This window comes from Alnus glutinosa, chromosome 3, assembly GCF_958979055.1.
Source record: "Alnus glutinosa chromosome 3, dhAlnGlut1.1, whole genome shotgun sequence".
Lineage (NCBI taxonomy): Eukaryota > Viridiplantae > Streptophyta > Magnoliopsida > Fagales > Betulaceae > Alnus > Alnus glutinosa.
This window is the reverse complement of record NC_084888.1, coordinates 12,530,939-12,651,220: the sequence shown is the minus strand read 5'-3', so window position 1 is coordinate 12,651,220 and position 120,282 is coordinate 12,530,939. Positions and strand designations below refer to the sequence as shown.

At 36.6% G+C, this 120,282-nt stretch overlaps 8 protein-coding genes and 1 long non-coding RNA gene across 14 annotated transcripts in view; 4 read left to right on the top strand and 5 right to left on the bottom strand.

Annotated features, from left to right (window-relative positions):
• The first annotated feature begins 7,917 nt into the window (after positions 1-7,917).
• LOC133863963 (beta-galactosidase 17) lies at positions 7,918-29,391 on the top strand. The gene is made up of 19 exons (XM_062300136.1): positions 7,918-8,152; positions 8,891-8,995; positions 9,464-9,659; positions 10,579-10,667; positions 14,738-14,818; positions 17,768-17,862; positions 18,192-18,262; positions 18,480-18,570; positions 19,044-19,161; positions 19,245-19,340; positions 19,780-19,828; positions 19,939-20,126; positions 20,237-20,308; positions 20,470-20,619; positions 20,972-21,022; positions 27,929-28,088; positions 28,271-28,416; positions 28,539-28,604; positions 29,043-29,391. The coding sequence occupies exons 1-19, from the start codon at positions 8,006-8,008 to the stop codon at positions 29,151-29,153; spliced, it is 2,082 nt and encodes a 693-aa protein (XP_062156120.1). The 5' UTR covers positions 7,918-8,005; the 3' UTR covers positions 29,154-29,391.
• Positions 29,392-30,032: 641 nt separating this feature from the next.
• On the bottom strand, positions 30,033-32,189 carry LOC133865031 (uncharacterized). Of its 3 annotated transcripts, none has more exons than XM_062301500.1 (3): positions 31,872-32,189; positions 31,594-31,757; positions 30,033-30,368 (listed from the first exon to the last, which is right to left on the bottom strand). In XM_062301500.1, exon 3 carries the CDS (start codon positions 30,351-30,353, stop codon positions 30,156-30,158), a length of 198 nt encoding a protein of 65 aa, XP_062157484.1. In that variant the 5' UTR covers positions 30,354-30,368; positions 31,594-31,757; positions 31,872-32,189; the 3' UTR covers positions 30,033-30,155. The 3 variants fall into 3 exon arrangements, with proteins under 3 accessions (XP_062157484.1, XP_062157481.1, XP_062157482.1); XM_062301497.1 differs by having other exon boundaries at positions 31,568-31,757; positions 31,872-32,175; XM_062301498.1 differs by lacking the exon at positions 31,594-31,757 and having other exon boundaries at positions 31,872-32,171.
• An 11,677-nt stretch (positions 32,190-43,866) lies between these two features.
• On the top strand, positions 43,867-49,090 carry LOC133862338 (mediator of RNA polymerase II transcription subunit 9-like). The gene is made up of 6 exons (XM_062298125.1): positions 43,867-44,227; positions 44,309-44,371; positions 44,484-44,564; positions 45,516-45,574; positions 45,657-45,745; positions 48,863-49,090. Exons 1-5 carry the CDS (start codon positions 43,991-43,993, stop codon positions 45,712-45,714), a joined length of 498 nt encoding a protein of 165 aa, XP_062154109.1. The 5' UTR covers positions 43,867-43,990; the 3' UTR covers positions 45,715-45,745; positions 48,863-49,090.
• Positions 49,091-50,397: 1,307 nt separating this feature from the next.
• LOC133863184 (LOB domain-containing protein 24-like) lies at positions 50,398-51,198 on the top strand. The gene is made up of 2 exons (XM_062299159.1): positions 50,398-51,006; positions 51,114-51,198. The coding sequence occupies exons 1-2, from the start codon at positions 50,447-50,449 to the stop codon at positions 51,196-51,198; spliced, it is 645 nt and encodes a 214-aa protein (XP_062155143.1). The 5' UTR covers positions 50,398-50,446.
• Positions 51,199-52,633: 1,435 nt separating this feature from the next.
• LOC133862503 (putative pentatricopeptide repeat-containing protein At1g17630) lies at positions 52,634-57,856 on the bottom strand. Its single transcript, XM_062298339.1, has 4 exons — positions 55,174-57,856; positions 54,081-54,216; positions 53,501-53,677; positions 52,634-53,245 (listed from the first exon to the last, which is right to left on the bottom strand). Exon 1 carries the CDS (start codon positions 57,523-57,525, stop codon positions 55,354-55,356), a length of 2,172 nt encoding a protein of 723 aa, XP_062154323.1. The 5' UTR covers positions 57,526-57,856; the 3' UTR covers positions 52,634-53,245; positions 53,501-53,677; positions 54,081-54,216; positions 55,174-55,353.
• Positions 57,857-59,643: 1,787 nt separating this feature from the next.
• Positions 59,644-73,931, bottom strand: LOC133863025 (chaperonin CPN60-like 2, mitochondrial). 2 transcript variants are annotated; one of them, XM_062298992.1, is made up of 17 exons: positions 73,665-73,931; positions 73,164-73,295; positions 65,798-65,957; positions 65,206-65,381; positions 64,832-64,927; positions 64,645-64,749; positions 64,026-64,112; positions 63,826-63,915; positions 62,699-62,779; positions 62,529-62,597; positions 62,366-62,443; positions 60,987-61,082; positions 60,811-60,910; positions 60,627-60,730; positions 60,430-60,535; positions 60,044-60,122; positions 59,644-59,961 (listed from the first exon to the last, which is right to left on the bottom strand). In XM_062298992.1, exons 1-17 carry the CDS (start codon positions 73,722-73,724, stop codon positions 59,853-59,855), a joined length of 1,728 nt encoding a protein of 575 aa, XP_062154976.1. In that variant the 5' UTR covers positions 73,725-73,931; the 3' UTR covers positions 59,644-59,852. The 2 variants fall into 2 exon arrangements, with proteins under 2 accessions (XP_062154976.1, XP_062154977.1); XM_062298993.1 differs by having other exon boundaries at positions 73,164-73,284; positions 73,665-73,929.
• Positions 73,932-85,045: 11,114 nt separating this feature from the next.
• Positions 85,046-86,362, bottom strand: LOC133863026 (NDR1/HIN1-like protein 6). Its single transcript, XM_062298994.1, has one exon. It carries the CDS (start codon positions 86,061-86,063, stop codon positions 85,293-85,295), a length of 771 nt encoding a protein of 256 aa, XP_062154978.1. The 5' UTR covers positions 86,064-86,362; the 3' UTR covers positions 85,046-85,292.
• A 6,891-nt stretch (positions 86,363-93,253) lies between these two features.
• On the bottom strand, positions 93,254-95,414 carry LOC133864893 (uncharacterized). Its single transcript, XR_009899576.1, has 3 exons — positions 94,684-95,414; positions 94,055-94,089; positions 93,254-93,453 (listed from the first exon to the last, which is right to left on the bottom strand). It is a non-coding gene; the product is annotated as an uncharacterized LOC133864893 (long non-coding RNA).
• Positions 95,415-116,459: 21,045 nt separating this feature from the next.
• The window catches only part of LOC133864207 (receptor-like serine/threonine-protein kinase ALE2), a 7,136-nt gene continuing 3,313 nt past the window's right edge, over positions 116,460-120,282 (top strand). For 2 of the 3 annotated variants that reach the window (XM_062300481.1, XM_062300480.1), the window contains exons 1-9: positions 116,460-116,758; positions 116,878-117,016; positions 117,859-117,930; positions 118,458-118,583; positions 118,868-118,993; positions 119,101-119,307; positions 119,427-119,528; positions 119,634-119,741; positions 119,863-120,234. In XM_062300481.1, coding sequence (XP_062156465.1) covers positions 116,941-117,016; positions 117,859-117,930; positions 118,458-118,583; positions 118,868-118,993; positions 119,101-119,307; positions 119,427-119,528; positions 119,634-119,741; positions 119,863-120,234 — 1,189 coding nt within the window. In that variant the 5' untranslated portion in view covers positions 116,460-116,758; positions 116,878-116,940. Of the gene's footprint in view, positions 116,759-116,877; positions 117,017-117,657; positions 117,743-117,858; positions 117,931-118,457; positions 118,584-118,867; positions 118,994-119,100; positions 119,308-119,426; positions 119,529-119,633; positions 119,742-119,862; positions 120,235-120,282 lie in introns of those variants that run through there. The other variant, XM_062300482.1, reaches the window with a different exon arrangement.

The window sequence follows — 120,282 nt, the reverse complement described above, 5'->3', positions numbered from 1 at the left end:
ACGCTCGTGATATATAATGTCAAAAGATAAGTTTTTTTTTTTTTTTTTTTTTTTTTTTTAAAACATCTAAATGAATCTTGTAATTGCTGTATTAATGCAGGTTCCAATTTTACAACTATATATGCTCTAATATTTATTTAAGCAAGTTTTTTTAAAAACTTGTACCACAAAGCTAGAAATATGCTACATATATTAAATCGACATTTTTTTTTATTTTTTTTTTTATGACTATCCCGTTTCAAAACAATGTAGCAGCAGGAAAATGCAGATTTTTCTGATAATTAAAGAGATGAATGTTAATTAATTTGAGTGTGAAAAATTGAGATAGTTGTTAGTTAAATTTGGATTATGAGAGCATTAATGTGTGAGTTTGTATATTATCTATTCATATCTATAAATTATTTAAAAAAATTATATATATATATATATATATCATGATATATGGCAAGAATTAGAATTACAAAATAAGATTACAAGCAGCTAATCTGTGGCACTGATCACTCATGCACTACTGCATGTCTGGATAAAGTACGAAATTTTGAATATGCGAATACATGCATGCATGTTTGTACAAGTTTGAGGGATATATATATATATATATATATATATATACGAAAAAGAAAAAAAAAGGCATTGGATTCTCCAATGGAAAGGTTCGTGAAATGTGCATAGATGTGCAAGTTAGCTTGGTTTGGATATGCCTGTTTATTCACGAAACAAAAAAGAGATGCTGTTTGACACCCGATGTGGGTCCAACACGGATTCAATCCCGAGGGGGAGAGTCACTCATGCTCCTTGGACCTTGCCGGAAACAAAAAGCTAAAAATTAATTTACTTTTTCTTTTTTTCTTTTTTTTTTTAACAAAATAAAATTAATTAAAATAACAGCCAATGGCATTTATAGATTGTTTCTAAAAAGGCTGTTTCTTGATATATACTTGATTCATGCTCAAAAATAAGGTGATCAAAAAGTTCTCTCTCTCACACACACACACATATATAATCTAGTCGTTAATAATAAAAATTATCAATATTATGTTGCCATGTCAATGTGAATATATGTACGGTTTGAGGAGAGAGAGGGAGAGAGAGAGATTAAGCAATGAAATGAGAGTGTTATGAGGAAAAGAAAGGTATGATATATGTATGATTAGCCTATCATCAGGTAAAGTGGGTTCAGTGAAAACTTTATCAAAACAAAGGTGCTAAAAAGATGCCTAAGATTGCAGTGTTAGGTCAATGGAGGGAGATGTATGCGATAGCCTAGCTTTGGAAGTAGCGTTGGCACCTGTCAATCACTGCCTTTAATACCCAACAAAAAGTTAAATTTAATTTGAGATTCCTCTGAATCCCCCCCACTTTTCTTCAGCCTATTTTTTTTTTTTTCTTTTATTTCCTCATGAGCTTATTATCATATATGTTTATATATATATATATATGTAGTTTTTTAGTTAGAGGGAAAGAGAGAGAGAGAGAGAGAGAGAGAGAGAGATGCATATATAATTGATATACGTACACAGATAACTTGATTATCTACAGATATAAATATTCCCAATAAATTATACATAAAAGATCGAGATGCAGGTATAGTTAAGTACTTAAAACTCCATTGAGAATGTGGGTGCCGGGTGGGGTTACATATGATGGGTCAAGGACTCACATGCGACAGAAACTCAGAGGACTCAAGAAAAAGAAAAAGAATAGGCTCAGAGGGATGTTTGTCATCTTATTCTCTCTCTCTCTCTCTCTCTCTCACGCATGTGTACATATATATATATATATATATATGCAAGCAAGGAATTAAGGAAGGTAGCTATGTCTGTGAAAAATGTATATATAGAGAGAAGAGATTGACGTTTGGGAAATGATAAAGGGAAGTTTCACTGTCTAAACAGGAAGGTGATTGCAGAAAGTGAAGGGTGGTGGGCTATGGCACACTTCTAAACCCATGTTCGGTTTTTGAAATTCGGTGCCCTTGTAGGTTGCCTTTTGTCGGGCAAAAATAGAAAAAAAAAAACAACAATAGGTGGTGGTATCTCCAAAAGCTGCTGCTCATCAAAGCTGAGTGTTGGCAAAATGGATGAATGAGTTTGATTGCTCTTTTCATATTTGTATGGTGCCCATTGCCCATGGCTATCAATTACTCCGGTTGACTTGTCATTCTGAACCTTCTCCCTCCCTTTCTCTAAACAATGCTGCCTTTTCTATTTGACTTACCCCCATATATCCCCCCCCCTCTCTCTCTCTCTCTACCCAAATAACATTTTTTGCTCCGGTAAAAATTGGGGGGGTGAATTAAAGAGAGGGTTTTGGGATCAGCTCATTGCCTACCATTTGTGTAATTTTTTTTTTTTGGGGGGGGAGGGGGAAGTGTAGTATATATTGTATGTTTTCGAAAGGTAACATATATATATATTAGTGTGCTCAAAAAAAGTTAGAATAAAGTGTCATAGTTTTAATCCATGGGGGTTGTTCCTTTTATAACTTTTAAGACAATAATGGCATGACTATTCGTTTAGAGAAATATACTTTTACGTATATCTTGTATTTTTTTTTTTAAATCAATTATTAAATTCGTAGGATTTATTTGTGCGTTCTACATAGCAAATAATTAATTTTTTTTTTTTAAAAAAAAATTGTACAAAGACTATATGTGTATCAGGGTCTCATTGGTTTATCCACGTCAATTAACTTAAGAGATGCATTTAGTGTTATTCTCTTTTACATTTTTTTTTGCAAATTCCCGTATAATCCGATATATTTAATGATAAATTTACACAATATTCCTTATACGAAGAAAAAAGCAAAAGATATGTACGACAAGGAAACTAAACATTTTTCTTGAATTAATAATAATAAAAAAAAAGTAGCATGCATTTATGGAGGAATTCATTGTTATATTTATTCCCTACAATCAAGCCATATATAACCGCTTTTCGCATCCACACGTGCGGGTAGTAATTTTTTTCAATCGCATCCGTACATGCGAATAGCAGATAACGAATGCGGACATATAAAAAAAGGACAAGTACGTAATGAAAAATATACTACCATAGATCTTATATATTGGTAGCAGACCAAAAAGAAAAATATTTCAAGAAAAAACTTTTTAACTAGCTGATTGTAATTAGGCATAATTAGTTATTTATGTTTTATTCATAATTTTTTGTAAATATAAATTAGCAACAGGACAAAAAGTGAAGAGTACTACTGATGTGAATTGAAGTATATTTTGGATGTTACACAAAAAAAAAAAAAAAAGAAAAAAAAAAAGTGGAAATTAATGAACAACTCAAAAAAATAAACTGCATGCGTACGTATAATGGTATAATTAAATACATTGTAAATATAATGCTGACCAAGTTAAGCATAATTAATAATCACATACACATGACTCAAAAACACTTAACAATTTGTTCATAATATAGAAAATAGTCATAAATTGAATTAAGAATGACCCGGATCATTTTATTTTTCGTACTTTTTTTTTATTTTTTGGTCATAAATCCTTATAATCATGCACCTCGATCTCTTTTTAGCTTTTTTATTTTTTCAATATATAATTTTAAAATGGGGGATCCTATTGGAGTATCTATAGGAAGGTGATACAAAAACACGGATAATGTCACATATCACCCTTGTATCATCATTTTATCTGCTCAAAATTGATGTGGCACTTAAAATTACCATTAGATCAAAAATATTCAATAGTGATCTATCATAAATTTAATGGTAATTTTAAAAGGCACATCAATTTTGAGTGGACAAAAGAATGACACAAGGGTGATATGTAGCATTGCTCAAAAAACACTCCTTATACACCCACCCTCTCACATGGGGTGAGACCCATGTGATGTGGGTCTCACCTCATGTGAGAGTGCGAATGTACATGTAAAGGGTGTGTAAAGAGTATTTTTTTTTATCTTCCCCTACATTATATAAGAAATTCAATTCTAGCATATATATAGACTTGATCAACTGCCTCACACGAAAAATTGTTTGACGTTTGCAACATTATCATGTTACACAACTACTTATTCAGCTAAACTCACCATGGTTTGCCAATTTTTAACACGCTTGCAAATTTAACATGAACACATGTAACACGAAATTGGTAGGTTAAGGTTTTGTATAATCTAGTTCGGATTAATTCAAGTTGACCTAAATTAAATCGTTTAATAAACGGGTCAATTCTGAGTTAACTCATTTAACCTATATATAGTACATACAAATTAAATTAGATTTTTTTTTAAAAAATAAAATAAAAATAAAAAAGCAAAACCCTATAAAGGCTAAAATTCATATACAAATCGAAACAGGTCGTGTTTTACGACATGTTTATTAAATAGGTTATACAGGTCGTGTCGTATCCCCTGTTTATTTAAATGAGCCGTGACATGGTTGAGGGGTTTGACCCGGCCGTTTAATTAACTAAATGGGTCATATTTAGGGTAACCCATATCAAGTTGGCTCGTGAATCAACCCGACACACTAATACAAATTGTCAACCCTAATGATAACCTCAACCATTTATCCCATCTGCCAATCTCAAAGTGAGTACTTACAATTATCTTAATTGTTAATCTTATTTTGATTTTGATATGTGGGTTTTACAAGTTTTTCAAAAGTGACATTTTTTTTTATATTAGGGTTTTACAATTATTATTTTCAATATCTCCCTTAATAATGCTATGTTTAATAAAAATTAACAGCCACCCACACATCATATGCCACATCATATCACATGCCACGTTAAATATTTATTAAGTCCACATTAACGTACGTAGCGTGAAATAGCAAACCAAAAAAAGACACCCACGACACTGTACACCTGCCCCCTTCTTTCAACAAAGTCGTTTCAACTCATGTTAATGTATTACTTACTCTCATAATTCTCATATGCAATGACGGAGAGAGGGGGGCTGGTGGGCCATGGCCCCCCCTCAACTCTTAAGAGAAAAAAATAATTAAAAAAAAATTAAAAAATTAAAAAAAATTAAGGTAAAACAAAAAAAATAAAATTAAGGTTTTTTTTTTTTTTTTTTTTTTTAGATGAATCAAATTAAGGTTTTTTTTTGCCTATTGGCCCCTAGCAATATTTTTTTTTTCCTTGCCCCCTTCCCTTTTATCATCTCTTCAACTATTGTCAAAACTTTTTCCTTTAATATTTCACGGGTAACAAGGGACATGCCTAAGAATCTAACAATGAAAAGATCTTTACAAAGTTGTAGAGATTGTGTTCAAAGTAAACGAAAATGATTTAGTAAAGTAGTGCATTGGAAGAAGACAGATATAGATTTGAGAAGTCACAAGCTTAACCAAGCTCGATTTCCTAAGAGTGTGTGGAAAAAATAACTGAGACCTTTTTTATTTTTATTTTTATTTTTTATTTTTTGAATCTTTGGACAGTGATTTTCTTTACTTTTTTTTTTTTTTTTTTTTCAAAAACTCTTTTTATTTTTGCTTATTGATTTTTAATTTGAATGGAATAATAAAAATATCAAAACTAGGTTATGTTTAATTTACTTAAAATTTGCCTTTATACATATACTTTAATCCCTACTTAAGAAAAAAAATTATTTGGCCCCCTCCCATTAAAATGTCTGGCTTCGTCCCTGCAGTCATATGTTACTCATCAATAGGGTTCGAACTCAGAATTTCTGTTCCGATACCATGTTAAATCATTACTTGTCCCAAAAATTTAAAGCTAATAAGAAGAAATAAGTTTAATCATTTAATCAATACTTTAACATTCAATAATCTTTTACTCTTTCATACTCAATACTCTAATTCTAAAAATTGGAAAAGCTATAAGCTCATAATTTGAAAATGATCCCCAAAAAAGCGAAGGCAACTCACATAATATTGATCTCCCACCTCCCCATATTTACAAGCCTCGCCATATATATAATTCTAGCTAGACATATCGACATAATAGAATCTAAAGAGCAAAAGGAAAATAAAAATTAGGGTACGATAATTGATCTATCAATAACAGATATCAAATAAAGCATGCATACTGTCATCCTCTAGCAACCCGACCTGATCCGACCCCAAGTGATCGATGCTACCAACGATGCCGTCCTACAGTAATCAACAATTAAACATGGATATATTGGTCGTGGTCACTTGTAAAACATTAGATCCAAGGCTAAATAACATAATTATAAACTATGGACAATTTAGGGGGGGTGCCCTTCCATTTAAAAAAAGAAAAAGATCAATAAAAGTAATTCCTTTCTTGAAATCATACCGGTTGCTTACCAATTTTCCCCCATACCGATTGCACCCAAAGAAACGCATTCCCAGCTTCTAGTATGGCGTTCTAAGGTCAATTCGAATTGTAACTTAGGATGCCAACTTCTATCTAGCTTTTCAGTCTTTTTTTCGTAGCCATTTTGACTTGGTAAATGTTGGAATTAGCAAAACTTCATGAACATGACTTTATAGGCCTTTGATTCAACTTTCCAACACCACCAAACTTACCTCCATTCGATGTCAAAAACTTGAGATGTGACTTCTTACTAAAGTAGGTCTGGTTGAAGACCGTCCTGCATCGTTCTCTCGAGGTTAAGAAAGAATTCGTCATCGAACTCCCATAGTCGTTACCTCGATCCTTCGGATATATAACCAACCAACTAATTCCCTTTCATCTCATGCTCTACAAAAACCAGCAAATATGATCTAATAGTCGATTTTCAAAATAAAAAAAAAATAAGAGAATGACCTAAGTATACTAAATATTATGTCTCTAAATCCATTCCTCAGAATTAATATGTGGATCGGAGCATGTCCGTCTCTCACTATGAGAAATGAATTTTCTTTCACAACAAAATTAGTTAAAAAAATAATTAATATCTGAATTTAAAATCAACGTACGCTAAAAAACAATCTACATTAGAGACAACATATTAAAGTCAAAATAGCAGCGAGAAAAAGCATCGGAAGCTTCAGAGTGCCAGAGTGGAATTAATTCTGATCATCCACGTGGGTGATTTTTGGTGATGCTGTGTTATGCTGCTGGCAGACGGGGTTTTATTTGGTGTTTTAGGTGATAATGAGATTTTAATAAAAAAAATGAATAAAATTTGTTTAAAATAATTATATTTATATATATATAAAAAAATAGATAGAGATTTTAAAAAGTAATTAGTTAAACTATAATTAATCAAAACCCACATTTTATGGTGGGTTTTGATTAATGAAGAGTAGTTAGTTAAACTATAAAATGTGGGTTTTATCTTATTTAAATTTAGTGTTTGAGTTTCTAAATTCAAGAATATAGTCCTTAACTTTTTTACAAATTTTAAATAGGCCCATCTATCATTTTTTTTCTTCTCAAAATTAACAGTTTGCCATATTTCATGTGTGTCTCAATTGACACATCAGCATCCATATCAGCACCTAATATTAATGCACATCATTAAGCGCCAAGTCATCAATAAAAAAAAAAAAAAAAAAAATTAAAGAAAAAGGATGAGAAGAAGAAGAAGAAGACACAACTCTAGAAACAAAAACTGTCTTCATCTTAGTCTTCTAGATTTTAAAATTAGATGCAAAATCATTAACTTTGATGCTGACATGGACATTGACATTGTATTGAGTGCTAACATAAACTCGATCTAGAGTGTCAAATAAACACATGCGATAAATGAAAAATCGTTAATTTTAATAGTAAAGTAGTAGATGGATCAATTTAAAACTTGTGTAAAATTTAAGGATCTTATTTTTTAAATTGAAAACTTGAGGGTAAATCCAAATCAGTTTGAAAACTTAGAGATTAAATATAATTTTTTCCTAATTATTTTGTATTGAAATATGTAAATAGAAAAATATTACATAATACATATTTAATAGTAATTTATTGAAAATTTAACTATAATTTTTATAGTTAGTTACTTTTTGGGAGTCTTCGTAAGCATATTTCACTGGCCGAAAAGAACACATAAAGCACTGGTGTCTCACCGTTAACATTGCCGAGTCGTCGACCTTCAAATTCTCAGCAATGGCCAGGAAGCGAAGCAAAGGAACCACGACAACCTTCGTCTTCTTCGCCCTACTCTCTATTATAGCCTTCTGTGCCTTCGTCCCTGTCTTTGCTCCTCTCCCTTCTCTCTCCTCTCACTCCAACCACCACTCTCAGCACAAGAAAGTAAAGTCTCTTTCTCTTTTGCTGTTTCGCCTTGGTATTGGTCTTTGTACATGGAATTCTATTGTGATTTATTTATTTATTAATTTCTGGCTCAGTTTGGTTCAATTCAAAGGAAATGCTTGAGTTTGAAGGTGAACAAGTGTGCTTGATTGATGAAAAAGTATAGGAAATTAAAGGAATTTAAATCTTGGTTGCTAATAATTTGTGTTTCTAAATGTGATTCTGGGCTGTATTATTTCTGGGCTTTTGACTTACGGGAGCTTGATTCATTTGAAGAAATATTTGCACCTGGATCGGGAGGTGTGTTTGAAATGAAAAGAACTTGTGGATAATAATGTGGGAGTCAAGAAAGGAGAATGTTACTAATTTTTTTGGATAAATATTTGGCCCAACCTTGTTAAGTTTTCATAAATTGGAAATCAAAACCGTCTTAGAGTCTAAATTTACTTAATTTGATATATATATATATATATATATATATTTATATTTATTCAGCTAACAACCTGATTCTTAGTCAAATATTCGAGCTTGATGATTTTCAGTTAAATCTTGACAATACTCTGCCTGCAGTTTTTCTGAGTAATTGGATGACATGGTCCTTTAATTTTCAATGATAGACTTATAGCTGATTTTCATTTTGACTGCATTCGATTGTTGTATTGATTTTGCATTTATTCTCTTGATTTTGGAAGAGGCTGAGTTTAAGCAGGGTGATATTTTTTATTTGCTTGTTATCAGGTTACCACTCGAAAGTTTGAGATTGCCAATGACATGTTTTGGAAAGATGGAAAGCCATTCCAGATTATTGGTGGCGACTTGCATTATTTTCGGGTTCTTCCAGAGGTGTCCTTATCGCAAACCTGTCAACAATTAGCACTGTATAATTTTATTTGTGTGTAATGTATCTATGCATCTGTTATTTAACTTGTAATAAGAAGCAGAAGATTTATAACTCAACCGAACTCAACTCAACCTTTTGTTTTCTGGACTAATGGGGGTCAGATGAAGATCTGTTGAAAAAAGAAATAATTTAATAGGTTATGACAGAGGAAGTTGGACTCTAATGAGCTTCTGTAAGACCTTTCACTTCACATTGTTACTATATATATCCAATGTTCACCATGCTGAAAAAACCCATGGAGATCCTCAAGTTTCACATACGCTCAAATTTTCCCTTAATATACTATATTGAATTCAAAGGTTTGTAATTAGTTTTTGTCTCATGGAATGTCTTTGTTGAACACAATAATTCTATCAGTTTAAGTAAACTCTTTCTTGTTGTGAGGTGGTGTTTGTCTTTTATCATTGCAGTACTGGGAAGATAGACTATTAAGAGCAAAGGCTTTGGGCTTGAATACTATCCAAACTTATGTTCCTTGGAATTTGCATGAACCAAAACCTGGAAAGCTTGTTTTTGAGGGGATTGCAGATATGGTATCATTTCTCAAACTCTGCCACAAACTAGGTTTCGTTGTTATGCTTCGGGCTGGGCCTTATATATGTGCAGGTCAGCCATAATTGTCAGATCTAGGAGCTTTATAATTTTTTTTTTTTGGGTTTTGTGAAATTAAAGCACACGACTAGGTTACTAGGTATACATGCTCAAACTTAATTTCTGATATGTATCTTGAACTCTGTGCATACTGAAGATGGATAATTGTTTTATGTGCTCCATATGGTGCACTATTATCTGATTGCTTAATGTTTTTTTTTATGTAGAACTAATACTTCAAAAAAAAAAAAAAAAAAAAAATTAGGCTGCATTATTCTTCATGATGCTGTGAGAGTTCCCTGAAAATAAGATTTTGTTTGAGGTTATTTAATTATGATAAGAATTTATATTAATACTTTTACTTTCAGGAAAATGATTTTAATTTTAATTTTATTTTATTTTTCCGGTATACAAACAAAACCCTTGTAATTTCCTGCAGTCATGGTTCATATACTGCTTTGAGGTCCCGTTGAAGTACTTACTACGTGATGATACCTTTTTCTTCTTCAGTCCCTGATCTTCATATGTGATAAAATTTGTGATTTGCAAACATGTTGTTTCTTACTTAGTGTACATTTTCCTGTAACTCATGGCTGATTGCTTCATGGGAAAGGGTTATATGACTTGTGTTTCTTGTCTCACAATTGCTTAACAAAGTGTCCCCACTTAGCCAAAGTCTCTTTTTCAATTCCTCATGGATGATTTTTAGAGGCATAAAATTTGTTTGTTTGGAGGTACTCTTATTCTATCCATCAATCTGTCTGTTCTTCCAAAAGTAATTCTTGTCTTACTAGCATTGCAAATCCCCATTCTTGTATCAGAAAGATGATTTTTGGGGATCATTTCATCTTGTCATGTGTTGTTGTCCAAAAGTACGATGAGATGATATGTTCTTGACATGTCAGTTACCATTGAGAATTAATTTTTGTTTCAGAGTGGGATTTGGGGGGCTTCCCTGCCTGGTTACTTGCGATAAACCCAGCTCTCAGACCAAGATCATCGGATCCTAATTTCCTCCGCCTAGTATGTGTTTTACTGCATTGTTGGTATATTAGTTACAAATATCATCGCAATCTACTGGTCTCCTTCGCACTTTTTGTATGCTTAATAATTAAGTCTCATGAATGTGATTTTTATTTGGTTAGAAGATAACAAGTTCTGATAAACCTGGAGAAAAACCTATCAGAAATTGATTAGTTTTATATTCTCATGTGATTTCTTCAGGTAGCTAAGAAAGGAAAGTGGTGACAAAAGCCTTTCACATTGTATTATTAAATCTTTTATTGGATATCTTGTTCTTGATCTTATTGATTTTTCTTGTTTTGCTCTTCAGATTATAGAAGATTGAAACTTTAATCTTTGAGGATTTCCATTGCTCTCAATACGATGAATATGCTTCGTAAATTTGTGGCGTATTGAAAACTTTTTTTTTTTTTTTTTTTCTAAAAAAAAAAGGCACAGGGACGCAACCTTAGTACACAAGAAGTATAGAAGAGAACCCCCTAATTAGGAGAAAAAGATGAACAAAAGTTCAAAAATCAGAAAAGCTCGAAAAAAAAAGCTATGATGTGCTACTATCCATGTGCATAAAGCGTTGAGCATAATCTTTTTCAGCTCTACCACTGAAGTCTCTATATCTTCAAAGCTCTGTGCATTCCGTTCTCTCCAAATACAGCACATTAAACACAATAGTGCCAACCTCCACACTTTCAGTTAGACACAAGCCTCACACTAACTTAATATTATCCTAGTTAGGGGTTGGCCCTAATTTAAGTTGATGTATCCTGACTTTCTCCCACTTTTTGGTGTCTCTGAAATCTCTTAAATAAGCATAGGGTTTGACCTTGGGATCCTTTTAGCCTTATCTAACTATCTCTATTTTTTTTTCTTGGAATGGCTGACATGGATCCCTTTATGGGCTTGGTCTGCCCCCCTTTAGGTCCAACAGGGTTTGAGCCCTATAAGTGAAAGCCCAACAAACCCTTGGCCCAACCCTAATTGGGCCCCTTCATGGGGAATGGGTGAGGATTGGCCCACTTGGGTTATTATCCCTCCTAACTTGGGCCCTCTATGAGCCTAGACCAACTCAGGCCCAAAACCTGAAATAACACTTGGGCCCAAAAATCTAGAAACAACTTTTAGGGCTCAAAATACTAACTAAATGGATCAAAACTTAAGAAACAATTTTTTGAATAAACTTGAGTGAAAACAGATTAAAAGTCCATTCTTGTGGTTTTCTTCGCAAAATTTCAAGAGCACCATTTTTTTGAAAAATCAACAAAAATCAATTCTACACTTTTTCCTTCGATGAAAATCAACAATCCCAAAAATACTTAATTCTTAGGAATTTTCGGCTAGGGATATTTGGCCGAAAATTCAAAGTACACAATACATATATAAAACTTTGTAAACAAATCTCCTTAATGATTTTTTAAGAATATAAAGAAACTAAAGATACTTCTGCAAAAAGAGATTTATAGCTTGAATGAATCTAATACCAAACAAGTCTAAGAATTAACACATTCTTTTTGGGAATGGAAAAATCATAAAAATTAAGATTTTAAGTAAACCTAAAGATTAAACACATATTCCTTGAATAAATAAACATATGAATCAAGAACTTGCTATACTACCAATTTCCTTCCAGAAAATAAAATAAACTTTTGGGTCGTGGTGTTTCCTCTTTGCCTTTGAAGTATCTTGGTCTTCTTTTGGGGGTCTCTTACAAGGCCAAGTCTATTTGGGATGGTTAATTGAAAAAGATTTAGTGTTGGTTGGCTAGTTAGAAAATGATGTATGTGTCTAAAGGGGGAAGGGTTACCCTTATAAAGAGTACCCTTTTCAATTTACCTACATACTTCATGTCTCTTTCCCCCCTTCCTGTTGGTGTGCAAATCGCATAGAGAAGCTCTATTGAGATTTCTTATGGGGTGGGATAGGTGAAGAGTTCAAATATTACCTGGTTAGTTGGTCCAAGGTCTGCTCTCCAATTTCTGAGGGAGGGTTGGGGGTTCAGAACTTGAAGATGTTCAATCGTGCTCTTTTAGGGAAATGGTTGTGGCGCTATGTGCATGAGAGAGAGGCATGGTGGTGAGGTGTTGTGGATTCTAAATTTGGAAATTCTTGGGGTGGGTGGTGTTTTATTGACCCCCCTGGGTTGTATGGAGTGGGGGCTATGGAAGAATATTAAGAGGGGTTGGAGGATGTTTTATAGTCATATAAGATTTGAAGTGGGAGATGGCTCTAGATCAGATTCTGGGATGATGTGGTGTGGGGAGATGACCCTTAAGGAAGCTTTCTTGGATTTATATAGTATTGCTTGTGTGAAGGATGCTTCTATTGCAATTCATTTGGATTCTTTCTAGTGGTTCCCTTCGGTGGAATATAAGCTTTATTAGAGCGGCTCATAATTGAGAGGTAGATGTATTGGCTTCATTCTTTAATTTGTTATATTCTTATAGAATGAGACGAAAAGGGGAAGGCAGGCTCCGGTGGAGATGTTCGATGTTAGCTCCTTGTACAGGGTCCTTGCATGTAATAATGGCATTTTTTTTTTCCTTGGAAGAGTATTTGGTGAACCAAGGTTCCATTGAGAGTTGATTTTTCTCTTTGTCGGCGGCCTAGGAAAGATCCTTACCATAGACAACCTTAGGAAGAGGCAGGTCATTGTGGTTGATAGGTGTTGTATATGCAAGAGGAATGGGGAGTCCGTGGACCATCTTCTTTTTTATTGTGATGTTGCTTGCGCCTTATAAAATGCTTTTTTCAGTCGCTTTAGGCTGTCCTGGGTTATTCCTAGCTGGGTGGTTGATTTGTTTGCTTGCTGGTAGACGGGTGGTAGCTTTTAGAGCATTGTCGTGTGGAAGATGGTGCCCTTTTGCCTTTTGTTGTGCCTTTGGATTGAAAGAAACGATTGATATTTTGATGACCAAGAGAGGACGTTGGAGGATCTAAAATCCTTTTTTATTCTCTTTATACTTGGACAACCGCATTTTTAGCTCATTGGTGATTAGTTTCAATATTTTTTTTTTCTCCTAGATAAGCGTTTCTCTTGTATACTTCTTGTGCACCAGAGTTTCGTTTTGCGCTTTTAATGATATTTCGATTACTCATAAAAAAAAAAAAGATAATTCACAGAGACTATTACAATCATTCTTCAGTAATAAAGTCATAGTAAAGCAAAGTAAATCAAAAGAAAAACACTTGTAGAGTGTGGGTTGTGTGTTGGAATGTAAGAATGTGGCCTTTTCTCTCTATTTTTCGTTAGAGCATGCGACAGCAAAATTTTTGAGAATGGAAAAAAGAGGTGGCTGGCCAGTAAAGAGGGTTCTTAAACGGGAGAATTAGGGTTATGTTAAGTTAGGGTTTAATTCTCAATTTGGCTAAAAGCGGATTTTAGGGAAATTTTGGTTTGAAGAGATTATTGCTAAGTTTGCTCAAAATTAGAAACTTTTTTTTTTTTTTAAAAAAAATAATAATTCAAGAAAAATCCCAAGGGTGATTGGCCCTGTGAGGATTCAAACTCCTCCCCGTGTGCCACATCAGCCCTCAACCATTAAACCACATGTTATTTTGAAACAATTATGAAAAATAAAATGTTTAGGGCTTACGGGTTTCTAAGTTATGATCCATTACTTAATCTAATATAGAAACAAATAGATGGGCCTACACACTCTAAGCCCAAGACATTGGGCTCACTGAAGGCCAAATCTAAATCTAAAATAGGGGGTGTTACATGTTGTGTGTAATCATTGTGTGCTATCATAGGAATATTGCTTTATAAGGCCATCTGGAAGATCCTAAAATGTTTGGGTTCACAATGAGGCTCTCTTCCAGAAAGCTGCTTAGAGAGATTATTGTTGTTATTATGAGAATCGATACATTGAAAGTGCTTGTTTTAAATTTCTTTTCAAAATGAAAATGAAGTCAAGCCTTCTAGCTGATTTAATACTGTTTTGTAGTTTCCACAAGATTACAATGATTTGTTATTTTGACTGAATTTGAATTGTAAATCTACTGGTTGTATCTTTCGATTTTTTTTTTTCACTATTCTATGTTTACTATGGGATTATATCTTTTGTGAACTGTGTAAGGTTGAAAGATGGTGGGAAACCCTACTACCAAAGGTAGCTCCACTTCTTTATGCAAATGGAGGTCCTATTATAATGGTTCAGGTATGTAGATTTGTTACTCTCTGACTAGAACTTTTTTTGATGATTTAACTTATAAAGGATGTAAATAATTACATAGAACACAAGAAGAGTTAAATTTCATAAAGGATGTAAATAACTATATCACAATAAGAGTTAAAGTTCCTATTTGCAAAAACTGAACACCAGCTTGCTAACGATGGAAGGTGGTCCTTTTCAAGTTGTGAATTGTGTAAAAGGAATTCAAATTACGGGTGTACAATACCATGTATGTATGGGAAAATTTTAAGGCTTATAATTGGAACAATTAGATTCATATCAAAATAAGATTGTCATTAACATGCAGCGTCTACAAGATCCTGGCGAAAGTTCTTGCGAGTAGATTGCAGCCAGTAGTGGGAACTCTTATTTCTAATAGTCAAAATGCTTTCATTGGGGGGCGTCAGATTTTAGACTCAGTTTTTATAGCCAATGAATGTCTAGATAGCAGATTGAGATAAGGAATTTCTGAGGTTTTATGCAAACTTGATCTGGAATTGGCTTTTGACCATGTTAATTGGGATTCCTTTACTATATCTAGGGCGTACAAGGTTTGGCTCTAAATGGAGGAAGTGGATTTCTGCATGTATTTCCATGGTTTCTTCGGTAGCTCTGAAGGGCTTCGCCAAGGGGACCCTCTCTCTCATCTTCTCTTTGTCTTAGTCATGGATGCCTTCAGTAGGATGCTTTCTAGAGCGATGAAAAGGGTCTTTCTTTCTGGCTTTCGAGTTGACAATCTCAACTCTCCCTTGGAAATTTCACATCTGTTGTTCGCAAATGATACTCTTATTATGTGTGATGCTGACGTGGATCAAATCCATAATTTGGACCACATTCTCCTGTGCTTTAAGGCCATTTCGGGTCTAAAGGTTAACCTTTAAAAATCCGAGTTAGTCGCAGTGGGGAAGGTCCCGCACATTGAGGAGCTGGCTAATATTCCCTGTTGTAATATCTCTTCTCTTCTATTGCTTTACTTGGGTCTTTCTTTGGGTGCTCCCTTCAAATCTAAAGCCATTTGGGATGGGGTGGTTGAGAAAATAGAAAAAAGGCTGACGAGTTGGAAGAAGATTTACTTGTCCAAGGGAAGGCGTCTTACTCTTTTCAAGAGTATGCCTTCAAGTATTCCCACTTATGTTTTATTTCTCTTCCCTTTATTAACTGGCATAGCTAGTAGACTTGAGCATTTTCAGAGGGACTTTCTGTGGGACAGCCCAGGTGAGGACTACAAGTTACATTTGGTAAACAGGAAGATTGTTTGTTCCCTAGTTGCGAGAGGAGGGTTAGGTTTCAAAAATCTTATTCTGTTTAACAAAGCCCTGGTCGATAAATGGCTTTGGAGGTTCGAGAATGAACAAGATTATTAATGGAGGTAGGTGATTGTATCGAAGTACAAGATCCAGAGAGGGGGGTGGTGCTCAGAGGAAGTACGAGGTACTTATGGGGTGAGTCTCTTGAGGTATATTAGGAAAAATTGGGGAGCTTTTTCCAATTTTGTTTCCTATAAGGTTGGGGATGGCCTTCGCATTCACTTCATGATATTTGGTGCGGTGATAGTGCTCTAAAGTGTTCTTTTCCTGCATTCTTTTCCTTAGCACGTAACAAGGAGGCTTTGGTGTCAGATTACATGGATCGCTCCAGTCCCCACACCCTTTGGAATCTTAGCTTCATTTGATATATTCATGATTGAGAAATTGAATCTATGGATTTGTCTTACTCTATTATACTCTGTGAACCCCCTTCTGGGAGCAATGGATAGCATGGTGTGGACTCCTTCGAGCCGCCATGGTTTTGCAGTGAAGAGCTACTATACTATGTCACATTTAGGTGAGCATAGTTCATTCCCTTGGAAAAGCATTTGGAAGGTGAAGGCCCCTCCTCGCATTGCTTTATTCTTATGGGCTACGACCTTGGGTATAATCCTCATGGTGGACAATCTTAGAAGGCGGGAGTTTCAGCTGATTAACCGGTGTTGCCTCTATAAGAAGGATAAGGAAACTATTAATCATCTTCTCCTTCATTGTGAGTATGCCGTTGACATCTAGCACTTAGTTCTTAACAACTTTGGGGTCTCTTAGGCCATGCCTGGTAATATTCTTCAGCTTCTCCATTGTTAGAAATTTCTTGATTGAGGACATCCTAGAGAAACTATTTGGAAAGTTATTCCCGCTCTCTTAATGTGGAGGATTTGGAGAGAAATGAATCGCCGTCTCTTTGAGAATAGCGGGACCAATGTGCTTCTTCTTAAATCCTCCTTCTTGAGATCTCTTTTGGATTGGGCTATTGTTCATGTTCCTAACTTTCCATCAGAGAATTTGGTAGATCTGATTTGTTTTCTAGATTGTAGTAACAACTAGAACTTTGGTTCTCTTGGATCTCTTGTATATTCTTCATATATGAAGAATTTTCGTTTTTTAATAAAATTATTATTCTTCATAAAAAAAAGAAGAAAAAAAGAAGAAGGGAAGATTACAAAAGGAACAAAATTGAGAATGCTCTTGATAAGATGCAGTTAATTTTCTTTCCATTACCTTGAAACATGGTTTAGTGGATCATGAGTAGCTTATCTTCTGCCAACTTTTAGTAACCTCTTTCAATTATATGACCAAAGGTAACACCATAAAGATGGAATAGAAGAACTTACAAATATCTACGTAGATAATTGGGTTAAAAAGATGGACACTTCCTTGTATTATCTTTAACCTCAATATAAAATCCCAAAAAGTGAGCGCATAATATACAATGGCATTACTTTTCTATGTGATTCTCCTGCGGATACAGATATTTCTTAACTCCTAAACAGAGAATACAAAATTTATGAACATAATCTTAAAGGTTTCTTCATCATTGTTCAAATTTTTGAAGGTGTTTAATTTTTTTGAACTTTTAGATTTCAATGTTGGTAAAATTCCACTATAGTGAAATTTATTTTGACAGATTGAAAATGAATATGGTTCATACGGAAATGACAAAGCTTATCTTCATCACCTTGTCACTTTGGCCCGTGGTCACCTTGGAGATGATATAATTTTGTAAGAGTTTTTTTTTTCTGTCTTCAGACTGATCTTTTTGGTTCTGTGTAGAAGTATATCAATGTTAATCTCATAAATTTATGTATGCATTTACGAAAGTTTCATTCTTTCCTTTACTTGATTTATTAATGGTACCTTCCATATATATGTGTGTGTATGTGTGTGTGTGTTAAGTATGTATAAATGTATATTAATGCATTTATTTTAATCCTGTTGGCTACTATATTTACAAAGGTGTTCAGACTAATGTTTCAGGTATACTACATTCAGTCATCGATTTCTTCTTTGGTCATTTATCCTTTGCTTGTTTTAATCTTAATGGTTTTCAGGTATACTACAGATGGAGGTTCTAGGGAAGCTCTTGAGAAAGGAACAATTCGTGGTGATTCTGTCTTTTCAGGTAAAGTTCAATATCAACACATACTTAATTTTCTATGTAACAAAGCTGTCTCCTATTTTTCTTTATTGTTTTTAGTTGTTTAATTATTAGCTATTAATACATACTTAACTCTTATTTTGTGTATATGTATTTGTATGTTTCTGTTTGTGTGTGTGTGTATGTACATTCATCATCTATGTAATTTGCTCATAACCTACTCTTTATCTCTGGTACATAGCTGTTGACTTCTCCACTGGTGATGAGCCCTGGCCAATATTTAAGTTACAAAAGGAGTTCAATGCCCCCGGAAAGTCACCACCACTTTCAGCGTAAGTGTCTTGCCAATAATTATTTTTAGGGAAAACTTCACTTAACCCCCCTGAACTTTCATCATTTTTGCAATCTCCCCCCAAAGTTCAAAAATTCTTAATTTAGTATATCGAACTTTTAATTTTTTGTAATCTCATCTCTCCCGTTAGGGTTTGGGGTTAAATCCTAACGGAAGAGTGGTAAATTCCCAATATACCCTCATTTATTTTTTTTTTTTAAAAAAATAATTATAATTTAAGGGTAATTTTGTAATTTTATTTAGTTTACTGGAGTATAAAGGTCATTTTACCCTATGATCGTCTGATTTAACCCCAAACCCTAATGAGAGGGGTGAGATTACAAAAAAATTGAAAGTTTTTAAGCTTTGGGAGAGAGATTGCAAAAGTTATGGAAGTTCAGGGGTTAAGTGTTCAGGTTCCTCTTATTTTTATATTGGTTAGTGGTTCAATTCTCATGATTCTGGTTGCTTCAGGGAGTTTTACACAGGTTGGCTTACACATTGGGGAGAGAAGATTGCAGAGACTAATGCTGATTCTACTGCAACTGCCCTGGAAAAGATTTTGGAACGAAATGGTTCTGCTGTGCTTTATGTATGCTCGCAAATTCCAACAATTTTTGCTATTAAGTGATCACTTTTGTGGTAGTACTTTAATCTAGGCTTTCTAATCTCCAGATGGCGCATGGTGGTACAAACTTTGGATTCTATAATGGAGCGAATACTGGTGGGGATGAGTCTGATTACAAGCCTGACCTCACTTCCTATGATTATGTGAGGAAAATATGAACTTGTTTTTTTTAGTAAGTAATGTCAAATTTTATAAAAAGCGTGAGGCACCCCTAAGCCAAGGACACCTGCAAAGAGAGCCCACAACCCATCCAAGAATTACAACAATAAACCCACAACCCAAGAGCCCTAGGCTTCATTAGAACGCTAAAAGAACCCTCTTGCCTTTACCCCGATTAGAACAAACACCTTGTTTTGACAGAACCCTCATGCCTTTACCCCGGGTAGAACAGACACCTCTAGGATCAAAATTGATAGAACACTCCAAGTTTTTAAGCTCCCTTCTCCCTTTTGGTTTAGGACGAGAAACCAAGACCTGATGACCCTGTTTCTCTTCTGGCTCTGTCAAAAGATCCATATTAACTTGTTTGTTATGACTTCTACGTTGAATTCCTGGTGTGCATACTGATGCCTGTTTTTCCAGGATGCACCAATCAGGGAATCGGGTGATGTGGACAATGCAAAATTCGAAGGTTTGATATTTAGTAATTTTCCCCTTGGAGCAAGCATAAATCCACCCCATTTTTTTTTTTTGAAAGTAATATCATGGAAAAAGAAGTTATGAAATTTCTACTGCTTTCAGCACTTCGGAGGGTTATAAAGAAACACAGTGCAGTGTCTCTTCCTTCAGTTCCTCCCAATAATGAAAAGACAGGATATGGACAAATACACTTGCAGGAAAAAGAACTTTTGTTTGATATACTTAATAGGATAGATTCCATTGACGTGGTTGAATCTGAAAACCCACTTGCAATGGAATCTGCAGGCCAGGTGGGTGAGAATCCTGTAGCTTACAAATTCCTTTCGATACAGCTTTTCCATAAAGATCCAAAACTGCTGAATGCTATATGTTGTTGAACTTGAATGTTCTGTGTGTGCAGATGTTTGGTTTTTTGTTATATGTATCTGAATATGCTGCAAAGGACGATGGAAGCATTCTATTCATAGCAAAGGTGCAGCCTTCCCTTAGTTTATACTTAAGCTTACTAATTTGATGCTTGATTTGTTGCTATTGAATCACATTTCTTTCTATTATCTGATAAAAGCTCATTGTTGCATCTTAGATATTGGAATCTAAGGAAGTTCATAAAAAAATTTAATTTCTTAACTGCAGGTGCATGACAGAGCTCAAGTTTTCATATCTTGCTCTTCGGAAGATAATGGTGGAAGACCAATATTTGTTGGTATAATTGAAAGATGGTCAAATCAAACACTTGGCCTTCCTAAAACTAAATGTCTCTCAAACATCAGTTTATATGTTTTGGTACCTAACTACCCCATTTTAGTTGTTACTATTTTTTTTTTGACAAGTCATTTTAGTTGTTACTATTATAATGATCAAACTATTTGTCTTAGGGTTTAAGCTGATTATATGAGGACATTGTTGTATTTACTGATTTGGAAGGATTACTAAAGCCAATGCTATATAAGAGCGTCAAAATTCAATGAATTCTTTTGTTACTATGTTAGTGCTAGGGGCTTCTAAGCAATACAGACATACATATCTCTCAATCCATATAAGTGTATATACGTACACACACAACATGATTGTTCTGATCTCATGCTATGACTTTTTATTTTATTTTTTCTGTTTTAAAGTTTTTCTATTCTTGCAGGTTGAGAATATGGGTCGCGTAAATTACGGTCAGTACATATTTGACAAAAAGGTAAAGTAACTTGTAAAATAGAAAGTTGTCTTTTTGTTTTTTTAAATATGATTTCCACGTCATAAAGTTATTGGTTTCATTTTAGTCCTAACAATCCAAAAAAAAAAAAAATTATATGCTTTTGATCGTTAATATAAGAATTCTTGTCATATCCAAAAGAGTGCATTCTGGAGAACTCCCTTGACTGAATTCTAATCCTTTCTACTCGGTGGGTCAAAGTCATCTATATTATAAACACTCTTAAGTTAGTTCATGTATTGTGTGACACAGAAGGGTCTTGGTCATATCTAGGCAGCATGGTTCTATGTATAAATTGAAAAACTCAAGTTCTGGAACTACTACTAGAAGTCTAAAATATCAACATTAAAAGGATCTTATAAGGTAATACCAGTACTAATGCCAAACAACAAAAAAATTGACTCATTTCTTCTGGAAATTTTTATTTTTCCCATCTATATTTAATCTTTATAGAAATTGATAGAACCAATATTGGTTCTTTAAATTAAAATCCCAAGTAAGGAATCACAGTCCAGATTGTAAGTTGTCTGATTTGCAGTATCATCATAGTCAAGATTAGGGTTTTCACAAAAGAGAGGCCCAGTATATCTTTGGCCCTCACCATATGTTACTGTTTATAGAAGCAAAATACAACATTCTAGAGGAAAGCACAGCTGGTACAAGATTCTAGAAATAAGGACACTTAGACCTTTAATTTTTATTTTATTTTATTACAATATTACCCTAATTCTCTAACACTTCCCCTCAAGCCGGAGAATATATATCATATAAGCCTAGTTTGGAACAAATAAACTCTAATTGATTACGACACAGACTTTTTAATTACATCAACAAGTTGGTCTTTAAGTGAACCGGCCGAAAAACAAATTGAACTGACCAAAATACCAAGAAACTGGTTGAAAAACTAATTGAATAGGTCGAAAATCTATGAAACCAGCTGAAAAACCACCAACTGGCCCAAAAACCACGGAAGTGGCCAATAAACAAATTGAATAGGCTGAAAAACAACAAAACTGGCCAAAAATAAATAAAAATTGGGCTGGCTGAAAAACAAACTAAACTACTGAAAAACCACCGAATTGGCCGATAAAAGCATTTACATCCCGCTCAATAAATATTTAGCTAAAGAACTAAAACATATGGCATAATGGTTTTACCTATCAAAAAAAAAAAAAAGTTTTTTATTTTATTTTATTTTAGCTATCCACTTTTTCAAAGCACCCACATCCAGTTCAGTATTTTAGCTATCCACTTTTACTTTTCCATTTAAAATATTATTTCTTTATCTACTTTCACTATTCTCAAAGAATAGAGAATTAGATTGATGTTTTTATTAATATAAATTATGCATTGTTGAGCTATAGTGCTAAGCAAATTTGCTGATCACTGTAGCAGCTCAACATATCCTTAGCTATTTTGACTAGCTAGATGTTAAGTTTTTTTTGAGAATTTTTTGCTACGTTATTTTGGATAGCTCAATGTGAGTATTCTAAACGAATTGAACTGGCCAAAACACACTGTTAAACTCCAACATTGGATGAAACTCGCCAAAAACTCCAACACCAGTCAAGGTTTGCTAGAAAAACACTGACACCAGTTAAAGTTCACAGGGAAACACTTACATTGGCCGAAGTTCATTGGAAAGCACCTGCACCAGCAGAAACACGTTGGAAAACTCCAACATTGGCCGAGGTTTGCCGGAAAAACACCAACACCGGCCAAAGTTTGTTGAAAAAACATCAACACCAGTTGAAGTTCACCGGGAAACACCTACACTGGCTGAAAAAAGCCAGAAAGCGCCGACACTTGCTGAAACGCGTTGCCGGATCAATTTGCATTTAGGTTGATCCGGTTCAAGTCTGGGTTTACTCAATTCGGTTGGTACGAACAGAGTTATGGATCCATTTGTTTGGGCCAGGCTTTTAACTTGGGCTAGACTTGGACGTTAGGCGAAGTTGATCTTGGATTGAAGTGGAACTTGGGCCGAACTCAACTAGGCTGGCCTAAAGGTGAAACGGGAATAAAATAGACATGGATTGGAATTGGATTAAACCGAGCCAATAGATATTCATGTTTTGGAACAGGAATAGTGTGCACTTGTAACCAAACACCGACTTTTGTCTTTGAATACGGCCGAAGATTTGCTGCTAGAAACTATAGGACAACGACAACCCCCACAAAAACAATAATAGACGCGCTTAAGGACCACAATCAACCACAACAATAACCACAACCTCAACCAAAACACAATAAACGGCAACCACCGACGACTAGAACCACCCACCAAAGACATAATTGGCTACCTGTACAGACGTGGCCGACTACCACAACACATCAATGACCAATCAGAAACAACCGAAGACCACTGCAATGTGGAGGATTTATCCAAATAACCGACAAACTTCTCCGGTCACCATATATCCATAAGCTACCTTGTTGACTAACAACAACCATTACAATGATGAGGTCAATGGCGATGACATCTCAACTGTTACAAAGATGATGCCGCCATCAACCTCCAACCATGGGTATCGGGTCTAATCCTTCAACCACAACACTATTTGATAGAGACTCTACCTGCAAGACTAGGAATCCCAATCCTAAGTATTGGGAGTAATCCTATTCAGCAGATGAATAAGGGGAAAGGGTTATCTCCATCTCATTAGAGATGAAAAATTATCTTTATCGTTCAAGTTGGTTTATCACTGCTTATGGAGAAGAGTCATTGAAGTATTTAAACAAACTCCTTGTGTGTGTAACAGTGATTCCTACCTCAAATGGAATTTTATCAATAACATTTCCTTCCCATTTCTACATTCATTCACAATCCACCTATTTCATCATAAATTACCTATCAACCTGGTATCAGAGTAGTGTCGACCCAGAAGGACCATATTGAAAAGCTCAAATTTGACATGCAAGAGGTCAAGGATTCAATTTAGAAGCTATCCCAATCGAGTGAGACAAGGATGCAGGACCTCAGACGTTCTTTGAAGGAGAGCATTGAACGCTCAATGAAGGAGATTATGGACAGCTCATCCAAAACTTAGGGTGAATCTTTGCAGCACCCCGTAAAGGAGTCAAACTTGTTTTCACGGCATGTTCACCATCGTGACAACTGGGAAGATGGCCCTTACAACTGTCCCATGAAGATGGATTTTCTTCGGTTTTCTGGTGAGGAACCCATTGTATGGTTGGATCGGGTTGCTCAATTTTTTGAGTATCAACGGACGATGGATGGGTAGAAGGTGACATTTGCTATGTTTTAACTCGAGGGTGAGACAAACCAGTGGTGGCAGTGGTTGAAGAAGGTCTATCAGGAGGACGCCAAACTTGTAACCTGGGAGAATTTTGAGCAGGAGTTGCTGGCTCGTTTAGGGCCCATTGACTATGAAGACTTCGATGAGGCTCTGTCTCACATCATGCAGAAGGGGAGGGTGCGGGAGCACCAAAAAGAATTTGGACAATTAGCTAATCGAGTGGAGGGCTGGCCGCAGAAATTATTGATTGGAACTATTTTGGGGGGGGATTACGGACTGAAATCTCCAATCCAGTAAAGATGTTCAAACCTCGTTCTCAACGGGGTACCATTCACTTTGCTCACATGCAGGAGGATCAATTGAACCGTGCCAAACCATTTTCAAGGGGAGAGAATCCACGCTACACTCCGAAGCACAACCCAGGCAGAGGACCGATGTCCATGTCCATTCCAAAGCCGAATCAATCTTTACCTCCAGTGAAGAAGATTTCGTGGGAGGAGATGTAGAAGCTTAGGGAAAAAGGCCTCTATTTCAGCTGCAACAAGAGGTTCACGCTGGGCCATTGATGTGTCGTGAAGCAACTGTTCATCTTTGACGCGGAGTCTGGGGGAGGAGAGGACCGACCAGGGGACACTCTAATACTGGAGGACGATGACGAGTGTGCTGAGGAGGGTGATCCACAGATTTCTTTGCATGCCCTAGCCCATTATACTAGACCACGAACAATGAGGGTGATTCGCCGTATTGGGTATCAAAGGGTACTGGTCTTGATCGATAGTGGCTCCACCCATAATTTCATTGACTAGAAGGTGGCACACAATTTGGGGCTGTCAGTGAAACCCATTGATGAGTTTTGGGTAGCTGTGGCTAATGGAGAAAAACTCTCTTCCAGGGAGAAACATGAAGGTGTTGGGTTGCTGATACAAGGGCTGGATATCATGGCAACATTCTTCTCATTGCCTCTGAATGGCTTGGATGTTGTTTTAGGGATTCAGTGGTTGGAGAAGCTCGGTCCAGTCATCTGTGATTGGGAAAGACTCGATGACACTTACACGTGGAGATAAGGTTTATGAGATTGTGGCTCAATACAAATCCAGGGCCGGGCTATTAGCAATACCATGATGGGCCGTGAGGTTGCAATTGGGGGTGAAGTGTTTGTTGTGGCAGGCAGGCAGGCCCAACGCAATGCTCAATCAACTGTGGCGGTTGACATCCAGGCAATACTTGCTGAATTTCAGCAAGTAATGGAGGAGCCTACAATGCTGCCACCTACACAAGAGTTTGATCACCGAATCACACTCAAGGAAGGAATGGGCCTAATCAATGTCAAACCCTTCAGGTATGCCCATTTCCAGAAAAATGAGATTGAAAGACAAATGTCTGAAATGCTTTTATTGGGCTTGATTAGGCACGGCAGTAGCCCCTTTTCGTCACCAATATTGCTCGTTAAGAAAAAAGATGGCACATGGTGGTTTTGTACCGACCATAGAGCCTTGAATGCAGTTACGGTTAAGGATCACTTTCTTATACCCATCGTCGACGATATGATTAATGAATTATACGGGTCTCAATATTTCACCAAATTGGATTTAAGAGCTGGTTACCCCCAGATTCGGGTCCACCCCTAGCATATCCATAAGATTGCTTTTCGGACCCATAGTGGACATTAAGAGTACTTAGTAATGCCTTTTGGACTCTGTAATGCTCCACTTTTCAGGCTGCTGTGAATGGCATATTTGGACCTTACTTACGGCAATTTATCCTTGTATTTTTTTACGACATTCTCACATGTAGTCCGAACTGGGAAGATCACTTGATTCACATCAGGAAGACTTTTGAGATACTAGCAACCCAGCAATTTGTGGTTAAACCCACTAACTGTCTTTGGGCAAACTGCAATGGACTATTTGGGTCACCTTATTACTGTCGATGGCCAAACCGAGGTGGTGAACAGATGCCTCGAGCAGTACCTTTGTTGTCTTTATAGCCAACACGCTAAGCAATGGGAACAACATCTACCGTAGACGGATACTGGTACAACACCACCTTTCACCACTTGTGGGTACCACTACCACTCCCTTCCAGGCTCTGTATGGCTGTCCACCCCCGACTATGGTAAATTATCTAGCTGGGCCTTTGGTGGTTGATGAGGTTGACAAGGAGCTACACGAGAGAAAGATAAGCTACTGCAGCAACTGAAGGTTCATTTATAGAAGGCAAGCAACCGGATGAAGCAACAAACTGATAAGAAGCGCAGGAACTGTGAATTCGAAGTGGGTGACAGGGTTTTCTTGCGATTACAGCCTTATCGCCAGAGTAACGTCTTCCGTCGAGCCCATCAAAAATTAGCAAGCCATTACTTTGGACCTTATCAAATTTTGAGTGGATTGGAGCTGTGGCATACAAGTTAGCTCTTCCCAATATGGCTCAGATCCAACCGGTTTTCCATGTCTCGCTGCTTAAAAAGAAAATTGGGGACGTGTCTCGGTTTACTCTGGATCTTCTGCCGTTCTCAGATGTTCCTAGTGGGTGAACATGGCGCGAAGTATGTCACTAAAGCATTAGTACAATGGAAGGGCATGCCATTAGTACAATGGAAGGGCATGCCACCTGAAGATGTCACATGGGAAGAGGTAGAATGCCTCCGACAATAATTTCGTGACTTCGACCTTGAGGACAAGGATTGTGTCCAAGGAGGGGCAGTTGATAGAGACTACCCGCAAGACTAGAAATCCCAATCCTAAGTACCGGGAGTAATCCTATGAGTGGGATAAGAACAAGGGATAAGGGGAAAGGGTTATCTCCATCATTAGAGATGAGATATTATCTTTATTGTTCTGGTTGGTTTATCAGATTGGTTGTTAGGTTGTTAGGAGTGTGTCTATTTAAGAGAGTCAGAGGATTAGGAGAAGAGTTATTGCAATATTTGAACAAATACCTTGTGTGTAACGGTGATTCCTACCTCAAGTGGAATATTATCAATAACATTTCCCTCCCATTTCTACATTTGTTCACAATCCACCTATTCCATCAGAAATTCCCTATCACTATTGTAATCGGGGAGAGAAAATAAAGAAGAAAATGATCAAACAGGAGGGACTAGACCCATTTTTTATTTTTAAAAGGAATTCTTATGCTTTAATACCATGTCAAGGTTAGAATTTTTACAAAAGAGAGACCTGGCGTATATCTTTGGCCCTCACCATATGTTACTATTTATAGAAGCAAAATACATCATTCTAGAGGAAAAGACAGCTGATGCAATATTCTAGAAATAAGGACACCTAATTGGGATACCTATTGGGTATATGTACACTTTAAAATAATACGTACATATACACCAATTATTAATTTCTTTCTAACAATCATGTTTTCTGGGCAGTTAGTTATAATTGTTAAACAAGGAGTTTCTACATCTAGTAAACATCACATATAACTAATTAAGAATTCAGTGATGTAAGTTATATATACACTTGACTAAGTCTCTGTTAAGGTAATTCTTTCTTTTTCTTCCTAGATGATATTTCAATATTGCACTTTTTCCCCTACTCTGGATCTTTAAAATAGAGCGCTTCCTACTATAACAGATAATATTGAACTGGTCTTTCTTGCTTCTTCTTTTTTTCAGGGTATTTTATCTTCTGTTTATCTAAATGGGCGAATTCTGCAACAATGGAAAATGCTCTCAATTCCTTTGAACAACCTGAATGAGATCCCAAAAGCCAATCCCATCATTCAGGTTTCATATTCTGAATTCATAAAAAATTCAGCCCTCAGAAAAGCCAAAGGTAAGCCTAGTCTGTTACCAGAAAACTAAGAATGATGCTCCATTCTACTCATTGCATTATTTTCTTTAGTAACCATCCCTGGTCATTTTTTGTTTTGTCAAGCACAACTCCAATCCAGTGAGGTTATGAATAATGATGGAGAAATGACCATTAATGAATAGCCACTAACGTTCCATATGCAGAGAATGTTCTGAAAGAACCAGCATTTTATGCCGGCCGTTTCTCTATTGACAAAGTTGACCATGTTAAAGACACATTCTTATCATTCCGTGGTTGGGGTAAAGGGATTGCATTTGTCAATGAATTTAATATAGGAAGATACTGGCCGGTAAACTTCCATTTCCCTATATTAAGTAGTTCCTTTATGTGATTTTGTTACTTGGTTTGATATTATGCTTCTAGTTGGTGTATACATTTTCTGTGATAATAGATATATGGTGCTTTTTGCAGATGATGGGACCACAATGCAACCTTTATGTCCCTGCTCCAGTTCTTCATCAGGGGGAAAATGTTGTGGTAGGAGATGCCAAAAGTTATATTTTCACCTATTATTTCTCACTTATTGATGTTTGCTTTGTGATTGTTTTTCTGTTAAATTATTTAGATTCTTAAGTTATTTTCTAGTTTCATGATTATAGGTTGTGCTGGTTTCATTTATATTAACATGTATATTTTATTGGCCATCAACTTTGTGGATTGCAATCCATGTCAAAATCTGGAAATTAAGTTATGGTTTTTCTAATGCAATGTAAGAGACCCCTTTTTGCTTTTTTGATGTGGATTCTTGAAGAGGTCCATAATCCAATAAGCAAAATAATATAGTACAACAGATTTTTCTCTCTGGCATTTAATAATTTTTCTTTTTTCATTTATTAGAAAGAAAGATGCCCCTCAACTGCTCCTAAAAATATGTTGCAACTCTTTATCTCCGTCTTTCAATGGTTTTGTTCACAGGTTGTACTTGAGTTAGAATCTCCAGACCCCGAGCTTGTGATACACTCGGTCGATCAGCCAGACTTCACATGCGGACGCGGATCAAGTAAATCGGATGTGCATCAGCTGTAACACGACATGATACAGAATGCCCTGGTCCTTGCTTGAAACATGGAAAGGATAGAGCTTGATTGTTGACGACCTCCAAATTAAGAACTCTGGACCTCCTGAAGGTCTCTCCCATGTTTGGTTGTCTACAGCAGAGAAGGATGCATCACTTTTTGTGTCCTCTAAAGGAACATATATAAGTGTGAAGGAAAATAATCAGATCATAAGAGTAGCCACTGGCCATGGGCAGAGTCGGGGGGGGGGGGGGGGGGGGGGGGGGGGGGGGGGAGGAATCTGTCTTGACAGCCAATTGCTGTCTTTAGCTTTGTGGTTTGCTTTTGCGTTCCCTTTCTTTGGTTGTAATACCCCTCAAACCAACGAAAAGAAAATACTTAATATACACCAAAGTAGTGCTGTTTTGAGTGTAACATTTAAGATTTTGATCAACGGGCATCCTTTTGGAATGGTTTCACATTTCGTCGAGTTATACACTTCCTTTAATGATTACTTATTGAACCCAGTCGTATGCACGTATTACTTGAAAATTAGTATTTAACTAGTAGGCGTGCAATGCACCAATAAAATTAATAAAATGATTAAAATATAAAAAAGGGAAGAAAATGGAACTATATAGACTCAGATTAAGCCTGGTTTAAAATGAAATCCATTTAGAGAACTATTAGTTTGATCATGCAATTCATATGCTCTCTGCATTAGCTGGTATACAACACTATAATTAGTTGAGAGGGTCAATTGTATTGTCAAGTTAATATGAGCAATCATCATAGGCTCAACAACATTAGTACAATTTGTTCAGTGTAAATCAATGATGTCTTTTATTTCAAACGGTAATGTTAATGTTATACAATTCAAAATTTTCAAATACAGCTAAGTTGGTGTGTGTAAATCAACAACGTAATTTCTTTTATTTCAGATGGTTTATACATCGTCTTAGAATCAAGGTTACGATACAAAAACTTCAAATATAGCCAATTTACTCCCCAAACACTCACTGGGAAGTTATTTTTAAGGCTGCTTGGAAGCATCCTTTGGTTCCTGTTTTGCTGACATAGCCGCAGTCGCTGCTGCTGTCATGGCAGCTGCCGCTGTTGCTGCGCCCATCTTTACACCACCTGCAGCCTTCATTACACCGGCTATTTTTGCAAATGCTGCTACTCCTCCTACAAGTATAGCCCTCAGCGCAACTGTCGGTTTAATGGCCATATGTTTTTTTGCTATCTGCAATATCCAACACCATTAGATTTGAATTGTTGTGCATTCCACACCAAACTAGGTATAGATGGTAGGCCAGATTACATTACAGGGGCATTTAATTTAGGTCAGAAAAAGAAGCCTTTTAGTAACAAGAGATTGTACAGGCCATAAACACTTTGAAGATCATATACCTAGGCTTAGGAGGTAGGGGTGTAAACCCGGAGCGGGTTCCCGGGTATTGGGTAAAAACAGGGAACCGGCTCCAGGACCCCGGGTTTTCCGTTTTAGACACCCGGTCCCGGACCCGGGTACCCCGGGTAAGGGTACCCGGTTTTACCCGGATAACCCGGGTATCCGGTCCGGGTGGTATAAAACAAACAAAATAACCGTTCTAGTCCATCAAAAATAAATAAATACAACAGTATTCCACTTAAACGGCATAAGTCATGCTACCATAAAACAAATGCAAACAGGCATCCCAAAACAAATGCAAACTGCCCATAAAATTTACCGAAGTACAAGATAACTTCGGTGAATTTCCCAAGAAAATCCGAAAGAAAGACAATGCTGCATAAATATAAAATGAAAAAATATATAAGTACAAGATAACTTCGGGAGATTTCCAAAGAAAATCCGAAAGAAAGATAATGCTGCACAAATATAAAATGAAAAGCAAAATAAAGAAAACAAGAATAAAATGCCCAGAATCACTCCATGCAATAGGCAGTATCCATATTGAGTCTGCAGGAATTGTCTTTGAGATTCTTTAATTTTCTGTTCTTTTCTTTTTTCTGTTTCTTTTTTTGGGTCTTGAAACACACAGAGAATTGAGGAATATATAATTGTCTCTGGTTTGTAAAAGTAGTCCTAATGAACCAAAGAGACACAGAGAAAGAGAGACCACCATGCCAATATAACCCAAATTGTCTTAATCAAAATCTCTCATCTCATCAAGATAATCAAAATTTTGTGCAGTATGAAGCAAAGAGAATGTGATTATGGTGTCTCAAAGGCCCGAATAAAATTGAGCACCCAGATGGATTTGTTTCAAATACCATGATTTGGCGGTTTGGAATGACTACATACACAAAAAGGTTCAATTCTAATAAATATCAAGCACATACCAATGCTCATTACTATATTACAAAAGCATATAAGTAAACCAATTAATAAGAGTCTAGAACAGGAAGGGATTGCAACTGAATTAAACGAAGGATTCATACTGTATCTTCCCTCACAACGACACGACCTAACTAAAATGGGAGATCTGACTTGGAGGAAACATCTGCTTTCATCTCTTGGTATTTTCTTTCTATCTCTGAGACTCTGAGCGTAGATCTAGATGATACCACATCTTTATATTTCGGCCAAATCCCTTAATCCCATCTAAATTTCGGCCACCAATATCAAAACCTAACAAAAATCAAAACACCCAGTCACTAAACAAATCAAAACACCCGGTCCCTAAACAAACAGAGAAAGATGAAGAAGAATGAAGAATGAAGAACTAAGAACAAAGTCGGTTACCTGATTCAATCTCCCGGATCCGTAGGCGACGAGTCGGTGAGTGGCGAAGGAGAAGAGTGAGCCGGCGAAGTGACCGAACGCCGAACGCCGAACGCCGTGAGTCCGTGAGTGTCCCCTGTCCGTGTGAGTGAGTGACCGTGTCGAGTGAGAAGTGAGATTGTGAGGACTGAAGAGAACGGCGGCTTGGGGGAAAACCAGAAAAAGTAGGGCAACAATTTTTTTTACTAAAAAGACGAAAAAACCCCTTCCTATTTAAGTTCCTAAGCATGTAATTCAAGGGTAAGTAGGTAAATTTATTTTTTTAAGGGCTGAACCTACCCGGATCCGGGTACCTCGGGTATACCCGGAGTTTTTGTAAATAAAAACCTGGCTTCGGCTCCGGGTACCGGGTATCCCGGAGTCGGGTACCCGGGTTCCAACCGGGTTTCCCGATTTCCCAGAGCCGGTCAATGCCCGGATCCGGTTTCCCGGCCGGTTTTATCCGGTCCAGATTTACACCCCTATCAGTAGGTCCCAAAAATAAAACAGGAATTGTCATTGTCATCCTCGAATATATGTTGGAATCAAACAGGCCTGGGACTTTGAATCTTATTGTACAAAAAAATAATCATAGACGTAAAGATCTAAGTTATAGAGGACCGATGGGGTCATCATAGGTCATCAAAACAGGGCAGCATTCAAGGTTTATAGGAGGTTCAAGTTAAAGGCAAAAATATATTAAGCTGGTGTTGTCACCTTTCTCTTACCTGCCTTCTTATCGATGCATTAAAGTAAATGATATTATCTCCAACAAACCTAGGTACATCCTGCTTATGTAGGTCATAGAACCATCAAAAAGTGAATTTGGAATGGGCTTGACCTCCAACTCCACTTCAACGCCCCTTTTACATGCCAACCAAATCAACCTAAATGGCATATTCTCACCAATTCTCCTGCCCAGTTTTAGTAAATTTCACATTCTTTAGCCAAACCGATTTAAGGTATTCGACCACCAAACTATAATGTCTGAATGCAATATCAAATCCAAGGGCCCCATGCAACTAAATGCAGCCTTCATGGTCAACCATGCTATTGAGATAGATGAAATTCAAAAATTCACAAACCCCATCCATTTGTGTCAAAAATTTCACATCCTGCATAATCAGTCTACATACACCTTTATATACCATCCCATACTACCACCCCACACTGTTATGAAGCCTCCATATTTAGGTTCCTGAAAAATCACAAAATCTCTTCTTGCTAAAAATCTGATAGCATCTCATCAGCAGTTCTTCTCTTGAGATAAAAAGAAAATAATTCGGAAGGCTATGGTGTTGACCGTTAAAAGTGGTTAACAACCCCTTCTTCTCCTCCCATTTCTGATCTTTCAACTTAATACATTCCTGCATTATAATCATAACTGGAGAATAACTTATTACCTCCTCTAATTCTACATCATAGTTATAACTGGAGAATAGCATCAGGTATACCATGGCAATCAACTGGGAATCATTCAGTGGAGAACCTAATGACCCATGATAACAGACACCAACAAACCAAACCAAGAAATAGCATAGAAGGAGAGGAACAAAATCTCTAAAAACTTGGCTGGGTACACCATGGAAATTAGCTCGGAATCAGCACTGGAGAATCTTTTTAATAAGTAATCAAGATATCCTTAAAAGTGAAAGGGGCCCTTGTACACAATAAGTACACAAGAGAATCATGATAACTAATCGCCAAAGGAGAAACATAAGCAGCTGTTCAGAGATACAAAGTGTTGAAAAATAAAGACTTAATCTTTTCTAAAGTCCTATCATGGTCCTCAAAACTCTTATCATTTATTTCCTTCCATAGACACCACAAAATGCAAGAGGGCACCATCTCCCACACAGTAGTGCTTCGAGTACTGCCGGTAGTCTACCAACAAGCATACAAATCGACTACTAATCTAGGCATAACCTAAGACAACCCAAATCGATTGAAGAAAACATTCCAAATGGCACAAGCAACCTCACAACGAAAAATAAGAATGGTCCACAGATTCACCATCTTTTTGCACATATAACACCAATCAACCACGATGACACACCGCTTCCGGAGATTGTCAATGGTAAAGATCTTACCTAGAGCCGCCGACCACATAAAAAGGCCACTCTCAACGAAACCTTAGTCCTCCAAACACTCTTCCAAGGGTAATAGAAATCATCATGACAACTCATAACCCTGTAGAAAGATTTAACACCAAACAACCTTCTTTTTGAAGGGATCCACCACAACTTGTCTCCCCCTTCCCTTCTCATTCTTTCTATTTTATAAGTAATGATGCAACTTTATTGCGAAAGCGTAAGATGCCCCTACATATACTGACAGTATACAATAAAGCTCTTAAAAACCCATAACCCAAAAACAGCAAAACGACCCGCCAACACCAAAACCCATGTGAAACTCAAATCCCAAAAAACAGTTGAAACCCCCATCAAACATCCAAACCTACCCCGAAAGCACCCCAACCTAACAAACCCCCAAAAACCCACTAGAAACCCCGAACAACCCTCCAAAAAAAACACCCACAAACCCAAGACCCAAAACCCACATGAGAAACCCAAAACCCGAGCCAACGGAGGTCGAAATAAAAGGCAAACCCAAAATACAAAGAAAAAGCCAGAGCTACAGCCTACAAGGAAAAAAAAAACTGCAATGGCGGACACGCGTGGTGCCACACGTATCGGAGCGACGTAGAATATGCCGAAGAAGCCATCGGAGGGGCGCGTGCGCAGTGAAAAATCTCAAACACTATAGACCTAACTCCCAAGCTTCAGAAACTCCCCTGGCCACCGTTCTTGCACTAACGGCGGGGTAGAGCCAAAACACGACAGAGAGTCACTCGTTGAGGCATGTGCAAGGGGAAAAGGTCCCAAACACTGTAGATCTACATCCCAAGATGTAAAAAAACCAATCAACCATGCACATCAGCGCAACAGCCATCCACAAAACTGACGTCGACGATTAAAACCAAAACAAGCCGATGAGGCCTCGGGCGAGGGTGTGCGCACGAAAGACGACCCAACTACCGTAGATCTACTCCCAAGATGTAGAGAAACTCAAAACTAAAAGACCAAAAAGAAGAAGAAAAAACACTATAGGACCTAGATTGGATGGGCTCCTCCCTCCTCAGTAGACGTTATCAGAGAAGAGACCTAAGGGTTTTTTGTTGAGAGAGAGAGAGAGAGAGTAAATACATCTTAAAGAACAAGGCAAAGACATCCACCTCTCAATCCTAAGCCGCTCTAACAAAGCTTACGTTTCATTGAATGGCACCTCCAGAAAATTCCATGAGGGCTGCCATTGGAGCATCCTTTGAGCGAGCAATACTAAATAAAACTGGAAATACATCCTCTTAAGGGTCATATCCGCACACCAAAGATCATGCTAAAATATAACCTTGGAACCATCTCCCACCTAAAATCTAGTGTGACTACAAAACTTATCCCATAAAATGGGACATATCAAACCACATCCCCACAAAGAAGCCAAACAACAATCACCCACTCACAATAGCTGAAATCATCCTACCCAACATCTCCATCACTATGACAAACAACAAAGGAGACAGAGGGTCCCCTTGCCTCAAGCCATGAGAGCTGCTAAGAAGCGTGTGGAAGAGCCGTTCACCAAAACCGAGAAATGCACTGATAAAATACAATGAGCTTCTCATGAGCACCACTTCCCCCCAAATCCGCATCTTCTCAGCATATACAACAGAAAATCCCAACTAACATGATCATAAGCTTTTTCTAAATCCATTTTACAAATAAACCCCGATTCTCCAGATCCCACTCTGTCATCAAGGCATTCATTGGCAATAAAAATAAGATCTAGAATCCCCCTACCTCGGATGAATGCATCATATGACTTAGAGATGATCTTCTCCAACACAATCTTAAGCTTGTTCGCTAGAATCTTAGCAATAATCTTGTAAATGCTACCCACCAAACTAATCAGGTGAAAATCTTTAGGTCGACAGCCTTAGAGATCTTCGAAATGGGGACAAGGAACGTAGCATTAAGGCTTATCTCAAACTTACCACTAGCATGGAACTCATGAAAGACCTTCATGATGTCCTCCTTCAAAACAACCCAACAAGCTTGGAAGAAAGTCATAAAGTAACCACCCATGTCACCATTTATTGCTTTCACAACTTCCCACACCTCTCTTTTCTCGAACTCCCTCTCCAACCAACTAGCCTCAGCCTCATCAATAGAGTCAAAGGAAAGATTGTCCACCATAGGACTCCATCTGGATTGCTTGGTAAACAACTTCTTCTAAAACTGGACAATGTGCTCATTGAACTCCGATTGGTTGGTAGAAATTATGCCATCAATCAACAAAGAGTCAATGGTGTTCCTTCTTCTGTTGGAGTTAGCCATTATGTGAAAAAACTTCGTGCACATGTCACCCTCCTTGAGCCACAAAACCCTAGATTTCTGCCTCCAACTCACCTCCATGAGAGTAGACCTTTCTAACTCGTTAACGATTTTTGCCTTCTTCATTTTCTTCTCAACGCCTAAGGCCCTTTCTTCTTCAATGACATCAACAACATGTAACTCATCTAGAAGAATCTTCTTCTTCCTTTCTACATTGCCAAAAACCTCCTATTCCATCTCTTTCTAAGCCGTGAGTTTGATAACTAAATGAAGCCAGGAAAGCCTTGAAAAAGATAAGAGTCCCACCACTGCTTCACCCTGTCCACAAAACCCTTAGATTATAAGCCACATTTTCAAATTTGAAGGGCCTACTACCCCTATGAAAGTTACCACAATCAAGGAGGATTGGGAAGTGATCCAAACAAAGTCTAGGAAACCTCCTCCGTGACACGCTAGGAAAATGGGCTTCCCACTCTTGAGAGACCAAGAATCTATTAATTCTTTTTCTTTTCTTTTTTTTTGATAGGTAAGAAATCAATTTTATATAAAAAGCATAAGGCGCCCCTTAGTACACTGGTAGTATACAGAGAAAACACCTATCTAGAAATAGAAAAGTAGGAATCTATCAATTCTAAATGAAGAGGAATTATTCGACCAAGTAAAAGTATCGCCTACAAGAGGGAGGTCCATCAAGCCCTACTCTAAAATGAAATCAGAAAACTCCACCATAGCTAGCCATAAACAGATATCGCCCGATCTCTCATTAGGGAATCTGGTAACGTTAAAATCAACCCCAATGCACCAAGGCAAATTCCACCAACTGAGTAAACCAGCCAACTCATCCCAAATGAGCCTTCTATCCCTATCGGAATTAGGGCCATAAACACCCGCAAAAGCCCAAGTGAAATGATCCTCGATAGTTCTAAAAGTGACCGCCAAGAACCAACCCCCCACACACTCGTTGATTTTCTCCACGACCCTCATATCCCACATAATCAAAACACTTCCTAAGGCCTCTCTATAATCTAAGCACCAATCCACATGATGGCAACCCCACCAACTACGCAAACACTACGAGACATGACTTTGCGCATAGTTTCTTGGAAACAAACAATGTCAACCTTCCATTCTCTGAGTAAGTTTTTCGCCCTCAGGCATTTATTCCCTTCATTCAACCCTCTCATATTCCATGACAAAAGTTTAGGCTTCATAAAAAAACTGCTAACCCCTTATTCATACCTTTACGATAGCTTGAGCTCTCGCCTTTTGAATCGTAATTTATGCATCACTCTAATATTTTTAATTCCCTATTCCATTTATTCCTTTGTTTAGAACTAGAGGTTGAGCCCTGCTGACGACGAGTTTCAATTTCAATAGCTGTTAGAAGAGCCAAAAACTGCTCCTCAAAACCCACACAACAAATCCCCACAACCATATGGATTTCCTTCACTCTTTGTACCACCCAAGTTGAGCACTCAAAACTTGAGCCACCAGAGTTCCCCAACACAACAAGGGGATAGGAATTTAGAGGGGTGTAGAGAGAGGCTTCGAACCCATTGAAAACATCCACAACTCCATTTCCCTAGTCACACCTCAAATCCATCCCCTCCAAAGCACTCATAGCAAAGCCACCCCCCATCCCCATGGGAAATAAATGGTCAGGGGATGTGAAACCCAGCTGGCATCCCCCACCCAGATACTCAACCGTGACCTTATCGCATTGAGCAAGCCAACTATTTATCTCGTCAGCAGCTGCTAAAGGTGGTGGAAGGAGAAAGCCCTAAACCCCACCCAACACAAAATTGAGAAAATGAACTTTCACATCATCTAATATGAAAACATCCATGAATCTCTAGTCTCTACTGAATTTGATCACGGCTGTAATAAATTGTATACATGCAAATGCTATTGAGGCTTTAAGAAATTGACTACAACATAAGAAAATAGTACTTGGAATTACTACTTAGAGGTTAAACATATCGCACCAATCAATTTCGCAACTAATGGCGGATACCTTAATTGCATCATTTTCTAAATTTTCCAACATAACTCCAAAAGCAGTGCAAAATCTATCTCCAATCCCACATAGTCATGGTCAAGTTTCATTAACTCTTACCGAAGAAACCTTTGGGATTCGCCAGGGCCTATTTCGTCCCAAATTCAACCCAACTCAACTCAACTCAACCCAACTCAACCCACCTCAACCAGCGAGAAAAGCAGGAAGCAGAAGCCCACAATCCAAATAATCAACACAACCCACAGGAATTAACCACATCTGGACATAGATCAATAAACCCACGGAAATCTACACAACCCAACTCAACCCACTTCAACCACACAAGAATTACACCATGAAACAATATATCTCATCAGGAATAGAAACAGATTAGTTTTTGAAGAGAAAACTCATCAACCGTCCTCGTCAGTCGTCAGCGGCGTACCTGGCGGTGTGTGGTGGTTGTGGCTCGAGAGCGAGAGAGCTGGGGCTTGAAATTTAGGGGCTACGAGCGGCAGCGTCGCACGTCAATTGCTGCTTGAAATTCCAGCTTGGACGAGCGGGGGGCGTCGGGGAGGGGGAAATTTGGGGGGAAATGGCTTTTAGAGAGAATGAATTTTCAATTTGGGGGGCGAAGGACAAAAAGGAGTTCCTCTGTCCAATTTATGTCAATATATAAAAATAACGTGTCTTTAAATACGTACTTTTTGATGCATACGCTTTTTTTTCAATAAAATTTATTTCCATTCGGTTATTATTATTATTAAAAAAATACGTACTTTTTCTCACAACGCGAAAAAGTGAATATTAGATTAAATTTTTGGGTTAAATACTTTGACCCATCTGATTTAACAATTTTATTTTTTTCTACCTTAATAATAAGTTTCATTTTTTATTGTAAATAATACATCAACGAAAATGGTGCTTTAATTCGACTTCCCTAAAAAAATTGATAAAAGTTCACGTTATCACCCTTAAAAATAAACACGTGTCCTATGTTTCATTAAAAATAAAATTAAAAAATTGAAAATTATAAAAACAATTAAAAAAAAAAAGATGGCTCGAGCCATCTCATGGCCAGTCTTAATTTTTTTTTTTTTTTAATATTTGTACTTTTTTAATTTTATTCTTAATGGGACATATGACATGTGTCTATTTTCTTTAGGGTGTTGATATGGACTTCCGTTAATTTTTGGAAGAAAGTTGGACGGAGGTATTATCTTCGTTTTTAGTCATAAATGATGTATTATCTACGATATAAAATGAAACTTAGGTGGAAAAAAAAAATGGAATTAAACCACAAGGGGTAGGGATGTGTGTGAACCAAGCTGAGTCGAGTTTTGCATGTTCGGACTCAGCACGACAAATTTGTATCGAGTTTGAGCTCGGTGAAATTTTCAAACCATATGTTTGAGCTCGGCTCATTGCTTTCTCGAGGGGTTTGAACTCGACAAGTATTTATCAAATAAAATAGCTCGAGCTCATTTAAATTTTCTATTGTTTTTTGAAACCCCGACGCTTAGGGTTTAGAGGCTTGAGAGGTTAAGCTTCAAGAAATGAGAAGTTGAATGGTTGAAAGTTAGGGTAAGAGATGCATCTACAATAAAGATTAAAGCTAGTAACATGATGGTTGAGGAGCTATATGGGGAAGAGGAGATATCAGACTTGGTAACCGTGCATTTCACGAGCTGAGTCGAGCTTCCACGAGCTTTGTTCGTGAGCCTACCCCGAGCCAAGCCGAGTATTGACATGTTCAGCTCGTTTATTAAACGAGCTTAAAAAAATGTTCCAGTTATATTTGTTTAATAAATGAACGAATCCCGAACCGAGCTAATCTAAGTATGTTTACAAGTAACTCTATTTACTTAGAGTATTCTTAGCAGTCTCACCAAGGCAATTTAGTGAAAGCACACAAAAATACACTCTAACAAACTCACTACTCTAAACAAAAAGTTTTGGTGAGTGAACAGTACTCACCAACAATAGTGAGTACTATTTACTCGCCAAATTATTAAAATATCGTTAAATTCGTTTTCTCTCTCCCTTATCTTCGATCATCTCCTTTGTAATGTTAATTGCTGAGTAATGGCTTGATTAGAAAATTGGTGAAAAAACTCAAGTATATTCTTGAATCTTACAGTTTTTGAGGTATTTGGTCGTTTTAATTAGTTGTGTGACTTTTTCCTATGTTTTCTTAGCATCCAAATAGAAATGTTATGAATTTTAATATGAGAGCACATTTTCATATTCACAAATATGACTTTTTAATTAGTTGTGTGACTTTTTCCTATGTTTTCTTAGCATCCAAATAGAAATGTTATGAATTTTAATATGAGAGCACATTTTCATATTCACAAATATGACTATTAGAATATATATATATATATATATATATATATATATATATATATATAAAGACCAATATGAGAAGATAAACATTAAAAAAAGATTATAGAAAAAAAAAAAAGAAATTTGGAAAAAAATATTATTTAAATGAAATAGTGATAATAGATAACGAAAATCGTGGGACTGCTAGGAGTATTTAAAAAAAAAACTGATGACTAAAATAAAGAAAAGAGATTTTTAACAAGTAAAATTTGATGAAGCTATTAAAAATGCTTTTAAAGCCGAAAGTCAAAGGTATTTAATCCTAAAATTTAATCAAAATAAAATTTATTAAAAAATAGCGGATGCATAAAGGAGTAAGTATGTAGACACATGTTATTTTGATGAGGAGTGATACAAAAACACCCAATACACTCAGACTCTCACATAAGGTGGGACCCACATAATGTGTATGGAGTTTTTTTTTTTTTTTTTTTTTTTTTTTTTTTTTTTTTTTTCATCTATTTCCAATTTTTAATTGACATAAATTGGACAGAAGAACTTCGATCTAGGGGTGTAAACGAGCCGATCCTGAGTGGGTATTGCATGTCCGGGATCGACTCGTTTAAGTAACAGTAGAGCTCGAGCTCGACATGAACTGAAAAATCCTGTGCGAGACCGGATCGTGTAGGAAAATATGTTGTTCCGAGTTCGAGCTCGGCCCATTTCACAATTCAAAATGATTGACTTTAGCATAAAAAAAATAAAAAAAATAAAATTAAATCACGAAATTTCAAATAATGTGCAAATTGCACGTATTAGGATTTTGCATTAAGCAATTGCCAATGAATCTAAAATCTGAATACAATTACAACTAAAGAAATAAAATAAAATAATTGTAAGACATTGTTAATGTTTTAACTTAATATAAGTTAGTTAGTTTTTATATTGACTATTAATTCGTTATATATATATATATATAATGATAATACTTTGTTTTTTTTTTTTTTTTTTAAAGTCGATTGATAATACTAATTAGATCATATCTAACGGTTATATAGTACAATGTTAAATCATATGATCTAAATTATAATAATAATTCATAACTCGTGAATTGTGATTATAATTAATATATAAGTAATTCCAATCCTAATAACTTAATTTGGGATTGTATGATCACATTATTATTATATATGAATAACATGATTAAGTTTCATAAGTGTTATTATATCATATGAATAACGTGAATTCATACTTACCGTAACTTACGTATGTAATCTATATATATAGTCATTGTATCTAAATATTACTGATAATTATTAAATACTTAAAATCATAAATCATACTTATTAAGTGTATGAGTGTATCTAACTAAGTATCTAAATAGTAAACCATTATATTAGTATGAATTTGTATACTATATCATATATAACACTATGTAGCTATAATTATATATGTCACTAATATGTATATATATTTATGATTATGAATTATGAATCATATCATATCACTTGATTTATGAGATTATCTATGAATCTATAATAAGTAATTAAGTATGATTATTATAAATTTATGAGTCATAAATCATAATTATCAAATTTAATCATAATTCATAACTACCTACTAATACTACTAATATTATATCATATGACTACCAATTAATTATTGATATTATTCACTTCTGTTATTTTATATACATATGACCAATTAATATATATTGACTAATAATTATTGTTATTTGTTACTTAATTTATGCTTACATAATACACATAGTATATTATTCATTAATATATATATATATATATATATATATACATGAGTCGAGTCTTAATAAACAAGTCGATTCTTATACGACCAGGTTTACGAGTTTTAGTCGATTCGAGCCGAATTTATACGAGTTTGCATCGATTATTAAAACGATTTTCGTGTTCACGAGTAGCTTATTTAATAATCGATTCGAGCACGAGTCGAGTTTATTCGAGTCGGTATTGAGTAAGCTCACGAGTAGCTCAGCTCGTTTATACCCTTACTAGTCGGATCCAACTCAAAGAAAAACTTTTTGTCCATCGTCCCCCAAATTCATTCTCTTTGGCCATTTCCCCCCCAAATTTCCCTTCCCCGCTAAGCCCTAATTTCCCCCTCCCCGTGTGACGCCCCCCGCTCGTCCAAGCCGGAATTTTAAGCAGCCACTGACGTGCGACGCTGCCGCTCGTAGCACCCAAATTTCAAGCCCCAGCTCTCTCACTCTCGAGCCACAACCACCACACACCGCCAGGTACACCGCCGACGATTGACAAGGACGGTTGATGAGTTTTCTCTTCAAAATCTGATGTGTTTCTATTCCTGATGAGCTATACTGTTTCATGTTGTAATTATTGTGTGGTTGAAGTGGGTTGAGTGGGTTGTGTATAGATTTCTGTGGGTTTGTTGATCTATGTCCAGATGTGGTTAATTCCCGTGGGTTGTGTTGATTATTTGGGTTGTGGGCTTATGCTTCCTGCTTTTCTCGCTGGTTGAGGTGGGTTGAGTTGGGTTTCATAGATCAATGATCTCATAGTCATGGGTTTTAGCAATGTTTTGTAGATCAATATAGTCATGTGTTTTTGCTATTTTTTTTTTTTTTTTGGTTGAAATGACCTCATTGAGTTTGCCCTGCCTAACTGTGTTTTCATTATCTTTCTTTTGCTGCTAAATTTGGGACGAAATAGGCCCTGGCGAATCCCAAAGGTTTCTTCGGTAAAAGTTAATGAAACTTGACCATGACTATGTGGGATTGGAGATGGATTTAGCGTTGCTTTTTTTGAGTTATGTTGGAAAATTTAGAAAATGATGCAATTAAGGTATCTGCCATTAGTTGCAAAATTAATCGCTGAGATATGTTTAACCTCTAAGTAGTAATTCCAAGTACCCTTTTCTTATGTTGTAGTCAATTTCTTAAATACTCAATAGCATTTGCATGTATGCAATTTATTACGGCCATGATCAAATTCAGTAGAGACTAGAGATTCATGAATGTATTCATATTAGATGATGTGAAAAGTTCATTTTCTTAATTTTACACCCCGTCCTCCTTTCTTTGCGATGCATTCTTACAATCTATCAGATTTAAAACAGTTATGTGGTTCATTAACTGATTAGTTATACTTTGATATGGATTTCTCGTTCACGTCTAACAGCAGTGACATCAAGATTAAATTTTGAACACGTGGCTTGAACGAGCAACGCCATCGTTTTTGTAAATTAGTAGTCAACAGTGCAGCAAGGTGCCCTCCCTCTCAAGTCTCAACCTTCTCACGTTCTCTTTTCATCTCTGGAGGGCGTCCACATTGCTTAGCAGAGACCCCTCAGACTCTGATTATCATACGCCGGCGAGTGACACGTAAAGAGAGATGGACCATTACTCGGGAGGAAGCTGGACTATGATCCCGCCCGTTGCGACCCATAGTAACACCTCTACACCCTCAAATCAGGACCACCTCTACCTCACTCACCAACAACAACAATTTCAACTCCAACAACAACAAATTCAACAACAACGTATGCTTCAACAACAACAGCAACAACAACAGCAACAACAACAGCACCATCAACATCAATCACTGGCCTCTCACTTCCACCTCTTACATGTACCCAATCAAAACCCTAATAATATATATATGTGTGTATATGCTATGTATCAATTTTTTTTTGTTTAATGTGGGTTACAGATGGTGGAGAATTTAGCGGAAGTGATTGAGCATGGAACTAGGGATCAACAATCAGATGCATTGGTATATATATATATATATTTTTTTTGATAATTTCCCAATATACCACTTTTTTATTGTTTGCTTTAATTTTGGGGGTTTGATTTTTGTTTCATTGGTTTTTTTTTTTTTGAAGGTAAGTGATTTGAACAACCACTTTGAGACGTGCCAGCATCTGTTAAATTCGATATCGGGTTCAATAAACACCAAGGCTATGGTAATTGCTAACTCCTCCTCATTACCTTGTTAAGCTATATCTTTTTTTTTCAATGCGAATATCCAACTTTCAAATTAGTCGGGTGTTGTGCGCTTTAGATGTTATGGGCGTTTAGAGCATACAAACCCATTGTTTGAAAGTTTGGGATACCATAGTTGAACCATTGATGTGTTTCTAAATCAGATTCACAATCAAATATGTTGAATTCTTCCATTTTCACATGAATATACAAGGATGGCCTTGTTTCATAATCATTTTGCACATAAAGGTTCCCACGGAGGTCGCCTAATGACTTGTGCTTTCTTGATTGTTGACTGTCTTTTGTATGATTCCGAAAATTTCTGGGTATTGTTTTGTAACGACCCAGGAAAAGCGCTTGTCACCATTGCGCTATCATTTCAAAAGAACTAATCAAGTAACAATTGGAGTTTGATAGTCACTTGTAAAGGTTATTCTCACCTAGTAAGGAACTAATGTGAGATTTAGTACTCATGATCACCTTTATAATCAATTCACTCAATATTTCATACAATTTACATGATACACCCAAACAATCATTGCAAGGATTTATTGATTCCTAAGAGCAAGACAATCCACCTACCCAATGTGGGAGTAACTTTTTGGGGTGTCACAATTTCTCCCACTCATATCCCTGATGTCCTCAAGGTCACACCATGCAATGCCTCAGCACCCTATGGTGTTACTAGATTTTTCTGATACCATTTGTAACGATTTAAGGAAAGCGCTTGCTACATCTGTGTTTTTACTCTAAAAGAACTAGTCAAGCTACAATTAAAACTCTATAGAATTGCTTATAAAGCCCAATCTCACCTAGTAAAGAACCAATGTGAGACTTACAATCTATGAGTACCTTTATAATCCATCGACTTAATGTGGGCAATCCACCTACCCAATGTGGAACTAACTTTCTAGAGTGTTACATGTGTGCAGACAGTTGAGGGTCAAAAGCGGAAGCTTGAGGAAACTGAGCAGTTGTTGAATCAGCGGAGGTTTGTATTGCCTGCATTTGAAATTTGTTTCGTTAAATGCTTTGTTTGCTCAACACCTGTCTGTTCTTAATATCATTACCAGGGATCTTATTGGGAAGTACAGAAGATCTGTTGAAGAGCTTATCAAGTCTAAGCCATAACTGCCTCTCACCCTTCAGATAGTAGTAACTAGTAAGTGATGGATTATGTGTATTTTATAATAGACATGTAACTTGCCTACTCTATTTCTTGTGAGTGGAACTCTTTGTTAAGCCTGTAAGAAATGACAAGACTTCATACTTATCCAAAAAAAGAAATGACAAGACTTCATGATTGGTTTGGGAAAGGATGTTGAGTGCTCACAGATAAACTACAGTTTGCATAATTCTAATAATGAAGTTGTTGACTTTCGTTCTGTTCAAAGTGAAGTATTATTATCATGTTCACTGATGCAGAATGCATGCTGGCCTAGATTGTAAATGCTTCATCCTTTCCAGCTTTTTCTCCACCTTAGTTGATGTCTGCATTATCTTGTCTGCTTGAGTATCACGGGATGGGTCTTACTCCAGTGTGAAGCTCTAATGTTTCAAATCCCAAGTTTTGTGCTGAAGTTTGAGAAGCAATTCTTTCTTTTTATTTGTTTGGTCTCCTTATGATTCGCTGTCTAGATTTTTCAGATAAAATTGTTTTCCATATATTTAAAATAAATAGTTTTCAGGCATAAAATTTTCCAAATTCTTTGAATTCTGAAACAGATATATCTTACTTGTTTGCTTGTTTATTTATTTTGCATTTGAGTCTACATTTAACTATTCAGAAACTGACAGGGGCTCCAAAATGGCTGACTGCTAGTTTAAAACCTTGCAGATAAATGACTTTTTTGAGGGATTTCATGGAATCTAGTCTCTTTCAGCACCCTCTTTATGTTTATATCAACATGCTACAAGCTCTTAACATGCTAATTTAATGTTCTTTTACACGGGTACTTAAATTTTGTTAGAAAGAAGTGATTAAAAAGAGTTAAGGAGCACACCAGGATTTAATTTTATTTTGCTGATCATTCTTGTGATAAACTCTGTCTTAGTGGTTTCTGTTATCTCCAATTAGTCTATCAGACCTGTAACTACTTGACTAATCCAATTTTGGCTAGTCATCCTGTTAGAAGAGTTATTAGGGTTTGTGAGCCATTAGGGTTTGGGGATATTTTGGTCGTTGTAATGTTCCCCTAAACCTATATATAAAATGTGTGGTAGGCTACTGTAACAGAACAATAGCCTCCACCTTTTCTGTCCAAACCATTCATACAAACTACAATATAATATCAGAGCCTTAGGGTTTAGATCCTTGGTTCTTTTGTTTTGTTGTCTTTGTTTTCTGCTCTTTTTCTCTTGGTTGAACCTCACGTCCTGCTGTTGGTGAGTCTCCCTCTAGTGGCAGCACTACCCGTGTGGGCATAGTGCCCACATGGGCAGTGCCTTGATGGAGCTTTAAAAGAGCTATTCATCGTGATCTGTTGAAAAAAAAAATTGTTTGTTCTTTGTCGTGGTGTAGTTGGTTATCATGTCAGTCTGTGGTAGTCAGTGATATATGTGGTGTGAAGGCGTTGCAATGGCTGTGTGCTATTGGGTGTGTGAGGTCCGCTCGAGTTGGTGGTCGTTGTGCCGTGCGCAGTGGTGCTTGGTGGTTTTTCATTGAAATCTGGAAATTATCGGTGATTTCTGAGTCTACGACAGCCTTTTGTGGCGTTTTGTGGCGCTATCTGCTCGTTTCGAACAAGGTTAGCATCTCTTTGGCAACATATGTGGTCTTTTGTGGTGTCCGTGCGTTGGTCCTTCAGGCAGTTCTATGGTGTTTACCGGCGACGTCTGGCCGTTACCGGTGGGTTTCGTGACTTTCCGGCAACTTTGTGGCATTTTCCAGCGCGGGGTGATAGTCTCCAGCGAGTTTCTGGTGGGTTTGTGGTGTTTAACGGTAGTTTTTGTGATTTCTGGCAGTTCTGTGGTGTTTTCCGGCGACGTCTGGCCCTTAACAGTCGTATCCGGTGGCTTTTTTTTTTTGTGTGTTTTTCGGTGATTTTTAGGCATTATTTGTGGCGTGGGTGGTTGTTGGTTGGCCCATCGGAGGTTGTAGTTGGTGTCGCTAGCGATATTTGGTTGTTGCCAGCAAGGTCTGATCGTCGCCAGCGTGTTTCCGGCGTGTTGTTGGAGAAGATGATCCCCGTTTGGTTACTGGTGGCATTTGTTCCTTAACTGGGTTAGGACATCCTCGTCTAGGGTTGGGGTAGCCTCAACCTCAACCTGGTTTTCTTCAGGATCCGGTTCCTAGACCGGTTCAGCCTCTTTTATCCCAGTTCAGAGGGTTTTGAAGCTGGTTCTTGTTATTTTTGGATGGTTTTCTTCAAGTTCCATCCGGTTCTTGCTGTTTGGTGACCGATTCAGCTTGTTTTCTTACCAGTTCAGTGGTTTTCAAACCGGTCCAGTGCCTTCTAGGGTTTGGGGGTATTTTGGTCATTATAATGTTCCCCTAAACCTATATATAAGATGTGTGGTAGGCTGCTGTAACAGAACAATAGCCTCCACCTTTTCTGTCCAAACTGTTCATACAAACTACAACACATCCAAATTAATTTAGAGTTCTTTAGTGTAATTTAATGCGGTACATTTCTTGTGAGATTCATCTGCTCTATAATATAATGAAGCTTTCAACAGTTTTATTCCACTAACATACGTTTGCAATCGGTTCTCCACTATCACTATGCTCTGCCATGTTTGGAGCACTGAGGCCTCTTCACCTTTATCAGAATGATAACTGATCAGAATGTTCATTGGTCATGTTTCATTTGCTCGCAAACTGTTGCTCAAGATACTGGGTACGGTTTCTTGTGATTAGACGTCAGATGTACAAGAGCAACATTACCTGTCTGTTCTTGCCAAGGAGTGTACCTTTTCTGCTGAATGTTGTCAACCAGCCTTGTTGGGGCATTTTGTTGGCAGACTCCTTCAGTTACATTATATCCTTTAGATTTTGCTAGATTTCCAGGTAGAAAATATGGTTAGGGTTATATACTTTTAAAATTTTCTGTCAATGTTTAAAACACTGACAGTTCATGTTTCTGAGGGATGTTTCATGGATAAACTCGTTTCTGATTTCAAATTCAGATAAGAGGTTAGGTTACGGAGAAACTATCTTGGCAAGATATATAATGTGTTTCTCCACCCCTCTTCGATCTTATGTGTGAATGATCATGTCTGACCAAATTGAAGTGGCTTTTGAATCTTTTTGATAATCTTTTTGGCTTCTTGATTTCAGGTCTAGTTGCTGTTGGAGCATAAAGTACACCACTCTCAAGTCTTAATGAAAGCCAGAGGTCCTGTAACTGTGGGATTAGATTGGTTTCTGTAGTTCTTTGTATAAAGTATTGTAATTGTTTTCGCTTATATATTGAGCATGTAGGACATCCCCATGAAAAAAACTCATTCCTTGATCCAATTTTAATGGGACTCTTTGGCGCCTTAAAAAGACTCCCCTATTTCTTCAGTTTATTGTGTCGATCATGTTTGCCAGAGAATAATGCATCATGCTAGGGCATGGAGAATTACCGAGGTCTCTGTTGGGATGAAGGCTCATTCTCTCACCGATTTGGAAGATGAATAAGAGCACCTTCTCACTAGTTTGGCAGAATAATTTTACTGATTTACGTGGTTTTTTACAATCACTTGTCCGAATTCTATCAAATTTAGACATAATTGTAGACATTTTTGATCCGTCTTGCAACAACACTAATATGGATTGTTCTTCATATGAATGGTCCAGAACTTAACATGACAAGCCTCTAAATAGTAGAAAAATGATATAGAGTATAATGGGTTTGAAGAAATTTCAGTAATCCAGTTTAATAGAGCATCATGTGTCATTCTACCACGTTAGAGACATGTATTTTTAATGAATAACAAAATTCTTCACCATTAAAGGTCTTAAAATCTATTTTCTTTCAAACACGAGATACAAGAATTCACAACATGTGCGTAGATTTTGCCCTAGAAATTTTGTCATTTTTGTAGCTTGTCTGGTTTGGTTTTCATGGAATCACCTTTTACCTTTGCATGTAATGGTTCACTTTTGCTCGGTACATAAATGTAAACGATGGGAATACATGTGTATTCATGTGAAGGATTATGTTATACATGTCTCTCAATTCTCAAAGGTTAGAAGGATACGTGACACTTTATTAGATTGAGTTAGAATAATTTTTTAAACATTTCTTTTAATTAGAAAAAAGTACACATATCTCATTCAAACTAACACATAAACATTTCTTTTAATTAGAAAAAAGTACACATATCTCATTCAAACTAACACATAATCTTCTTGTTCCCCCTTCCTATTCTTGAAAAAAAAATAAAAAAATTATTGACTTAACCATCAAAAGCTCCTCCGCTAGTACCACTCAGGTGGTTCTTTTCTTATTTTGCAAGTAACTCATCATCCAGTTCGACTATTCAAAAATATGCTTCACGAGGAGAAAAAAATAATAATAATAAAAAAAAAATCAGCGTTTGGCTCATTTTTTAGTTTCTTTAATTTCTTGGTGGTCAAATTAGAATACAATATAGGACAGCGATTAGAAGACATTAATCTAAGTTGCTTAAGGCATTAATCTATTAGGTCGACTACAACAGAATCCATTTCGCCTTGAGTTGCTTTAAAAACTTAAACAAGTGAATAATAAATAATATTTATTTCTATTTTATAGTTAAAATATCAGAATTATTTATATTTTTTAGTTAAAAGACCCTTCTTAACGAAAGTAACAGTGTACTGCACAGCCACCTCCGTCGCCGTCGGCGTAGGAGTCGGAAACGCAGCCGATATCTGACCGTACAAAACAAAAGCATGGCTTGCGCTGTATGCCGGAGCCAAAAAAGGAGGTGCTCGCCTGACTGCATTTTCGCGCCTTATTTTCCTCCCAGCAACGAATTTCAGTTCCAAACCGTGCGTAAAGTGTTCGGATTCCGCAACGTCGGCAAGATGATCGGTGACCTCGGCCAATTCCAGAGGGACGAAGCCATGAAATGTATCATTTACGAAGCAGAAACGCGTGCCCTTGACCCCGTCGGAGGCTCTTTTGCGATTGTAAATCATCTCAAACAGTCCATCCGGGAGACTGAGACCCATCTCATTCTCATTCGACACCAACTAGCAGTGTGTCGAGCTCGGCAATATCAACCCCAATTCTTTGATTTCTTGCAAGAAGATGTAAATATTGCGCATGATCATCATCAGGCCACGCACACTAATTCTTTGTCTTTGCACCAAGAACCCCATCAAGAACCACAACCAATGGACGTTGATGATCTTTTGCAACAACCATCTCAAGCCAATGATATCGGCCAGTCGAGTCAAAGAAATGATCAGACCCTCCAGTTCATGCCTCGAGAAAGACTCGACTTAAGGTTTGTACCATCAACGCACTTGTTCATATATATATATATATAAGCATTGCAAAAAAGTTTCGATTTTTTTTGGTTTTTATCAATTCATGAAGTGTAAAAATTTGCAGTGAAGAAGCCATGTACAATGCTCTCGTGAAAGCGCGTGAGGACTGTGATCCGTCCAGCCGCGTTTCTCAGCCTCGCAAGTTTTGACGTACAGTTGAAAGTTTACACGTAGCAGCAAGACATATATATAAAGATTAAAGAGTAGGAAGATTAATATTCCATCCAAACAAGCTCCATAAAAGAAAAGGTACAGCAGCTACTTTTTTTAGACTAACAAATCCTAACAGTTGAAAGTGTAGATCGAGTAGCAAATTAAGCTTATGATCATTTTGTTGTAATTACACTTAGCAGAATGAAGAATAGTATAGTAATGCTCTGTTTTTTTTTTTTTTTTTTTTTGTCTCATAATTACGAAGCGTTTAGAGTTTTAGTCTGAGAATTCTCTTGAAATATTGTTCCTCTCCTAAAGTTGCCAAATTAATGCTTTGAAAAATCAGAAATTCGTGTTGCTATTGATTTAGTTGCCATTAGTTCTCTGAATAGCGTGGAGTGAATAGCCTTCATTGGTCTATTCAACTCTCGCCAAGGATGGTTTTTTGATAACCACCTAAGGCGGGTAGCGGTTTTATGCAATATAGTTGAAAATCGGAGGACACATGAAGCTTTTTCTTCATCTCAATCCAACTCTGGCCGAGGATTTTCTTTAAACCCTTTGTCTTTGTTAGGGGTGGGCATGGGTCAGAGTGAGTCGGGCATTGGTCATTTTGGTATTCGGATCTGCACACTGTGGGTTTTAAAAACCTTGCCTGTGGGCCGTGGCCCGACTACAATGAGTAGTATCCATCAGGTCTCGGGTTTTGTGGGGCAAGGCTGGTATTTTGTGCATGGCATTTTTGTAAATTTTTTTTTTCAATTGATTCTTCTTCGTCTTCTTCATCCAAAACTTGTTTGAATGGCTCAGAGACGAGGTCGCCGATTCTGATATTCTTGTTCTTTCATAAAGTGATTCGCAATGAGCTCGATGCGCTTCACCGATCCACCATGGCCTTTGCCATGTGGAACTGTAGCGATATCCAGCCGTTGCTCGACAGCTACCATTTTATGCGTTTAATTTACAAGCACCACTCCAATGCTGAAGACAAGGTACATTTTCTTCAATTCATTTTGTATCTCTTACGTTTGTTTGCTTAGAAAATGGAGAGAAATGGAAACTTAGTTTGGGTATTGAGAGGGTGAGCGGCGCAGAACTTAGGAGTGGGTAGTTTAGGGTTGGACGTGCGGGGCGGGTATCTGGTAGTTTAAAAATTTTATATTAGCAACCCGTCCCGCCCCGCCCGGATAGTCTGATTTTGTCCCCGGATCTGCGATTTCAAAACTAAAATCGGGACTTCGCGGGGCAGAGCAGGTTTTGCCCACTCCTAGTCTTTGTTGAGATCCTCATACTTGCAGAAAGAATCCTCCCATCTCCCACTTGCAGTAAATATTTGACGGCAGCATGTAGCTCCCAGTTGTATTTTTCAGATTAAAACTATGGGAGGCAGTCTCTTCTGCAACACCTTTATTCTTTTGTACATCCTGCAAGAGTGTAGAAGGGAACACCAAACACAATCATTGGGTTCCATTAGCATGCTTTTGACAATGTCACTTGCTTCTTTTAAGAACCATGCAATCATAGTTCTCCATGTGTGGTTCAATCCTAAATTTGTTAATCATTTGACTAAACAACCTACGACCCTCAGAAACAAGCCCAGCATGACTACAAGCAGAAAGAACAGAAACAAAGGTGACACTATCTGGCTTCAATTCAGATTTAATCATCTCATCAAAAGTTTTCAAAGCATTTTCACCAACATACCCTGAAATCATTAAGTTCCACGAGATTAAATCCCTACCATCAATTTTCTCAAATACCAACTGCGCCTTTGAAACCTCCACACTTTGTGTACATATTAATCAAGCCGTTTCCTACAAAAATATTACTATCCATCAAAGCCCTAACTACATGACTCTGTATTTCCCTATCAAGATTCGGTGCCGCTAACTCTCCACAAACTGATAAAACACTGGAAATTGTCTCGCAATTAGCCATGACTTGGGCAAACTGCGTTTTCCGAAAGAGTGCCTACTTTCTCCATTGCTCTTGCTATCAAATCTCCAATGTCACGTTCAACATTTGCAGAAAAATAGTTGCAACCTAACATACTATTAAATAGACAAAACAAACATTAAAACAAGAGAGCATAGTAGATTACATATAATATATATGCATAGAACAAACACCTATGGTTATTCATAAACTTTTATTAGAAAAATTGACATCCACGGCATAAATGCCAAAAGTTCTCAGTGCCCTTGGTATTCATTTTGCTAATAACTATTGAAACAATGCTAATGAAAGAAAATGTGTAGGCTGTAATTCAAAAACTACTTTCTCTGAGAAGTCCATCACCTGTTTATTTTTTTTCTGGTGTGCTTAACATGGATGCTTTGCTTTTCAGATCAGATATAACAGCATCAACCGCCATATTGATACCACGCCGCAAATCCATCACATTCACACCGGCAGCTATCGACTTGCAACCTTCCGTGAGTATTGCCTGAGTTAGGGCAGTAGAACAAGTAGTACCTGCAACCAGATAGGACTCAGATTAAAATGAACTAGAAAATATCTTATTACACTTTGATGTCGAAGAGTGCGAGAAGCCATTCAACATCACTTACACCCATAAAACCACGCAACTATATATTAAATTACTTGAGGATTCAGATCAAAATGAACTCCAATCCTAAGTAGTTGAAAACAAGTGTTGCCTTTTAAGTCAGTTGACCACGATGGAGCATTTTCTTTTTGGCTTCCAAAGAAGTAACTTTCAAGGTCTATGACTACTAGCAGGAATTTGTTGTTTCAGTCTTAAGAGCAATAAATTACTTCTGACCTACAAATAAAAAATAACCAAACTCAAACCTTAATATCCGCAGTACATTTATTATTTCAGGCACATAAACTAGAGAAAAAAACAAGAAATTACCATCTCCAGAAGCAGTATTATTAGCTTGCAACTTGCTTTACAAGATCTGCACCACATGTTTGGCCTTTTCTTTGAAGCTGATACTTTTGGCAACAGTGACATTATCCTTTGTGACTTGGGGGTCCCCACCAGTTTTCTCAATTATCACATTGCGACCATGAATCAGCCAAGCAAAACAATAAGTAAAAGGGAAAAGCTATGATGAGAGCAACTCCATTTAGATATTTCTGCACTACTCTACTACCATTGGATTTTGCATGTAATTTGAGACATGCTAGATTATGAGATATCATTAAGATCCCACATGAAAAAATAATCATAAAACATGAAGGCAATAAGGCTTTTCTCATAATGGTTGATGGAGTGGATAATCCCCATAATCAATCAAGGTTGTCTTCTTTTCTTTAAACTTAAACAGAATTGTTTTAGTTTGAACCATAATTTGAAAAAGCAAAAGCGTTGTGCGAGGAGTTTTAGTCTAATAAGTGAGGCATAGGCCTTGAAGCACTGAGGTACGAGCCTCACAAATTTTGACTTTTATCTAGAAATATAATTATAGATGATTCCAGAAAAAAGAAGTATAATAAACAAGTAACTTTTGAATTATGAGAGACCCATTAATCCCTGAAAAAATAGCAAGAAAGTTGAGAATTGACATTTTCGAGGAAAAAAGACAAGATCAATGTTTTAAACAACTTGGGCAATTTACATGGTAGGAACCAATTTTTTTAAAAGATTACACAAATCAAGAACCAAATGACAGAAACACAGAGTAAAGAAAAAATAATTTTATTGTCATCATCAGTGACTCTAGGCGCAGTCCTCCCTTGCCAGGCTCAAAAGAAGACTTTGGACATTTATCAAATAGTCTTAAATAGATACAAAGGTCTTTGTGGCTTCCCCAAATTCCCCAAATGCAATTATTACTTTTTCTATTTAAATAAAAGTTTTTAGTTGTCCTCTCATTGCATGCAGCTGATCGATATTTAGTAGCATAAAGCGTAGAAGAATCAAAGCTATAGATATCATATTCTCACTGAGTAAAAGAGGCTGATGGCGGTAAAAGCATAGGCTTAACGTATGAGGTCTATACCTTAGGACAACTTCTTTACTTTTTGCACCTTGACTCCTTGAGGCAAAATAGAAGCACTTGCCTTGAGCCGCACATCCTATGGGTACGTTTTATGGCAATCCAAGCAAACTTGGGTCTGTTTGTGACTGATAACCTGGTGGGAGGAACATCACTTAAAGCAAAAGGCAGCCTTCGTTTTTTTTATTCATCAATATTTTGTCCAAAGATGCAGTTATCAGGTGTGTTGCATTCACTTTCCATTTGAAGTACCAATTCCTCAAGGATCTCATAAACTTCCTCTAACCCCTGTTGCACAGTGTTCCCTGCTGAGAACACATAGAGCTTTTTCTTCACCTCAATCCAACTATGGCCAGGGATTTTCTTTAAACCCTTTGTCTTTGCTGAGATCCTCACTCGTGCAGAATCCTCCCATCTCCCACTTCCAGCATAAACATTTGAGAGCAGCATGTAGCACCCAGTTGTTGCTGAGTTCAAATTCAAAATATGGGAGGCAGTCTCTTCAGCAGCATCTGGATTCTTGTACATTACACAAGAGTGTAGAAGGGAACCCCAAACACATTCATTGGGTTCCATTGGCATGCTTTTGACAATGTCACTTGCTTCTTTTAAAAACCCAGCACGCCCAAGGAGATCAACCATGCAAGCATAGTGCTCCATCTGTGGTTCGACCCTAAACTTGTTAATCATTTGACTAAACAGCCTACGACCCTCAGCAACAAGCCCAGCATGACTACAAGCAGAAAGAACAGAAACAAAGGTGACACTATCTGGCTTCAATTCAGATTTAATCATCTCATCAAAAGTTTTCACAGCATTTTCACCAAGCCCATGCATCCCATACCCTGAAATCATTGAGTTCCACGAGATTAAATCCCTACCATCAATTTTTTCAAATACCAACTGCGCTTCTTTGAAACTTCCACACTTTGTGTACATATTAATCAAGCCGTTTCCTACCAAAATATTACTGTCCATCAAAGCCCTAACTACATGACTGTGTATTTCCCTACCAAGATTCAATGCCACTAACTCTGCACAAACTGATAAAACACTAGAAATTGTCACACAATTAGCCATGACTTGGGCAAGCTGCATTTTCCGAAAGAGTTCCAAGGATTCCTTCTCTCGGCCCTTGGAAGCAAATCCGCCAATAATGGCACTCCAACTTATGACATTAGGTCTGACCATAGGATAATCATCTGAAGTATCCAGCTGTGAAAATATTGCAAAAGCCTCATCGCAAAATCCAGATTCAGCATATGATGTTATCAAAGCATTCCAACTCACTAGATTCTTTGTTTCCATCTTCAAGAACAAATTATGTGCATCTTTAACATCTCCGCATTTTCCATACATACATATCAGTGCATTCTTCACAAACAAGTACTCTTCAAACCCATCCTTTATAACATATCCATGAATGGCCTTACCCCTGCCAACCGCAAACAAATCAGCACATACAGATAACACAACAGCAACCGCTTCAGCAGTAGCCCCAGTTCCTCTCATCCTCATCATACGAAACAACTGTACGGTTTCTTCAGTCTGCCCACATCGAGCATGACTTGACAGCAATGACGTCCATGTCACAGGGTTCGGCTTCAACCCTTCCAACTCCATCCGCCGAAACATCTCATATGCACCCTTACAGTCATAGTTAAAGGCATAACCGGAAATCATCGTATTCCACGAAATACAGCGTCTAACACCCATTCTGTCAAACAACCGTCGGGCATCCTCCATTCGCCCAAGCTTCCCGTACATTCCAATCAATTCATTCACAGCATGCAGATGATTTTGGAAACCCATTTGTAAAACATGACCATGAATAATTTTGCACAAATTAAAACTACACATAAATTTACATGCCCTTATAACCAAAGGCAAAGTGAACCCATCAGCCCAAACCCCAAGCTTTCGCATTTTATCATAAAGTTTAAAGGCTTCTTCATAGCATCCATTTGAAACACAAGCCCTCATAATCGAATTCCACAAAAGCAAGTTCGAAAGACCCTCAACTGGGTTGGCATCAAACACTCTCCGGGCATCAATAACGAGCTCGAAACGTGCATAGACAGACACAAGTCGGGCGGCCAAGAACGCCGCCTGGTGTGTGCCACTAACAACAATTTGGTTGTGAACTTGTTTGCAGTGTTGAACTGAGGTGCATTGCGGAAGAAGAAGGTCAAAGAAATCAAGAAGTTCATCATGGGTGATAAAGGTTTGTGATTTAATCTGGGTATAGTGAGAGTTTATAGAGATTGAACGGCTGAGATTTGATGGAAATGAGAGAGAGGTCTTGTGGTAACATGAAGAGATCGATGCGTAACGTTGAGAGGAAGCACGAAGCATGAAGGTGAGAGGTTTTCCAAAAAAATAGAGCCGTTGACATAAAAAATCTGTTGGGTGGGTTGTCAAAATAAGAACTTCAATTGGAAATGACCTCTCAAGGCCTAATCCCTTGAGTTTGGATGTTTGCGCAATAGATAACAATCCTCAAAGCAAAACAACCCAAGACAAATGCCCAGCAAACAAAAACAGAGTGATCTACCTAATGTTCTGTGGGGAGTGGTGGCGGTGCTAGTGGGCAGCGGTTGTAGCTGGTGGGCGGCGGCCGAATGTTATGGGGGGAAGGAGGAGCTCTTTGGTTGGAGGGAAAAATTTGGAGGTAAAAGGAAAAGGTTTTCGGGACCTAAAAGGCGCAGGTTTTTTATTATTACTATTTTTGGTTTTTTAATATAAGAAGGACCTTTTGGATTCAAATTATTCAATATTTAAGAAGACAGAGGATTTTGAGGTCAATTTTGATGCAGAGGTATTTTGGTTTGTCTAGGTTTTTAAGCAGTTGAATTCTATAATGGTCTTTGTCTATTTGGTTTGGGTGGAGGAAATTCTCACCGCGGTGTCTCTGACTTGGTGTATTAGAGATTCATTGTAACCCTGCACATTTCACCTGTTGGTCTTTTTAATATATTGAAAGGGATTTTTTCAAAAAAAGAAAAAGAAAAAAAGAAAGACAAAGGATTTACAACATATATAATTATGAAAAAAATTACAATTTAGCTCCTTAAACTACTAGTCGTTTTATGGATAGCCTTTTGAACTACCAACCCTTAGACTCTGGCCCTCAAACTATTAATGCCTTTGAAAAATGCTCATTTGAGTGAAATATGTTTTTTTTTTTTTTTTTTTTTTAAAAAAAAATAATAATAATAAAAAACTAGGGGTGTTTAGGGGTTGCTATCGGTAGCAACTGCTTGGGGAGGGGAGTGACCTACGAGCCACCCCCAGAGGTGGCCAATGCCACCCTCTAGGGTCGAGGGTGGCCAGAAAGCCACTCCCAGGGGTCGCGGGTGGCACGTGACCACCCGTAGGGGTCGAGAGTGGCCCGAAAGCCACCCTAGGGGTTCGAGGGTGGCACGCGGCCACCCCCCTCCCCAAGGGGTGTCAACCACCCCCAAACACCCACCGTCTATATTTTTTAAAAAAAAATTAAAAAAAAAATTTAGTTTATGATTTTTAGTTTTAGTTTTAGTTTTTATTTTTAAATTTGATTTTTATTATTTTTTTAATTGGGAAATGACACGGGACAAAGGTATTATGGGCATATTTCGCAAAAATGGTCATTTTTCAAACGTTTTGGTAGCTTGGAGGAGCCAGAATCCAAGCGTTGGTATTTCAGGAGGCTATCCGTTTAATTTTTTCAATAAATATATATATGGTGTTTGAGCATTAAGCATAAATTCAAGTAGAAATAACAACTTGGTGATTGGATAGGGCGGCCAGTGAAGAACCAAAAATAAAAAAAGAAAAGAGAAAACCTGCAATTCGGACGGGCTGCAAAACACCACTTTACAGCCTCTAATAAAAACAAATTGTTGGCTAAAAACACCAAATAGAATGGTGAGGAAAACGCAGGATCTTTAAGCTTAAACCAGATATTGGCACAAAAAAAAAAACCATCGTCCATTGCTCAACAGAATTTTTTCAGTGACATTTTTGTGGAATTGCCAAACCAGGGGATCTGCCCATTCTGTACGTTGTGTTGTGCACAACCCACTCACATTGGTGGAACCAACCCACTCACATGAATTCCACCAATGTGAGTGGTTGTGCACAATTGTTGTGCTTGGAGCTCCTCCCCCCCCCCCCCCCCCCCCCCCTCGCGCGGCGGGGGGAAGAAACATGAGGAGGGGGCCATAGAAAATAATATTTTTAATTTCACCCTTAAATTTGAGCATACTTTTAACTTCCCAAACCCTGCATCTACACGTAGAGTTCCCATCTTAAATTCACCATTCTAACTAAGAAGATTTATGAGTAATACTAAACTTACAAATTGATCTACTACTCTTTTATAATTGGCTAATGCATCAGTATTTGTTACACCAGTCACTAAACAAATTTTAACTCTCCAGCTCCAATCACATCCTCACGTGCATTAGCAAGTTAAAAAAGAAACATAGACTGTTGAATAAAACTCTCATATTTTCATTCAAAAGAACTTTGAATTGTGCTTCAATAACTCTCATTTCCCATCGGAAAAGTTAAAACAAAATTTGGAATTCCGAATTCATATTTTCCAATTATAACAAATGAAAGACAAAAAGGACCAAATATTGATACATAGGATGCTATGGTTAAATTGGAATTGAGATGAGTGGTGTAGTGTAGAAGCTCTAGAAGCCGCCCATATCATCCAAATTTGGCATGCGGCTGGGACGTTTGTTTTTCTCATCCAAATGATCCACTACAGCTGCCTCAGTTGTTGTCAGTAGCAACGAGATACTGTAACAAAGCAGAGCACGTGGTTAGTTTAAGCCATGAAACATATGCATAATTTTTTCGTTCCACAAACTATGATCTTCACCTGGCAGCATCTACCAAAGCCGTTCTAATCACTTTGAGAGGATCTATGATTCCTTCCTTCACCATGTCAACATATACACCTGTTTTGCACACGGATCATTATTACTTAAGTGGCCAGGAAAATAAAGAAAAAACAGGATCCAAGTGCAAGGAATTAGATTATTCAAACTTTGATGGGAATTCTACATAGCAACATGTTGGAAATTTCCAACTTTTTGTTATTAAATATTTCGACTCAACAACTTGGTCCGCTATTGTGCTCTATCATAGACCAAAAATACCACAAAAGAGAGAGATTTGCATACAATAAAAGCCCAAGACAGATATAATGAAAAATTTATGAAGTTGGCCATTAGGATAATCCTTGTAACAAATAAAAGAGCAAACCTTTAGCAGCATCGAAACCCCAATTATGATTATCTTGTTCCAACAATTTTCCAATGACCACTGCACCATCAAAACCAGCATTTGAGGCTATTGTGGACGCAGGTGCCTATCACAAATCAAAATGGCCACTGTCAGCAAACACTGAACCACAAATAAACACTCAGGTGAGTGCAGTTGAGGAAATTCAACAAGAAAACCTTGAGAGCATTCTGGATTATCTTTATGCCTCTTTTCTGGTCTTCATTTTCAGTTGGAAGATTCTCCAAAACTTTTGCAGCATACAAAAGGGCAACACCACCACCTAATGAAAGCAATCAAGTTATAATTGTTCTTGATGAGGCGTGGATGTATATAACCTAGATGAGTAAAAAGTCTACTTACCTGGCAAAATACCTTCTTCCACAGCTGCTCTTGTAGCATTTAAAGCATCTGTGACCCTATCCTTCCTTTCCCCAACTTCAGCCTCACTAGCCCCTCCAACCTGAGAGAATATGGTTAAATGGAATATCAGGGCAATCACTCATCACACTCTGAATCCAGAAAGGTGATTGACATACCTTGAAAACAGCGACACCACCAGATAGCTTTGATAGCCGTTCCTGTGCTTTCTCCTTGTCAAACATGGCAGTACTCTTCTCCATAGCTGTCCTCAGCTGTAAAACATCATATAGCATCAGCAGATGTCATGAGTCTTCTTTTCTCTTCTGTTCATTGCCTTTTTATTTTCTAGAGTTCAGATTGAGGCAATCTAAGTTTGAATACTTGAAAATCCAAACAGCCTCTTTCCTAACTACCAAGAATGTAATTTTTTCTAATGGAGAATGGATGTAAGCTCTCATCGTTCCACTCACTATCTATGGTTTTAGTATGTATAAATCAACCAAGGAACTCTCTCATAAAATTTCCATGAAATATTAATCAACAAACATCTTAAGGGCCCTCTGAACAAACAGATCAATTCTGACAATGTGAGTTGAGCTAGGACTTCCTCTGAAGGGGAAAATAGTAGCAACAAGAAAAAAAAAAAGTGCAATATTTATCTGGGACTGAAGGCTGAGACACTGCAAGTATCAAGGATAAAATAAACTGCGGATTTCTATGATCAAGGTAGATGATTATACACCAACAGTAAACTGCCAGAAACACTAATTAATTGATAACAGGAACCCAATAAGGCACATAAGGGCTTGCTTGCAGAAATTTCCAAGAAAACCCAAAAAAATAGTTTGCATGTATTTATCTGACATGGAAATAAGGAAACATAAGTAACTTGACTTGGATCACAAGTTGCAGAGTTTTTATCATAATTCTTCTCTCCTAATCCTAATCAATCCCAAGGTGCAAACATGTTCTAATGCAAAAGGTACGAGTGCACTCAAGAACACATTAAAAAGTAGTCACACCTGGATGAGACTGAGAAAAAAGAGGGTGGAAAGAGGGATGATCAGATTGTCTTAGCCCTAATTGCAACTTTAAAAGCAGATGCTACCACCCCAAGTAACTAAAATTGAGGCAATATGAATAGAGTTGAATTTCGGTATTTAAAAAAAAAAAAAAACAAGAACAAAACAAAACAAAACAAAAACAAGAACAAAAACTAAAAAGCCACATGGACATGACATTTAGTTACATATAATGTAATTGAACCAAACATTAAAAACAATGTTGAACATATACCATTACAGGAGGTCATCAGAATTTTGAAAGAGTTTTCTCACCCATGAGTGGAGGTATAGACTAAGTGCATATCTTTTTTTTTGACAAGTAAATAAAGTTTTATTGAAAGCGTAAGGCGCCCCTAGTGCATATCTAACGTGTAAAAATTTGATAACTACTTACAATGGCATAATTCGTGATTAGTAGACATAAGGAAAGTTTGAAAAAACAATTGAAGAAAAAAATGACAGGAAATACAGCAGAGAAGCCACTCACATACCTGCTCACATCTTTCTTCGATCAGCTTCTTATCTCCACCCCCATGTAGAACTATTGTGTCATCAAGAGAAACAGTCACCTGTTATTTGGGACGGGCAAGGTCAATTGTCTCACAAAGAAATTAAAATATGGCACAGTAGCACACCCTGCACAAAAACACAAACCTTTTTTGCAGTTCCAAGCATTTCAAATTGGACTTTGTCCAGGGTTAAACCACGGTCTTCAGTGATAATCTGTGAAGTATATGTGTCTCAGTAAAAAAAATTAGAAAAAAAAATAACTACCTAGTATAAGCATATATTATGTACAAAGTCGGAGTGAAAGATTGCATCACCTCTCCCCCAGTACGAATGGCAAGATCGTCTAAATTTGCTCTTCTATTTTCCCCAAAACCAGGAGCTTTAATGGCACAAACCTAAACACATGCATTTACACTAGTGAAATAATGAAAGTTTTACAAGAACCAGGATCAATGTCAAAAGCTGATAAAGAACAAAAAATTATATTTAAAGGAATACCAGACATTATGAACCCCAAAATAAACCAAAGAAACAGACACCAAACACAGTAGATAACCGAGGTCTTTAATAAATAAAATAATTAATTACATATCCCAAATTTAATCAAATATCAGATGATTTGTAGGAATATACAAGTAAAGATGTGTAGACACTCATCAAACTATGAGTCACTAGTTAATACCTATTCATAAGGTTTTTAAAGAAGTATCACTTAATAGAAGTCTTACATTGTTTTTAAGAGTCGTGTAATTTTTGAAGATAGACTTGAAACTATTATAGAGCTTGAGTCATAATAACAATCTCCACATGGCAAGATCTCGAGTCCTCTAGAATTATTGGAAGTTAAATTTATATTTAATAAATTTTGTACTTCTTCAGAAGCCAAGTATAACATTTGTTGGCGTGTCTCAATATATAGGGTTCTCTTTTTTTGCTTTTTCTTCAATGTAAATGATTAAGTAAAGTACCTTAAGGATTTCTACAGAGATCAGAGATGACACCTTTCACCACATATACAAATATCTAATCATTTATCTACCACATTCTCCAACAACTATATCAGACGTTTCAGTTTTGATTTTGCTTCTAGTCAAAGGACCTATGAGTACTTTATCTATCTATTAAGCACAAGCATAAAGAGCTTACAAATGTGCAGCATTACATTTTTTTTTTGGGTGACAAGTTACACACACATCTGGTGGGGCATGACCTCACCCTCCACCTTGCTACGAAGGGAGGAAGTACCAGTTGAGCTAAAGCTCATTGGCAATGTGATGCATGACATGTTGCAATCAATATCATGTGGCCTCCCTAGAAAACATACTGTACTATCTACAATTTAAGGATTTCACCATCATTGCAAGTTATTAATGTTTACATCCTGTACCATATTATGCATTACACCATATAAAGTAACTGCAAAGTAAAGCCAATCAATCACCTTAACCGCAGCATGATGCTTGTTGAGTATAAGCAAAGAGAGTGCTTCACTATCAACATCCTCAGCCACAACAAGAAGTGCTCTTTTTTTCTGTTTAGAAGTGAATAGCAGCAATAGGAAGGAATGAGAAACTTTCCTAGGAGTTCACTTGATAATTCACCAATGCCTACGAAAAGAACCCTTGCGGAAAGGTTAATTACCTGTACTGATAGCTCCAATATTCTCAGAAGGGAATTCACATCTGAAATTTTCTTGTCACAAATAAGGATCAACGGGTTCTCTAGCTCCTACAAATATGCAAGTAATAACTTTTTATGTTGCACATAAAAATAAATCAACTTTGTTACAACAGAGAAAAGGCTTCCACGATAAGATATGCAACTGGTGCAACTAAAAATAAGTATCAGATGTAGAGGAAAGATGAAAACTCCAAGAAAGAAAGTATGCCAAACTTCAAGAAATTAACAATTGAGTGCCGCTGAATGGTGGCAGACACAGAGATCAAAGGGCCGCCAAATACTAACTGACAACATGGTAAAGATCAGCAAAAGCTTCACATCAAATTAGGACATGCAAAATGACTTTGCGACCAACAATTTGTAAGGCGTCCATATTGAGAGGCTTCAATAATTTAAGGACATTCATGACAACTTGAAATGATTGCAAATCATCTTCTCAAGAAAAAAAGAAAACGTACAAGAATAAATAAACTAAAGCAGCACATGCTGTATACTGGCAACCTAATTCTAGTACAAAAGCAACAAGTAATCCACAATTTAAAGTACAAATATAATGGAAACAGTGCATATCTGAACTTACACATTTCTGGGTCTTCTGATCAGTAACAAAATAAGGAGATATGTAACCTCTGGCTAGCTTCATTCCTTCCACCACTTCAAGCTCATTATCCAAAGTATTCCCATCCTGCAAAACTTGGAAATTATATATAAGAAAATCGAACTGATCAAATTCACATCACAAACATCAAAAGAAAAAGGGTGCTCACAGCGACAGTAATGACTCCTTCCTTTCCAACTTTCTCCATTGCTCTTGCTATCAAATCTCCAATTTCATGTTCACCATTTGCAGAAATAGTTGCAACCTAACATATTAATAAATAGACAAAACAAACATTAAAACAAGAGAGCATAGTAGAATACATATAAAACGTAAAACAAGAAAAACGACCATGATGCATAGAAGAATCGCCAATGGTTTTTCACTTTATTAGAGAAGTTGACATCCACGGCATAAATGCAGAAAGTTCTCAGTGCCCTTGTGTTCATTTTTCTAATAACTATTGAAACAATGCTAATGAAAGAAAATGTGTAGGCCGTAAGTCTGTAATTAACAAATTACTTTCTCTAAGAAGTCCATCACCTGTTTAATTTCTTCTGGTGTGCTTAACATGGATGCTTTGCTTTTCAGATCAGATATAACAGCATCAACTGCCATATTGATACCACGCCGCAAATCCATCACATTCACACCGGCAGCTATTGACTTGCAACCTTCCGTGAGTATTGCCTGAGTTAAGACAGTAGCACAAGTAGTACCTGCATCCAGAAAAGACAGATTGAAATGAACAAGAAAATACCTTATTACGCTTTGATGTCGAAGAGTGTGAGAAGCCATTCAACATCACTTACACACATAAAATCAGGCAGCTATATATTAAATTACTTAAAGATCCAGATCAAAATGAACTGCAATCCTAATTAGTTGAGAACAAGTGTTGCCTTTTAAGTGAAGTTGACCATGATGGAGCATTTTTATTTTGGCTACCAAAGAAGTACTTTCAAGGTCTATGACTAATAGCAGGAATTTGTTGCTTCAGTCTTAAGAGCCATAAATTACTTCTAACCTACTAATAAAAAATAACCAAACTCAATTTAAAACCTTAATATCCGCAGGGCATTTATTTTTTCAGGCACATAAACAAGAGAAAAAAGAAAAAGAAAAAAGAATTTACCATCTCCAGCAGCAGTATTAGTAGCACTTGCAACCTGCTTTACAAGATCTGCACCAACATTTTTGGCCTTTTCCTTGAAGCTGATACTTTTGGCAACAGTGACACCATCCTTTGTGACTTGGGGGTCTCCATGAGTTTTCTCAATTATCACATTGCGACCCTGAATCAAACAACCAGAACAATAAGTAAGAGGGAAAAGCAATGATGAGAGCAACTTCATTTAGATATTTCTGTGCTACTCTACTTCTATTAGATTTTGCACGTATTTTGAGACATGCTAGATTATGAGATATCATTAGGATCCCACATGAGAAAATAATCATAAAAAATGAAGGCAATAAGGCTTTTCTCATAATGGTTGATGGAGTGGATAAGCCTCATAATCAATCAAGGTTATCTTCTTTTGCTTAAACTCAACTTAAACAGAACTTTTTTAGTTTGAGCCATAATTTGAAAAAGCAAATGCATTGTGTGAGGTGTTTTAGTCTAAAAAGGGAGACATAAGCCTTGAAGCACTGAGGCATAAACCTCACAAATTTTAATTTTTATCTAGAAATATAATTATAGATAATTCAATAAGAAGTATAAGAAATAAGTAGTAAGTAACATTTTTTTTTTTTTGATAAGTAAGCAGTAAGTAACATTGAATTATGAAAGACCCATTAATCTCTGCAGAAATAGCAAGAAAGTTGAGAATTGACATGTTAGAGGGAAAAAGAGAGCACTAATATTTTAAACAACTTGGGCAATTTACATGGTAGGAACCAAATTTTTTAAAAGAGTGGTAAACAAATCAAGCACCAAATTACAGAAACACAAAAAGAAAATAAAAATCATTTTATTGTCATCATCAGTGACTCTAGGCTCAGTCCTCCCTTGCCAGGCTCAAAATAAGACTTTGAACATTTACCAAATAGTCTGAAATAGAAATTTTTAGTTGTCCTCTCATAAAGCCGAGTTGGTGATTTGCTTAGATGTTGGTGATTTGCTTAGATGTTGTTCATATGATCTTGCTGAGAGATTAGTTTTAGGTGTGTTTTATCATGGCGTGCACCAGAAGTTGGGAGGTGGAATCCAAGTTTTTTGAATTGGTGGTAGTAGGAGGAGAGACTGGGGCCAGATTACGCGAGACTTGCAGAGGAAAGTTGAGGTCTATTCTGCTGGATAGAGACGAGATTGCGTGGTTGGTTCGCATCTTTGAGGAACTGGTGGAGGTGGAAGACTCCCGGGTCTTCTGGGATCAAGGTCGCCCTGGCTTTCCAAGGATCATTGCTCAACGTTGTTTCAATCGACACGGAAGTTTCCTGTTGGTTGAGGAATACGATGGTCGAAGGAAAAGCGGGGTGGTTCTTGTTCCAGAAGGAAGAAGAGGTGTAGGATGGGATCTCTTTGGCGCGGCCCTTCGTTGGGTGCACGAGTTTTTCAGAAAAGGAGCTACTATGGGGAAGGCACGGCCTGTGGTTCAGGCGGAGAGGGGAAAGAGGACCTTTGCAGAGGTCTTGAAGAGGAATCCAGTATCGGTTCATTCGCTAGCTCCAGCTCCAGTTCCGGCGGTCAGAAGGGAGAAGATGATGAAGAATTCCTACCCTACGGTGAAGAGTTTTACAACCAGGTATGGACCAACGGTCTCTGCGCAGGAAGGATGTCCAATGGTAGGAAGGGTGTCCAACGGAAAAGATGCACACTGGCACAAGCAAACTGTCAAGGGTAGGGTGGATACTGACACGATCCCACATTTCGGTGAAAGTATCGTAATCTCAAATCTGAAAGAGACGTTGTTGAAGCTCAAAGAGGATGTGGACCAGTGCTTGAAGAGGCTGGGCTCAGCTGAAATTGGGCTTACGGGATGGGATCAGGCTAAGCCTCACAAGCCCATTACTGGAGGAAATTTACAAGCCGGTCAAGACGTCTCCAAGCCCAAGCCTAAGTGGATGAAGAAGGCCGATACCAAAGGAAAGGCCGTTGTTACGGAGAGCCAAGTCGGTGGTGGATCGGCCCTATGGTTGGATGGCTCGGATACAGGCAAGACGGTAGACCTAGGAGCGTCGACGTCATCTGGGCCGTCCGGGCCGTCCGGGCCGTTAGGGAGCCCTTTCTCGGTGAGCGGGCCTGAGGGGAACCGCTCTGAAGCTCTTCTCCTCTCCGGTGGTCAGAAGCAAACGACACCGGTATGTGCTAAGCTGCTCCAATCGGTGGTCGAGGCGGAGGACGTCGCAGCTCAGGTCGACTTCGGGGCTGAGAGTAGTCAGAGGGCGACGGAGATGCATTTTCCGGTGGTCACTTTGACCGATTTCGGGGCTGAGAGGATTCAGAGGGCGCCGATGATGCGTTTTCCGGCAACAGGAGTGAAATTTTCGGGGCCATGGTCGTTGGGCTTGGACGTTGCGGATGCTGGAGTTGGTTCTTCAGTGTCCTGGCAGAACGGGTTGAAGAGTCCGCTGATCTCTCCTCATGTGAACCGGCCAAGGCAGCTTGCAGTCTGTTCCGGATGCTCTGAATTGGCTGAGGTTCAGGAGGATACTCGGGGTCTTGAAGGAGCTGGAAGTAGGAAGGAATTGAGTATTGCTGGAGAGGGGGCAGGAGCGTTGACTGTAGCGGAGGAGGTGGGAGGTGCTGCTGATTTGGGTACACTGCCTCCCCTTCATTCATATTCTCCAACATCAGGGGGCTTTTCGGGGTATTCTGATTGGGTTATTCAGTGTGCAAATGAAATTTATCCCATTGTGGGAATTTCGTTTGAAGGTCACAAGCTACAACTGTTGGCACTCTTAACATTTCTGGAGGGGGAACGACGTTCAGAAGCGATGGGTGAGCGGTCTAGTATTGGGGAGAAAGGTAAGAGGGAGGTCAAGAATCTGAAAAGTGCAGTCAATTACGATGCTAGAGGCGCTTCTTCCAGACGCAGGAACAGGAAGGTAAGGGGGGACCAAGTTGTGTTATGAAGCCAAGAATCCTTTCTTGGAATGTGAGGGGGCTGAACAAGAGGAGAAAACGACTTAGGATTAGTAACTTGCTCAGAGATTGGAAGGCGGATGTTATTTGTTTTCAAGAAACTAAGCTTAAAAGTCTCTCTCGCAGTGTTTTGCGCAGCTTATGGAGATGCAACCATTTTGACTGGTGTTCTTTAGACTCCAGTGGGGCCTCTGGGGGCATTCTTATTATGTGGGACACAAGGGTGGTGGAGATGGTCGAGAAGTGTGTGGGGGAATTCACTCTCGCAGTCTCATTCAAGAACGTTGCGGATAATTTTGTATGGGCCTTTGCAGGGGTTTATGGCCCGAATTCTGGGTTCGATAGAAGACGTCTTTGGGATGAGTTGGCTGGTTTGTGTAGTTGGTGGAGTCTGCCGTGGTGTATAGGGGGAGACTTCAATGTTACACGCTTTCCGAGTGAAAGATCTGGTGATGTTCGTCTTTGCTCGGCTATGACTGAGTTTTCGGATTTTATTGCAGACCATAGACTTATAGATCTTCCCCTAGCTGGAGGCACCTCTACTTGGTCGATTGCTCATGATCCTCCCATGTGGTCAAGGATTGACCGCTTCCTAGTGTCACATGATTGGGAAGCCCGGTTTCCTTTGGTTTCGCAAAAGAGGCTTTCTCGCCTTTTTTCGGATCATTTTCCGATACTTCTGGATTGCGGCGATGTTTCTAGAGGGAGAAGGCCTTTTAAGTTTGAAAACATGTGGCTAAAGGAAGAAGGGTTCGTGGGTTTGGTGAAACAATGGTGGGATTCTTACTCGTTCCAAGGTTCGTCTAGCTTTGTTCTAGCGTGTAAGCTGAAGGCTTTGAAGCAGGATTTGAAGAAATGGAACGATGAGGTGTTTGGCAACATAGAGCATAACAAGAGGAAGCTGACTGAAGGTATTCAGGCTTTCGATGCTATTGAAGAAAGAAGGGCATTAGGGGAAGAAGAGATCTTGAGAAAGGCTGAGACTGTTAGGGAGCTAGAGAAGTGTGCTCTTTTGGAGGAGGTGAGTTGGAGGCAGAAATCTAGGATGTTGTGGTTAAAGGAAGGGGATAAGTGCACTAAATTCTTTCATTCTATAGCCAATTCCAATAGAAGGTACAATTCTCTGAACTCCTTAGTGATAGGGGACTCTATATCCTCTGATCAGTCAGAAATCGGTGTGCACATCGTCAAGTTCTATAAGAAGCTGTTTACGGAGCAGTGCAGGTGGAGGCCTTCGGTTGAGGGTATATCCTTTGATTCTATTCTAGAGTCTGAGGCCAGTTGGATGGAGAGAGCTTTTGAGGAGGAGGAGGTCAGGAATGTAGTTTCAGCAATGGAAGGAGATAAGGCGCCAGGTCCTGATGGCTTTTCTATGGCCTTCTTCAAAGAGTGTTGGGATGTTTTGAGGGGGGACATTATGGATGTGTTTCAGGAGTTTTTTATCGGGGGTTCTTTCGAAAAGAGCCTCAATACTTCGTTCATTTCTCTTATTCCGAAGATTCCAGGTGCTAACGATTTAAAAGACTTTCGACCTATTAGTCTTGTGGGTGGTGTTTACAAAATCATTGCCAAAGTTCTTGCAAATAGGCTTAAGACGGTTCTGGAAAAGGTTATTTCTAAATCTCAAAGCGCCTTTGTCAAGGGGAGACAAATTTTGGACCCAATACTTATTGCTAATGAATGTCTGGATAGTAGATTAAGATCTGGAGAGCCTGGAGTCATGTGCAAAATGGATTTGGAAAAAGCTTATGATCATGTCAATTGGGATTTTCTCTTGTTTGTATTGAGGAGATGTGGATTTGGAGAAAAATGGTGCTCTTGGATAAAACATTGTATATCCTCTGTGAGATTTTCAGTGATGGTTAATGGCTCTCCCAATGGATTTTTCAGCAGTTCACGTGGATTGAGACAAGGGGATCCTCTCTCACCCTTGTTATTTGTTTTTGTGATGGAGGCATTGAGTCGAATGATTTCAGCTGCGGTAGGGGGGGGCTTACTCGAAGGATTTAGTGTGGGTAATGTTTCATTCTCACACTTGTTATTTGCAGATGATACTTTGATTTTTTGCAATGCTCGCCATGCTCAGTTGCGTTATCTTAGAAGCCTCTTTCTTCTATTTGAAGCTGCTTCGGGCTTGAAGGTTAATTTGGCCAAGTCAGCTTTAATCCCTGTGGGAGACGTAGTTCAAGTGGAAGGTCTTGCCGATATTCTAGGGTGTGGGGTTGCTAATCTACCGGTGAAGTATCTAGGCCTTCCGTTGGGGGCTTCCTACAAATCTATTCATATCTGGGATGGTGTTATTGAGAAGGTTGAACGTCGGTTGGCCAGCTGGAAAAGGTTATACCTTTCCAAGGGAGGTAGAGTTACCCTAATCAAGAGTACTCTTTCCAACTTGCCCACGTATTTTTTGTCTCTTTTTCCTATCCCGGCAAGTGTAGGTGCTCGTATTGAGAAGCTACAACGAGACTTCCTTTGGGGAGGAATTGGTGATGAGTTCAAGTATCATTTGGTGAAATGGTCTAAAGTGTGCACTCCAGTTTCAGAAGGCGGGTTGGGTATTAGAAATCTGGTGGTGTTTAACAAGGCTCTATTAGGCAAATGGCTGTGGCGTTATGGGATTGAGAGGGATGCTTGGTGGAGAATAGCGGTGGATTCCAAGTTTGGAAGTCTATGGGGAGGTTGGTGCTCCCTAGAGCCTACATGTACTTTTGGGGTGGGGTTATGGAAGAACATCAGGAAAGGGTGGGAGAATTTTGTAGGATTCTCTAGATTTGAGGTGGGAGGTGGGGCTAGAACAAAATTTTGGCATGATTTGTGGTGTGGGAACTCAACTCTTAAGGAAGCTTTTCCTGTGTTATTTGGAATTGCTCGTGCGAAGGATGCTTCAGTTGCGGATAATGTGGAGCCTGTGGGGGGCTTCAATCAGTGGAGAGTGTGCTTTTTTAGAGAAGCGCATGATTGGGAAGTGGATACCTTTGCTGCGTTTTTCCAGGTATTGCACTCGGTCAGTCTTAATAGAGGCAGTGAAGACAAATTGTGGTGGACCCCTTCCAAAAAAGGTTTGTTCAAGGTAGGGTCTTTCTTTAGCTCTCTGACTTGCGATGTGAGAAGTCACTTTCCGTGGAAGAGTGTATGGCAGACTCAGGCTCCTCCGCGGGCGGCTTTTTTCGCTTGGTCTGCGGCTCTAGGCAAGATCCTAACGGGGGATAACCTCAGGAAGAGGCATATCATTGTGGTGGATAGATGTTGCATGTGTAAGAGAAGCGGGGAATCAGTGGATCACCTTCTCCTTCACTGCGATGTTGCATACGCTATGTGGAGTGCTATTTTTTCTCGTTTTGGGCTGTCTTGGGTTATGCCTTTAAGAGTCCTTGACTTGTTTGAGTGTTGGTGGACGGCTGGGAGGCAAAGGAGTGCTGTTATCTGGAAGATGGTGCCAACATGCATTCTCTGGTGTGTTTGGAAGGAAAGAAATGATAGGTGTTTTGAGGACTTGGAGAGATCATTGGAGGAAATTTTAGCTTCTTTTTTTCATACTTTGTATCTTTGGACGGTGGCTTTTGTGTCACCGTTGTCGTTTACCTTTGATGAATTTCTTGTTCGTTTTTCTCTTTCTAGCTAGGTGCGTTCTCTTGTATACTGCCGGTGTATTGAGGGGCGCCTTACGCTTTTAATAAGACCTACTTATTACCTATCAAAAAAAATAAAGCCGAGTTTGACATGCAGCTTATCCATATTTAGTAGCAGAAAATACAGAAGAATCAAAACTAGGAATCATTTCTCACTGAGAAAAAGAGGCTGACGAAGGTCAAAAGCATAGGCTTAACGTATGAGGCCTATGCCTAAGGACAACTTCTTTACTTTTTGCATCTCGAGGCAAAATAGAAGCGCTTGCCTTGAGCCGCACATCAAGGTGCACCTTGTGTAAGCTTTTCTAAACATCGTCTTGAAAAGAATATGTTTGATCATTTTAGCATAGCTTTAGTTTACTCTTTCATCTAAAAAATGAAATTATACTGAATTATACGATGGTGTTGTACATTGAGCTTTTCTTTTTCACCATTATTGTGTGGTTTCAAGGTAATATCAATAAATCACATATGCATAAATGAGTATTTCAAAGGATCAAGCTTAAGCCTACAAAAGAAAAGGCTAACTTTTCAAATAATAAAGCTTTTTTTCTCTCAACACTCCATTGAACTTTTTTTAAAGTATGAAGGAGGAAAAGGACGAGAAAGGAATTAAAAAAAAAAAAAAAAAATCTTTCCACCATTGTTTTCTGCGCAAGCACTACATATAAACGTCACCAAAGAAAAACAAGTTCTTGCCATTATTCTTGCTTACTCTTATAAATCTCCAACAAATTCTAGAAACCACAAACAAAGGGAAAAATTAACGAACACAGGTCCAATACCTTTGGCCCCATTGTGACTTTTACAGCATCTGCTACCTCGGAAACGCCCTGCAGCATTGCTGCCCGGGCCCCAATCCCAAATCCGATATCTTTGGCCCCATAATTTCTACTGCATATGACTCTGTTACACACCTTTCCAATCCAAATCATTAACCAACAAACATTCAAGTAAGAAAATTATCCATACCCATCAAACACAATCCCTTGCAGAACCACAAAATAAAGCTTAGAAAAATTCAAACAGATCGGAGTCAACATAATTCGGAAGCGTTTGGCTGCTGAGAAATGTGAGAGAAAAGAAAATGAATTAATTAAAACCCGAATCTTAATGACTGTTACAAGGGAAAATGGAAATTTCCTGGAAACTGAACTAACATAGAACAACATCAAATTCGGATACTTTCTTTTCCTTTTCTTTCCTCAAAACTTTCTCAGCAACCAAACGGAGGGTTAAGCAAAATTGCAGTGAATCAGAGACTAATAACAATGACAGTTCCTTACAAGTCTTCTTGAAGAAGAGGAAGCGATCGTTGAAGCTAATTTCGAAGCTATTCGATACATTGGGAGAGAGTGAGGGAGAGCCTGAATTTTACAAAGGATGGGTTTTGGTAGGGTTTTAGCACTGGGTTTTCCTACAGTTCCGTAAGAATTGAGCAATGGCTATATATTACTGTAGGGTCTGGAGAAATCTGGATCGTCCACTTAAGGCGGGCCCCAGATGGAGTTGTGTCCCAATTTTGTTACCTACCTGTCTAGGCCCTGTTTGGAAATTCTCTGCCTGCTTCTCCCCCTCCCTGCGCATTGTACACCGTCCTTATGCACAGTGTGCAGGTCAGAAAAACACCGCTCTAGAAAAAATATATTTTCCACTTTTCCATTTTACTTCTAGCAAGAAAAAAAATGAAAAGCTGTGTAGTGAAGAAATATACATCTTGACAGGGGAAAAAAAAAAAAACAGTTCATTCTGGAGCACGTTATGTATACGCACATTTTTAACAATGAATTTTTTACTTCCCCGTTTTACCCCTAGCAAGAAAAAAAATGAAAAGTGTTGAAGTGAGAAAATATATTTTCAGGGGTAAAAAAAATAGTACAGCTCTCAGAAAAAATAGATTTTTCACTTTCTCATTTTACCCCTGGCAAGAAAAAAATGAAAAAGTTGAAGTGAGGAAATAGGCATCTTGACAGGGGTAAAAAATGGAAAAAAAAAAAAAAAAAAAGAGTTCATTTTGAGTTACGTCTTGTATACGCACATTCTTGATAATAGATTTTTCACTTTCCTGTTTTACCCGTAACAAGAAAAAAAGAAAAGCATTGAAGTGAGGAAATATGCATCTTGCTAGGGGTAAACAATGAAAAAAAAAAAAAAAAAAAAAACAAGAATTTCGTATATTTCTGATCTGTACAATGCGCACGGAGGGGGAGAAGTGGTTGGGAGGATTTCCAAATAGGGCTTAGATATTCCTATTCTGTGCATGCACTGCAGGTGATTCTGGCTCGCTTTGCGACAGCTTTTTGGATCATCGGGCCCAATAATCAAGGCTCAATATTGATAGAAGATCTAAAGATCATATAGTGAGGCTACAATTAGGCAGTTTCGTAATTTGAAGATAAATCACAAATATGTCAAGTATTGTCAAATGTTTTGGAATTTTTTTTTTTTTTTGGTGTTTTAAATTGAGATTCCTTTTTTGTATGTGACATAAAGTTGAGAAGTGTTTTCGGTGAAATTCACTTTTAAAAAGTGTTTTTGATGGAGTTTACAAAAAAAAAAAAAAATTGTTTGATAGACTTTTTGAAAAATGTTTTATATTTTTAAAGAAAAAAAACTGAACATGCTTATTTTGAAAAAATACGAGTTTATTTTTTTTCAAAGGCAGAGCTTTTGACTTTATGCTTTTATATATATATATATATATGCAGCACCCCAAAGGTGAAGAAAGGGTGGCTGCGCAGAGGAGAGGTAGTGGTTGCACGGTCACCCCTATTTGTTTGGGGTGCATGACCACCTTTAACCTATTGAGGTATTGAACAAGACAGTTTCGGTGGTTTGAAAATTGAGAGTTTGCTGGGCAGTTTGGGAGTTGCTAGTTTTTTGAGTAACAACCTTTTCTTTACCCTATTCAAATGGGAAGAAGGTTATTACAGGGGTCCTTACCATTTCTTATACATATAGAGGTAAGGATTGGGGAGTGGGTGTGAATGCTTCTAAACACTACGTGTGAAGCGGCTCATTTAACTAATTAGTGGGCACAAGATTTGGCACATCTAAAAGACTTCAAAGTTGTCCACTTGTTGAAAACAAGTAATTGCAAATGGATATTTGAAATGATGGGGTTTGATTCCATATCCAAGAGAAGCTAGGGGATTGTTGATGGCAATGATGGTCATCAAAGAGTCACCTTCAAGGAGCAGTGAGTTATAGATTTGGCTAGTAGCTACATTGGCTCCAAAGAGTGTTGCATAGGCCTCCCCACAATTAGTCTCCATAAGTGAAAGCTTTTTAGTGCAAGTAGCAACGAAAAAGCCATTGTGGTTGCTCAGAATGGCCGTTGCATCAGCAAAATTGGGCTTGATGGCCCAAATATGGAAGTGTTACATAGAATTGAAAGAGATGTCAAGAAGGGAATGGGGCTTAAGCAATGCTTTAGTCCATGCATTTATGGGTTGGGAGCTGAAGGCATATGAGCTAAGGTGTCAAGTGGTAAGTCTCCAAATTGAACTAGCAAAAGGAAAGTTAAAGAAGAAGTGTTCCAGGGTTTCTAAAGGCCCTTGGCATAAATGGCAGTAAAGAAGATTCGGGTCCAAGAGAGGGTTGAATTTAAAAATGATGGTTCTCACAAGGAGAATGTTCCAGGTGATTATAAGATTCCACAAAGTTTTAGCCTATCTTGGATTCTAAGATTCCACAAAGCTTTTCGGTCCACCGTGGGGAAGGGGAAGGAACACAGAGATGGATATTTCGAATTTGCAAGGCAGATTCTGAGTAAAAAAAATTTGTGAATAAAGGGAGAGTTCCAACTTGTGTGAGAGGGGGAATGAGGTCTGCAATGTGTAGATTGAGTGTGTGTATATGTGCGTGTAGGTAGGGGTTAAAACCTTTGATGGAGGAGACCCAAGGACTCTTCCAAACATCATGAGGTTATGACTAGACGTGATAGTCCAGAAAGCCCCTTTGACTAGGGGTGAAATAACCGTCCTCTAATAACTGTCCGCTAACTGCTAATTGATAACCGTCTATAACCGCTAACCGAACAACTGTAAAACCTTTAAAACCGCTTTAAAAATCGCTAACCGCACTACATGGGCGGTTAACAGTTTTTACAAAGGCAATTATAACCGCTAACCGCCTTTATTTTTGTGTGTGTGCATATATATATATATATATATATATATATTTGTTTTTATAAATGAAACGATTTCGTTTTGGTGTTTAATACCAAAACGACATCGTTTCACCTATACCCTAAAGAACAAAAAAAATAACCTAAACCTCGGATAGTATCCATTCTCTCTCTCGCCACCGCATTCACTTCTTCCATTGCTGCCGCACTGCCTCCCTCTCCCTCGCTGGACTGCACATCCTTCATCCAGGTATCAGACGCACTTTGTTAACGGTTAATCAATTCAAACCCAGTAAGCTTTTTGCCTTTTAAGCTTGTTTCTTCGCGTTTGTTGTGGGTTTTGGTCAAATTTTTGTTTTCACTGCTGGATCTGGTTGAATCGGCATTTTTGGGTGAGGTTGATTTTCGGCATTTCAAGTTTTATGGTTTTCACTCTTGGATTTGGTTGAATCAGCATTTTTGGTTGTGTTTTTCAATTTGAATCAGCATTTTACAGGTTTTCTGGTTCTCTGTGCAAGATGTCTTCATGAAAGGAGATTTGTGTTGTGATCTAAGTGGTGATTGAAGAACCTCTTCTTCTTTTTTTTCCTTTTTTTTTTTTTTCTTTTTAGGGGGGGGACTGATTGAAGAACTTAAGAAATGAAATAGATGATGAGGGGAAGATCTGTGGTGGTGTGCAAAACAAGCAGTTGGCGGTTTTGGTTAATAACAACTAACCGCAATTGCATTTTCACCCCTACCCTTAGCAACAATAGATCTACATTTAAAAATGCATTTCCATAACTAGGAAGCGTTAGGAGGGACAAAGGAATGAAAAACTCATTTCTGTGAAGGTATTTGGATGGATTTTAGAGAGTTCACCCAAAGCAGGTTTTGGCTGGACAAAAGATTTCACCCTAGCTTGGCCAGTAGGGATTTGTTCTTGCTTTCCAAAGATATGAGGCCAAGGCCCCCAACAACTTTTGGAGAACACATTTAATTCAACCGAAACAACATGAGTTATGTTATTTTCTTCTTCTTCTTTTTTTTTTTTTTTTTTTTTTTTTTTTTTTTTTTTTTTTTTTTTTGAATAAAAAAACCTTTATAGCACCAACCAACCATAAACACAATCCCACTATTACAATCTACACATAGACAAGAACGAGCAATAAGCTCTGCAATCCTTTACAACAGCAAACAAGGAAACAAAGGCAGACAAACAACAATCTACCTAACACCTAAAAAAAACATCAACAACTAACAACCAAGAAGGTTATAAAAAAGGAAGATTCCAAAGCTGGGCGATCTTCAGATTCTCCCTTGTCCTCTTGAAATTCCCTTTAACCAACAATCTTGCTCTAATTTCTCATTTAATCTTTGACAGTAAAACTTCCTCAGTAGCAACATTACTGTTATGAAGCAAAGCATTCCTCTGCCTCCACAAATTATAGACTGCAGCACCCAAACACAGAATCCTCAATCTGGTTTTAAAACAGTCTCTACTCAATTCAGTAATACACTAATAAGTAATCTCTTCCCATGCCTCCAAAGAACGATGCTCCAAACAGAGGACCATAAGACTTCTCCATATACATTTACTAAAACCACATTGGAAAAAAAGATGAGCCCTGTTTTCAATACTACCTCAGCAAGAAAGACACAAACAATTACCCTCATACCCCCACTTACACATCTTTTCTTTGGTTATCAAAGCATCCTTGAACACCAACCACAAAAGAAAAGAGTGCCTAGGAATAGCAACCATGTGCCACACTACTCTCCACCATTTCACCCGAGGAGCCCTTGTCCTTAAGAAATCCCAGGTATCAGCACAAGCATACTTGCCTGTTCTGCTATGCCACATAGGGAGATCAACTTCCCCAATATCAACCTCTGGAAGCTTACTTTGCAGCTCCACTAGCTTATCCGATCTAGCATAGGGCCAAAACCAATCTCCATTCCTTATCACAGTGGATAACTTGGCACCAAGAGAGCTCCCTGCATCATACACTGCTCTATGGCCATACTTTTCCAGCAAACATCCATCCGGATGCCAAACATCCAACCATAAAAAAATACGACTTCCATCCCCCACTTTGAACCTCAATAGCCTCTTAGTTAACTCCCTTAGCTTAAGAATTTGTTTTCAGCTCCATGAACAAGATTGAGGAATTGAGATTTGCCAAAAGCTCCTCCCCCTCAACCAATTCTCATTCACCCAGGCTATCCAAATGGAACCAACTTGAGCAAAAAGATTCCACACATGCTTCAACATAGCTGATTGATTCCATACATATAACCTCTTAAGCCCCAAGCCACCTTCCTTCTTTGGCAAACAAACTCTCTCCAAGAGACCTTAGCCTTAGCATGTTCATCCTTGCCACACCAAAGGAAATGGTTAAGCTTTTGCTCAAGCAACCGAATCACAGCCTTAGGGAGGATGAAAATATTAGACCAGAAAACTTGGAGGCTGAAAAGAACAGAAGAAATCAGCTGCAATTTCCCAGCAAATGATAGATGTTTAGCACACCAAGAATCTATCCGTGAAGTAAACTTGACCACAAGGCCCTCACAATCTGCAGCAGTAAGCCTTTTAGTTATTAAAGGGACTCCCAAATACCTTACAGGGAGACAACCTTCAGCCATCTTCAAGGTTTCCAATAGACGCTGCTTCTCTTCAACAAGGACTCCAGAGCAAAAAAAAAGAGCTTTTAGTAGGATTAGCCTTCAATCCGGATAAATCTTCAAACTCCACAAGGACCCCTTGAATGACCCTAATGGAATCTATTGTAGCTGCTGAAACAATAAGTAGATCATCTGCAAAGCATAAATGAGTTAGTCCTAAGGAATAGCATTTAGGATGAAAGCCAAGCCTTGGATCAGTAGTAGCAGCCTCAGTTAACAATAAAGAAAACATTTCCATAGCAATAACAAAGAGATAAGCCAAACATTTCCATAGTTATGTTATTTTTCATGTGTAAAACCCCGCCAAAAGTTCCTAAGAAAGGAATCAATGTCATGGAACAATCACTTGCTCTGTGACGTGCATCAAATCTACACCGATTTTATTTAAAATCAGCAACACAATAGTGACATTAAGCAAATAATACGATAAATAAAAAAATTAACAAATTGATACTCACAATCATTTTACCATGAGCACAAATATAGAAACCATAGAGATCTTTCTCAATGATGGCCCCAACCATCCATTTTCTCATGTCCACATCCTTTCTCAAAACGACCAATTCCCAAATTGCATGTATGAAATTTGTTTTGGCTTTTTGCCATGCCTTTTATTTTGGTTTGATAAAGTATATAAGAATTCAGAGGACTGTTCACAAGAATAACAATGAATAGAGGTTTGGTTCCTTTTTACATTGAAGAGTGGTGGATATTAGTGTATAAGCGGTTAGTGGCGTGTATAGACCATCTAAAATCAACAAGTTCCTGTAGATCATCGGCTAAAATGCCAACCTCATCTTATAGAACATGATAATGAGTAGGCCTTGTCATCTCCTGGACAACAAAAGATTGAAACAAGTTGCAAAACCAGTTTATCAATTTCTTGATATCACAGAAAGATGGTTCATAAATTTTTACATTTACATGTGTCATTTTTAAGAACACATCAAGACATCAAAGATATACTGATTTTATGCAAAATCAGCAACACATGGGGACAATGATGCGAATCAACTAGTACAAAACACAGAAAAATGATAGATGGGCTCGTTGCATGGAGTCGTGACCTCTAATGGCTACTTCAAGAGAGCTGTCATCTCATAAACACATAAATTGTATTATACCGAACAATAATCATCATGAATACTTCATTAATAATATCTCTTTAAATAGATAAGCAATACTGATCGGTTACACAGATAACTAGTAATCAAAATATAACTCTTAAATTATCTAACTTATCGATTAATACTGACTCTATTAACTCTAGACTAGGACTTTAACTCTATTAAGAAGAATCAGAATCAAACTCTATTTAGGTTTGACAGAATACATAAGAATTTAGTTGATTGTTCGCAAGAATAACAATGAAGATAGTTCGAGTCGTTTTTATATTAAAGTGTGGTAGAGATTTGTGTGTAAGAGGTCAATAGCTTGCCGGACTTGGCGGTGAAGCTGATGATGACGAGACAATCAATCTAGATGTTGGGTGGTAAAGATCATGTAGGTGATATTTGTGTGGATCTATTTTTTGTTGTACTAAGGATCTCAATAGGGACGGAACTACGATGCTTATTAATTTAAGGGGGGTTAGATATAATTCTAAAAGAAAATTCCCCCTGCCACCCTGTAGGTTTGTCTTTGGAAACATATGAGTAGTAAGGTATTTTTGGTAAATGATGATATTCTCATATTTGTTTTGCAAGAAAAAAAAAAAGGGTAATGAGCAAACGAAGTGGATAAAATATTGTAGCATCTATATCAGCCCCAAAGTCAAACCACAATTTTTATTAAATAATAATTAAAATTTTACAATAAAGGTAGTTAACAAGTTATCAGTAACTAAACTCTATATATATTCTTGCCCTATTTTTTTTTTTTTTTTTTTTTTTGAAAAGATTTGCCCTATTAATTTACTAAGAAAATCACTAACTTAAAATTAATTAATAAATAAAATAAACCCTGCTCGAACATTCGACCCTCATTTGGATCGTTTGACATGGATCCCCCACTGAACGTTCGAAGCATCTTATGAACATTCAATGTAAACCACTTTTGTACATGTTCAAAATAATACACCGGACATTCAAAGCATCTTACGAACGTTCGATTTGGACTCCTTTTCCTTTTTCAAAACAGTACACCGAACATTCAAGAACGCATGAAAATCAGTTTTAACCTATTATTTACCTCATTCAGCCTTATCCCCTCATTTCTCGCCTGTATATATCACCCTCATGACCCTTAGACGTATTCACACTCTTCATGTATCCTTGATACCTTATTTCTTGAATGAGAGAGAGGTTTTAGAGAGAGAATAAGTGGTTTTGGTGTTGTTCAGCTTCGTTTAAGGTAAACTTTGAACTCAACTCTTTTTATGTTGTTAGTACTGAATTTATGTATTTTTAGAAAAACTTCCTAAATGGGTGCGGACGACCCAAAAAAATAAAATGGAACTAATTATTTCAATTAACTTCAAACAAGAATGAAAAAAAAAAAAAAAAACCTTCAAGCAGGGATGCACCTGTTGGGGCCATGGCTAACTTCTACTAGGGATTGAAAAAAAAAAAACTTTCAAACATGATGAACTTGTTTTTCTTTTTTTTTTTTTTTTTTTTTTGGGGGGGGGGGGGGGGGGGGGGGGGTGGGGGAGAGAGGGGTTGGATTAGGTCTGTCCACTTGCTCGAATAAGTGTAGGACATTTCAAAATTTATTTAAACATATGAGTTTCAAATGGGTTCTCTCACAATCTGTTGTTTAAATTGCTAGAAATTACAATCTTTTTTATTTTTTTTTATTATTGATTCGTTTGTAAAGAACCTTCTCTTATTTTTGAATTGTCAAAATGAAACTTATGTGAGTATTGAAACCCAACGGTCGAATTATAAATTTTTCTAATATGGAAATAATAGTGGTTTTTCCTTGGAGATGGAAAATTTTCCTGTTGGCTTTCACCAACTTGCAACTTCTTCCTCAATTATTTATTAGCAAGGGGTCGGTGGTCAATCCTACACTAGATATGATTACCTAAAAAAAAAAAAGAGGAAAAATAAGCCAGATATCAAACAAATTGGTGTATCATGATTGGTTGGTTCCATGATTTGGTGAAATGGCCATTAATTAAGCTCCCCAGTTCAATACTTCCTTAGAATGGTGATTGATTATAAAACTAATTGTATTTGCTGGAACACTTAACATTTCAGAAGCCTCAGAGGCTACATATGACCATCTTTAATGACACATGGTTTTGCCCACATGAGCCCCCACTAGAAACTCTACATAGCAAAGATAAACAAATGAATAGATAACTAAATAAATTTATAATTAAAAACTTATAACATGATTAGATTGGTTTAACTAATTCTCATGTTCCAAACCTTGGTATAAACCTCTCCTTTAATTAAATTAATTAATTTATCATTATTATTCCTTTTCAATTTCTTTAGGATCAAGGTCCAATGAGTACCCATGCCTGCCAAGGAAAAAAGGGAAGATTCAAGACATGTCTACCACCATGGCAAGAAGTGGTCCAAGTGTAATATAAAACGACTACCTTTTTTTTCTACTACTGCCACCAATGGTAGCACACCACAATTTCCAACAACAACTTGAGCACACCACAGCCTTAGATAAGATGAGATAAAAACCACTTTTTATAGTGCATAAACAATCAATCCATTAATTAGGATAGAGATTCACGACAATTATCTATTATAATGATTAGTAATTTGTGTAGGTAATGTGAGAAATCTTATATGAGATATATATGTCTGAATGCGTGTTAAAGAGCTAATCCACCACAACCTTAGATAAGATGAGATAAAACCATTTTTATATATAGTGCATAAACAATCAATCCATGAAATTAGGATAGAGATTCACCATAATTATCTGTTAGAATGATTAGTAATTTGAGTGGATAATGTAAGATATCTTATACGAGACATATCTGTTTGAATAGATCGTTCAAAACTTTTTATGGGCAAGTAAAACTCATATGAGGTCTCTTACATTACCTGCCCAAATTGTTAGTAATTCGGACAGATAATTGATGTGTATTCTAATCCATCAAATTGTGCATCCATTAACAAACCCAAGTTTTTATCTCTTATTTTTTAGTTTGGTTAGCCTAAAAAATTACAAAGAAAAAATAAATAGCGAAGATTGTCTTCAGCGAAAAATTAAATAGCTTGAATTCTTCTCTAATCATCCCAACTCCACTGTTTATTCTTTCTTCCATAGAAATTCAATAATTTTTTTCCTTGTGACCATGTAATCCTTTGAACCTCCATTTTAAATCACTACTTATCTCAAAACCTTAAATTAATATGAAAAGGTAAATTTAATTATTTAATCAATACTTTAACACTACTCCTTACGTGTGGCTTCAAACTCCCTTTTAATAGGGGTAAGGCCTAACACGTGTAATATTTAATTAAAATGATAAGTAAATGAACGAAACAAGATTCGAACTCAAGACCTTTGCACTAAATATATATCATGTTAAATCACCACTTCTCCCTAAAGCTTATGTTAATAGGAAGGTAATTTAATAATTTAATCAAACTTTAACAATTAAAAAAAAAAAAATTGGTTTCCAGTATTTTCGAGATTGATTTTTTTATTTTTCAATTGAGAATATTTTGGGTTCCCTACAGCTAGCTAGCCTAGTGCATGCATACACAGACCACAATTATTGGAGCCTACCGACACCAAATAATGAATTCATTAAAGAAAAGAAGAATAAAGACGTTTGCATCTTTGAGAGGGACATAGTTTTGCTACAGCCACTAAAACACTATCCCAAGGCTTTTTAATTACGTGCATGCCACAATTGTCGCGCAATGTATTGGGAATTCAGCATCCGCGTACCCAACGGGTTTGCCATCAATGGAGATGCTGGAGCCACCAAATTACTCTGACTATTCTACCAACTTGTTCTTGTTCTTCCCCCATGCCCCCTCCTTGTTTATATTTTTATTTTTATTTTTTTTATAAAATTCGACGTCATATATATATATATATATATATAGGCGGGATAAAGATCCACCGAATTTTTTTGTTTGAACTGATAACAATTTAAACATGTAATTAATGTTCAAACAAGTAGTTGGACAATTTAAAATTTATAAATTTATTTAGGCAGATGGATCTCATATGTGATCTCTATATTATCTACCCAAATTGCTAACAATTCGGATAAAAGAGTATCTTGAATCCCAATTTCTACACGTCACCCAGTACTCAGATGAAGAGAAATTTCTAACGAACTAGATTGTAAAACCGGCCTCTAATCCAAAAGGAAGATGTGTCCCTTAACACGTGAAATTATATAATTAAAATTAAATTCTATAACTTAATTATAATAAATGATAAATAGATAATAAGTAGAAGTGAAGAAATTAATATAAATTTATTATATATAATAAATCTAGATAATATAGGGATAATATAGAGATATATATAAGCGGATAGCAGGAATCGAACCCGTATCTTTAGCTTGGAGGACTAGGGGTTATAGTCGATGTTGATTCATTATTTTTAACGTCTCTAATTCAAGACTTCTTACATGTTAAGGAACATGTGTCATATTTAGAAGCTGATCTGTCGTACGTATTCAATAGTATTTTTTATTTTTAAAAGAACTAGAAAAGGAATCGTATACTTACCATTGGGTCAAGATACGTGTAATAAGCAAATTAAACATTACCTTAAATAAATGCAAATCGAAATTTAAAACCCATTAAATTGAACTTATTTTCACAAATTCGATATACAAAATAGAATTCTTTTACACTAATGAACATGGCTTGATTATATTAACAAGCTAATTAAAGGACATAACCCAAAAGTTACAAGAACAAGTCAAACATATAAAAGAAATTCTCAAGGTATTATTGAAAAAGCACAAAAACACTTCACTTTTTTTAAAAAAATATGTAACAAATTTCTCTCCCCTAACACAATCAACTCACCATCCTTTCTTCCATTTACATAATCAACAAAATTAAGACAAAAGAATAATAGACAATTATTTAAAAATAAAGAAAAAGGGTAAAAAAAAAAAAAAAAAAGATAACATAAACAAATTCACACCTTCTTCGATCTCCTTTGCTACCCCTTAGAAAGTCCACTTCCAGATCTTGACTCTGACATCAACCTTACACTTCGCGCCCGCAGTGGAGGCAGTCGCCGCCGTCTTCCCAGTAGGAAGAGTAGCTGTAATGCCATCACAAGAAACCCTAATGCCAATATTTGGGGTCTTGAACCCTCCCATCTTGGCCTTCACCTTTGTGTCAAGCTTTATCTTCAGTGGCAGACCGTTCTTGCTCTTCATGTCCGTCTTCAAAGTACTAACAGAAGCACTGTCCAGCGCTCCGCCGCTGCTCGTAATGGCAGCCTTCAACAGGGTCGTGTTCTTTTTGCCATGAACGAAGGACGGTACGGTTCCGTCGCCAATATCAATATCGTTGGTGAGTATAGAGATGGTTATGGGGTTGTAGATGAAGACAAGCTTCTTGTTCGGGTTTACGGCCGTGATGCTGAGGTCAAACTTGGAGTTTAGCATCGAAGAGGAGGTGACGTTGAGGTAAGAGAGTTTGAGACTGGTGACAGAGAAGGACGGGCGGTGGGGGCGGTAGAGGACGTAGAAGACGGCTCCTACGATGGCGACGATGAAGATGAGAAGGATGAGGAGGAGGGTGAGCCAGAGGCAGCAGGAGCAGCAGCAGCTTCGGCCGTGGCGGCGGCGGTGGTGGGGTTGAGGGCGGTAGGCAGGGCGTGTGGCGCCGTAGAGTTGGGCCTTGGTAGCAGGGAAGGCGCCGTTGTTGGCGCCGGCGCCGGCGGTGCCGTTGGTGTTGGGCTTAGCAGCGGGATAGACCCTGTCTGCCATGGTTTTTTACGTTTCTTTTGGAGCCGAGAAAACAAAGAGAAAGGTGTTTGTTTTGGTTCTGAGAGAGCAAATAAAGGGTAAAAGAGAGAGGTGGAGAGGTGAGAGAGGTGGGGGAGATATGCTTGTTTTAGACTCCAGAAACTTGAAGAAAAGGTGTTCGCTTTGGTCAGAGAGAGAGAGAGAGTGGGAGAGGGTGGGGGGATGTGATTGTAATCAAGAGATGGAAGGGAGGAAGGTGGAATGGCAAGAGAGAAAGACAGCAACTTGATAACAACCAAAAACTATCCGATCCCCACCTTCTTTATGCTAGCGTTGCGTACACTCTCTCTTCCCCTATAAACCATTAAAATAGTTTCCCTAATTAATGTCTTTTTCTTTACACATTCTTCACATGCAATGCAATATTCTGGAACTACCCTATCTCATTTATTTTGTTATCTGAAATATATATTCCTCTGTGAATATATAAAACGTAACACATGTACCACTTCACTTGGTGGTGGTTGAGTGAATTTAAGAAAATTTATAAAATGTTTTTGGGCATTCGGAAATGGAAATCTTTAATTTTATTACTATTAGTTGTGTGGGATGTCACTAATGCCGTGACAGATCGAGTTGTGTCAGGTTATGATTCAGTCGGATTTCATGAAGCGTCTGCAATTTCCACCGTCTAGGCCCTAAATGTTACATGCAGTCTCACGTTATTTGATTTGGATAAATTATTATTGAATTTAAGGGAGTTTACACTTTAGAGTGTGGACTTGAAAGTGTATGTAGTATTTTTCTTATGTTAAAGTTTTTGTTTGCTGCTTTTAATATAAATATATTAATAATGATTGAAAATATATAAAACAGTTTTTTAGTAAATTAACAAACACACTTAAAAAAAATTATATTAAAATGTTAGGATTTTGGAACTTAATTCGTTGAAGCATTCAATTAAATTTTAAAAACTTATGATGCTGATCGACTTGGGTGACTTATTGTAGGTTGCTTTTGGCACATAGCTGGGGATGATAAACTAAAAATAATGTTAATTAGTATGTGGTAATATTTTGTTAATTAAACTATAAATTACTCCTCCACTCATCCAGACCACATACATACATCATTTAATTATCATGTTAATCTTCAGATTCTCCTATATATATATATATATATATATATATATATATATATATATATATATATAATTTAGAAATTAAATAAGAAAAATCCTTGAAATAATTGATAATTTATTTTTGAATATTCGAGATTGTTAGATGATTACCCAACGCGCTTCTGATGTACGTGTCGACCTACCATGCACACCTCAACCAACATACAGATGGCACCATTTGACCTGCCTTTAATTTGGACTGAGGTGTACGTCAAACACTTGTAGTTGTAGAAGAAAGTGGAGGCCCATGTTTTCATGTGCAGACCTGATGACCTCAATTGCAAGACTTGTTCTGATTTAAAATTAATCAAAGTAGTTAAGGTTTCTATTTTTACTTAATCATTGATGGAATGAAAGTCAAGAAACCAGCAAATTGATTCCTAGCCTTACCTTCCATAGCTCAACAAGTCTTCTTCTTGTTTTTAATATATATTGTCACTCTGGCAATGATGATGAATGGGGCCAATAAAATATTCATTTTTGTTTTGATAAATCGGTCCAATATTTATCAACTTTTTAATAAAAAAAAAAAATCATTCAATTTTAGCATTTTTCATCAATTCAATCTGATCACAAAAATACTTATAGGTTATGCTGTCCACCTTCTCTCTCTAAGAAAAACAGAGCTTCTCTCTCTAAGAAAAGTCTTCTTCGTTGTTTGGTCTTTCTCGCCGGGGGGAGGCTTCATGCCTCCCTCCCGGTTTCTGTTGTCTTCCTCTTAGCCTTGTTGGGCTAAGGGGTTTTTGTTTCTGACCTGGTTTTTCAGTGGAGGCTAGAAGTCCCTCAACCATTAGGGTTGTGTGGTGTTTTTGTCCCCCTGGTTTCGATCCGATGGTGGTTGCGCCCCTTCTAGTCCTTTTGGACTTTGAAAGTTTTGCTTTGTTTGTTTTTTGTTGTTGTTGACAGGGAAACGCTTGGGGAGCTGTTGAAGGAGGAGTGGAGCTCTTCTAGAGCCGTCGGTGGCAGCGTGGGCCGTTCTTCAACGTCTTAAGCATGTCGCGAGGCCAGATCTGTTTAATCTGCTGTCCTCGAATCGGCACACGCCCCTCAACTTTAGTCGCTGGGGTCTTCTGGTCTTGCTGCTGGTTTTGACGGCCGGAAAGATGGTTAGTGTGCGGTGCGTAGCCCTCACGTGCCAGGTTTCATTGTCCTTCTGAGTCGCGCGTGAGAGCTACGCTCCGTTTCCTTTTGCCGTGGCTTGGTGGCTTCCAGTGACTTTTGGTGGTTGATATTTGGTGGGGTGTTTTGGAGGCGGTCTTCTTTTGGATGCAACTTCGTTTTGGGTGTTTTCTTGTTTGTTGTTGTTTTAATCTGAGCTTGGCTCAATGTTGGTTTTACACCTTAATGGTGTTGTTTCTGTGTTCACCGGTGGATGGTGATTTGTAATTGTTGTTGGATGTTTTATGAAAGTTTAACTTTCCTTCAAAAAAAAAAAAAAAAAAAAAAATTCAATCTAATCACATTAGAGCTTGCCGGAACAATTTTAAAAAGGTTTTCACTCATGCATGCAACATGTCTTTCTAGTTACAAAACTATATATGGGCATGATCATTTTCTTGGTTGGTACATGCAGGGATGCTTACACAAAAATTAATGCTTCATTAAGGATTAGGTGATATAGGATCCATTTGGGTTTGCGATTTCAAAAAGTGCAATTTAAAATCACGATTTTAAAATGTGCAATTTGAAAGAAGTGATTTTTAAAAACCCAGTTAAGCGTTTGGCAAAATCACAGTTTAGCATTTAAAATCGCAAATTAGTCTTTAAAATTCTGCATTTTCAAAAAAGCACAATCTTACATGCGATTTGAAAAAACAGATTTTCTGCTTTCTCAAATTGTAATTTTTAAAAACACAGTTCCCAAATAATTTATGTTCTAGGATTTGGTTTAAAATCGCACTTATTATCTACGAAATCGCATTCTCACACCCATAATCTTATAACTAATACACCTTATTTATTGTCAACACTGGTTCCTCGTTTGGTAATCAGGGAATGCTAAAAGGCATATGCAATAAATATTGAAATGGGAGAATCCAATTTTTTTTTTTTTTTTTTTTGGGGAAAGGGAGAATCCATTCTTGGTTAATATACTGTATGGTAAATTGGGGAAAGGTAATACTTTACTGTGTTGGCTCATTAGACTTTGTTAGATTATTGGTGAAATTTTAAGGTTGAAGTACTAGTCTTTTCTACACATAAATAGAGACACGACTATCAGGCAGAGAGATGAAAACACGTCGTCTAATAATGGAGGTACGTTCATCTCTTTCGCTTATTCCTCACATGCTACGGAGAAAAATAGATTTTTCTAGTTTAATTCTAACATACCACCATAGATTTATCTAGTTTAATTCTAACATCTCTTATCTAGAATATGCATCTAAGAACTTTTAGGCCATCTTTGCTTATGTATTTTTCAAGTATTTTCTGTTTTCTAAGACAACCAACTCAAAACACAGTACATAAAATATTTTTGAAAATACAAAATATTTTTTAAATTTTTTTTCACACCTTCTTGTAAAAATATTTCAACAAAACAAGTGATTATCTTTTATAGATGTATGAGCTAACTTATTACTTAAAAAGATTAAGAAAAAGAGTGGTCCTATAGCCACCTCAGTGGAGGAGAGGGGTGGCCATTTAAAACAAAAATCTTATAAGTGTTTTTCAAAAAAAAAAAAAAAAAAAGTAACAAAAAATTGGTTATGCTAGAGCTGGCCTCTATGCGTGGTAGCCACTGTAACACCTGGGACAATTAAAGACTAAAAAAATTAGGAATTTGAGGATAATAAAATAGAATAATGAATTAAGTATGTATTTTGACGTCATGCAGAACTAGGAATGTTCTGACAGTGTATGATTGTAGATAGAAACTTAAAATTCAAGGTGAAACGAAATTCAGAAGAAGAGAGTTAATCATGAAAAAAGGAAAGAAAAACCCTAGCCGCCAAAAAAAGAGAAAAAGAAATAACTTAAAATAGTGATTCAGAGGAGAAAAATATGAATTTTGGGCCAAAAAACGGTGCTCACCAAATTTAGTTTAATGGCCATGATGTGCACATAAAAAAAGCTTACCAAATTGGATTCATATGCACAATTATGATATTTGTAGCAAAAGTTATGCCCAATTATTGCCACATGTGCAACATTCTCCCAATTAGATAGAGCACGGTGAGGCTCAAAGGCGTTGGATCGAATAGGGATTTAAATATAAGTTTAAAACTTAAAGGATTTCGGAATAGGAACTTTTTGTTTGAACGAGAATAGATCCCATTCGAATGAGGCAGGGTGCCACGTGTCAATTTGAAGCGCTTACAGGAAAACGAACGGCCAGGATCGAATCTCAGTTGATCGCGTTCAAATGGTGTAAAGTTCCGTTCAAATGGAACAGAATCTCCACATGTCGACCATTGGCTGGTTTTGTGAGACGTGACGCAATTTAATGCGTATTAAATTTGTTTGACTTGATCGCATTTGAATGATGTAACGTGTCGTTCGAATCAAAGTGTCAACAATTGTGCGGTGAGATGTGATGCCGATTCGACGAATATTTAATGTGTCTGACTTGGTGTCGTTCAAACAGAAGCATATACCTTTTTCAAACGTACGCTAGTATACAATGTTAAACAATTGTCTATTTAATCGACAAAAGGTGAAGCGAAATTTCATTTTCTCTTCTTCTTCGTCTGTGATTGTCATATGAGGGTCTTGAGGGATTTTGTTTGAGTATTATTTAGAGATTTTAAGAGATGAAGCAAGGAAGGTGAGAGGAAGGCTTGGAGAGGAGAAAAGCCTAAAATAGAGCTCCAAGGGTAAGTTTTCACATACTTTTCTCCATGTACTCAAGTTTGATGTTGTGATTTAGTTAGTTTATGCCTAAAGAGGACCAATGAATAAGGTGTCTTGATTTGTCGGGCTTATGTAATGCCTTCCTCAAGGGCTAATTAGTCATGACTTTTATAGTGTGTATTTCGAAATATGGCCAAAGACTCATCTTTGATGTCACCAGGGCAAAGACCAGCTTCTTTAGCCTTGGATATCTTTGTTCTAACTCGTGAGGGCTTGACTTGTGTAGTAGATGGGCCTTTGGATCTGGTTTTCTTCTCAAGTCAAAGCTGAGCTAATTGCCGTCGGTGTCACTCCCAGATAAAGGTACAACGGTTCCCTTGGCACCATTCAGCTGAGCAGTGGGGGGACTACTCAGATAACTTTTCAAATCTTGAAAGGCTTTTTCACATTCCCCATTGCATTGAAAAGCCTTTCGTAGGGTTTTGAAGAACTATAGGCATCGGTCTGCCGATTAGGATATAAACCCGCTAAGTGCTGCTACTAGACCAGTGAGTCTCTATAAATCCTTGATATTTCAAGGGGGTTGCATCTTAATAATGGCCCCGATCTTCTCCGATTTGGGCTCTATTCCTCGTTGAGAGACCATGAAGCCGAGTAATTTTTCCAACAACAGCTCAAAGGCACATTTTGCTAAATTCAACTTCATTTGAATATTCCTCAATGCTTCAAACGTTTCTCCCAGGTCTATCAGGTGTTGGTCTGCCACTCCAATTTTCATCAGCATATTGTCAACATAGACCTCCATGTTTCTTCCTATATGTGCTTTGAACATGGTGTTCACGATCCTCTAGTAAGTGGCTCTACCATTCTTTAGTCCAAACGGCATCACTCAGTAGCAATAAAGCCCTTGGTCAGTGATAAATGAAGTCTTTTCTTGGTCCAAATACTGCATTTGGATTTGGTTGTAGCCAGAGAAGGCGTCCATGAAGCTTATCAGTTTTTGCTCGACACTTGAATCAACAAGTAGATCTATCCTTGGTAGGGGAAAGCTATCCTTCGGACATTCTTTGTTGTGGTCGGTGAAGTCGACACACAACCGCTATTTTCTATTCGCTTTCTTTACCATAATGAAGTTGGCTAGCCATTCGAGATTCTGCACTTCCCTTATGAGGACTACTTGTATAAGCTTTTGAATATCTTCCATGACCGCCATATTGCGCTCGGGAGTGAAGTTCTTCCTTTTCTGCTTCATTGCCTTTGCCTTCAGATCTATGTTTAGGTGGTGTACCATCATGCTTGGGTCAATCTCGAGCACGTCTTCTTGTGTCTAGGCGAAAAATCTTTTTTTCTACTGAGAAAGTTCATTAGTCGGGGCTTTGATCTTCGGCTAGAAGGCTGCTAAGATAAGCCGTTCGGTTAGGTTCTTCTTCATTGAGGGGTATCTCACCCAAATTCTCCACTTGTTTTGCTCCCTCATCCCTTATCTCAACCTCTTCAACCGTCAGGGTTTCCTTCACATTGGGGTCTTTGAGGGAAGCCATATAACACCTTCGGCCAGTCACCTCTCCCATGATTTGTTCCATTGGGAACTTCATCTTTAGATGGTAGGTTGATGTGACGGCCCTTATCTCGTTGAGCGTAGTCCATTCGATAATAGTATTATATGTCGAAGGGTAGTCGAAAATCATAAAAGATACCATCATGGTGATTTGGCAGCGAACACTCCTTGTTGTGATAGATAGATAGATTGTCTGATAGGAAAAACCCTATCCCCCACGAAGCCTACCAACGGGGAACTCACCGGTTGTAGGTTTTCCCAACCCAACTTCATTTGCTCGAAGGCTGGCATGAACAAAACGTAGGCCAAGTTGCCATTGTCGATGAGTATCCTATGAATTATATAGTTGGTGACAAGCAGAGTCACCACCAAGGCATCGTCATAAGGATGCTACATTCCCCAGGCCTCCTCTTCAATGAAGGTAATTAGGAACTCTTCTATTCTCTAAACCTTTTTCAGGCCTTTCGGGTGCATAGACCTTGCTTGCTTTAGCCCACCGGACATGTGCTATCCTAACAGAGTTGGATTCGCCTCCTCTAGATGTAACGCCCCGCCTTTTACAAAAGGACGTAAGTGAAAATTTTTCGATTTCCACGTGACATTACTACAACATCAGAGTTAAGATTTCGCAGCGGAATATATCCAATTGGCTTGGAATAACATAACAGAACTTCTAACTGGAATACTTCTAGACATTTATAAAGTAAACACTTAGAACAATTACATGGAAACAAGTGTCAATAGTAACACAAAGGAATACATGGAAATTATTAGCAATCTTGTCAACATAAAATGTTATAAACACAATAAACTATAAACAAAATGCAAACTATACGTCCTTAGCTTCAAAACCTATTGAGCTCTAATCTTTGTCTCTAAACCTGCACCAATATATATATACATATAGAAACAAAAACACAAAACACTAAAGTGAGTCCACTGTTTCCAATAATATAATGAATGCTGATTTATTTAATAAATCCCACATAATGCAGATATGACTTTATAGTCACGCGTATATGCAATATATGATCCGTGGTAGCTAATCACAGTCATAAATTGAATATATACATAATTATAAAGGAATAATATGACAGTTTTATATGCAATGTCTTAATTATCATCTTTTGCACTCCTCTCGTGATGGAACCTACAGTCCGTATTAGCGAGTTGTGGGAACCTACGGTCCCGAGAACCTACGGTCTCCTCACTTAAAGCTTAATTAATCTTGGGGTAGGAACCTAAGGTCCCAGCTGGCCTGTAAACCTACGGTTACAGCAATTGATTATTATTATCTTTGCGGGAACCTAAGGTCCCACTGGCCTGTAAACCTACGGTTACATACCAGCTTTGTTATTAAACAGTTTAATTAAAATATAAAACATACAAATTCACATGCACAAACAAATTAAATAAAGCAGTAAACACAATATTATGGAAAAATCCACCAGCTTCGTCCTCAGTAAGTATAGAGATACTTACAGCCTTTTGGTGCAGTTCTCATAATAGCTCATATTCTGCAATAAATATATGTTTATATATAGAGAGTGTTAATATTATTATTCAAGGATCATAATTGTACATATATAGATACAATTTCCCATTTTTTCTTGGAAATCATTTATATTTATTAACACGAGTTTAAGGAACTCAATATTATTGTCATAATTTTTAATTAAACCATATAACCATTTTAATTGATTATTTTGAAATCCATATTGCAATTCATTTTAAGATCCAACCTTTGAAAATATAATTTATCCAACGTCACAGCTGAGATACTTCTCCTGTTGCATAATTAGTTAACCAAATTCTATTAAAACCCATTTATCCTCAATTTACACATCACATCATTAAACCATAAAACCAAATACTAAAATATAGTTCTAAGATACCCTAACCCAAAACAGGAACACCAACACGACTTCACACAACCGGTACAAAAACACCAAATACACAGTGTCATAACATATACATACTACACCACCCGAAACCACCCAAAACCGGGTCAATCCAAATACTCAATAAATCCAAATACACAACAGAAAACCACAATAAATCAAACAGAAAATACAAGAAATCATCAGGAATTTAAGGCTGGGGAAATTCACCAGAAAATCGCCCATGGAAGTCGCCGGATTTCCGGCCAGAATCGCCGGAAATCACCCCTAGATCAACCGGCCAACGACCCACTGGAAGTCGACTCGCCGGAAATCGCCACAGGGACCGGCCAGAATCACGCCTCTGGCCCATCACCGACACCCAGTATCTCCCACCAGAGGATCGGGCCTCCGATTGGCCCACTGTTGACCCGCCGTTGACCCACCGTTGACGGGTTATGCTTCACGGGTCTCGGCTCTCCACGAATATCTGCCTCCCGATCTCTCTCTGTTTCGGCCAAACAAGGAGGAAAGAAGAAGAATCACAGAAAAGGGAAAGAAGGGGCTCGGGTCATGGGTTCTCCGAGTTCGTCGGGTTTCTGCTGGGTTTGACGGGTTCCGGTTCTGGGTCCTCTCCTTCGTCGGCTTCTCAAGCAACGACCACCGGAAATCGGGCCTCCGGTAGTCCGACCCTCCTCTGGTTCTCCATCTCCGGCTCTCCCACGGTCTCTCTTTCCCTCAATCGATTTCCCTCTCTCTCGGGTCTCTCGGTTTTAGAAGAGAAGAAAGAAGAACATAAAAGAAGGAGAAGAAAGAAGAGAAAATAAACAAGGAGAGTGATCTCTCTCTCTCTCTGTTTTACTCGGACCCAGCCCAAAATAAATAGAGAGGAAAAAGAAAGAAGAAATAGAGAAGAAAGAAGAGCTTCAGTTAATTCTCACTGAAGAGGTGCGATTTTAACGAAGGTGAGGTTTAATTTATAAGGTTGCCAAACTTGCTCAGCAAGTTTGGTTTGCACAGGTGACGTGAGGGGAATGACGCACAGGGATTACGCAGAAGATTCATATCTTATTGATAAAGATACAGATTAATTGAATCTGTAAAGATATTATATCTGTGGGTATTTTTACATTAGGGCTTTATCATTTAATAACTCACTAGGGTATAATTTTAAACCCGTTTTGAATCTAGTTCGTTTCATAAATAATGTTAATTTTTGAATAACATTATTACACGGATAATATTATTATACAAAATAATATTAGATCAAAATAATATCTTGTACAATAAATATTTCAAAATAATATTATATATTAATAATATTATTCTACAAAATATTCTCGTATAATAATATTAGAGATATTATTATTCCAATCAATTTAAATATTTAGGTTTTGGAACAGATAGCACATAAAGATGCAATTTATTAGAATAATGTCGATCGAGTAATTAAAAGTGTGAATTAATTACCATAGGTCTTAAATTCTATTTAAAAAGCTCTGTCTTAAAATCTGGGGTATTACACTAGAAAACCCTCATGCAATCTTTGGGATCTCCCCACGAGACTCTTTGTTCCTAAGAGCCTAGTTTCAGCTGTCTTTCTCCCTGGGCTCTTGGTGCGCTGGCTGTGGATAGGGTGGTCCTTGTTGATTAGCCACAAATGTTTAAAGTTTTCCGCCTCTAATTAGTTTGTCTAACAACCTCCATAGATCAAAGTAATATTCGGTATCATGACCATGGTCTTGGTGAAACTGACAGTACTTATTCTTCCAGCAACACACGGGGTTTGACTTCATTTGCTCTGGCCATTTGAAATATGTGTCACCGTGGATCTGAATTAAAATACTTCTGCATGTAGGGGCATTGAGTGGCGTGAACCCAGGAGGTTGTCGAAAGGGAGGCCCAGGCCTCTGTTGAAATGGTCTAAAGCGGTTTTCGGCTTTCCGTGGGCAGCTTTCACCCCTTTGTCTCTCCATCTGGGGGGCTCCTTTCTCTTCTTGTTAGGATTCTCGCTGCTTCATTCAACCTGTTCTATGAAAGCCCTAATCATTTCATCAACATTTATAAATTCTTCAACATCCAAGAATTCCTAAATGGTTGATGGGGTTTTTCGAGCTAAATCTACCATAAAGGGGCTACACACCCATATTCCGTTGAGGAGAGCAAGTATGACTACCTTATCGAGTTAAATCTACCATAAAGGGGCTACACACCCATATTCCGTTGAGGAGAGCCGGTAGGACTACCTTATCACATGGATCATCCACCGATAGCTTTTCCCGATTGAAGCGAGCCATGAAATCCTTAAGGGACTTGTTTTCTCCTTGCTTTATGGTGAGCAGATAAGCTTCTAGTCTCCTTCGCTTGTAGTTACTGATTAAGTGGTTAAGGAAGTGTTTGCCCAACTCAATGAGTAACCTAATCAATCTGACAGAAGGCTACCAAACCACCTCTTTGCAGGTCCCTTAATTGTGAGGGGGAAGGCTTGACACATGATCTTGCCTAAGGCCCTTTCCAGGGTCATGTGGGCCTTGTATGTTTCTATATGATCCCTGGGGTCCTTAGATCTGTCGTACATTTCTATCGGGGGACCCTGAACTTTGAAGGTAGGGTCGGCTCTACAACCTTCCTTGTGAAGGGGAAGTTGGTTCCTTGGAGGATATTATTTGCCATTGAAGAGTGCCTGCCATTGACCTTCTTGAAAACTTTTTTGAATTTGGCTTGCAGGTCATTAAGACGAGCATTCACTTGTCTGTTGGCTTCTCGCATGGGCAATGACTTACGAGTCTTCTCAGCATTTTTCTCTGTGATGCTCTCACAGGCTTCTCCATCAGCTACCAAGTTTGGCTCCGATTGTTCATTATGGGCTACCTCGACGCCCTCGTTCTGGTTGGTTCGCAGTATTGCATCAGCTCTAAGTTTTGCTAGATGAGGAGTGTAGCGCCCTAGATTTCTAAGCAAGCCTTAAGTGTAATTATCGAAAATTATGCGTAACACTACTACATAAAATAACAGCAAACTTATTTTTTTTTTCTTTAAAGATGAGAGTTTTCCTCAAAAATATAATTGTACCAAAGCATCTAATCTAAACAATATATAACAACAACTAAGAACTTAGTTTCCCAAAATTGCCATAGACAACAAGCTACATCTCTTACAAGGTTATTAACAACACAATGTAAATTGCCATAAGTGGCATACTAAAATAAAAGCATCTAATACTTCAAGTATTTTCACAATTGACTTCAAGTAAGTCATTCTTTCCAAAAACTGAGGCTCCTAGTCAGCCTCACTCATCATAGATTGGACACTTAAATAGGTCTGCGTCTATAACAATTATAGGTGGAAGGGTGAGTCTACGACTCAACAAGTTCAAGCAAACTGACCATTTATAACCTGAGCCCTCAGTTGTTTAAAAAATATCTCATAACTAGTGTTTACTAGACAACCACATATGTAGGGTTTTTACAAAGGAGTTTTCAAAAAAAAGCAAAAGTATAGCTAAATTGTAAACTATGTGATAGACAATTTGATTCATAGTAATAAAACATAAATATCTTCCTTTGGATTTTCTTACTACATAATTAACTTTACATTTTATAATATGAAGCAGTAAAACAATTCATAACATGATAAGTAAAATATCAGTTAAAATTAACATACTTTAAGCACATATCATTGTAGAACAAAACATAACATATCATCATATCAATAAGTGAATTTATACTCCGACTTATCCTCAGGAGTTTGCTAAGTGCTACCCCACTTAACTACAATGTTGCTAATAATTTATCAGTCTTATAGCTTTGAGGTGTTAAGCATGTGACCCCACTTAATCGCTAGGTTGTTAAGCAAATTCATCGGGGGTGTTAGGCGCATAATCCCCACTTAACCTCTGGGCCTTTGCATGCATTTACATATAATTTTATATAATATAATCATTTTTGCAGATTACATTTTTCCTTCTAAATCTCAATCTCTTTTCATAAATCATTTCCTTTGAAAACACATTTTCATTTAACACATGTAAAACATTTCAAATATATTAATATGTATAATCAAAATAACAGGGCTCAAGAAAACATATATAACATGCTTTTGTAAAATTATGCAGGGCCAGTAAGTTTGAACTTACTATTTAGGCTTATACTCCTTAGATGATTTTTCGCGTCTTCGTATACTTTCTGTATTAACATTGTATCTTCATATTAGCATATATTCTTTATTTTTCATTCATAAGCCTTATTTTAAATCTTAAAAATTTGGGTAGTATAACAACATGTTTATAATGTCATAATACAACTTGGGCATCATAACGACATATCTAAATATCTTTATATTACTTGAGCATTATAATGACAAATCTAAATATCTTAATATTATTTAGGCATCATAACAACATATCTAAAATATTTTAATATTATTTGGGCATCATAACGGCTAGTAGCTTTTCCACGTATTTTTCATATGGGCATTACTATAGCATTTAATATAATATTTATTTAAAACCTCTAACATTACTTGGGCATTGCACCATCGCTATTGTAAAATACCTAATAATATTTAGACAACACAATGCCGCTTTTTTAATATTTAAAAGAATGAAACAATATAATATCATTCCCTTAGATAATAACAACATAATTTAAATTCTAATGACTAGAATTGATATAAACTAAGGATAAAAAAAAGTTATACCTAGCACTCCCACTTCAAGTAGCTTCAAAGCTTATCATTATTCTTAAATATTTTTCACTCTTATCTTTTCTTTTCTTTTTTCTTTTTTTTCTTTTTTTTTTTTTTTTTTTTTTTTTTTTTTTTTTTTTTTTTTTTCCTTTTTTACACTCAACGTGAGTGAGTGAGTGAGAGAGAGAGAGAGAGAGAGAGAGAGAGAATGGAATTTTTAGTGAAAAAATAGTGCTGATTTATAGGCAGAATTTTGGGACAAAACTGAAATTTTGGAGGAAGTTTAAACGGTGTTGTAGGCGCCGCAATTCTCAAAATTTGATCCACTTGCTTTTCTTTTCTTTTTAATTTTTAATTTTTAATTTTATTTCTTCGGGTTTATGAGTTTCTACACTATTCTACACATAATGGGTTACCTTATAAATCAAGTTCCCTAAAGACACTTTGAATTCAGTCAACACATATTCTTCTCTTCTTCTTCTTTCTTCTTTTATTTCTTTTCTTCTTCTTCTTAAAATATTGAGCGTGAAACACAACTAGTTTTAGATTAGAGCTTCGCTTCCTTTTCTTTTTAACTAGCTATGTGCATTTACTCAAAGAAATAACTTTCATAATCTTACTAGATGCAAGTTTCAGACTGTACCAATACTATCTGAACTGCACACACACACATTATTTATATATTTGTTTAATTTTAAGTCAAATTATTTAAATCTTAAATGTCAAATTATCCATAATGAGAATCAGAGTCTAGTTCAAACTGTCAACTTATTAATTCAAATTGAGAATATAAAATTAGACATTAAATATATTTTCCAAATATATTTGATCAAACTTAAAACTATTATTCATACTAAAATATTCTTAGTCATCCTAATAAATTCCTTGGGTTTTACAAGGAGGTTTATGGTTTCGACTATTTCATTGAGATGGGTTTCTATTGCTATAAGTCGTTCTTGGGGTTTTTGTCGAGGATGTCTTGAGGGTTTGACGGACGGTTTATCTGAGGATTTGTTTGAAGGTTTGGTAGAGGATGTTGCTGAAGATTCGACTCATGATTCAGTTGAGGATTTTTTTTGAGTTTGGTTGACCAGAGGTATCGAAAAGAGCCTCATGTATGCTCCTAGACCGTGTGTTCACCATGGGTAGCCTTTTGTCTACGAGAAAAACGGTTTGGTTAGAAATTTCATTCCCATAGGTAGTGGCAATTGTTGATACAATAACAAAGCACATTGAATGTTTAGTGTAGGAAATCTGCAAGAAAAAATAAAATAAATCAAGGGTCAGAGTACCACGTTGGGGGTGATGGCGGAACCACCTCCAAGGCTTAAGTTAGCGAGAGTGAGATTGACAGTATGTATAGGCAGCAAAATGTAAGGAAGAAGGGTGAGAGAGCTTGCATACCTGTGATGTAGACCGCTTTACCTTTTATAGAGGTTTTTTGTCTTTAGTTGGCAAGCGGCTTAACGAGGCAAGTGTCAAAGGTTAGAGAGGCCAATATGGAAAGTGGTGTGTCCTCGTGATTTAATTCCCTTTGGATGATGTAACGACTTCTTTCCTTGCCAAGTGGGGTTCAAAACGGGCAACATAATTAAGGCTTAGGTAACTTACTTTCTTTTGAGGGAGCACCCCAACGTCTTATTTCCTTATCGAGCAAATTTGAAATAAGAAAGTCAGTAAATAGTGCAAATAACATTCTTTCTAGAATTATTACTATTTGGGACATATAGGAAAGGGATGGCTCTAGTGTGCCACGTGCGTATACTGTTTGGTGAGCTCAGGCCTTAGACTTGGGTTTAGGCTAGCTTTGGGTCAACGAGCCCTTAGCTAGGCCCCTTGGGCCTTTTGACATTTGGGTACTCCAGTGTATAAAATCATGGAACTATTTAATTGCACAAAAAAAGAAAAAAGAAAAAAGCAAAATGACCAAGTTTTATTTGGTTATAAATGAAAAATAAAGAAACTAAATCAAACTTTGTATATAAAAGTGAGGAACTATTTTATTCTACAAAAAAATATGGAAATTAATATGTTTAATTTGTTGTAGTTTTGTAGATGAAGAATAAAGAAAATAAATCAAAATCTGTATATAAAACCGATGAACTATTTTATACAACAAAAAATGGAAATGAGCAGATCTTATTTGTTTTATAGATGAAAAATAAAGAAAATAAATCAATATCTGTACGTAAAAGCGATGGACTATTTTATACCACAAAAAATGGAAATGAACAGATCTTATTTGGTAATAGATGAAAAATAAAGAAAAAATAAATCAAATCGTATAAATAATTTATAGGGAAAAGTCCACATACTCCCCTTCAAAACTATCATCCAATTGACAAGTTGTGTTGATGCTCCATGTGGTGTTGGCTTGTGTGGTGCCACTAGTGGTGCATTTGTTCCTAGGCCAGCAAGGGCCACGACGCCACGCCCCCCACTATAGTCAGTCAGACTTACGTAGAAAAAAAAATAAAATTATCCATACTTCTATGCTCAGCGCCTCAGCCTACTACTAGTGTCACTGTGCCAAGTGTCAGGAACTTTACATCATGACATCATTACTTACATAGGAAATGAAGAAAAAAAAAAGTCTCGAAGACTCGATCGTGTGGTGGAAGTGGAAGGCAAGAAGTGATCTGTGCTTGGGAAAATGAAATGAAGAAGAGATAGTTTTGACTCTTTATTACTTTGTAGTCTTGTAGACGTGTAGAACCAAGAGAATACTAAAGAAGTGCATGCCATGGAGACTAGAGAGTGGAGAGGTAGGGACTGAGTGACAACTATGGTAATTGCTTTTAGGGTTTGGGTGACTGGGTCGTTCTGATTTTTTAATTTATTTTTCAGTTCATAATATGACAAGCTATTTAGAGCTCGAGATTAGAGTTTTTTTTTGTTCAATTTTTGTTGTTGTAGAATGCTTTCCAGTCACTGCACAACTTATTTTTAATCTCATTCTCGGTCATGTGAGTTTCATCTTTTAAGGTTTTTTTTTTTTTTTTTTTTTTTTTTTTTTTTAAAAAAAAAAAAATATTATTTTTAATAAGTGCCTACTTTTGACTTTTAAATTTGTAGACTTGTAGTAAATTTATTCTTCTTTGGTTGTTTAAGTTTTGTTCCTATGAAAATCAATAAAATTGTGTAAATAAATATATCTACTTATAGACAGCAAAATTATGGAAATAAAATTTTTTATGTGGAAAGAGTAAAAGTCTAAGAGATAATGTTTTGTATTTTGTATAGCACACATTAAGTAAATTTCTTCAAACAAAATGATAAATTGCTAGTTCAAATGATCAATTGATCATCATCTAGCAGGGAAATGCATTGGAAATGTCAAATGTGATTAATGTGATAATGTGTTAAAACAAAATTTAGCTTTTGTCATTTCAAGTTAGGTAGATGGAGCATATTACTCAATCAAATTTTTGCTTGTTGTGATGACCCCACTCTACACAGGTTGCATTGTAATTTATCTTCTTCTTAAGATTTGGACAAAGCTTCACTATTAGGCGGCATTTACATTGGTATTTTTTCTCCACTTTATCTTATTTATGCCATTCATATAATCCTATTTCTCTAGTGACCATGTCTCTTTCATGATAAACAAAAAAAGACAGTGATTCTATGATTGTTTATATTGTTGTTTTATTAACTTTGATTGTCTCTTGTATGGTTGTAATTTAACTTGAAAACTTTAGGTTCATGAAGCATGTCAAAGTTTAAAACTATCGAGTCATTCTTCAAAAGCAAAGAAGTTGATGTTCCAAAAAGTAATACACCGTTGGATTTTAATGCTAAAACTTCAAATCTCAAAGAACATCCTCTTAAATTTCAAAGGGTTGAAGCTGAAAAACATCCTTATGAATCTCTAATTGTGGAAACCCAAGAGATTCATTTTAAATCTACCACGCTTAATGTTAACGAAGTTGATGCTTTTTATATAGATCGGGATCCAGGATTACGTCCTCTGATGTGGGACTATCCAGTCAATTGATGTGATGAAATAAGAATGGCTTATTTGAAAGCGCGTCCATATCAATTTCTTCGTTCAAAATATCCACTTTCTAGACCAGAAAATCATCCTTGTCGCTTTCAAGCTTCTTGGTTCACACAATTTTCATCTTGGCTTGAGTATTCTCCTACTACGGATGCCGTATGTTGTCTACCATGTTATCTTTTTACAATGAAACTAGTTGAACGTCTTGGATGTGATGTATTTACTACCAAGGAATTTAAAAATTGGAAAAAAGGTTCATGATGGAAAGAAATGTGCCTTTTTTTACTCATATTGGAGAGGATCCTTATTCACCCCATAATAATCCTGTGAAATCTTGTTAAGATTTAAAACAACAATTATGGCATATCGATAAATTATTGAATGCACAAAGTACTGAACAAATTCAAAATAATCGACTACGTGTGAAAACTTCTATTGATGTTATTCGGTGGCTTGCATTTCAAGGATGTGCTTTTAGAGGTTATGATGAGACTTCTAATTTAAAAAATCAAGGTAATTTTCTTGAGATGATTAAATTTTTTTACATCATATAATGATAAAGTTGCAAAGGTTGTTTTGGAAAATGCTCATAAATCTACAAAGTATACTTCACATATAATTCAAAATGAGATTTTGTAAGTTATGACAAGTAAAGTGAGAGATAAAATTCGTGAAGATATTGGAGACTCTAAATTTTACATTAGTGTTGATAAAGCACGAGATGAGTCTAAAAGAGAACAAATGACTATTGTTTTGAGATTTGTTGACAAAGATGGTTTTATACAAGAACGTGTCTTTGATTTTGTTCATGTTGAAGATACGTCGGCATTCACTCTAAAGAATAAAATATCTAATGTTCTTTCTCATCATGGACTTGATATTCAAAATATTCGTAGACAAGGATATGATAGTGCTAGCAATATGCGTGGTGAATGGAAAGGATTGCAAACATTATTTCTTAATGATTATCCTTATGCGTACTATGTCCATTGTTTTGCTGCATCTAGAGAAGTGGTTTCTGTTCATGAGTTCTTCACAGATTTGAATTTCATTATCAATATGGTTGGTGCTTCATGTAAACATCACAATCAACTAGAAGCTGCTCAAGCAGAACAAATTGCACATATGTGAGCTATTGGTGAACTTGAAACTGGAAAAGGAGCTAATCGAATTGGTACTTTGAAACGAGCTGTTGATTCTCATTGGGGTTCTCATTTTAATTCTATTTATAGCCTAATAAGGATGTTTGATGCTACCTGTTTAGTGCTTGAAAAAATTAGAAGAGAATGAGCCACTTACTCTCAACGTGGAGATGCTAATGCTGGTTATAAAATGGTTACATCCTTCGAATTTATATTTATTTTACATTTAGTGAAGGAAATCATGGGGATTACTGATGTTCTTTGTCAAGCTTTGCAGCAAAAACCTCAAGACATTTTGAATGCTATTCATTCAGTTTCTGTTGCAAAAAAACTTATCAAAAAGCTGAGAGATGATGATTAGGATAAATTGTTTGAAAATGTTCTCTCTTTCTCCAAGAAATTTGAAATTGACATCCAAGACTTGAGTGCCCGTTAAATTGAAGGTCAAGGTCGTAATCAACAGAATCACATTACAGTGGAACATTATTATCATTTTGACATATTCAATGCTACTATAGACTTTCAATTGCAAGAGCTTAATAATAGGTTTGGTAAAAGAACAGTGAAACTTTGACACTTAGCTCAGCTTTGGATCCAAATGATGGTTATAAATCCTCTAAAATTGATGATATATATAGTCTTGCAGAGGTGTATTATCCTCTTGATTTTTCTGAGCAGGAGAAAATTAATTTTGTATTTCAGTTGAAATATTTTGAACTTGATGTGCATAATGATTTAAAATTACAAAATTTGTATTCCATTGTAGAATTATGTCAAGGATTGGCAGAGACAGAAAAATCAAAGACATACCATTTTATTGATAGATTGATTCGTCTTGTTTTTACTATTTCAATGTCTACATCGACTACCGAACAAGCCTTTTCAGTTATGAAAGTTGCTAAAACAAGACTTCGCAACAAAATGGAGGATGATTTCTTACAAATAGTTTAGTAGCATATATTGAAAAGGAAATTGTTGAGACTTCAATTTAGATTCGATACTTGATGATTTTATTTCTCTAAGAGGACGTAAACTAGATTTTTAAACACTTTATATTCTGTCTTTTTGTACTAGCACCACATGTTTTCGTTGCTAATATATTAATTTTGGCACACATTTTTGAACAAGCCCAAACCAAGGGGGTGGCTGAGTGTAACGCCCAGCAAATTCAAACTCTTAAGAACTCATTGATATTGCTGGGAAGACAATATCCATAAGTTTTTATAACTAAACCTAGAGTGTTTTTTTTTTTTCCAAAAAAAGCTAAAAGAGCAAGTCCTAAAACCATTAAAACATAAAGTTAACATTTATGCCTCGTATGGTTTGCGGAATGAGTATTCTATTAGAAAAAAGAATAATTATTACTGGGAATTAATGAAGAAGAGTGGAATTGAATAATTATTCAAATTCCTTAGTTTGGTGACAACACATATTCCACAATTGGAATTGACCCAAAATTACTAAAAAACCTACATAATTTCTTATTTTTCAAAAAGACTCAAATCTTAAAATAATAATAATAATAATAAATGTTGCACCTTAGATCTGTGGGTGGCCACCCACAGATCTGATCTAAATTTTTTTGTTTTTGTTTTTGTTTTTTTTTTTTTTTAATTTTTTAATTTTTTTAATTTTTAATTTATTTTTAATTTTTAATTTATTTTTTAAGTTTAGTTTGAAAAAATTAAAAGAAAAATATGGTTCTTTTGGAAAAATGTTGTATATTCCCTCAGGAATAGTTATTCCCATGAAATAGTTATTCCAATAAATAGGTCCCTACCAAATAATGATCCATTTGGGATTGCGATTTCAAAAAATGCGATTTAAAAATAATGATTTTAAAATGTGCGATTTGAAAAGGTAATTTTTAAAAATGCAGTTAAGTGTTTGGCAAAATTGCAGTTTAACCTTTAAAATCGCAGGAAAACCTTTTAAAATAGTGTGTTTTCAAAAAAGCACCACATTGCCTGTGATTTGACAAGGCAATTTTCTGCGTTTTCAAATTGCAATTTTTTAAAAACGTAATTTTCAAACGGTTATTTTTTTGCGATTTGGTTTAAAATCTTATTTTTTTTTCTACGAAATCACAATCTCAAACGCACCCTAAAGGAATAGCAATTCTATTGGAATAGCCATTCCATTCCAAAGACTTATTCTGCGAACCCAACGATGCCTTAAGCTTAAAACTTTGTCTGAACCAAAAACAGGTCAAACGAACTCAGATTTAGTCGATTCAAAGCCCGTTATGCTCACAATAGAAATATTTATCACATGGTAAAATTTGGTGAAAGGCCCACTGGTTGACTTTTTAGATTTATAGTTGACTATTTAGGTGCCAAGTGACACTTTTTACTAACATTTGACTTCTAAATTTGGGCTTGATAAATATGTTTTTAGGACTTATAGAGACTCAATATAGTGTATATAAATTTTATACTTGAATCTTGTGAAGTCAGAATTTAATTTGGCGACAATTGACTTTTTGGCCAAAATCGATGCCTAATTAATCCAACTGTCAAATTTTTAGCAGAAATGATTTAAAATCTCCAGACCAGCCGGCCCTACCTGCCTCCAGAACTGAGACAAGTTGATATTTATTTAGTTTAGGAAATCTAGTTGAAAGCTAAGTCTAGTTAGACGAAAAGTTGGACTTTTGAGTGTGAAAGAGACTTTTGGTCAACAATGGAGGCTATCATTTTATTGAATTTCAGCAACCATTCTAGACTCTACATGGGTGGATTTCTTCACCAAACCCCACCCTTTGGTCTTCTATAAATAGAGAGCATGCTAACCCTCCTTGCATTATTTCAGAAACTCAAAAATCCATGCAAAAGGGAGAGATGTTTCCTAGGAGAGTCACACGACTAACTTGAGAAAAATAGTGGAACTTTTCTATTTTACTTTAAGCTATTGTCCCCCTTGGTTCATAATATTGTCCAGCACCTTTAGAAGGCTTAAGATCATCCATTTCCATCCTCTTTCACATTCTAAGGTATAGATAAAAATCAAAAACTCAATCAGCCCTAAAACTCCACCATTCAGCCACTTCCACTTTGAGAGACAACTTTGTTCAAAAATTGTGTGGTAAGTTTTCTATGTATTTAAGTATTCCATAAGTGATTTCTAAGATGTATTTTATATTAATATGATGTCTAAAATATAGAACACAAAAGAAATAAAGTTGAAGAGAAAAGAATTCAAGAAAATGACCTAAAAGAACACATATACCTCTCTTTGATCTTATTTGATATTATTGTGAATTTTATGAAATTGTGGATATATATGTATATTATTCTTGTTGTATTTTAGCCTTGTGATGGGCTTGGATCATCATAGGTAATTTTTGTTACTTATGTATTTATTGTATAACATTCCATATTAATTGTTAAGATTCATGTTTGAGTATTATGTCACCACGTTTCAGTGCTTAACCATGAATCAAAGTAGTGATTTTAATTGATTTAATGGCTTTTGTAAAATAGTGAATATATTCTTGTTAATATATATATTATCATTTATTGCATTCCTGCAAGGTCGACTCTGCTGCTTGATTACCCTATCCTTTGCATATTTATCTTAACATTTGCGTTCCTACAAGGTCGGCTCTGCCGCCTGATTACCCTACCTCTTGCATCATAATATCATTATATATATATCTGTATACATATATCCTATTAGGATTCATGTTTAAGTGTTATGTCACTAAGAGTACGATGTTGTGTTTCGGTGCTTAAACATGAATCATTGTAATATTTATATTCTCATGTTATTGTCTTGTTTAAGTACTTACAATTCTTGTGGATAATCATAATTACTCTAAAAATACTTATTAAGTGCTTTGACTTAAAGAATTATGTTTAAACATTATGTCACCGCGTTTCGGTGTTTGACAATATGGCTTAAACGTCAAAAGACTTATAAGTAGTCACCTTTTAATTGATGACTAAAAACGATGAATAAAGTGATGTAAAAATATATACATTTAATACTGAAAAAAAAGGACTGATGAATATATTATCTTATTTGTATATATTTATTACAGAAAAGGAGCTAAGAAACTACACCAAGGAGAGTAAGTATGAATGTATTTAATGAGATGATTCTACGTTTCATTAGGATTGTGTGGTGTGTGTTCATTGCATGGGTGTTTGTTCATGCATTTCATGTTGTGTCCAATTAATAAAATGGCTGAGGAGATAGCCATCAACAAGCTGATGTAGTAGCAAGTGGAATGAATGCTAATCAGTGGACCCAAGGGGTTCAAAGTGACCCCGGAGTATTCGAAGTCCTAATATATAACTAATGCTGGGACCGGTAGGATTCCAGTAAAAACAAGTAAGACTTTAAGTGTGAGGCAACGGACATGAACGAGTTTAGCTAACCTAGAACGAGAGGTCTAAAGAAAGATGATCATAAAACACAAACGAAATGGTTACTACGATGCATATTCATACAACCTTTGCATTTATATTCTTTATGAACTGTTATTAATTTGATGGTAACTTAGTTATGAAAATGGATGATTCACTTATTTATCTATGTAAATATGATGACGTCATATTTTCATAGTTACCGATGCAAATCAGGAGGTTAAAGGCATGAACCCATATGCCAGTTTTGATGGTTTTTAAAACCATTATCGAACTATTATGTACTAGCCTTGAAATAGCTAGCTATATTTAAATATGTTTTATTTTGTGGCATGTAAATACTTATAACGATGTTACGCTTGGCATGTTTTATGTTGTATATTTATGTGCCGTCCGTGGCATTAATTTTGATGCACCTAATGTGCATATAGCATGTAAAGATAAACCTAAATAACTTTTAATAAATGTATTGAAGTATTTCAGTCAGCTCCAATGTGTTATGCTATCAATTCCTAAGACTTTAGAAAAAAAAATATATTCCATTGCGAGAGTTTATCTCTGATGTAATAATGTCACGTGAAAATTGAAGATTTCTGCTTACGAATTTGTAGGCTCAAATTTGGGGCATTGCACTGAGTCTCCCCTTTGACCAAAATCCACCCCAAGTTTGCCCAAAGCCACCCCTCTTTTTTTTTTTTTTCCAAAAAAGTTTTTAATATTTTTTTTTTAAGTTTTATTATTTTTAATTATTTTTATTAATTTTTAAACATTTTTATTTTCTGTTTTTTAATTTTTTTTTAGATTGTGCCACGTGTTAACACCTTAGGGTAGACATGTCGCAGATCGTTAAATTTTGGACGAAAAAATAGACGGAGGTACTAAATCCGTTTTTTCCTAAAACTCAGGTATCATCTGTGAAACAAATTGAAACTAAGGTACTAAAAAATAAGGTTTTCAAACCAGGTACCAAAAATGTATTTAACCCTAAAAAATAATAAATATTTCTCTCATTATTTTTTATTTCTTTTTTCACACTCAAAGTAAACGTTCATTTTTCACATTCTGTGTAACGCCCCGAGAAATTAATTAACTAGTAATTAACTTCACAATTCGCCACCCAGTCCCATTCTACAAAGAACAAGAATCAGGTATCTATACTCCTTAAAAAAAGAATACTATGCAACGGAAACATATGATATTCTATTAACAATAATACAACCAGAACATCTACTAAGAATCATCACATTAACTGAAATCACACTACACATATTAACGTTTCAAAAGTTCCAAACTAAATCTTAATACACAATCAGGGCCCAAATACTAAGCTTACAACATCACCCAAAAGTACTAATTACTATGATTGACCTTCAAAATCTCGCAATCAGTCCTCAAGCATTAACTAGATCGATATCACTACGTTAAATGACCACATCTCCTTCGAGGTCCATCTCAAATCCAACATCTAAATGTAGTTCAACTATAAAACAAACATGTGTTTCATATGTGAAAAATATACAAGCGTAAATCTATGACTTAGTGCGTAATAATACACATGGTATACATGTTATCATATTGTGAACGCAGTTATTTATAAATTACATGAAGCAATACATGTTATCATATTGTCATCATGGATGCCATATAGATGTAATATACGTTGTAATAAGAGAATTATGTTATAGTTCAACTCTATATGGTTTACTCGAAATATTAACCCATTCCTGAAAGGGTTGGCGTTGTTCCGAGGGATCTGTAATACAATATTGGTACCCCGCATATTGTACGCTACTATCCATCATTAGCAGCTTGACTGAGTCTGACTTCCGGTGGCCCACGCCGCTATTTACATTCGTCTATAGTGACCACAATTAAACATGATTGCATTGGTCACAAGAACCATTGGATCTAAGGCTAAACCTAAAATAAACCTTTGAACATAAGGTTAACCTGTATAGTAAGCCCATGCCTATTATCCTACACGTATCGGTGTACCATGTCATACGATGCAATTATTCTTCAGTCTTTTATATGCATGCGTTCACAAAACATCATTTTCATCATATTATTAATTCATCACTCATTTTCACAAAATTGGGGTTCACACTATCCTAAAAAGTATTTTGTGTGAGTTGAAAATATGCAAACTTAATACATATAAAATAATCATGCTTATGCAGAAAATATAATAACAAGTATTCGTGTGAGTTTTACTGACTTGTATTGTATGGCTACTCTGTCAAATCCTCCTAAGCTCCATAACCTCGAAATATGTGGAAAAACCTATTATTAGTCATAATCCCAAGCTAAAACAAGTTTTAAGTCCTAATACGCTCAAAATAGGCTTTTTGTGTGACTGTCGAACGTTTGGACAGAGAGGGTTGAACGTTTGGCCACGACATCAAACGTTTGGTCAGAAATGGTCAAATGTTCGGTGCTGGGCAGAAACCCATTTTTGAATCAAAACCTAACCAAACCACTTTTCGGTAGGTCCTACGGTCTTAACAAGATCCCCAACGGAGTCTTAAGCCATAATAACACATCCATGCCGAAGAAACTATGTCCAATATTGTTATGACGTCAAACAAACGTTAAACCAAGATTAGGCCAACAAAGTTCTCTAAGGTCTAAAACCCACAAGTATTGCTACGAAAACAAACTAAACAACATAACAACAACTTAAGAAATGAGTTGGGCTATGATTGTTACCTCATTTGAAGAATAAGAACCAAGAGAGCTCATTCTCTCTCTCTCTCTCTCTCTCTCTCTCTCTCTCTCTCTCTCTCTCTCTCCAAATTACTCGATCTCTCACTCTTACTAAGGCTTTGGAACTAAAGGAAACCGAATTTGGGCTTAAACGGTTGTGGGAGGGGACCAAGGAGCTAAGGATAAGGATGAGTTGATTTTTGCAGGTTTGTGTACATCCAAAAGTTTGGTGTACTATTCTCGAACGTTCGGTGAATTTTGGTTAAACGTTTGATGTATTGTTTGGACATATGTTGCACGACTAGTCTGTACTTTCTCGACACACGGTTGTTCATCCGTTTTTGCATTATCTAACATACGGTTAAACTTTCGGACTATACCGTCGAACATTCTCATTCGATTGTTCGGGCATCTTTCATCGAACGTTCGGCTATTCCACTTCGAACGTTCGTTCTGGAGCAAAAGTCAAAATTCTCACTTCCAAACAATCCCTAACGAACTTTATCAAACCCATTAACAAATCCAAAGCTCAGTTAACCCTATAATAACCGGGCTATTACACTCTGCTTCTTAACATTTATATTGAAATCATATGACATTTTTTTTGAAAAATATGACTGTTAGAAAAAGACAAATTTTTTAAAATACGACTGTTAGAATAAGAAAAATATTTAGAAATATGACCATTTGAAAAAAACAAACATTCAAAAATATAAATGTTAGAGAAATAATATAGAAATCTTTGAAAGAAAATATTCAAATGGAATAGTGAAAGTGGATAGATAAAATAGTGAGGCTGCTGGGGGTGCTTTAAAAAAGTGAATAGCTAAAATAGATAAATGTGGTTTTTAATTATTTTGATTAGTAAATCTGGTGAGACTATTGAGAATGCTAGCATATACAAAATTTAGTTTTCTTTGTAAAGATATTTAGCAAGTATATATATATATATATATACATAGCTTATATCTATTTTTATGTCTTCAACACATTCCTTCTTTATCTTTCCAAATTGGTCTTCAATTTAATAAAATTGTCATAAAATTTTGTTGTAATGGAGCAGAACTATCCATTATAATAAAGTGTAACATCTCAATCCCATATTGGAAAGAGATGAATAGCTTACATTCAGTGAGTAGTTTATAAAGATATTTATGGATGTTAAGTCCCATATTGTCTAGTTATTAGGTGAAACTGGGCTTTATAAGAGATTATAGAGAAGCTTCAAATTGACTAGTCTTTTGAGGTGATAAAGCATATCCCTAAATCGTTACAAATAGTATCAGAGCCACTTAGTAACATTAGGCCATGTGGTACTTGAGCACCGCATGACGTGGCTCTGACGAGGACATTAAGGGTTGAAGGGGAAAGTTTGTAATACCTCGGTCTCATATTGGAAAGAGATGAATATCTCACACAGAGTGAGTGATTTATAAAAATACTTATGGTTGTTAAGTCTCACATTGCCTAGTTACTAGGTGAATTTGGGCTTTATAAGAGATTTTAGGAGAATTTCAAATTGACTAGTCCTTTTGGGGTGATAACGCAGATTTGGACAGTGTTTGGCAAAGAACACTACAGAACAGGATAGTGCTTTGCACTATTCATTTCACTTTTTCTCACTTTTCATTTTTTCCAACAACAATCCATGTCAAAACATTTTCACTTTTTATATTACATCAATAATTTTTTTATTACTATTCGAATAAAAAATTCAATAAAATACAAAACCTTTTCACTTTTCTATACAAATTCTTTTTACGTTATATCACATCATCATTTTTTATTAATTTTAAAATTAACAACTCCACTACTCTGTTCTGTATCTGTCTTTGCCAAACAAGACCTTGGTTAAAGCTTTTCTTTGGATACTTGCATTAAGTATCCATAAAAGAGTAAATAATAACAACGATCCAATAGCAATTTCAAATAACGTTTAGTCAAGGAAATTGTTCATTCGGAAATTTCTCGAAAAGCTAATCATAGGTTCTTATCTTCATGGACGAATTATAGTAATTTGTTCCGATCTGAGACATAAACAAAGACAAGGATAAATCAAATTAACCCCAAAAAATAAAATCATTTATAATTAGTCCTTTGGTTCTCTATACTAAGTGATTAGTTATTTTCATATAAAAGAAAATTAATGGGCTAATGATTCTTGTATATCATCTTGATGTACACGTGATGTACAAATAACACATTTCAAAGTAATGTACCAAGATCTTCAATCCAGCTCTTCTGTCTTTTTTATTTTTCTTTTTTTCTTAAAAGAACAGTAAACAAATTTGCAGAAAAAAAAAAAACAAGAATTCTTTTGAAAAATGAAAGAGAAATAAATAGTCCCCAATATAAATCATATTTAATCATGTCATAAATAGATTCAGTTATTTATGTTTGTCCTAGTACCAATTAAGAAATTTAACTACTCTACTGGATTTGGCGTATCATAAGGGATTTACCTTTTCTATTGATTCTTGCATATTGGATCCTCCATTTTGTCACAAGGCAAAAAGTATTTTTATTTTTTTGATAATTAATACATTTATTTATTAATGCTAAAAATTTTGGACCAACAGAAGGGAGGGCTATGTACGTTATGGGTCTTACATATTTTTATGAGAAATGTTATTTCATATTATTTGGTATTTCTTTCTTTCTCTCTCTCTCTCTTAAAAAAAATTAATTATTAGGTTTATAGGACCCATTGTTCCTATATATGCTATAAACATTTTATCTACTTTGTTTAATCTTTAACCATCAATGATTTATTGCAAAAAAATAAAATAAATGAAAATATCATCGTTAAAATTATATCCAAACCCCTTAAATAAACACCATGCTATTCCTTCGAAATAGTGAATCTTCGTTAGCATGATCCCTAAGGGTGCCTTTCGGCCTTTCGTAAACTCTTCATAGTTTTTTTTTTTTTTTTTTTTTTTTTTTTTTTTTTTTAGTAATAAAAAATGATTGATGTGTTATAAAGTAGAAAGAAATTTTGAAATTTTTGTTGTTGGGAAAATTGCACTATTAGTTTATGTAGTTGGCTTAAATGACAAATCGCTCCATGTGCTATCAAAATGAATTCAGAGATCCCTGTGGTTGGCTTAATTTACAAGTCGCTTCTTGGAGTCAAATCCTGTTAAAATTTTTGACAAATTTTGTTAGGCTCTACACAGTCACCAATAAGATGGCGACATGTGTCACTCTTAATTTAAAAAAGATAAATATATTAAAAATATAAATATATAAAACTTAAAAAATTATTATTATTATTATTTTAAAAAATTGAATAAGGGAAAGGGGTGGTGCTCGGCCACCCCCAGATCAGGCTGGGGGTGGCCAGGCCATCCCCAAAGGAGCCTTTTTCAATTTATTTATTTTTAAATAATTTTTTAAGTTTTATATATTTATAATTTTTTTTATTAAGAGTGACAAGTGTTGTTATCTTATTAGTGCTAACGTGGCGTCTAACGGAATTTGTGAAATTTTTTAAGGGAATTTGACTCCAGGGAGTGATTTGTAAATTAGGAAAATCACATAGATCTCTGAATTCATGTTGATATCACAAGGAGCAATTTGTAATTTAGGCCAACCACATAAATTAATGATGAATTTTTTTTTTTTTTGAAGAAATTTGGGTTGTTTGCTGATGGTTTTCCTCTGTTTGTTGCTGTACTATCCATTTATTTTTCTTTAATTTTAGTTAACTAATTTGAAACTAGATAAAGGTGGCCAAAATACTAAAGTTATTTTGACAACTACTAGCACAATGTGCTTAGTGCGGCAAGGGAGAGAGAGAGACAGCAATTTGCGAGTGGTACGCCAAATAATTATTTTATTAAAACAATAAATAATTTTTATTAAAAAAAAAAGAAGATGAAATGAACTGGTATTAAAATACCCTAACATAAGAATGATTATTTCATATGTTAGAATACATAATAAAGATTATTCACATTCTCAATAAAAAAAAAAAAACTTAATTCTTTTTCTTAATTAAGTAATAATTTTGCATATTAAACGTACTCTTAAAATCAATTAATAGTCGGGCTTTATTTTTCCCCACCTCCACCCAATACAACCTCAAAATGGGCTAAAAAAAAAAAAAGAAAATTAAAATATTCACCGACACTTGCAAGAGAGATGTACCTAGTGAGTCAATGCCCCTGGCTGAGGGCCACCGTCAAAACCATACTGCCATTATGTAAAGAAAAAAGGTGGTGTCCACTGTCCACTGTCCACTGTCCAACCCTGTATTCCAAAACAACTACCAAATCATAGGGCATTGTCGCAGGTGGGGACAATATCTACAGCCCTGATTGATTATAATAAATGAGGCAATCATGCATATTCCAATCAAAATTATTTATTCGAATTTAATTACGAGACTAGACATAAGACCCACCTAAACTAAAAAAAAGAGAGAACAAAGTCAATTTCCAATCCTCTTGGGTTGAAAAACTAACCCAATCAAGCCTGTTAGAGAGAGAGAGAGAGAGAGAAAGAGAGAGACTATTTTTTCTTAGTTAAAATACATGATTGAGACCAAGCTCCCCAGCCCTTTCTCTTCCTTTGATCAGAATCCAGAATTTGAGACCAAGCTAACACATAAATAGAGGAAGTTGAACATTCAACGGCCACTCCGTCGGGGTGGCCGACCGCTTTAAAGAATGTTCCGGTCATTTATTAACTTTTTTATATATATTTTTTATTATTTTATTACTAACATGATTAAATTTAGACCGCTCCAAAGCCATCCCCACATGTACCATGTAGATTGATCACATTATGCATGTGGGGGCATCACTGGCATGAAAAGAGAATTCCCAAATGTGCCCAGCATAAAAATAATTGCAACTTGAATCGCTTGATGATACTTATAGAGAGTTTCCAAAATGACTTTAAATCGAAAAAAAAATGGGAGAAACTATTAATTAGTGAGCTATGTTATGATAGGAAGTTTGATTTGACTGTAAAGAAATCAACCAATCATAATTCATAATATGACCAAATTTGTAACATATTTCAAACATTAAACTACCATATCCAGAACAAAAAATGCCTTTGAAAGAATCATTTCCTCAATCAGCTGAAAAGAAGTCAAAGCATTTCCATATTATAAACAATGCAAAAGAATTTCATACTGTCAGCCTTTCAATACTCTTTGGAACAGTCTATGGCACACTCTCTTAAGCGTGTGTCTGTGTCTCTTAATATGCTGCTTTTTTCTTGATCAGTTCCAGTGGCCTTTAATCACCCATGTCAACCAAAACTATTCCATTAGAATTCTCAAAGCTCTGCAAACTTCAGACCTTTGTCTCAGCAAAAGAACGCCTTTTGGGTTCGTCCTACCTAACCCATTCATGTACTTTCACCATACCGACTTCCTCATTACTTTGGTAATACTATATGTGGGTCTGCTTTTGTAGTTTTAACATCAGCACAGTTGTACCTTAAAGTTAAACTCATAATTTGCGTGAGGGTTTATTTCAGTTTTCACTTCTTTCTTCTTTTTCAGTTGGATGGCTGAGTAAGAGGTTACAGATCTTAAGAATTCGTCTCCAATTTCCTTGGAGGTGATATGGGGAGGCAGCTGATTCTCCTGCTGTTGAAAATATATTTAGCACTGGGTGCTATTCAAGTTCATGGATCTGCAGGTAATGCGTTTGAATTTTAGTGTTCTGAGATGGTTTTCATACTGAATCATGCTTGATCCACTGATTTGTTTGATAGAGTACATGTAGGGTTCGCAAATTCGCACTGGATCTGTCTCTGGGTTGCTTAGGATTACTGTTTCTGTGATCAAGTAGAGGAAAGCTGATTTATGTTAATTATGTTGTAGAATGTCTTTAAATTTATATCTGAGACTGACACAGTTCGAATTGGACGGTGAATTGCCACAGTCAAAAATCTGCATTTCATGATACTTGCAACGTGGCTTTGTAATGACCATGACTAAATTATGCTTATTTTTTTTATAAGGTTTACTAGTTGGTGAATTTTATGCTTGTTCCTAGAAATTTTTTCAACAAGTCACATTTTGGTGATTTTTAGTTCTTGAATGTCTTTTGAAGTTAAAATATATGTTTAAGGTAGCCCCATATTTTGCATTAACTGCATAATACAATTTCTTAGTTCCAGATATAGTAATTGAAACTTGATGTTAGATTTAAATCAATGACCAATATCCCTTAGCTTTCCATTCTGATTTAAATAACCCCGGAGATTTTTTTTTTTGACCCGTTTTGGTGTTTTGACCGAGTTGAGGGTCGTATTTATAGTCGCTTCTATTTTTTAGGGTTCATTGTTGTATTGAGGCCTCCTTATATTGTTTCTCAAGAAATAGCGAAACCTCGCTGATTCTGTGGACGTAGCCCTTAATGGTGAACCACGTAAATCTCAGTGTTTGTGATTGCTTGTTCTTCTTCTTATTTTTTGCTTCTCATTGGTTTTGGAAAATACGATTTTTTTCCTAACAAATGTTGCTCTAATAATGCAGTACCAGTTCCATCACCATCACCACCAACACTCAATCGTTTCATACCACGCCAACTATCATCCATGCTATCAGGTGAACCTTGCAAAATGAAGTCCTAATTTAGTCATTGACAAAAATTTTACTTCTCTAGATGCTGGAATTACTTGTTTAAGTTTCAAATAGTGCATGCATATGTCAAAATAATACTTCAATGAATAAATTCAACCTTTCCCATCAACTTTGGCTTTTGGGACTAGTAATAGCTTGTCATGGTATTAAAGGATGTGGTCTTGAGTTTAAACATTGTCTCCACGCTATACCTTCCATTCGAAGTTAAAAATTCCACTTGCAATAAGTGGTAGCAGAGCTTATTGCCAGATATTTTCTCATGATTTAGGGGAGAAGATAATGAAATCACCATGTTCTTCTCTTGATATGTTTTAGTACAACATTTCATGGTATTCATGTAAAGGAGGAACCAAATTTTTTAGCCTGAATGAAATTAAGCAACATGTCAAGTATGTAGCAATATTTCTTTACTCTTAGAGATGGTCAGCGAACATGTATGAGACCTTGAAAATAATTCATTGTTAAATGACCTGTTTAATGTGATATTACAGACCATGCTGTCACTCCTGCATCAAATCCTCTCAGCTTTGGCTGGAAAAGGCATGGCAAGCCAGTTAGTTCACCTCCCAACAAAGGATTGCCTAATTCATCACCTGTGAATCACTCTCCACCTAAAGGTAGTTGGAGTGTAAATACAGATTTTTTATTTTCTAACTTTCAAGGTTGGAAAACGAATTTCATATGCATACATATCAAAATTTGAAATGTCTTTTCCTGTTGTAGCAACTCCTCAACATGTCTTTACAGACCTTGAAAACAATTCATTTTTTAGGCTGAATGAAATTAAGCAACATATCAAGTATGTAGCAATGTTTCTTTACTCTTAGAGTTGGTCAGCGAACATGTATGAGACCTTGAAAATAATTCATTATTAAATGACCTGTTTAATGTGATATTACAGACCATGCTGTCACTCCTGCATCAAATCCTCTCAGCTTTGGCAGGAAAAGATATGGCAAGCCAGTTAGTTCACCTCCCAACAAAGCATTGCCTAATTCATCACCTGTGAATCATTCTCCACCTAAAGGTAGTTGGAGTGTACATACAGATTTTTTTATTTTCTAACTTTCAAGGTCGGAAAACTAATTTCATATGCATAAATATCAAAATTTGAAATGTCTTTTCCTGTTGTAGCAACTCCTCAACATGATCTGGGTCGGCCTTCAAGTATTGCACTTCCACCTTCTATGTCAATTTTTGGAGGTCCTGGAAAGAAATGGGTTCATGGTCCTGCATCTTCCCCTTCAATCTCATTTCACAAGCATTATCATGCAAGAAAAAAGTTCGACTCTGCTCCAGAACCATCTTATCTGATACATCCACCCACTTACAGCCAGCAAGGTTTGATTCTCCAATTGGAAAGAGCTTAAATGAGTTAATTACAAATTCTTTATTCTTGAACATTGAAATCATTAAACTTATTTTTAAATCTTCTTCAAAATCTAATGTGAAAATTACAGGCCCTTCAGTCTCCCCATTCCAATCCCCCTATCCTTCATCAATAAGCAAGGATTTTCCTGCACCTGCACTATCACCAACAATACTGTCAAGCCACTTGAACAGTATGGGAAAGCTCACTTTAATCGTTGCTTATAACCTTGCAGTTTTCTTTGAGTCGTTTAGTTAATTATAAGTACCTGACAATGACCATGTTTTGTGTTTGCAAGGGCCCATTGTTCCACCAAAAATTTCTCCTTTGGGTTCTTCCCTGAAGAATACAAAGACACCACCACCCTCACCACTTCTGACCCTACCACCTCCACCTCCCAATGAAGGTACAGACGCATCTAACTCTCACCGTTTTATATCTATATGGCATTATTATCAGAATTAGAAAGTAATCACCCTATTATCACTATAGCATGTATTAATTATGTTTGATATTCCTCCCTGTAGATTGTACATCTGTGACATGCACAGAGCCTCTAACATATACACCTCCAGGGGCACCCTGTGGTTGTGTGCGGCCAATTCAAGTTAAACTCCGCATTAGCGTTGCAATATACACGTTCTTCTCTCTGGTTTCAGAGCTTGCTGAAGAAATAGCAGCTAGTATTTCTCTAAACCATAGCCAAGTTCGCATTATGGGAGCAGATGCAGCTAGTCAGCAGCTAGAAAAAACCAGTGTCATCATCAACCTGGTACCTAAAGGACTGAAATTCAATGACACTACTTCGTTTTCTATTTATGAGAAATTCTGGCACCGGCAGGTTTTGATCAAGGCTTCAGTTTTTGGTGCCTACGAAATACTCTATGTTCGCTATCCAGGTTAATGTTGTTCCTAAGCTTCATGTTTTTGGAAAATTTCAAGTAAAA

Bases quoted from the DNA above. Each gene is read 5' to 3' on its own strand.
- LOC133863026 (XM_062298994.1), bottom strand. From the start codon at position 86,063: ATGGCAGACAGGGTCTATCCCGCTGCTAAGCCCAACACCAACGGCACC.
- LOC133862338 (XM_062298125.1), top strand. From the start codon at position 43,991: ATGGACCATTACTCGGGAGGAAGCTGGACTATGATCCCGCCCGTTGCG. The intron at 44,228-44,308 runs GTACCCAATCAA...TGTGGGTTACAG, and splicing joins CTCACTTCCACCTCTTACAT to ATGGTGGAGAATTTAGCGGA. The intron at 44,565-45,515 runs GTAATTGCTAAC...ACATGTGTGCAG, and splicing joins CAATAAACACCAAGGCTATG to ACAGTTGAGGGTCAAAAGCG.
- LOC133863184 (XM_062299159.1), top strand. From the start codon at position 50,447: ATGGCTTGCGCTGTATGCCGGAGCCAAAAAAGGAGGTGCTCGCCTGAC. The intron at 51,007-51,113 runs GTTTGTACCATC...AAAAATTTGCAG, and splicing joins CGAGAAAGACTCGACTTAAG to TGAAGAAGCCATGTACAATG.
- LOC133863963 (XM_062300136.1), top strand. From the start codon at position 8,006: ATGGCCAGGAAGCGAAGCAAAGGAACCACGACAACCTTCGTCTTCTTC. The intron at 18,263-18,479 runs GTAAAGTTCAAT...TCTGGTACATAG, and splicing joins TGGTGATTCTGTCTTTTCAG to CTGTTGACTTCTCCACTGGT. The intron at 21,023-27,928 runs GTAAAGTAACTT...TCTTTTTTTCAG, and splicing joins AGTACATATTTGACAAAAAG to GGTATTTTATCTTCTGTTTA.
- LOC133865031 (XM_062301500.1), bottom strand. From the start codon at position 30,353: ATGGCCATTAAACCGACAGTTGCGCTGAGGGCTATACTTGTAGGAGGA.
- LOC133863025 (XM_062298992.1), bottom strand. From the start codon at position 73,724: ATGTATCGAATAGCTTCGAAATTAGCTTCAACGATCGCTTCCTCTTCT. The intron at 64,750-64,831 runs GTGAGCACCCTT...CAAGTTTTGCAG, and splicing joins AAGGAGTCATTACTGTCGCT to GATGGGAATACTTTGGATAA. The intron at 62,598-62,698 runs GTGATGCAATCT...TATACTTCACAG, and splicing joins CCATTCGTACTGGGGGAGAG to ATTATCACTGAAGACCGTGG.
- LOC133862503 (XM_062298339.1), bottom strand. From the start codon at position 57,525: ATGCTTCGTGCTTCCTCTCAACGTTACGCATCGATCTCTTCATGTTAC.